Source organism: Dreissena polymorpha, chromosome 5, assembly GCF_020536995.1.
Source record: "Dreissena polymorpha isolate Duluth1 chromosome 5, UMN_Dpol_1.0, whole genome shotgun sequence".
Classification (NCBI taxonomy): Eukaryota; Metazoa; Mollusca; class Bivalvia; order Myida; family Dreissenidae; genus Dreissena; species Dreissena polymorpha.
Window position 1 is genome coordinate 98,855,602 of NC_068359.1, and position 144,179 is coordinate 98,999,780.

General features: G+C 35.8%; 1 protein-coding gene across 4 annotated transcripts; it reads right to left on the minus strand.

The window, feature by feature from the left end:
- Positions 1 to 1,552: 1,552 nt before the first annotated feature.
- Positions 1,553 to 102,565, minus strand: LOC127881057 (uncharacterized). Of its 4 annotated transcripts, XM_052428655.1 has the most exons (13): positions 99,249 to 99,297; positions 98,931 to 98,955; positions 92,674 to 92,743; positions 38,813 to 40,188; positions 37,412 to 37,563; positions 29,362 to 29,410; positions 22,812 to 22,964; positions 19,919 to 20,103; positions 16,061 to 16,109; positions 14,593 to 14,685; positions 13,586 to 13,696; positions 10,980 to 11,015; positions 1,553 to 5,058 (listed from the first exon to the last, which is right to left on the minus strand). In XM_052428655.1, exons 4-13 carry the CDS (start codon positions 40,134 to 40,136, stop codon positions 4,871 to 4,873), a joined length of 2,340 nt encoding a protein of 779 aa, XP_052284615.1. In that variant the 5' UTR covers positions 40,137 to 40,188; positions 92,674 to 92,743; positions 98,931 to 98,955; positions 99,249 to 99,297; the 3' UTR covers positions 1,553 to 4,870. The 4 variants fall into 4 exon arrangements, with proteins under 4 accessions (XP_052284615.1, XP_052284614.1, XP_052284616.1 ...); XM_052428654.1 differs by lacking the exons at positions 98,931 to 98,955; positions 99,249 to 99,297 and adding an exon at positions 102,536 to 102,565; XM_052428656.1 differs by lacking the exons at positions 92,674 to 92,743; positions 98,931 to 98,955; positions 99,249 to 99,297 and adding an exon at positions 56,458 to 56,538.
- Between the last annotated feature and the right edge of the window lie 41,614 nt (positions 102,566 to 144,179).

Consider the following 144,179-nt stretch of genomic DNA (forward strand, 5'->3'; position numbering starts at 1 on the left):
GCACAGGTGTCCTGCGGCAGTGCCTGAGCTATGTGGTTTAAATGTCCCCACGCATCGCATGACAATTTCTCATAGTCGTTTGGTCCAACTTAATCAGTGGGGATAATCACGTGACGATCAAGAATTTTCTTAATGGTAGCTGTAATTAGTGATCCCGCAGAGAAATTTCGTAGCGAATCAAGTCAAGCGCGAACAATAATACACAAGCAAATTCATTGAATTGATATCCCCCGCCAATATACTTATGGACACAAAAAAATTTCTGGACGGATGGAGAACGCCAACGTGCATCATCCTCTTATCCATATATATACTCATACCAAGTTTCAATGAAATCCGTCAAAGCACTTCCAAGATATGTCTTCGGACACACACAAAAAGCATTTTTTCAAGATACAAAGGGCCATAACTCCTTTATTATCCAAATGGTGTACAATGCCATTTGGCGTGCATCATCCTCTTATCCATATATATTATCCATATATATACTCATACCAAGTTTCAATGAAATCCGTTAAAGCACTTCCAAGATATGGCTCCGGACACAAAAAAGCATTTTTTTCAAGATACAAAGGGCCATAACTCTGTTATTAACAGATGGTGTACACTGCCATTTGGCATGCATCATCCTCTTATCCATATATATATACACGTGTACTCATACCAAGTTTCAATGAAATCTTCCAAAGCACTTCCAAGATATGGCTCCGGACACAAAAGTGCCGGACAGACAGAAGGACGGACGGACAACGCCAAAACAATATCCCTCCGCCTATGGCGGGGGATAATAAATTCTTATTACTTTCTTGCTTATATGGCAGGAAAGTGAGCGGCATTTTAAAAATTAATAAACGTTATAAGGGGTTTAAAACAGCGAAAAATCCTTGTCTCGGAATGGACGTCGCTTTCTTGTTCGTTATGTGATTATATTACCCTCTGTTAATGCATATTAGTAGGCAACGGTGTCTTTGATCTCAATTTCAAACTCATCGCCCTGGTTTCGAGTAAGGCTCCTATCAAATTTTAAAATAATATATATCGTTAACCTGTAGGAGTTAACCTTGTTTCTTTGTTTTATAGGAAAATAATTTAACGGGTAGCTACCGGTAACAAATGGAATCAGTTTGACACTCAAGACATTGAAATAATTAACTTGAGCGATATAATGCCATAATGGCTCTTTAATAAATGTCGAAAAACGGCCTGGGAATGTCACGACAAACATCTGCTTGGTGCTTGTTCACCAAACGATTCTTAGACTTAAGTATAAAAATATTATTAAAATCTGAATATATTTTATTTGCTTTAATTTTGAATCAAACTTGGCATTAACCACCACTATTTAGGTCATTTTTCGTGTAGAACATGTTGGTAATGACATAATCACCAGTGGTATCCTTGACATATTCAACACTAAACATATTTTTCTTGGTTTTAAGTGTATTCTGTATTCTTAAGGCTAAGAATGGGTTGGCAAATACCGGCCCTGCTAAGTTTTATACACGATATCCAAATATATTCACTACACCATACAAATACTAACGCAGAAAAGCTTATAACTTTTTTTTTATTTACAACAAATTCTACTAAGTATATTGAAGGTGTATATTTGCATCCATCTTAACAAACCACAATTAAACATAATATGACAGTGGACACCAGATACAAATTTATTGGATGTGGGCATGCTATCCACCACACTTAAGTTTATTATAATGCCATGTCATGGTGCAGGATCACGTGACTTTTTGGGGTTCCACCTTTTAACTTTAATGGATTTATACACGACGGTAAGTGGTGATTTATTTTAAATAACTTTTTTAAACAAGTTTTCTTAAGAATTTTAACTATTGCATAAACGATTTTTATGCTGCTTATGGCAATGTGAAATACATCAGAATTACTTTATTTATTTAATAATAATAATAAGGATGTGTTATAAAATTCCATTTTTACTGCATTCATTGTACACCCCGTTATGTTTCACGCAAGGTGAAATTTTGTCACCGATTTCAGATGTATTTTATGATTAATTTTCATACCTTAATATATCGGCACAAACTGCAAGAAAAACTTTCTTTTATGCACTATAGATTTTTTCAAGTGTAGTTCAATAACTTGAGATATTTGCAAAAATGAAGTTCTTAACGGGGTGATTACATTCTGCCCAGCCCGTGTGTAAACCCCTGAAACCCCCGTTGATTCTGCACCCTGCATGTGCACGATCTCATGACGCATAAACATGCGTGTAAATAATAGTGCGGTACAGAAGTGTAATAATTACATTCAAGATATAATGTACTTGAGATGGAAATATATCATTAAAATTCGTTTAAATACCAACTGTTTCATTAATGTAATTATATTCACATGCAACGTGAAGTCTGTCACAAAAATGAGACTAACCCTAAATGTTATAACTCTGACTTGAATTTATAAGTTCAGTTAAAAATACGTAATTAAAGTTGAGTTTGCAGAAATTTCCAAGCAAAGTCAAATCCCTTGCAACAAGTGGTAATTGATACATGTTATTATTATGCTGCATTGAGTCTGTTAGTCGGGTTATAATACCAAATTTTTATATGTGAGCTGAATATTTTGTTTTGATGCAGACGCGACCTGGAATCCATCGTAACAATCCCCTGCAAAAATGCGCTTATCCATCAATCTGACGTAACGACTCTGGCATGCATCTGTCCGTGTAGTTACAATACTCATACGTCAAAACAACAACAACAATAGCGACAAAATGTACTATCTCTTGCTTTTTAATCACATATAAAACAAGAGATGTTTGTCAGAAACACAATGCCCCCTATTGTGCCGCTTTGATTTATTAATTTTTTTTTTATTATATCCCTTTAAAAAATATTACTTTTCTAGTATAAATAATCTGTACCTACCAAATTATAAATATAAATTATCTCCCTTTAAAGCTTGTTACTTCCCTTGGATTATTTTTTTTACCTTTGACCTTGAAGAATGACCTTGACCTTTCGCCACTCAAAATGTGCAGCTCCATGAGATACACATGCATGCCAAATATCAAGTTGCTATCTTCAATATTGCAAAAGTTATTGCAAATGTTAAAGTTGGCGCAAACAAACACACAAACAAACCAATAGACAGGGCAAAAACAATATGTCCCCCACTATAGTGGTGGGGGACATGAAAAAACAACAACAACACAGCCATTAGACAATCCATTGCCAAACTATATTTGAAGGAATACAGTAAGCAAATTAAATGCAAAACTCTTTTAAGAGTCTTTCAAGTCATCTGATTAAACGACACAGTTAATCATGTGTCAACATTATATATGCTACCATATACCATATACCAACGACCATATTGCTCAATTTGCAATTCTATTTATACTTCAATAAGGAAAAACTAGTGTAACACTAGTAAAATTACAAACACAAACAAGCACATCTACAGCAGAATATGCACAATATGACAAACAGAAACAGTTATTTTAAACACAATAACTATAATACAAAAATACATTAAAAAAAACAACAGAACAAACACGACATAGTACACCCAGCAGTGAGTTAGCATGATGCAAGCTTCAAGTCAGTTCAAATGAATACAATATCAGCCAACAGAATAACAAAGGTGACTTTTTTATTATGTTGGCTGATATAAAAAATAGGATAAACATTAGGTAATATTAGAGCATGAATGATAAAATGTACATAATCTTGTAAGGAATTTGTTCTTTTTATATATTTTTTTTTTTTAATGTTTTTTTTTTTTACTTTTTTATTATCATACAATATAATGAATGTTTGTTTGTTTTTTATATTTTTTTTTTGTGTTTTGTACTTTTTTTTTAGCATATAAATCATACAATATTCTAAATTGTACAGTATTTTTGACACACTTATGTATTATGAAGCCAACTCACTGATGGGAGGAGCTGACTATTGCGCCGTCCAAACGCACATTAGAGCCAAAATTGTATTGTCATTACAGACATTTCAGAAAAATGTACTACGTGTGGACAGCGCAAATATTCAAAGTTTCAGTGCTCTTCATGTACACAACATTGCTGATTAAACACATATCAAGTAAATATACTTAGAAGAAAATTTTCATTGTACAATGCATATGCTAGAAAGAAATGAATGTTGTGACAACAAAAAGCAACAGAAACTGGCAGTACAACAGCGACCTGTCCCTATTTGATTGTTTAAGGTCTAAGGATTAAATATTCAATTGACAACCTCTTTTAATTTATCAAAACGAACATCTCAAGATATGAATAAGTTTATAAGCTTGGTTTACACAATTTTAACATGGTGTGCTTTTTTGGGGGGAGGGAGGGGGGCACTAAGAAAAGAATTGTATGAAATAGCAGCCTTTTCGAGTGTAACAATAAGTATCATTATTTCAATATTTAATCATTTGTGACCTTATCCAAAACGGGCTTCAGACCGTATCTTAGAAGCACACCAAAAAAAAAGCCTATTGAAATTGCAGCAGATTGGATGGTAGTGTTGGATGGTAAAAAAATGGCTATGAAAGACCTTCAACCATAAATACCTGAAAAATGTAAAACAAAAAGTGTTAAAATTAAGTGATAAACAAAAGATTATCTACTAACGATCACATACAACAGCCAGTGCAATACACAATTTTGATATATTTGCAAAACTTAAAACTTGAACCACTCTCTTAAAGGCAGGGAAGTTGTTGCTTTAGAATGAGACCTTTTTTCTTTAACATTCTTCATTGTCAGATTTTGTTTCCATAATCTTATCTTTACTTTTCTGTCATAGGCTTTCTTTGGTATGGTCATTAGATGCTAGGTTTGTCTAGTTGTAAGCTAGACTTATCACTGTTGTACTGAAGTCAGCCCAAACTATGACATGAATGTTTTAACTTTATCCTCCACCTTTCGACCACACACTGGACAGTGGGTGACATTCTGTGCACACTCCTCGCACAGGCGGTGATGGGTACAGGGGAGTAGCAGCATGTTGCAGTCGTTCTCTTGACATTTCAGACACTTCAGTATGTGTTTGAGGCGGCGGTTTTCAACTATAGGATCTGAAACAACAAGATCTGCCTTTGTGAAACACAATGCCCTTGCTGCGCTTTGAAGTCCCACAGCAGCTATTTTAGAGAAATCAAGGCCCATAACTTAGCCAAAAATCAATGTACCAAAACAAAACTCGCACCTCATCAGTCATGTAGATATACACAAATACCAAAAATCAACTCAATATCTGAAAGCTTTGCTTTAAAAAAAGGTTATATTACAGATAAGTTCTAAGTCCAAGGCCTACAACTTCGCCAAAAATCAATGCACCGCAATGTATTTCAAACTTCATCTGTAGGTAATGAAGGTAGACTCACATACCAAACATCAGCTCAATATCTGAGAGCGCTACGTAAAGAACATCCGGAAAACGATTCTATAGAGAATATTTGTATGTCCAAGCCCCATACATTTTCCAACAAGAGGGCCATGATGGCCCTGTATCGCTCCACTGTTTTTTTATGCAAAAAAAACGTGCAATGCGCATGGGTTAAAATGTACTCAAGCATGTGACTTTCTCTTCCTATCCCTCTTCCCACTGGGCGCTGAAAGTTGGAAGGGTGAGCATTTTTATATATGGAAAAAGTTACTACCGTGTTAACTAAACAGACTAAAAAGCCCGGGAATTGTTGCACAGGTCCTTTGCTTATAACGTAGGTACATTTATCTCTCCAAAAGATATTGTCGTTCTTTCTATTTCACATATTTTTAGATGCTGAAGATCAAAATTTATGCATTTGATTTGAAACAGATTCACAAGACCCATATGAATCAAAATACCTTAACCCTTGACCAAACGACACATTTTGGACTTTCCCAATTCGAAAGAGGTTGCAGACGACAATTAAATTGTAAGGGAATCTGAAAGAAATGAACAGGTAGGGTAGAAATAATTGTGACAATTGTGAATTTATCACAATTATTTATAAAGTCGTCAGCTACAAACCTGTAAAATCCTGTTAGTGTTTGGCAAAGGGTTAATAATCTCTGGTTCTCTTTAAGAGCCTTTCACACATTTATAACAAATACAAAAGTAGCATCTTTCTTTGTAAAGCATCATCTAAAAATATAACAAGGGCTGTTTGTAAAACATGCATGCCCCCCATATGGGCTGTCAGTTGTAGTGGCAGCCATTGTGTGAATATGTTATTTGGCACTGTGACCTTGACCTTTAACCAAGTGACCACAAAATCAATAGGGGTCAACTGCGAGTCATGATCAATGTACCTATGAAGTTTCATGATCCAAAGCATATAAGCTTTCTTGAGTTATCATCCTGAAACCATTTTATTGTGTAAAGTCACCGTGACCTTGACCTTTGACCTAGTGACCTGAACGTCAATAGGGGTCATCTGCGAGTCATGATCAATGTACCTATTAAGTTTCATGATCCTAGGCGTAAGCCTTCTTGAGTTATCATCTGGAAACCATTTTTCTAAATTGAGTCACCGTTACCTTGACCTTTGACCTAGTGACCTGAAAATCAATAGAGGTCATCTGCGAGTCATGATCAATGTACCTATGAAGTTTTATGATCCTAGGCATAAGCGTTGTTGAGTTATCATCCAGAAACCATTTTACTATTTCGGGTCACCGTGATCTTTGACCTAGTGACCTAAAAATTAATAGGGGTCATCTGCGAGTCATGATCAATGTACCTATGAAGTTTCATGATCCTAGGCATAAGCGTTCTTGAGTTATCATCCGGAAACCATTTTACTATTTCGGGTCACCGTGACCTTTACCTTTGACCTAGTGACCTGTAAGTCAATAGGGGTCATCTGCCAGTCATGATCAATGTACCTATGAAGTTTCATGACCCTAGGCATAAGCATTCTTGAGTTATCATCTGGAAACCATTTTACTATTTCGGGTCACCGTGACCTTGACCTTTGACCTGAAAATCAATAGGGGGTCATCTGCGAGTCATGAACAAATTTGGTAGAGGACTATTAGATATCAGTACATACCAAATTTAGTAGCCCTAGGCTCTATAATTATGAACAAGAAGATTTTTTAAGTTTGCACAAAATAGGCCTTATTTAAGCAAATGTTCATTTTTGTGACCCCTGGGGCAGGGTCAAATTTGTCCCGAGACATAATTTGAACAAACTAAGTAGAGACCTATTAGATGTCACTACATACCGAATTAGGTAGAAATAGGCCCAATAGTTATGGACAAGAAGATTTTTAAAGTTTGCACAAAATGGGCCCAATATAAGCATATGTTCAATTTTGTGACCCCTGGGGAACAGTCAAATTTGATCCCAGGGGCTTAATTTGAACAAACTTGGTAGAGGACTATTAGATGTCAATACATACCAAATTTGGTAGCCCTATGCCATACGGTTATGGACAAGAAGATTTTTAAAGTTTGCACAAAACAGGCCTTATATAAGCAAATTTTCAATTTTTTGACCCCCAGGGCAGGGTCAAATTTGACCCCAGGGGCATAATTTGAAGAAACTTGGTCGAGGACTATAAAATGTCACTACATACTAAATTTGGTAGCCTTAGTCCCAATGGTTATGGACGAGAAGATTTTTAAAGTTTTCACAAAATAGGCCTTATATAAGCAAATTTGCAATTTTTTGACCCCCAGGGCAGGGTCAAATTTGACCCCAGGGGCATAATTTAAAGAAACTTGGTAGAGAACTATAAGATGTCACTACATAGCAAATTTGGGAGCCCAAGGCCCTATGGTTATGGACAAGAAGATTTCTTAAGTTTTCACAAAATAGGCCTTATATAAACAAATTTTCAATTTTTTGACCCCCCGGGGCAGGGTCAAATTTGACCCCAAGGCATAATTTGAAGAAACTTGGTAGAGGACTATAAGATGTCACTACATAGCAAATTTGGTAGCCCTAGGCCCAATGGTTATGGACAAGAAGATTTTTAAAGTTTTCACAAAATAGGCCTTATATAAGCAAATTTTCAATTTTTTGACCCCCCGAGGCAGGGTCAAATTTGACCTCCGGGTCATAATTTGAAGAAACTTGGTAGAGAACTATAACATGTCACTACATACCAAATTTGGTAGCCCTAGGCCCAATGGTTATGGGCGAGAAGATTTTTAAAGTTTTCAATAGGCCTAATATAAGACAATTTTCAATTTTTGACCCCCCGGGGCAGGGTCAAATTTGACCCCAGGAGCATAATTTGAACAAATTTGGAAGAGGTTCACCCCAGGAACATTCCTGAGAAATTTCATCAGAATTGGACCAGTAGTTTAGGAGATGTTTTAAGAAAAAGTTAACGCACGGACGGACGGACGCACGCACGCACGACGGACACAGGACCATGCCATGAGCCCCGCTGGCCTCTGGCCAGTGGAGCTAAAAAACAATGAACCTAAACAAATTTCACACTTCATCTGTAGGTCATGTAGGTAGACTCATATATAAAAAATCAGCTCATTGTCTGAAAATGTTGGGTAAAAAAAACACTCTGGAAAACAGATATTTCAGAAACAATGTCTAAAACCAAGGCACATAACTTCTAAACAAGAAATGTGTCCACATGACACGGATGCGCCCAACTGTAACTTTGTCACTACATTGAAGCATAATTGTGTAAATGTTTTTGAGATATACATCGCCTTCATTTTATTAAACTATTAGTTTGCTGCATAACAAGTGTTTGCTATTTAAATAAGATAAACACTATTTGAATTACAGAGCGGACACCATGCTGAATGTTTAAAACGCACTTAGTGACCCCGTGACCTAGTTTTTGGCCCCGCATGGCCCATGTTCAAACTTGGCCTAGAGATCGTCTAGATAATACTTGTGGCCAAGTTTGGCAAGATCGGATGAAAATACTTGCATTAGAAAGTGGACACCATGCTGGATATTTATAAGTATAATTTTTATTTTTATTTTTTTAATTAAAACGCACTAAGTGACTTCGTGACCTAGCTTTTGGCCCCCCATGGCCCGTGTTCGAACTTGGCCTAGAGATCATCTAGATAAAACTTTTAAACGAGTTTGGTGAAGATCGGATGAAAACTACTTGAAATATAGAGCGGACACCATGCTGGACCTAGTTTTTGACCCCGTGACCTAGTTTTTGGACCGGCATGGCCCATGTTCGAACTTGGCCTAGACATTATCTAGATAAAACTTGTGGCCAAGTTTGGTGAAGATCGGAATAAAACTATTTGAATTAGAGAGCGGACACCACGCTGAATGTTTAAAACGCACAAAACGACCACATGACCTAGTTTTGGGCCCAGCATGGCCCATGTTTGAACTTGGCCTAGGGAGCATCTAGATACAACTTCTGACCAAGTTTGATGAAGATCGGATGAGAACTACTTGAATTAGAGAGCAGATACAACAAGCAATTTCGTTGAATTGATATCCTCCGCCAATATGCTTCTGGACACAAAAGTGTTCTATTTGACACTCACAAAAGCATTTTTTTAAGATACCAAGGGCCATAACTCTGTTATTAACAGATGGTGTACAATGCCATTTGGCGTGCATCATCCTCTTATCCATATATATATACTCATACCAAGTTTCAATGAAATCCGCCAAAGAACTTCCAAGTAATGGCTCCAGACACAAAAGTGCCGGACTGACAGAAAGACGGACAACGCCAAAACAATATCCCTCCGCCTATGGCGGTGTGATGGACGGACGGATGGACAGACAGACCAACTGTGGGAATACTATATGCCGCCCGTTGGGAGCATAAACAAGAGCACCGCATAAAGGGTGCCACGCTCGGCTACGGGTGCAGTTTTGAATAAATGAAAGCTTGTTACAATTTTTTTTCTCCAAGAGGTCACAGTGACCTTGCCCCTTGACCTAGTGACTCCAAAATGGGTGTGGCGTGTAGAACTCATCAAGGTGCATCTACATAAGATACATTTGATTCTAGAGCCAATGTTAAGGTTTTAGCACGACGCGGGCGGCGGACGACATGACGAGCTGGCTATGACAATACCTCGGGTTTTCTCTGAAAACGCCGAGCTAAAAATCAATGGACTGGAAGATGTTTCACACTTCATCTGTAGGATATGTAGGTAGACTCATATACCAAATATCAGCACAATATCTGAAAGCGTTTCTTAAAAATCCTCTGGAAAACAGTTATTATATTGACAATCATAATTGCAACTGCTATATGCCACCCTACAGGGGGGCATAATAAAATCTTTACAACTGAAGAAAGTTTCTGGGTTAGATTTGATTATTGATTGTAAAGTATTCAAGTAATGAGACTGCATGTAATTGTAACAGTTGCAATGTTACTTATCAGCAATATAAATAACCATAAGAGGCTCACAAAGTATGTGCCAGTACTGAGCACAATAACTGATTGATGTGGATTACAAAGGTCTCCCTGCACTGAGTGTCCATGGCACCACTTCCGAGTTCAACCACAAGTAGATAGGTGGGGTCGAATTTGAAATCTTAGTTGAAACAAGATGTGTTTATTAAACACTTTATCCCCCCCATATATTTGACCTTTGACCTTTCACCACTCAAAATGTGCAGCTCCATGAGATACACATGCATGCCAAATATAAAGTTGATATCTTCAATATTGCAAAAGTTATGGAAAATGTTCAAGTTTGATGCAAACAAACAAACAGGCAGGGCAAAAACAATATGATCCCAGTATAGACTGGGGGACATAAAAATAGCTGAATATATTTGTAACTGAAAATTATATTTGGTTTGGATTTTGGCCTTGTTCAACATCAGATAATCCAGAATGCAAAGAAGAAACCCTAGCAGTTCTGTATGGTGACCAGACCACCAACCAAACTGACATGCCTCAAGAGGGAAGCCAACACAGGTGACGAACATGAAAGGCACTAGATCACTAGAAGGACTTCATTGAAAATATATAGCCAATCTCCTAGCCTCCAAACCCATACAACCAAACCAAATCTAACAGATTTCATACAGACCTGCAGTTGCTGCCTGTTGTGAACTGCCTGAGGCACCTGGAAAATAGATATGGGCATAAAACACTTCATGTTATATAGTAGGCAAACAAAGATCTCCCAATTGCATTTAAGTACACACCGGGTATTCACATAACTTACATAAACAAGAGATGTGTTTGTCAGAAACGCAATGCCCCCAATTGTGCTGCTTTGAAGTCATAAATTTGATCGATGACCTTGAACGATGACCTTGACCTTTAGCCACTCAAAATGTGCAGATCCATGAGATACACATGCATGCCAAATATCAAGTTGCTATCTTCAATATTCAAAAAGTTATGACCAAACTTTAACAAAGGTTAAAGTTTTAGGAACGAAAAATACAGTGATATTTGACCTTTGATCTTGAAGGATGACCTTGACTTTTCGCCACTCAAAATGTGCAGCTCCATGAGATACACATGCATGCCAAATATGAAGTTGCTATCTTCAATATTGCAAAAGTTATAAAACTTAAACCGAGGTTAAAGTTTTGTGACACACACATACAATGACTGACTGACACAATGACAGACAGACAGGCCAAAAACAATCTACTCCTATCTTTCGATCCGGGGGCATAAAAACAAGATGTGTTTGAGAAACACTATGCCCCCCAGCATGCCAAATATGAAGTTGCTATGTAGTATATATTAAATAAACGATTTTGACCCATATACCGTAAAACGCTGTGTATCACGCGCATTTGTGTACAACACGCATCAACTTTTTGAAGCAAAAAAATGGGGAAAAAAAGTTTTTGATGCAAGAAACGTGGCAAAAATCCGTACCATAGGCTACCGGTAACTGAAAATCGTTTTATTTACATTGCCGATCTCGCGCGTTATTTCGAGCGTCTATGCAATATAGATGTTTTTTGTAATGATTAAAAATGACAAATGTACAGTATTTATTCATGTTGAAGTGTGTTGTTTATTGCTCATTGTGTTGCTCAGTTAAATTGACAGGTAACTTTAACGACTCAAACTTCTCAACACCCTTACTGACATTACACGCAATAAACAAACAATGGAGGTGTGATCCCGTTTGCCGGTTCGCATGTTTTGATAAAAGCCCAGCTACACAAAACTTGACAGATGACGCAAATTACTCGATAATCACATCTCCAACCTTGACAAGACGTATGTAAACGTGCAAACAAACACAACATCAATTTTATTAACACATTTGAAAAGCAATGAAAATAATCATAAATATCGAGAAAGACCTTGCCGACATACTGTTGTAAATCGACAAGTGCCCCCAAATGTATTGTGTAACCCTAGTACAGTAGGGTATAATATTGTGGGGAAAAAACAATAACATTTAAATAAAAATGGCTTCCTTGTTTTTCATTTTCTTCTTCAAGTTTATTTGATTTTGATGCTCTGTACGTACCTGAAAAAGAAAGAAAATACTAATGTTAACTTTATAACTTTTGTCCATCTATATTCAGATCGTAAATATGACACAATTATTAACATAGTTGAAGTTAAATCAACGGGGAGCAGAATGGTCCGAATTACCGTAACTGTGTAACTGACAGGGAAAAAATGTCTTGGCATGGCTGTAGTTGTGCATAACGCGCATCAAGTTTTTTAAATCAAATTTGGGGGTAAAAAACTGCGCCTTATACACAACGTTTTACGGTATTTGACCTTTGACCTTGAAGGATGACCTTGAAATATGAAGTTGCTATGATCAATACTGCAAAAGTTATGGCAAATTTTTGACATGCTATGTACAAAAGTTAAAAAGGTATAGGCATTTTTAAGTATATGACCTTGACACTTCACCGATTAATACGTTCAGCTGTATGAATAACACAAGTTGCTATCTTCAATGTTGCAAAAGTTATGGCAAATGTTAAAGTTTGCACAAACAAACCAACCAACCAATAGACAGGGCAAAAACAATATGTCCCCCACTATAGTGGTGGGGGACATAAAAACATGGACAAATGTATGTAGTAGTGTTCCTCGAAAAACTTTCAAAAACAGACCGATATTTATACATTTCACTTAGTTATTTAACATTTGCATTTGTAAATGTAATCAACTCAGACAGTGGAACACATTCACTTCCTACAATTATATTTGAAATCTGGAAGGTTAGTAAATTAGCTCAAACTAAATTATCCATGATACCATGCCAATGCATGTCATTAACCAATTACTTCAAACAACAATACCAAATTTGTGATTTTTTAAAATATATTTTAGTAATAACAAGGCTATTATTATCAAGCAATATGGTCCCCTACCGGCTCCACCATTGTCAGAAATTCCACCATTTTTAGATTTTTTTTGGTTGCCATAGCAACCACAATTTTTGACGTAGGAACAAAATGAAATGACGTGCATAATGTCTTTATTGCCATCTATCCATGTTGCAAGTTTCATGAAAAAATATTAAGAACTCTCAAAGTTATCGCAGGATCCAGAAAAGTGTGACGGACAGACAGAGAGACTGACACACAGAGCGCAAACCATAAGTCCCCTCCGGTAAAACCGATAGGGGACAACAATTCTGAGAGTGCAACAACACAAACAAGCCATGCTCTAAGGTTTTCCAGACTGCAGTTTTACCTAGCTCCTCAGATGGCAGGTCCTGTGGTATTTCCTCCCCGCGCTCCTGGCGGCCAACCAAGATCTGGACCAGATCAGCAGCACTGAAACTCAGCGCTCCTTTCGTAGGATCTAAAAAGACAGAGATGCAGAGTTGATTTTGATACAAATTACATGAATCTTCAAAAACATACCAGAAGACTTCTTTTGATTGTTATCTTTTTTATCAGGCCCTTTAACTTGTTATCTTTTTTATCAGGCCCTTTAACTTAAGTTTTCAATGCAGAGTCCTTTAATTAGCTAATAATCATCAAAAGAGGTTTGCAAACAGTAAAACATATATGACCATCCCTAACTTGCAGCCGAATGTTCATAGACAGTTGTTAAGAAATTTTTTAACATTATATGCCCTAGAAATTTTACCTTTAATCTCTTTAAAGCAAAATCAATAAGCTCTGTTTTTACCTCAAGACATACTAGCATACTTAATAAGAACCGAGGTGGAACACATTTTCTAGATTTGTGTAGAAATCTGCCATCTTTAGAACAACCAAAATACTGATTTGGATAACTATAAATCGAAGCATTTACTATGTATTTTTGAAAAACACACACACACACAAAATTTATATGGAGAAAAGTTTGCATATTTAAAAATCCTGAGACCTTGACCTTTAAACTTTTGATTTTAAAGTTGTACTCCTTTTCTTCCTAACAACTTGCATCTGTATTTGTTTTATGGATCAAAGTGTTCCCTAGGCATCATGCAGAGACCTAATTGACATGTCCCTGTAAACGTGGTCTTTGGCCTATTGACTTCAAAATCAACAGGTGTCTACCTTTTTTCCTTGCAAGTTACCAATACACCTATTTGAATGATTGTAAGTATAGTATTATAATGAAGTTTAGAAACAAAACTGTCTTCAAGTGACAAAAAGCTGCGAGGCAAAATACCCCTGCTTCTTCAGAAGGGGCATAATTATTTTGGGTTTGATTAATATATTTCAAAGTGTGATTGTATTACGCACTCTTTCCATTGTACTCATGAATGGCCAGCTGGACAGCTGTCTTGGAATACCCCATCTCTATCACTGACCGGGCCTCAGATGTGGACATCGGGTCTGAAATGGTCAGCTATCACACTGAGGATAAATACACAAAGCTACCCCGTACATCAACAAAACTCCTGCATGACGGTCAGTGTCAATTTAATATTGCTAGCAAAACAACTTAAGTTTTTATTTCGCTTAGAAACGTTGTGAATACAGGATCAGGTCTGACATTACTTTGTGGAGGAAAACAACCTTTGTGATTTACAATACCACTGTTCCAGGGTTCGCAAAAACCGTCGGTCCGCCGGTCCTGATGGGCAAATTTTTCTCAGGACCGACAAGTGATTTAAGATAATCGGTCCGACTGACCGACACAATCCGATGAAAAATGGTTTCAAAAAGATCACTCAAAGTATATAATGTGCTATTGGATTAATAAAAGGTGCTATTGGATTAATAGAAGGTAAATGCGTTTTGTTCAACTTCTGTCAAAATCCTTTTTTTGTTACCTTCATTTTGATGTTTTGATATTTAAAGTTGGATTAGAATTGACTATCACATGCGAGTTCAAAATCAATGGTCTTTGTTTAAAAAGCAACCGGGTGCGTCCGCCATTTTGTTTGTTCCATTTAATTTCTCCACAACAAAAAACGCATGAAAACTTGTTTCAACAGGCATTTGTTAGCATTTCTGTTTAATAGTTTCATTATTATATTGTTCTTGGAAGGATATATTTTAATTGACATACCAACAATTTCTGAAATCAAACGAAGTTTTTCCACCCAATGTACTATATTTCGGATAATTTAAAATTCCGAAATGTGTAAATTTGTTGTTGATAGATTGTAGCATTATGTTTTGTGTGATTTCAGACAACAAGAATGGATGGTGGTAATTATCATGGGCCTTTCTATCAAGTAATAGGTGTGAAAGACATTAATTTAATTGAACCTGGAAATCAATCACCTCAGCTAAGAGAAAATATTTTAACAATAGGTGCTGTTTTAGAACTTGGGAAATTGGCTAATAAACAGAAATTGAAGTCATCCAAAGTAGTGTTAATGGGTGTGTGCAATTAAGTCAAACTTGATTGGATGTAACCCTAACTTTTCAAGAACACGGATTTGTAGAGCTGTGGAGGCTAAAAACAGTTTGACATGCCTTTGGTTTATATGTGGTTTATTATTAATATAATAATTGTTTCATTATATCGACTTTGGACATGTTTTTATTGTATTTTAATTTGATCAAAACCAATTAACACCTAAAAGGTACTCTCTTTTGTTGTGTTTTGCTGTTATAGTTTAGTCGGACAGTGGGACTGACAGAAACTGATTCGGACTGACAAAAATTTCAAGTCTGTCAGTCCAAATGACTGACAGATTTTTCAAGTTTTGGCGAACCCTGCTGTTCCATGACATGGCTGTGTGTTAAATGAATATACCTGTTGTCTGTAAATCCGTGCTTTGGAGTCCTTGGATCACAACTGATTCCTGAATTATACACAAACAACTTGTACTGAAACACATGGTCTCAATATGGAAACCATTCTTTTCTTGCCAAAATAACTAATAAATAACAATAAGAGAAACTATTAAAAAGTCTTTGAAATGAGCTTTGATACAAATGTGATATTGATGCAATCTACTACATGTACTATGGGTAGTGATTATTCTAAAAAAACTTACCTTCCTTTCATGCTTTGTATATTGTTACTGATACAACTCACAAGAAGTTTAGCCCTTCCAGTAATTTATAACAGCACAATTTTCGTAAGATCCAGAACAAAGCTCCAGTTATATCCAAAATCAGGCCTTAGTCCTTAATCCATGTTTTTTTTCATACTTGAGTATAAATTCCGCTCCGTTTCATGTCCACGGTAACATTGTTTAGTAGAGAAATGTCTTACTTTTTAAATATCAGTTTAAAAGTCAAGTTACATGTATGTTAATTTCATGGTACTTACTTGATAGATCAGGTCCTAGGCAATAGATTCCATATTTGAGCTGTTAAAATCTGTCATAAATGGTTTTAAACAGCTCATTTTTATAATACTTAAATTTGTTGTTAAAATCAGAATTTTTTTCATTCATCATATTGCTTCCCGCGTTACCTAGGAACTGTAGAATACTTGTATCACATTTTATGTCATCCACCTATAATTTTGGTTGTGAGCGTCTGGTCGACCATCATTTGGGTCGACATTTACATACATCGGTAGGTCAGTAGCGTTTGGTCATCGATTGTGGTTGACTGACCATGTTTTGGGTCGACCTAGAGCTCTTAGTATATAAAGGACTGATTTTTCAATCAGTTTTAGTTTTTAATGCAACATCTTAAAGGAAACTCCTTCAATTTGTTGAAGTAAATAATAAATATAACGTAAATAATAAAATAACATTCATGATGAAATTATTTTGAATATTTTAAACTTCTTCTTGTAATGTAAAAGCTTATATTAAGAATAACACAATTATTATGCATTATAGTGTCACATTGAAGTCTATGTTAGGCTCGCAGTGTTTTAATTCTAAGTCGATCTACGCAATGTAAACAATGAAGATTTTTTTTTTTACTGAATTAAATGTATAGCAGTGGTAATTTTTCATGTGCGTTTTGCGTTATTTGCGCATTAAAATTACCAAAAGCGCATGTGACAAAAATTACTGCATCTAAAAAGCGCATTGATTCTCAAGACAAAATCAGAAAGATACTTGTCAATACTTAACACGGCCCGAATTTTTCCGCATTTTATCGAAACACAAAAGGGAATTTCTACTGTAACACCGGCTATATGTGTACTACGTCATTCGTATCTGCGTTTCATACTGGTTCTCTACTTTGTGCGTGAACTATAAGGTTGAATAACACAACGCAGAACCATCCAAATGTTCGCATCCGCTTTCTGAACTGTCAAAATGCCATCCCAAAAAATTAAAACCCTGTCAAGATCAATTAACTTTGAAGGCTGCATTTCGAATTGCCAAAGTAATAAACATGTAGCATCATCCGAGAGCGTCATTGAGGCATGTACATCTACTATTTCGAACAAGTTTTTGCCAAAATGGCAAACAAATTATAGTTGGTTAAAATACAAAGTAAAGGTGACTTTATGTACTGTGGGGTATGCACTGACGCTGGCATGAGAAACAGCATGCACCAACGCTGCCAAAATCAGAATTTTAAGAATACAACATTAAAACAGCATGCTACTTTATCATACCACTTTACTGCTCTATTCATAGAACTGAACTCGGAACTCAGTGTTAATGTTATGTGTTTTTAGTTATAACAGTTACTTTTAAAAATTAAATGTTTATGAATCATTAAAAATTCGTTGAAGTTTTTTTTAAATTTATAACTTGAAATCCAAAAAAGCTCATTGTTTTTGGAAAAAGCTCATTGTTTCAGCACATGTACACTTTAAAAACTCGGTTTAAAATGAACAAGGGACACAATTGTCACAAAACCAGGTTTTCATTGTGAAAAAAAAATCTGATAAAGGGAGAAAACTCAAACTGAACTTTTGAAATGAACAAACAAAATTAACCCCCTTTGTAAGTTTGTTTAAAAAAAAATAATCTATTATTAGTCGTGGCGACCTTGACATTGGAGATATTGACGTGATTCTTTCGTGCGACACACCGTACCATGATGGTGAACAAATGTGCCAAATGATTTTAAAATCTCACAATGAATGACATAGTTATGGCCAGGACAAGCTCATTTATGGCCATTTTTGACCTTTGAACTCAAAGTGTGACCTTGACCTTGGAGATATCGACGTAATTATTTCGCGCGACACACCGTCCAATGATGGTGAACAAATGTGCCAAATGATTTTAAAATCTGACAATGAACGACATAGTTATGGCCCGGACAAGCTTGTTCCGCCAGCCCGCCAGCCAGCCAGCCAGCCAGCCAGCCAGCCCGCCCGCATTCGCCAATCTAATAACCAGTTTTTTCCTTCGGAAAACCTGGTTAAAAATTATCACTGGTATAGCCTAGATACTGCACACCCATATTCTAATGCTTGTGAATGGAAGCTATTTTACATACTGTTGAATGACAATTTGACAAAACATATTGGTCCATTGTTATTTGTGTTCATATGTTACATGAATAAATTTTGTAAACACGTAAATGTCGCCTGTCGATCCATTGAAGGTTACACAACACCAAGTTATATTTACTATCGCTCGGAACGCAACAATATGGGAAACATTTCAGGGTAGGAAAATAACCTACACCCTTTGTTAGGTTAACAAAACTGTTTATCATTTACAAGAAGCATTACAGTTTTAAGAACAATAAGTGAAGCTTCATACTTAAAAGGAGAAAATCAGCTGAATAGAGATAAAATCCCTACATTGAATGACTAAAACCCTCACAACACTTCAATTTTACAAGGGGATAACTCATGAATGTGTGGATAACAAATGATGAAACAAGTTGCAGCCTTTAATAAACTCTGATTGCCACTGTGGAAGCCTAGTCAGTATTGACATAGTTGTTCACTTGAATAACTCTTAGTCCAACATAAGGTCGATATCTGTAAGAATGATGGAAGATGATGTGGTTGTTTAGAGAGTGTTCATACACGTAGATGAAATCCGTGCAAGTATGAAATCTTGATAGCAAGGTGCAAGACAAAGCTGTCAATTTGGGTTAACTAAGACTTTTGACCTTCTTTAAGTCTCAAGTCCAGAAAAAGTTCAATATCAAGGTCAACATGAGGTCAGAGAATGTTTGCGTATTGAGTGTTCATAGATAACATCCCTTCAAGTGTCAAGAGGTGTTTTGTTAAGCAAAATGCTTCATTTCTATATGAATGGGGAATAAAATGTGTCTATTGGGCCTCTTCTTTTTCCTTTGGGAGTCCTTATTTTTTTCAAGTGCTGAGTTTCAGAACTCATGTTTTAAAATCTTAGCAAGACCCCCCGAGTTAAACGCTAACAAACAATCCATGTGGTTTAATAGTTTAAATTGTATTATTGTACTCCATGCATCTAAACAAGATGTTCACTGATTTTTTTTTGATAAATCTTGATTAGGTAGTAATTATGCAATATGACACAATTTTGGTTATTTGCTCCTTCAATTATGGTCAAGCAAGATTTAGGCTAATAGATTTCAAGAGGAATTGGTCCGATAGTTTTGCTGTAAAATAAGTTAATGTGAAACCCTGCCAATATACCCACTCTCAAACGTGTTTACAGGGATATAAAAACAAGACACAACGTAACTATATTTATCGTAACTTTCAACACCAAACATTTCAAATCCCAAATCCCTGTCTTACCTCATCCTCTCTCATAGCCTGTTCTGCTGCCGCCAGCACCAGGTTAATGTAGTCCTGGCCCTTCACTTCACGTACGTACGTACAGTGAGGGAACCAGCGCGCATGCTCCAACCAGGGGTCGTCATCCTTGTCCCAGCGTTGTAGTCCACCATCACATGTGAAACAGCGACACAGGTCGTTTGTACCTATGACAGTGATAAAACTTTAAGAAGGAGGGAAGTGCTGTAGAGTTAGACTTTTACACCATCTGATATGAAATTTTTGGACATCGAAAGGCGCATTTTTATGACAGATCATCCACACTTCCATTGAAAACCATACATTTTAGTGAACAGTTGAGCTTAATTGGCATCCCTTCAAGCATATACATGTATTTACAACTTTCCAACAACTTGTACAATATTCTTGGTAAAAAACCCTGGTGTAACTCAGTTGAAGGAGTAGGAATTACAACAGTAAAATTAAACAAGAGGGCCATCTTGCCCTAGTTCGCTCACCTGAGAGAAGTCGGTTCATTTAATCTTTACCAAATGTCAAACTTGACCTAGATATTGTCCAGACAAACATCCTGGTAAAGTTTCATCATTATTTCATCTGCGAGTAATGATCAATGTACCTATGAAGTTTCATGATCCTAGGCGTAAGCATTCTTGAGTTATCATCCGGAAACCATTTGTCTAAGTTGAGTCACTGTGACCTTGACAGCCATTGTGTGAATACGTTTTTTGGCACTGTGACCTTGACCTTTGACCTAGTGACCTGATAATCAATAGGGGTCATCTGCGAGTCATGATCAATATACCTATGAAGTTTCATGAACCTAGGCATAAGCGTTCTTGAGTTATCATCCAGAAACCATTTTACTATTTCAGGTCACCGTGACCTTGACCTTTGACCTAGTGACCTGAAAATCAATAGGGGTCATCTGCGAGTCATGATCATTGTACCTTTGAAGTTTCATGATCCTAGGCATAAGCGTTCTTGAGTTATCATCCAGAAACCATTTTTCTATTTCAGGTCACCGTGACCTTTGACCTAGTGACCTGAAAATCAATAGGGGTCATTTTCGAGTCATGATCAATGTACCTATGAAGTTTCATGATCCTAGGCATAAACGTTCTTGAGTTATCATCTGGAAATCATTTTACTATTTCGGGTTACAGTGACCTTGACCTTTAACCTAGTGACCTGAAAGTCAATAGAGGTCATCTACGAGTCATGATCAATGTACCTATGAAGTTTCATGATCCTAGGCCTAAGCGTTCTTGAGTTATCATCCGGAAACCATTTTACTATTTCGGGTCATCGTGACCATGACCTTTGACCTAGTGACCTGAAAATCAATAGGGGTCATCTACGAGTTATGATCAATGTACCTATGAAGTTTCATGATCCTAGGCCTAAGCGTTCTTGAGTTATCATCCGGAAACCATTTTACTATTTCGGGTCATCGTGACCTTGACCTTTGACCTATTGACCTGAAAATCAATAGGGGTTATCTGCAAGACATGATCAGTGTATCTATGAAGTTTCATGATCCTAGGCATAAGCGTTCTTGAGTTATCATCCGGAAACCATTTTACTGCTTTGGGTCACCGTGACCTTGACCTTTGACCTAGTGACCTGAAAATCAATAGGGGTCATCTGCGAGTCATGATCAATGTATCTATGAAGTTTCATGATCCTAGATAAGTGTTCTTGAGCTATCATCGGGAAACCATTTAACTATTTCGGGTCATCGTGACCTTGACCTTTAACCTAGTGACCTGAAAATCAATAGGAGTCATCTGCGAGTCATGATGAATGTACCTATGAAGTTTCATGATCCTTGGCATAAGCGCTCTTAAGTTATCATCCGGAAACCATCTGGTGGACGGACGGACTGACATGAGCAAAACAATATACCCCCTCTTCTTCGAAAGGGGGGGGGGGCATAATGAGAAAACTGCCCCCCTCCCAGCAGCCATGTTATTCAACTGACTGGAACCATTTTTGAACTCAACTCTCATATCAAGGAAACAAATGTTCTGAGCAAGTTTCATGAAAATTGGGCCAAAAATGTGACTTCTACTGTGTTCACATGTTTTCACTATATACATATAGAGAAAAATGCCCCGCCCACTGGTGGCCATGTTTTTCACCGATCCCGACCATTTTCAAACTCGCTGAGATATCAATAAAACCAATGTTTTTAACAACTTTCATGATGATTGGGCAAAAATTGTGCCTTCTTGAGTGTTTACAAGGTTTCTCTAAAGCCAAATAGGGAAAACTGCCACTTTATACATATAGAGAAAATGCCCCGCCCACTGGCGGCCATGTTTTTTCACCGATCTCGACCATTTTCAAACTCGTCCGAGACATCAATTGAACCAATGTTTTGACCAACTTTCATGATGATTGGGCAAAAATTGTGACTTCTAGAGTGTTCACAAGGTTTCTCTATAGCCAAATAAGGAAAACTGCCCCGCCCACTGGCGGCCATGTTTTTTTAACGGATCGGAACCACTTTTGAACTCAACCAAGATATCATTAAGACAAACATTTTGACAAAGTTACATGAAGATTGGGCATGAAATGTGACTTCTAAAGTGTTTACAAGGTTTTTCTTTTTTTTGACCTAGTGACCTAGTTTTTGACCAGGCACAACCCAGTTTCGAACTCGGCCGAGATTTCATTGGGACAAAGCTTCTGACCAAGTTTCATGAATATGGGACAAGAAATGTGGCCCCTAGAGTATTTACTAGCAAATATTAACGGACGGACGGACATACGACGGACAAAGACCGGTCACAAAAGCTCACCTGAGCAATCAGGTGAGCTAAAAAGCATGACTTCTTGAGTGTTAAAATATTTTACCTGTTGTTCAAAGAGAACCTTTGCAAGTTCTTACCTGTGTAGAAGAGTCCAGCCTCTGCCAGTCTCTGTGGGGGCTGACCATTGGTGTGTGGCCACCCAGTAAACGTGTCCAATCTCTGTCTCATGGTAGCCCGGTCAGGGTGTCGCACAATCCTTGCTCGCGTCTGTGGAGCCTGGATGTTAAGACCTGGCAAAGGAATAAACCATGTTGGATAACTTAATTCATACAAAGCATCTTGGGTCTGTAGCCTGGATGTTAAAGGGATCTTTTCACGCTTTGGTAAATTGACAAAATTGAAAAAAGTTGTTTCAGATTCGCAAATTTTCGTTTTAGTTATGATATTTGTGAGGAAACAGTAATACTGGACATTTACCATGGTCTAATATAGCCATTATATGCATCTTTTGACGATTTTAAAACCTAAAAATTATAAAGCGTTGCAACGCGAAACGATTGAATAATTTGGAGAGTTCTGTTTTTGTCGTTAAATTTTGTGAAACTACGAAGATTGCTTATATAAGGTATAAAATACGTCAAGTATGTGTACTTGGCGGAATAGCTCAGTAGGCTAAAGCGTTTTTACTTCAGGACTCTGGCAGGACACCAGGGGTCACTGGTTCGAAACCTGGTCCGGGCAATGTTCTTTTCCTTTTTTTAATTTTATTCTTGATTTTTTACTGGAGCTTTTACGATCCAATGTTTACATTTATCGATATAAAGCATTTAATGAATAAGTTAAAAAATGCCAAAATCTGTGAAAAGGCCCCTTTAAGACCTGGCAAAGGAATATACCATGTTGGATAACTTAATTCATACAAAGCCTCTTGGGTCTGTAGTCTCAATGTTAAGACCTAGTCTAAGAGTGTTGAATACATAAAATTGGCTAAGTTCCAGGTCATGTAACTAAGGAACATGTGAATCACTGGAGTTGAAATAGGTGGCTTGTACATCTACACTTCAGTGAAGACATAGTTCAGGTTTCAGTTCAATCTCTTAACAAGAGCACCGCATAACGGTTGCCACGCTCGGCTGCGATAGCTTGTAAGATTATTTTTTTTAGGTCACAGTGACCTTGACCTTTGACCTAGTGACCCAAAAAGGGTGCCGCATGAAGAACTCATCAAGGTACATCTACATATGAAGTTTCAAAGTTGTAGGTGGAAGCACTTTGATTTTAGAGCCAATGTAAAGGTTTTAGCACGACGCCGGACGGCGAGCAGGCTATGACAATACCTCGGGTTTTCTCCGAAAACAGCCTCGCTAAAAATGTAACAAAAGTGTGGACAATAAACTTATAACATTTTATTGGGAACCAACCACACCACCAACCAATCATCCAACCCAACCAACCAACCAACAAACAAACTAACGAACGGACTACTTTTTCCTGGATTAAAATACAGCTATACTTTGGATGGCATCCCGCAAAACGGAATCAGGTCTAAATTTAAAAACAAAGAGAACAAGAGATGTGTTTGTCAGAAACACAATGCCCCCTACTGCGCCACTTTGAAATAAACTTTTTTTTTTATTATATCCCTTTAATAAATATTACTTCCCTTGTGAAAATGATCTGTACCTGCCAAATGATATAAAATAGAAATTATCTCCCTTTAAAGCTTGTTACTTCCTTTGGATTTTGTTTCTTGACCTTTGACCTTGAAGGATGACCTTGACTTTTCACCACTCAAAATGTGCAGCTCCAGGAGATACACATGTATGCCAAATATCAAGTTGCTATCTTCAGGCCAACATTTTTTAATAAATTGATTTACGGGATTTTTTTAAATAAAAATTGGGTCGGGGGGGGGGGGGGGGGGGGGTCGAAATAAAAAGAAAAGAAAAAAAATCACTGAGTCGACAAAAAAATAATAAAATACAAGTTTAAACTTGTCCTTTTTTTATTATTTTTATAAACCAACTTTTTACGTTACTTTTTTTACTATATATCTTATTTATGAAAACAGTAAGTCACTAAAAGCAATAGAAATAGTGTTATTAATGCATTTTTCAAGACATTTCTTTTTAATCTTAATTCTTGTGGAATGTCTTCATTGTCTGCTATTGAATAAAAAATTGTACATTAAAACATTATTAAAAGAAATCACTCAGTGTTTGTTTTTTATCTAATAAAGTGTAATCTGGCACTTTTTTGTTTTATTGTTTTATGTCCTGCTTAATAAACCTTTCTTGAGTAGAAATCAATGTTGAATACTAGTAGCATTCATGAAAAAAAAGAGTCCAACACAAGACAACTTTAAACTGTCAAATTGAAAAGAACCTAAAATGTCATTTACATAAACACAACAGTAGAACACTATAATTATGTATGTTTCTGACTAGACTGTTATAATCTGAGGAACGCTTAACAGTATAACACCATATTAGTGTTTTTCCCAGGAGGGCAAAGGGGCATGGTGTATTACTTTTCAAAAAGGCATTTTAACGCACAGTTTATGCAAACAAGAGGGCCTGAAAGGCCCAAAGTCGCTCACCTGAGATAGAAAGATAATATTGGGACAAATCTTCTGACCAAGTTTCATGAAGATTGGAAAATAAATGTGGCCTCTAGAGTGTTAACAAGGTTTTACTATAGCCATATAAGGAAAAATGCCCCGCCCCCTGGCGGCCATGTTTTTCAACCAACTGGCATCATTTTCAAACTCGTCCAAGATATTATTGGGATGAATCTTCTGACCAAGTTTCATGAAGATTGGACAATAAATGTGGCTTCTAGAGTTTTAACAAGATTTTACTATAGCCATATATAGCCATATAAGGAAAAATGCCGGGCCCCATGGCAGCCATGTTTTCTAGCAAAGGTTACCATTTTTTAAATCATTCAAGATATCATTGAGACAAATGTTCTGAGCAAATTTCATGAAGATTGGAAAATAAATGTGGCCTCTAGAGTGTTAACAAGGTTTTACAATAGCCATATAAGGAAAAATGCCCCACCCCCTGGCAGCCATGTTTTTCTACCAACCGGCATCATTTTCGAACTCGTCCAAGATATTATTGGGATGAATCTTCTGACCACGTTTCATGTAGATTGGACAATAAATGTGGCCTCTAGAGTGTTAACAAGATTTTACTATAGCCATATAAGAAAAAATGCCCCGCCCCTTGGCAGCCATGTTTTTCAAGCAAAGGTTACCATTTTTGAACTCATCCAAGATATCATTGGGACAAATCTTCTGCGCAAATTTCATGAAGATTGGAAAATAAATGTAGCCTCTAGAGTGTTAACAAGGTTTTACAATAGTCATATAAGGAAAAATGCCCCGCCCCCTGGCGGCAATGTTTTTCAACAAACCGGCATCATTTTCGACCTCGTCCAAGATAGTATTGGGATGAATCTTCTGACCAAGTTTCATGAAGATCGGACAATAAATGTGGCCTCTAGAGAGTTAACAACATTTTACTATAGCCATATAAGGAAAAATGCCCCGCCCCTTGGCAGCCATGTTTTTCAAGCAAACGTTTCCACTTTCGAACTCATCCAAGATATCATTGAGACCAATCTACTGACCAAATTTCATGAAGATTGGACAATAAATGTGGCCTCTAGAGTGTTAACAAGGTTTTACTACAGCCATATAAGAAAAAATGCCCCGCCCCCTGGCGGCCATGTTTTTCAACCAACTGGCATCATTTTCGAACTCGTTCAAGATATTATTGGGATGAATCTTCTGACCAAGTTTCATGAAGATCAGACAATAAATGTGGCCTCTAGAGAGTTAACAAGATTTTACTACAGCCATACATGTATATAGCCATATAAGGAAAAATGCCCCACCCCTTGGCAGCCATGTTTTTCAAGCAAACGTTTTCATTTTCGAACTCATCCAAGATATCATTGAGACCGATCTACTGACCAAATTTCATGAAGATTGGACAATAAATGTGGCCTCTAGAGTGTTAACAAGGTTTTACTACAGCCATATAAGGAAAAATGCCCCGCCCCCTGGCGGCCATGTTTTTCAACCAACTGGCATCATTTTCGAACTCGTTCAAGATATTATTGGGATGAATCTTCTGACCAAGTTTCATGAAGATCAGACAATAAATGTGGCCTCTAGAGAGTTAACAAGATTTTACTATAGCCATACATGTATATAGCCATATAAGGAACAAGGGACAAAATTGTCACAAAACCAGGTTTTCATTGTGAAAAAAAATCTGATAAAGGGAGAAAACTCAAACTGAACTTTTGAAATGAACAAACAAAATTAACCCCCTTTGTAAGTTTGTTTTTAAAAAAAATCTATTTTTAGTCGTGGCGACCTTGACATTGGAGTTATTGACGTGATTCTTTCGTGCGACACACCGTCCCATGATGGTGAACAAATGTGCCAAATGATTTTAAAATCTCACAATGAATGACATAGTTATGGCCAGGACAAGCTCATTTATGGCCATTTTTGACCTTTGAACTCAAAGTGTGACCTTGACCTTGGAGATATCGACGTAATTATTTCGCGCGACACACCGTCCAATGATGGTGAACAAATGTGCCAAATGATTTTAAAATCTGACAATGAACGACATAGTTATGGCCCGGACAAGCTTGTTCCGCCCGCCCGCCAGCCCGCCTGCATTCACCAATCTAATAACCAGTTTTTTCCTTCGGATACCTGGTTAAAAATGCCCCACCCCTTGGCAGCCATGTTTTTCAAGCAAACGTTACCATTTTCGAACTCATCGAAGATATCATTGAGACCAATCTTCTGACCAAATTCCATGAAGATTGGACAATAAATGTGGCCTCTTGAGTGTAAACAAGGTTTTACTATAGCCATATAAGGAAAAATGCCCCGCTCCCTGGGGGCCATGTTTTTCAACCAACCATCGTCATTTTCGAACTCGTCCAAGATATTATTGGGATGAATCTTCTGACCAAGTTTCATAAAGATCGGACAATAAATGTGGCCTCTAGAGATTTAACAAGATTTTACTATAGCCATATAAGGAAAAATGCCCCGCCCCTTGGCAGCCATGTTTTTCAAGCAAACGTTACCATTTTCGAACTCATCCAAGATATCATTGAGACCAATCTTCTGACCAAATTTCATGAAGATTGGAAATAAATGTGGCCTTTAGAGAGTTAACAAGGCAAATGTTGACGCCGCACAACGCACGACGCACGATTGACAAAAAGCGATCACAAAAGCTCACCATGAGCACATTGTGCTCAGGTGAGCTTAAAAGGGCAAAAAAAACGTTCTCTGGATACCTGGTTTTGAGAATAACATTTAATCACGTTAGAGGCAGTTAAGGGAAAAACATAAAAATATAGACAAGCACATTTAATGGTAATTGATGTATTTAACTAACTTTATTTAATATTAATATATTTATCTTGCTTTGTCTTCCATTAAAGTTCCATGCTGTTTCAGTAAACTGTAGAGCATGACAAACATAATAAAGCAATATATGCATATGAATCTGATTATAAACAGATCCACTAACATATAAATGAAACCATGTTTGCTTTATCCAATTTTTTAACGATAATCCTGCCAGATGTTTTAACTTTGCGAGTAAACTGAATGTAAACACTTGTTTCCGTTACATATATCCACTGAATAGATTACTAATGAATATGTTGTCGGCATCGAAAACGTTTTTAGCATCGTTCGTTATCACATGTTTAAATTTGCATTTCAGTAATCCCTTCTAAATGTATGATCTCCATCGTTTATTTGATCGTTATTTGCCATTTTTGCAGAGAGTCACAATTTATTTGTTCTGTATGGTCCGCCATCGTGTTAAAATGATGTAATCGACAGGTGCGCATCTTTACGTAAAACTGTATAATATGTCCATCTAATACGAGATACGCATTTAATTCAATATTCTTAATGTTTGACTTGACCATGTAATTTGCGACAATTTCTATTTTGAAATAATGCGGACGCTGTTCATTATTATTGTTGTCAACCCAAACTTTCGAGCACGCCATTTTTGCATGCCCAAACAAAGCTTTTACTTTAACATAAATACGATTGGTTTATTCTATTTTAAACAGACAATGAAATTTGTCGATAGTAAAAATACGGATCTGATAAAACGCTTGTGAATATATATTTTAATTTTTGTCGTCGACAGTTTTATTTTTTCACGCAGGACTTAAACACTGTCGGCGGAATTTATGAAAATAAAATTGCTGATAGATACTTTTATTTTTATTTCATTTTGACATAAAATACGGTCCGCGCTCCCGTAAATCAATTTATTAAAAAATGTTGGCCTCAATATTTCAAAAGTTATGGCCAATGTTAAAGTTTTCGGACGGATGCACTGACAGACGGACTGACAGTTCAACTGCTATATGCCACCCTACCGGGGGCATAAAAAGCTTTTACCATAAGTAAGAAAACCAAAATATCTCAAAATGCCACAACAGCAATAACATTTATGTAGAGTAAGCTTCTTTTTTATACAATTATATATATAAATACATGTAACTATTTAATGTTACTTCTTTCCACGTAAATAATATGCCAGTGGGGAATATCCTAACTCTGACAATACATCATTCAAATGATATAAATTTGTGAAAAGCCTAAGATAATCTTACCATGAGAGGTTGCAGTTTCATTTCTTTGTTGAGCCTCTGCCAAGTTATCCTGCAGAACAGAAAAGTACTCAGTATGTCTCATTAAACCAGGGCAATACAACAGCTTAAGAGGATACTTGGTTCATATTTACATTTTTGACACAATAATAGCAAGAGCTGTGTTTGTGAAACACAATGCCCCCTACTGCGCCGCTTTGAAGCCATATATTTGACCTTTGACCTTGAAGGATGACCTTGACCTTTCACCACTCAAAATGTGCAGCTCAATGAGATACACATGCATGCCAAATATCAAGTTGCTATCTTCAATATTGCAAAAGTTATGACCAAGGTTAAAGTTTTGGACAGACACACACATACAATGACAGACAGTGACAGACAGACAGGCCAAAAACAACATAAAAAGCTAAGTCTACTAGGAATTGTGCATTGCACATCCAACTGTTCTAATGTTTTATACTTCTCCCTGGTGTAAAACAGTGGCTCTTTTAAACAAGTATTTTTTATTTGTTTCATGTAAAATACACAATGTAACTCGCACTATATTTCCTCAAAACTTAGTAAATATAACTAATAATTATTTGCCTAAAAGCGTCTGCGATTGTGGAGTTGAATTCTGGGAATTCCACTTTCATGTTGATTAAAATATACATTCTGAAAACCAGATTAAACCAGTTAAAACAAGATAACAATGAAGAAAGCAAAGCAACAAAAAGTGTTTGAGAAGTGTTTAGAGCACTTCTTCATATGATCTAAAAGGTACTTATGTCTATTTTATGGATAGGACAATTTCCATTATTGTTTTATTTCAGATGACAAAGATAGGATCATAACATATTGTTTTTGTTTGTTTTCCTTATGCAATTATCTAAGTTTGAACTGTGTTACTGATGTAAGTGTGTGGTAAAACATTGAATTTTGCTACATGTTGTATGAAATGCAGTCATTCCCATAAGTGCCGGACCGTCGACCTGACCGACTTTTTTTAGGCAGGTCTGATTGAAAATGCTATGTTGTCAGTCCAAATGTCTGGTAAAAAAAAGCAGAAGTTTATTTATTTCATAGAATTAAAATCTGAAAATAAAAGAGCTCTTCAAAGAATATGAGCAGTAACAATTGCGTCGTATTGTTTGTTAACATTCATGAAATGTTCCTGCGCATGCCCACTGAAAACTTCAGAGTAAAAAGTGTAAATAGCTTTTAAGGTTAAACAAAAACACGTTCTGCAACTCAGATCATTGTTATTGGGACATTAACAGTTTGTTCCCAATCACGCTTAATAGTGCATTTTAATTGATTTATATATCTTTGTGGCCAGTTTATTGACATTTGTGAGTTGTCATATAATTTACCGACAGAGAAATAGTTTTCACTGAATTTTTCGTAATACCGATAATTGTTTTGTGCGTTTACATGTAATTAAAACTTGTGTTCTGTTGTTTTAGGTACTTTATTGATTCCTAACAAGTATAAATGTGATTTTTTGTGTAAAAATTTATTAACATTCTTTAGTCCATGTCACAGTCACTTAACTATAAGGAGTGCATTTTTTCTTAATGTGGGGAAAAGGCCTGGCCTTCAATTTTAGGAGTAAAATATACACAAAAACTGAAAATGGGGGAAAATATTTCTAAGGTAAAAACTTGACAGTTTGGAAATTTGCATGATTTTAAAGAAATTAAGTTGGGAGAAGGGGCCTCTTGGGGTAATGGGCCTATATAAGGCCCTGCTAAAGAAAGAAAAAGCCCTGATCAGTATCTGATAACTTTTGATTCAACAGCAATTTGCATACAAATATACAATAATTTTCAATTAAGAAATTGCTTTGTATTTAGCTAATGTTTGGTTTGAAAATTTTCTTTTAGAATACCATGAGTGTGTTGTGATTTGTTAGTGTTCAGTGTTGTGTTGCTTATTTTCCATTTCATTTTTCCAATTATCATTATGTCAACAAATTTGAGTCATTGACATGATGTTTTGGTCATATGAATCCCAGTCAGGTCCTGCAAGTTTTTATGTCCACAGGACCGAATGTCCTGTGGACTATAAATACTTTTGGGAATTTCGGGATATGAACTTTCAAGTGCGTGTCACATAACTGAATAATTATATAGTTAAGAAGGCATTTTCAGTTAAGGACAAGAGGGCCATAATCGCCCTGAATCGCTCACCTGACTAAACTTTCTACATCAACTTAAATTCTATCAGACCCATATACTACAATCCCAAGAAAGATTTCATTAATTAATACATTCTGACAAAATGTCATTAAGACGTGATGAAAGCTGTGACCTCTTTCATCAACACAAGGTTTAACTAGAATTGGCCCGGTGACCTAATTTTTAACCCCAGATGACCCATATACGATCCAAAATCAGATATAATCAAGATAAACATTCTGATCATACTTCATTAAGATCAGATGAAGACTATGACCTCTATTGTCTACACAAGGTTTTTCTATGATTTGACCTAGTGACCTAGTTTTTGACCACAGATGACCCAAATACAATCCCAACCCAGATTTCATCAAAATTAACCTTCTGGCCAAATTTAATTTAGTTTGGATGAAAACTGTGACCTCTTCTGTCTGCAAAAGTAGTTTTTTTAAATTTGACCTAGTGACCTAGTTTTTAACCCTATATGACCGAAATTCAAACCCAACACAGATTTTAACAAGACAAACATTCTGACAATATTTAATTAAGAGCTGATGAAAACTGTGACCTCTATTGTCTACACAAGGGTTTTCTATGATTTGACCTAGTGACCTAGTTTCTGACCCCAGATGACCCAAATACAATCCCAATCCAGATTTTATCAAGATAAACATTCTGATCAAATTTTATAAAGATTGGATGAAAACTGTGACCTCTATTGTCTACACAAGGTTTTTCTATTGTTTGACCAAGTGACCTAGTTTTTAACCCCAGATGACCCAAATACAATCCCAACCCAGATTTGATCAAGACAAACATTCTGACAAAATTTCATAAAGATTGGATGAAAACTGCGACCTCTATTGTCCACACAAGGTTTTTTCTATTATTTGACCTAGTTTTTTACCTGGTGACCTAGTTTTTGACCCCAGATGACCCAAATACAAACCAACCCAGATTTCATCAAGATAAACATTCTGACCAAATTTCATAAAAATTGGATGAAAACTGTGACCTCTACTGTCTACACAAACAAATTGTTGACGGTTTCTCTATTATTTGACCTAGTGACCTAGTTTTTGACCCCAGATGACCCAAATACAATCCCAACTGATTTCATCAAGATAAACATTCTGACCGAATTTCATAAAGATTGGATGAAAACTGCGACCTCTTTTGTCTACACAAGGTTTTTCTATTATTTGTCCTAGTTTTTGACCTAGTGACCTAGTTTTTGACCCCAGATGACCCAAATACAATGCCAACCCAGATTTCATCAAGATAAACATTCTGACCAAATTTCATAAAGATTGGATGAAAACTGTGACCTCTACTGTCTACACAAACAAATTGTTGACGGACGCACACACGCACAACCAGGGATCATATTTTTTTCGGTTTTGTCGGTCCTAGACCGATTGGGGTCATGAAAGACCGATTGAAAATCCCAAACAGTCGGTCCTATTCTGTTTGCTAAAATTTGCATGTCATGAAATCGATTACACAGTGAACATGCTAACACCCCCTATTTACATTCTTATCTCGATTAGGCGTGATATACCATTCGCTGCAGTCTCTAAACCGGTCAGGACCAGTTTATTGCATGTCAGCCGACTAGTATGACCCCCAAGCAGCGAAGATTCACGCGGTTGTGTATTAGTCATGCGTGAATAACCCGTGTCAATATCAATCGATAATTTCAATGGCTTATACCTAGCACACAAAGAAGAAAATCGGATATTCTGCAATAATTGTGGGCGGACCTTATACACTAAAAGCACGCGCTGTAACTAAACAAAACATGCCGATACATTTTCCACCAGGGTAATAATCCGGCAATAAATTAATGAAAGTCGCGGATCTGATCGACAGAACAGCCGAAAGTTATTTTACGGGCGGATCCGAACTTCACACAAGTACACAAGAAAAATAATATACATTGTATTAAGTTTTAGTAAAAATCGTGTTAGAATCGAAATAATTCGTGTACTTTATTGTTTGTTGTTGAATAACCACGACCGGAAGTTTAGATGCGTGGTATCAAATCACACAGATTAATAATATTGACAACGATGAAAAAAGTCAGATAAAACAGCACACGAAACACGGAGCGTATATTGACTCATCTTGAGTCCGTGCACGAAACAACAATGAAATAGCAAATGATAAAACCAATTGAGAAAACTCGTATTTACCGTTTAATGCCTAAGGGAATTTAACTTGTACTTTTATTATACCACCTTCATGAATGGCAAAATCAATTGTATATATTTTAACATAATTTGTCATGATTTCAGATATAAATTTTCGGACACATTTTCCCCAGTTAAATCCAGACCGATTGATGTTGACGGAAAATATGATCCCTGCGCACAACGGATGCCGGACATCACACGGTCACATAAGCTCACCATGTCACTTCGTGACAGGTGAGCTAACAATATATGGCCTGGACTTTAAATGGTGTTTAGTGTTTACATTTTTAAATGTATTTTCAACTTTATAACTGCTTGAAAGATAACATCTAGTTAAAACAACATAGCACTGTGTGGCAACAAATACACAATAATGTATATCAAGTTTCTATTGATAGTTGAAAGGAAATTATATTCTGATATGAAGCAACTTTCAATCAAAGCGCTGAAGGCACTGAAGGTGTTCGCTATTGCATAATCTTAGACACACTTCAGTTTTCAAAATTATGTTATAGCTTTTTATATCGCATGTTTGAAATGAACACAACCCATTTCAAATTTATAAAGAGTGTGTCTTAATGCAAATGTCGAGATGTGTGTGCACTGTTTATCCTCATATATATGTTATGTATAGAGACGAAATAACAACAATATGTCTCTTTTTTTCACAATTGGTTGATGCACTGGCAACCATCTTTAGAATTTTGTTTCCTTGCTAAAAAATAACAAGCCTATAATCATGTTCATGTTGTGTTATGTGTATCTAATACTGTATCTATTTTCTTTAAATTATTGAGCAACAATTTTGCCAACATGACAGACTTTTAATGCAGCATTACGCCCCGTTTTCACTGAAAGCAGCCAATATGTACAGATTTCAATGATAAACTGGCAAATGTCGTTGCACAAGCTGTTATAAACACTAGACTGGCCAATATCGTTGAACAAGCTCTTAAACTTTATGCATGCTGTCTGCTATAGTGTACCAGTGGTTAAGAATAAACAGGCAATGATTATCGTTACTAGCTGCAGTTGTCTACCCTAGCATAGTTAAAGCAGACTGATTTGCAAAACTGCCTCTCTACTTTAGCGTGAGCTAACGTTCACATTAAAAGCTAATTACTCAGTCTAGGGAAATAATACGTCTGAGTCCACAGTGCAACACATATTTAAAATGGGCACCATTATATGCATGTAGTACTGAACAGTCTACATAATCCACAATACCGAACTATTAATCCTGCATTGCGCTAGACTATGGAAATATCCATCATAGTTTCTTTCTTAAAGATAACCTTAGATTTTCCCTGCAGAGTAATGTTGTTTTTTTTATCAAAAGTGATTTCCTGTATGTCTTTAGTAATGCAACATTTTTTGCTTACCACATGGCTATGATTACAAAGGAAATTGGAAAGACCCTGCTATATGCTCACAAATGACTGAAAATTACTTGTCTATCAGACCAAGTGACCAAACTTGTGTAAATAAGGGCTTATTTAACCAATAAGGGTTTACGTAAAATTGTGAAGCCCAACTATATTAACAGAATAAGTAGATATAAGATGGGCCTAGATTGCTCACCTAAGTTATTTTGTTTTACAAGTATATATTAACCATTTGACCCTAAGGACCTGATTATTTTTGGCCCCTGTGGTATGGTATGAGGACCACTACCTAAAGTCACACACCAAATATTCAAGTCTTTGGCCTTGTGGTTTCAATTACGAATTTTTAACAGTTGTTTTGATATGCCCCAAATAATGGTTCCTGTGAAGTTTTGATAAAATCTACCGAATGGTTTAGGATAAATGTTTGATGACAAATAACAGCCGATCATATGAGCTCACCATGAGCATGTTGTGTTCAAATGAGGTGAAAGCAGCAGCACAGTAAGAGTTAAATGAGCTCAAAACAAGAGCTGTCTCCATAAGATGACATATGCCCCCGAAAAACGCTTTGATAAAAGTTATGAGCATTTTTTTGAAACCTAAACGCAGATTTCGAAACCTAAATGCAGACCCTAAGTTCAAGGTCAAGGGGGTCAAAATTTGTGTGGGTATGGAAAGGCCTTGTCCATATACACATGCATACCAAATATAAAGGTTACATCTGAAGCGACATAGAAGTTATGAGCATTTTTCGAACCTAAACTCAAAGTGTGACGGACAGACAGACAGACAGACAGACAGTGCGATCACTGCCCTCCTTCGGGGGCATAAATATCACGATGTTTAGCCACCAACTTTAGAGAGAACTAGAGCTTTTTCACAGACGTGACGTATACCCCCACATGCCGCACTGACACAGACTATTTTGCATACTGTCTTCACAAAACAAGAGAATCTAATTTATGGTGATTTTTATGAATTATTATGCCAATATCATTTATAACCATTTTGACCTTTGAACTCTTGCATTCTTTCACGACACACCGTCCAATGCCTGAGAACAAAATTAATGTACTGAGTCATTTTAAAATCCCACAATGAATGACATAGTTATGGCCCAGACAAAATCATTTATTTCCTTTTTTGACCTTTGAACTAAAAGTGTGACCTTGACCTTGGAGATATCATCATAATTCTTTCGGGCGACACACCGTCCAATGATTGTGAACAAATGTGCCAAATGATTTTAAAATCTCACAATGAACGACATAGTTATGGCCTGGACACGCTCATTTATGGCCATTTTTGATCTTTGAACTCAAAGTGTGACCTTGACCTTGGAGATATCGACGTAATTCTTTCGCGCGACACACCGTCCAATCATGGTAAACATATGTGCCAAATGATTTTAAAATCTCACAATGAACGACATAGTTATGGCCCGGACAAGCTTTTTATGGCCCTTTTTTTACCTTTGAACTCAAAGTGTGACCTTGACCTTGGAGATATCGACCTAATTCTTTCGCCCGACACACTGTCCAATGATGGTGAACAAATGTGCCAAATGATTTTAAATTCTCACAATGAACGATAAAGTTATGGCCCGGACAAGCTCATTAATGGCCATTTTTGACCTTGGAACTTAAAGAATGTCCTTGACCTTGGAGATATCGACATAATTCTTTCGCGCGACACACTGTCCAATGATGGTGAACAAATGTACCAAATGATTTTAAAATCTCACAATGAATGGCATAGTTATGGCCCAGACAAGCTCATTTATGGCCATTTTTGATCTTTGAACTCGAAGTGTGACCTTGACCTTGAAGATATAGACGTAATTCTTTCGCGCGACACACCGTCCAATGATGTTGAAAAAATTTGCCAAATTATTTTAAAATCTCACAGTAAATGACAAAGTTATGGCCGGGACAAGCATTTGACCTTTGAACTCCATAAGTGACCTTGACCTTTGAGATATCGACATACTTTTTTCACACGACACACCGTCCCATGATGGTGAACACCTGTACCAAGTCATTTTAAAATCTAATGATAAATGACATAGTTATGGTCCGGACAAACTTTCGGTTAAAAACGCAATAAGTGACCCCATGACCTAGTTTTTGACCCGGCATGACCCATATTCAAATGTGACCTAGACATTATCTAGATACAACTTCTGACCAAGTTTGGTGAAGATCGGATGAAATTTCGTGACAGACAGACCGACAAAGTGACTCCTATATAGCCCCCATTACCAATGGTAATGAGGGTATAATAAACAATCAGAGAATCCAGTTCCTACCCTGTAAGTTCCGAGGAGTTCATCACCAAGGAGTTGTTGCAGGAATGGACAATTAGGCGAGTGTCTCACATGCTCAAATAGAGGCTCATCCCCTGGACTCCAGTCCTTGAGGCCAATACCGCACTGGAAACAGCGAACCAGATCTGCTTGGCCTAGAACAACAAAATGGAAAATGGGGTTCAAAATCACATTGCACATGTCCAGTCATATATTCCCCAGAAAGTAAAACATTTGCATACAGTTGAGCCCCTCTAAACTGGCTGTTTGTTCGAGCATGTGAACATTCTAAAACCACACCATTTCAACATGTGTTTTTATTAATAAATAATCATCAACCATATGAATGGAAAGAAAACAACAACAAATTGTTATTTTATCTGTCATTATGAAACTGAAACAGCGCAACTCTTTCATCAGTTGGATTTTGTCTTGATGTATTAATTTACAAGTGGTTCAGACATTTTTATCCCATATTATATAATCAAGGATTTCAAATGAAGCAGAATCCTGCTTTTTGATGCAAGCATTTTGCAATTTTGTCACTTTTGACTCCCCCATATTATCTGCCTGGCATCATTTTGATGCAAATGTTACCATGAAACTAACATTGGTTGTATTTTATACTACAAAAAAGGTTTGATGGTGAAGCAATATATACTTAGTCTAACAAAGCAACATTTGAAGTGTAATCAACAAATATCTAGAAACAAAGTATCTAGACTTAAGTATTTTGACCAGACCCTTGACAATTTTATTTGACCCTTGAACATTTTAAGAACTGGGTCATGTGAAATCTGGTTTTCATGCTAATTGAAATCCTTGATAATTGATGAAATGAAAATAAAAGACTATGAAATCACTATTTATTCAAACATAACATAACATTTCAAATACCGGTAAACCAGTACTTAAACATAATTTAAACATTGTTTTCCTAGTTAAGATTAAACACTGTTCTCTACACCCATGAAATCACCACTTTGAAGTGTTCGTTATCAATAAATATGATCAGCATAAGCACTTCTATTGATGGGTTAACATCACAAATATTAATTGGCACTTCAAATTGATATGGGATTTAAAGTTTGTATAAACCTGTTGAACAATAGCAAATTGCACACATCTTCATCCCCAATTTGGACATTTATGACTAATCAGTATCTTGAATTGACGGTTAAAAAGCAAGACCGCTTCAACAGGATCTGGTTGAGTGTTGTCACTGTTGTTTATTTTTTCTATTGTTTTTTATCAGAATTGGTTAACAAAATCATTGTCACCTAGAGGAACGCAATTTCTTAAATAGTTTTATAAATCAAACAGAGGATCACGACACCAAGATCAATTTCTCTAAAAATGAAGCAGACAAAAAGAACAATAATAAACCTACTTTGACATACATACCAGTGTAGTAGAAGCCAAATATGATAAGCCTTGCTGCTTGTTGTTGCGTATATGACGGCCAATTTGCAAAGGACCGCTGCCGCACAGTCTGATCTGCATACTCGGGATAGCGAGGCGCCACCTGGACCGTGTTTCCCACACCTCGGAGTCGATCACGCAAGATCCTCTCGTTATCAAGGTCCATCAGATTGGTTGTTGGTATTGGGTTGGTAGGAGGTCCAGGTCCGCCTGTAGAGAACACAGGAGTTGTGGACGTCACCAGGGGGCGATTCCTGTCCCTCTCTGTTGAATCGCTAGCCTGTATGGGAACTCCATTTGTTGGACGTGATGAGGATGAATTTTGGTTTCTATTTCGTCCTGATTTGCCAGATCTTTTTGCAGGAAACACTTTAACAGTTACATTGTGTTGTATTGTCTCTGGAAGAGCTGTCAGTTTTCTTAAGACTTTTGTAATCTTCTTGGATTGGAGCTTTTTATCATATTTCTTCTTGACCTTATTGCATAATTTTCTTAAGTGATTAATGCATACTTTTCTCACTTGTTTAACAAAAGATGTTTTCTTCTTTTCAACTTCCATTTTTTGTTGATCTTGTTTTGCAGCACTTGTTGTTGGGTTTTGTGGGTCCTTATTGGTAACATTTCTAAAAGGAGCTTTATCATCTCTTGCATTGTTGTCAAGGGCGGGCCCAGTTACAGTTGCTTCACTTTTTCTAAGCTTTTTACCTTTAACAGAATATAGCTTTTTAATTTTTTTCACCGCAGAACCTTGCATTCTTCGGTACTCTGTCAGTGACAAGACATTCTCATCATTTTCAAGTTTCTGCTTCTTGGCTGGGTGATCAGGTTCTGCAGGCACTGGAATAGTATTTCCTGTTCTTTTCCGCTTCGGGATCACTGGAGCGTATGCTAAGTGTGTGTTACACGTATGCATATCTTTAAGACCTTTTATGTATCGTTTAGATAACCCTTTACTTAAATCTTTTAAAAGAAAATCCACTTTAGAATCTGAAGTTTCTGTAGTTTTAGACAAACTTGCGATACCATGATGAATCACCATCAAAATATGATGCTCACTATTATCATGATGAGAACTGTTACTATTTGTAAGCTGTGCCAATGATAATGATTTTATATCGATACCAGGATCAGGAAACAAAAGCAGTTCATGTGTATTCTTGTCATAATGTATCAGAACAGTTTCTTCAGATCGTCCAAAACGTATAAGGGCCTCGTCCAGAACTTGTGACACATTTTTTTCCGCGGGAAAACAAATGCTGAAGTAGATTCTGGAGTATTTTTCTGTGGTTTCTGTACTGGTTGTCATTTTCTAGCTATTTTTTGTTGACTGGGTACATTCACTGATTTGAAATGTGTATCTGTAAAGAAGAATTGATTTAAGGGATAGTAGCAGAGACTATTTGGAAGTAAACTATACGTTAAACCACTTTTCATAAAAACAAGAGATGTGTTTGTCAGAAACACAATGCCCCCTATTGCGCCACTTTGAAGCCATAAATTTGACCTTTGACCTTGACCTTTAGCCACTCAAAATGTGCAGCTCCATGAGATACACATGCATGCCAAATATAAAGTTGCTATCTTCAATATTCAAAAAGTTATGACCAAACTTTAACGAAGGTTAAAGTTTTAGGAACGAAAAATACAATGATATTTGACCTTGAAGGATGACCTTGACCTTGACTTTTAACCACTCAAAATGTGCAGCTTCATGAGATACACATGCATTCCAAATATGAAGTTGCTATCTTCAATATTGCAAAAGTTATAAAAGTTTAACCAAGGTTAAAGTTTTGTGACACACATACAATGACTGACTGACCAACTGACTGACACAATGACAGACAGACAGACAGGCCAAAAACAATATACCCAGATCTTTCGATCCGGGGGCATAAAAATTAAGAAGAGGCAAAAAATACATGTATGTTTAAGAACAGAAGTGAAGAAAATTTGGAATACAAAATGAATATCTAATAAATCAGTGGACAACTGGAATTAAATTCAGCTAGGTAAGCAAAAGAACAACTGTCGACTGACAGGAGAAAATCATTCTATGGTATTGATATTAGTTTTAGCCTTCTTTACATGTTTTATAATATGCTTGACATCGGAACATGAAACAAATGTCATATATTGACTTAGTTGCTGTGACGAACTATATGACAACATGTTTTTATATATATAACATTATTTCATAGTATATAACCTCTCTTGAACATGGTTTAGCTATTGTCGAGATATCCTTTAAAGCAAGTTTTATTAAGAGTAAAAAAAATGTGGTAAGTTGGTTTTTCTGATATGTGGCCAGGAGACCTAGTTTTCGGATGCATATGTGACCAAGATTGAAACTATGTTTTGTCAAGATACACATTCTTACCAAGTTTCATTAAGATGGAGTAATAAATGTGGCCTCTAGAGTGGTAATACAGATTTTCTTAAGTTTGCACACGTGACAAGACTTGGACGCATGCCCCAGATAGAAGTTGGCCTAGAAATTTTCTAGATAAACAAAGTTTCACAAAGATTAGATGAAAAATGTGACCTCTAGAGTGGAAACGAGCTAATAAATAATCACACATCGCTGGACACTGGACATGAAGTGATCACAACAGCTCACCTTGAGATCTTCAAGCTTACAATAAAAATTCTAGAGTGTTTAAAAGTAGGGATGATGACGAATATTAGCATGTTCTAAAACTGGCCGAATAATTGGTTAACTATAAAATTACATATAAAAATTTTGTGAAAATGACTGTTGGGTACAAATCGAAAATTTGATAACAGCTGTTATCAATACAGATGATTGCTTTGGTATAATTGGCATACAAGAGGGTACCAGTGTCTCTGGCAAGTTAATTGTATGATTGCTTCCCGCCTAGAAGCAGCGTGTCCAATTTAGTAAACAAGAGGGCCTGAAACGCCCAAAGTCGCTACCCTGTGATAAAAAGGCATGACCTTTTCCTTTCAGCCCAAGATATCAATGGAACAAAATGTTCTAACCAAGTTTCATGAAGAATGAACAACAAATGGCCCCCTGGCGGCCATGTTTTTCAACAGACCTAAATCATTTTTGAACTCATCCAAGATATCATTGGGACAAAGTTTCATGAAGATCCAACAATAAATGTGGCCTCTTCAGTGTTAACAAGGCAAATATTCATGATGCACAACGGAAGACAGACAATTGACAAAAGGTGATCACAAAAGTTCACCATGAGCAAAAAATATCATGCTCATAAAGATTGTCACCATGTTTGAAGATGATATTATTAAAACTAATTGAGTAACCTAAATCTAGATATGATAACAACTTAGCAAGTGTCATTCAGATTGAACTAAAAATGTGACTAAAATTATTCACAATGTTTCACTATAAACAACTGTAGACATACAAAACTACCACCCCCTCAGAGCCTTGTTTTTAAACAAACATGAACTATTTTCAGATTCACCTTGCAACTATATTTCTAATTAGCTTTGTGAGCTAAAAAGTATTCTATGTAAATATGTCTTGTGCAAGGAAAAATTTTCTGCTACTTATATCTTGAAAAATAAAGGTATTTCTAGCTCCACCCTCAAATCTGAATTCATTTGGTATGATACTTTTTCCTCTGTCATTCAAACAAAAATAACATTCAGGTATTTCATGAGTAAACACTCCAACTACTTGTAGAATCCCTGCTGCTGGATTAACACAGGCTAACATTGAGGAGCCAGATGTTCATCTTGCAGATAACTATGAATCAGCAGTTTATGTGGTTCATCATAACCTTGGTAACCCTTTTCCACAACTGCTTCTGGGTTTTGATTCTAGTTTCTCATTCTGGTTACATGACTGCAATCCAAGTTTTGGATTAAATCCTGATGACGTTGTTCTTTTAATGCTGCTGCTGAGCGCAAACACTCAAAATTTGGGTATATAATTTGGCACCTTGGCTCCCAATGCTTTCCTGGGTGGTTTGGATGACCATAACCTAAAAGTGACAGTTACTCGATGTCCGGAAAATTCTCAATTCAAAGAGGAAGCTTTTTAGGAAGGCTTTGATCAGGATTTGAAATTTCCAGGATTGCAATGTCAAGCTTCTAGTTGAAATAAACAACTTTTTTTTAACTTATATGTGATGATAGAGGGAACTGTTGGATGTTCGGCAAAGCTCATTTAAAGCTCCAGATTTATAGGGATCTGAAAGCAGAAAAAGAACATGTGATAATACCAGTACATCAAATATAAAATATACACTGTTAAAAATAATACAAGTACATCAAATATAAAATATACACTGTAACTCCAATATAACGCGGATGACGGGGTCCAAGCCATGCAACAGCGTTATAAACGGACAGCGTTATGAATTTTGAGCTCACATATTGCAGGGGGCTATAAAAACAGGTATTGTATAGCCTATAATATAGGTTCTGTTTATTGCCATGCTGTGTTGTCATCCGCAAATACACGCATATAAACCGAATTGTATCTAACAGTATACATACCGCTTTTCTAATGTGCACATTTATCCAATAATCCAATCAAGTTACAATATCACTTAAACAAGAGGGCCTGAAAGGCCCAAAGTCGCTCACCTGAGATTCAAAGAAACTGACCTGCTCTGTGCAGCCCAAGATGTCATTAGAACAAGCAAATTCGTTGAATTGATATCCCCAGCCAATATGCTTCTGGACACAAAAGAATTATATTTGACACTCAAAAAAGCATTTTTTCAAGATACAAAGGGCCATAACTCCGTTTTTAACAGATGGTGTACAATGCCATTTGGCGTGCATCATCCTCTAGTCCATGTTTATACTCATACCAAGTTTCAATGAAAACCGCCAAAGCACTTCCAAGAAATGACTCCGGACACACACAAAAATAATTTTTTCAAGATACAAAGGGACATAACTCCGTTATTTACAGATGGTATACAATGCCATTTAGCGTGCATCATCCTCTTATCCATATATATACTCATACCAAGTTTCATTGAAATCCGCCAAAGCACTTCCAAGATATGGCTCCGGACAGACGGAAAGACGGACGGACAGAAGGACGGACAACGCCAAAACAATATCCCTCCGCCTATGACAGGGGATAACAAATGTTCTAACCAACTTTCATGAATAGTGAACACCCTGGTGGCCACCTTTTTCAACAGACAAGGATCATTTTCGACAAATCCAAGGTAATATTCTGACCAAGTTTCAAGAAGATTGGACAATAAATGTGACTTTTAAGAGTGTTAACAAGTTTTTACAATAGCCAAATAAAGAAAAATGCACTGCCCCCCGGTGGCCATGTTTTTCAACCAACTGGAACAATTTTTGAATATGTCAAAGATATCATTGGGACGAATCTTCTGACCAAGTTTCATGAAGATCAGACAATAAATGTGGCCTCTACAGTGTTAACAAGGTTTTACAATAGCCATATAAGCCATATAAGGAAAAATGCCCCGCCACCTGGTGCCCATGTTTTTCAACCAACCAGAACTATTTTTCAACACATCTAAGATATCATTGTGACAAATCTTCTGACCAAGTTTTATGATGATAGGACAATAAATGTGGCCTCTATATATACTAGAATGTTAACAAGGTTTTACTATAGCTTTATAAGGAAAAATGCCCCGCCCCCTGGTGGCCATGTTCTTCAAGCAACCGGAACCATTTTTGAACTTGTCCAAGATATCATAAGGATAAATCTTCTGACCAAGTCTCATAATGATCGGACATTAAATGTGGCCCCTAGAGTGTTAACAAGGTTTTACTAAAGCCATATATAAGGAAAAATGCCCCGCCCCCTGGTGGCCATGTTTTTCAAGCAACCGGAACCATTTTCGAACTTGTCCAAGATATCATTGCGACAAATCTTCTGACCAAGTTTCATGAAGATCCGACAATAAATGTGGCCCTTAGAGGGTTAACAAGGTTTTACCAAAGCCATATATAGCCATATAAGGAGAAATGCCCTGCTCCCTTATGCCTATGTTTTTAAAGTAACCAGCATCATTTTTGAATTTGTCCAAGATATTATTGGGATAAATCTTCTGACCAAGTTTCATGAAGATCGGACAATAAATGTGGCCTCTAGAGTGTTAACAAGGTTTTACTATACCAATATAGCCATATAAGGAAAAATGCCCCGCCCCTTGGCAGCCATGTTTTTCAAGCAAGCGAGACCATTTTCGAACTCATCCAAGCTATCAATAAGACCAATCTTCTAACCAAATTTCATGAAGATTGGACAATTAATGTGGCCTCTAGTGTTAACAAGGAATATGTTGACGCCGCACGATGGACAAAAGGCGATCACAAAAGCTCACCATGAGTAGGGCTGTAACAATACATTCGAATATTCGAATTACTCGAATACGGCTGTGGACGAATCGTATTCGTTATTCGCCACCTCCCGAACCAAATATTTGGCGAATACAAAAAACGTGGTTTTAAGTTTGAAAGTTTAATCATCTTATCTTACCTTTCAAATGAAGGTTCATACAATAAACCCCTATATTTAAATGTTCTTCTCCTAATTCCAGCGTTTTTCATCATGTTTACCCCACCCACTATGTTACACAGTGAGATTTTCGACAATAATGGCGGGCACCGGTTGAATATTTACTACATTGAATTGAAAAATCTTTCGATGATTGTTTAATGTTTATTTAGGCAAATATGAGTGCTTTGATGCTCAAACACACAAACCAGATTGGCAGATGGAATTTATTTCTTGTTTATCTTTACGCCAATGATCGTGCAACTTGTCAACAAACATGGAGCCTAGTAGCAAAGGGAATGCTATTGATATCGTTGACCTGCCTGCCAAATACACGTTGTTTGTCTGGCGCTGTGTTCAAAGTTTAAGCAGTTATAGTCAGTGTTTTGTTATTTCAAAGTGTTATGTTTCATATTTTCAGTATGCAATCATACTCAATTAATCAAATTGCAGGGTTTTTGGAAAAGGGGAAGACGCTGGACGCTGGGTGAAAGGGGAAAATAGAGTGCAAAAGAGACATATTTGGGGAAAACATAAAAACTGTTTTAATCAATGTCTATAACTCATCTACTCTGATTTCAGGCAGGTTTTTTTTGGTTGTGGGGGATGGGGCCTTTAGTCCTTATGTGGGGGAAATTTTACACATGATTTTCTACTTTGGGGGAAAAATACTTACTCTCTCATTATAACATTTGTACATGTTTGCAATATATTCATTGCTTTTTTTTCATAATATAGTATGTTTGACAAGATTAAATTAAAATAGAATTGAGATATTATAATCATGAGACACATCTTTCTATTAAAAAAATAAATAAATATTTTTTTAGGGGGAATTTTTTGGACTGGAAAGGGGAAAAAAACAGCCTAGTTTGGTGGGCATCTGTTATATACATGTAAGGTAAAAAAACACTGATTTGACAAATACCCATAGTTTCATACTATATAATGTCATGTCAAGTTGTCAGTATTACTTTTGTTCATTGAAATTCATATGTCCATTGTGAGCACTAATCTATATTTGGGGAAATAACTTCGTATTACTGATCTTATCTGCTCCATTAATTATCAACACCTTCCAATAGTTTACAAGTATTATATGCAAACAACTGTGCATGTTTGGTAAAGATTGGATAAAACATGAAGATTCTACCATGCTCAAATAAGAACTTAAACCTATGTGGTCAATTTGATTAGGGCATTTCATAGTCATATGTCAAAACTGTCATCACAGTTTTTAGACAGGGGATATCAGTAAACAGTTCTCCAGCTAGGAGTTAAAGTGCAGGGGGGATATTTTGTCAAAAGGGCATTTTTAAGAACTTACTTTTTCTCAAAAGGGCACTTTTGAGCGAACAGTCGTTTCATCCAGGATGTGTCCTACTGCATATTATTATATAATATTTGTTATAACATATTATTTCCTTTATTATTACATTGTGAATAAAATGTCCGCAATAAGGAATAAATCAACAACAGTGTAAGAATATATTAATAAATTATAATACGACAATGTAATTGTGCCATGTATGGAATATTATAAAACAAGATCTGTCTCCATCGGAAGACATATACCCCCAAAACGCTTTTTCGAAAATTAAGGTCAAGGTCAAAGGGGTCGAAATTTGTAGGCGTATGAAAAGGCCTTGTCCATATACACATGCATACCAAATATGAAGGTTACATCTGAAGTGACATTGAAGTTATGAGCATTTTTCAAGTGGAAACGCAATTTTTTGATGATTCAAGGGCCGTAACCCAGATGTGCCTGGGTAAATTTGGCTGATTATTGAACTTAACCTAGATTTTACTGCCTTACACATTTGTATGAAGTCTGGTGAAGATCCGATGACAATTATTCAAGTAATTGAGCGGAAACAAGAAAAAACTCAATTTTTTGATGATTCAAGGGCCGTAACTCAGGAGTGTCTTCGTCAATTTGGCTGATTATCGAACTTGACCTAGATCAAATGACCTTTAACATTTTCATGAAGTGTGGCGAAGATCCTATGACATTTGCTTGAGTTATTGAGCGGAAACGAGAAAATATGCAATTTTTCGATGATTCAAGGGCTGTAACTCAGGAGTGTCTGGGTCACTTTGCCTAATTATCAAACTTGACCTAGATATTAATGCCTTACACATTTTCATGAAGTTTGGTGAAGATCTGATGACAATTGCTAGAGTTATTGAGCGGAAACGAGAAAAAACCCAATTTTACGACGATTCAAGGGCTGTACATGTAACTCAAGAGTGTCTGTGTCAATTTGGCCGATTATCGAACTTGACCTAGATGTTATTGCCTTACACATTTTCATGAAGTTTGGTGAAATTCTGATGACAATTGCTTGACTTATTGAGCGGAAACTAATCCGGACGGAAAGACTAACTGACTATATATATAACTATCTGACTAACGGACTGTGCGATTTTAATATGCCCCCAGAACCTATGTTCTGGGGGCATAAAAATTAAATATTAAAAGAACAGATTAAAATGGAAGGGCGGGCCTTGCAACGGCAGGGTGGCGCGCCGTTCCATTTAGGCCTAGCTGGTGCCCCAAGTCATGCTAACGCGAGCTGCCTGTAAATACTATTTGTCAGTGTACATGTATGAGTTCTTTAAAAGTATGGGATCAAGAAAATTAGATAATATTCTATATAAAAACAATCAACAGATCGAAATAATCTGACATTATGTGGATGACCCAGTGGCAATCAATCTGCTGCAGCTAAAATATTTCCATGGCTAATTTTTTGCATATTTAATTGGGTCATAGTGCCAAAGGCAAAAAGTTTTATTTGTTTCCAAACCCAGTCTAAAAGTTCACAATGGATTTTTTGAATTTTTAAGTTATAATATCCATTTTACTGATAAATATTTGTTTTTTAAATGTACTGGCTTTTGTAAATTATTTAACCAACATTTCAAAGTTAATACATAAAAAAAAAAAATCCCAATTAAGGGAAAATCCACGCAAAATAAATTCCTAATTTCACATCTATAGGTCATATAACAAAAATGAGAAAAAGCCGTGATGTCATAGAAATAAGTTCCACAGATCCAGCAAACAATGACAATGTCCTAATTTTAATGAATGATATAGAACTCCATACAATTTCCTTCACAAATGAAAAGTTTCAAAATAAATGTCAAATAATTTATACAAGAGGGCCATGATGGCCCTGAATCGCTCACCTGACTAACCTTGCCACATCAACTTAAATTCTATCAGCCCATATACAATCCCAAGCCAGATGTCATTAATTAATACATTCTTACAAAATTTCATTAAGACGTGATGAAAACTGTGACTTCTTTCATCTACACAAGGTTTTACTAGCATTGGCCCGGTGACCTAATTTTTGACCCCAGATGACCCATATACGATCAGGGCTCCCCCTGGCCCAAAAATTTCTATAGCCAACATTTCAGCCAAATGTAATTTTTTGTAGCCAAATTTGAGAAACTGTAGCCAAAGTTTTAGAAAAGCATTAGGAACCACCTGTTTTAAGTCTAGGCTAAGGGGTGTAAAAGAAGAAACTACAAAACAAAGCTTAAATATGTTTATTACTATAATCATCATGTGTGCATAACAAAAATAAACAGTTTACAACAAACCATTTATAGAAGTACATACATCATAACTCAAGCACATGTTCATAAAATAAGCATATGATAAATTTACATTACATGAGCACATGATATCCTGAACATACATTTTAGCAGAAGGCCATAATCCACATCATGTGTGCATAACAAAAAAAACAACAGTACAACAAAACATTTATAAATATACACACATCATAACTCAAGCACATGTTCATAAAATAAGCACATGATAAATTTACATTACATGAGCACATGATATCCTGAACATACATTTTAGCAGAAGGCCATAATCCGCCTCAACTTCAATCCAGCCCAAATCTTGAAAGCACGTTTGAAATCAAACTTTTCCATTGGTGGGCTGTCTATGGACAAAATCAACAAGTTCTCCAAGTTTTCAATTTTAATAGAATTTCTGAGAGATGTTGAATGTCAATTCCCTTTCTACCAAGCAAATTAACTACATTCTCATATATGCTCTCTGCATTTGCTCCTTGAAGTTCAGCCATTCCAAACTCATCAGTTTCAAAAAGTCTAACATAGGTCACTAAATTTTGCTTCACTGAAATGTCTGTACTCTCATCGATCATGATATTGTACTTGCATGATGTCTGTATCTTCTGGAGAAGATCACTCCTCAGAACGCCTGCCATACAGTTTTGAAATTCCGACACACTGGAGCTGTGTTCATATGACGTGTGGCTGTCAACTCGAAGGTCATTGAGCTGGGTTGCACCCTGAAAATATATTAATACAAATTTGCATCCTGAAAATATAATTTATGATTTCAAGAATATTTTGCTCAATATTTGTAGCCAACTTAAACAAAATCAAATTTTATCAATCAATTTAAAACAAATCAAACTTGTTTTAAAGATGTTTTATTTATTTTTTTACCTGCAAGACACACAATCTGTTCAGGTCTGGAACCAGCGATGATGCGAGAGTATGTTGTGCAGCAAAGTACACATTAGTCATAGCCGACACTACAGCTGCTTCACTTTTGGATATTGCTGCAGCCTGCGCATTTGTCATTAATGTTTTCAGACTTCAAGCTTGTAAGGCCTCTTTGTGATCTGAAATAAACTAAATTAAATATGCTAAATTTCAAAACAAAAAGCTCATTTTGAAAAGTGTCAATATATATTTATTATGAACATAACAAAATATTATTGTTATTTTTAATATATTATTAATAATATAAAAATTGTTCATGTATATTCATTTTAATATTGATTGTCAATCTTTTTTATTACCTTTTGATTTTTCGTGTTTTGAAATGTTGTCTTTTTTCAACATACTACACCCAAAGTGAATGAATTTGATTTTTGAAACTGTATGCATATTTTGCAACACATCGTTTTTGATTTTGCATTATAGTCTAACCACTTGAATTCCGAAAGCCAAACATCTTTGAATGATCTATTATCAGAGTTGATTTTTTTTTAGACCGTGTCATTAGATTCGTCAGAGTCCAAAGGACGCTTATTGCCTATGGTCGCCATAATGGCAGTCGCAATTTCCGACACTTTCGCTGAAAATGTCAAGGGTTTTATACCCGTTCATCTATCGTCATTCACAATTGCAACACATTTAGCCTTTAATCATCACAAACATTACTAGTTCTGGCTTCCAGAACTTTAAATGTCTCTTTTTATGATTTTTGACTGGCGCGACTTTATAGTTATGGACCAACCCCAATAGGAAAGTCAACCAGAAATTCCCGAAAAGTTTACAGATAACTAAGACCGGTCCAAAACAGCTTTTAAATGCAGTTATTGGCTCAAATCAACCACTTGATTGGAAAGATTGACATTTTTCACATTTAACTGATATATTCTTTCACAAAATACTATCTTAAACATTTAAAATTTATCTACACTGCAACTCCAATATATCACGGTCCGTTATATCGCGTTGTCCAATATATCGCGAATCGGCTATGGCTCCCAAAAATCTCTAAATAACATGCTTTAAAATCTGAAAATATGCTGAGATAAAATCCGTTTCAAAGTTGTATTTTACCCTTTTTTCACCCACCTTAATAGATTTCAGAAAACGAAAGTAATGTTTACAATTTCAGCAAAAAATGTCAAGGTCAATCTGAAAGTATCCAAATAAAAACTCATCACGTGACAAAGCGACAATGGCGTCAAAATTGTGAATTTCAGACTGATGATAGTTATTTTCATCTATTGTAAGATGAATTTGAAACATTTGAACCTTAAAATATTCCCAGATGCAGTAATTTATATTCATTCACCAATATATGTAGAAATGTATCCAAGAAAATGAACTTTCTTTGATTTATAGCGTGACATAAATATGTTACGACTCTGGTTGACTTTCGATACGGGGTTGGCTTCAGCGTACAGGTATAGTATATAAACTGTATGCTGAAGTTTCTTTGACTAAAACATTACGCACTTCTCGAAATTAAAATCAATTATCAACTTCTTTACTTACGTTCATTGTGTGACTAAGTTGATAATTCGCTAACGGCTTTTACTCAAATTGATTGAAATTGGCAGCAATCTTTAATCAGATGTAACTGTTTATTTAAGCCGATAAGATGTACGATTACACCATTGTTTTGTTTTCATACCAGTCATTTTCCTTTGTCTCGATGACCGGTTCTGACCGGTGTTAATGTAATGTAATGTATAAGGCGATGTATTGACGCACAGTCTACAGCTGAAAGAGTTTATTATCTGGGACGGCATTTGTCAGGAAAAAATCATTATTTTATCCGCTGAATTTGCTAAATTTTCGCCATTGGCAAATCTGGCGAACGGCAGCGGGAGCCCTGTAACGATTCAAAATCAGTTATTATCAGGATAAACATTCTGACCATATTTCATTAAGATCAGATGAAAACTATGACCTCTATTGTCTACACAAGGTTTTTCTATTATTTGACCTAATGACCTTGTTTTTGACCCCACATGACCCAAATACAATCCCAACCAAGATTTCATCAAGATAAACATTCTGACCAAATTTCATTAAGATTGGATGAAAACTGTGACCTCTATTGTCTACACAAATTTTTTCTATTATTTTACCTAGTGACCTAGTTTTTGACCCCAGATGACCCAAATACAATCCCAACCCAGATTTCATCAAGATAAACATTCTGACCAAATTTCATAAAGATTGGATGAAAACCGTGACCTCTATTGTCTACACAAGGTTTTTCTATTATTTGACCTAGTGACCTACATGTAGTTTTTGACCCCAGATGACCCAAATACAATCCCAACCCAGATTTCATCAAGATAACATTCTGACCAAATTTCATAAAGATTGGATGAAAACTGTGACCTCTATTGTCTATACAAGGTTTTTACAAGGTTTTTCTATTATTTGACCTAGTGTTTGACCCCAGATGACCCAAATACAATCCCAACCCAGATTTCATCAAGATAATCATTCTGACCAAATTTCATAAAGATTGGATGAAAACTGTGACCTCTATTGTCTACACAAGGTTTTTCTATTATTTGACCTAGTGACCTAGTTTTTGACCCCAGATGACCCAAATACAATCCCAACCCAGATTTCATCAAGATAAACATTCTGACCAAATATCATAAAGATTGGATGAAAACTGTGACCTCTACTGTCTACACAAACAAATTGTTGACGGACACACGCACGCACAACGGACGCCGGACATCACATGGTCACATTAGCTCACCATGTCACTTCGTGACAGGTGAGCTACAAAGGGCATTTAAGTCCTAGGAGGACCATTTCCTAGCAATATGCATATGTCCAAAGTATGAAGATATTGCTTGTATGGTGTGATCAAATTTGGATTAATATTTTCAGAGATCTCCAGCAGAAATGACACAAACAATTTAAAATCTCATATTATTAATAAATTGACAAAATCATTTGAGTTGCAGGATATGAAAATATGCGCATGTCCTCCATTTACATACCATTCATATCAAGTAGCTCATTTTTCTTTTTCACTTAGCGCAATCCTTTTTTCTATTTTTCATTACCTCATGCATGCCACATGTAATTTGTAAACCTAGCAAGGCCTATAAGGAATATATTAAACCTTTACCACGTACATGTAGATACATATTTTGACACATTTGCAGTCGCTCAGAAAGTTTAATGTAATTAAATACCTTTCTTACTAAATATTTTAGTTTTTAAGGCTTCATTTCCAACCCTTATATACTTATGAGCAGCAAACAGCATAAAACCTGAACAGATTGCGAGTTCTTGACTACTTGCAGGCTGTTCTGATTTTATGCTGTTTGCACATTTTCACTTTATTTCTGAGTGGGGAAGGGTTAAGTTACATTATGATTAATATTGCTTTAATAATTCATTCTTTAGTTATTAAACAAACAAAATGTTTCTATATTTGCTTGACCTTGAACCTACCCACCTAATACATGCCATCCAAAGCTAGATATGAGGAATTAATGTACGAAATGTCAAAAAATAACTCAATTTGTTATCTAGAAATTAAGTGGTATCAATGCTGCTGTTTTTATTAACAGTCACCTTGACCCCATGAATCTTATGAGCCATCCCAAGGAGGGGTGATCTTGGTACAATTTATCTGTAAATAAAGTTTGATGGAAATATCTATCTAACATTGATGAGCTATAAACCCTGACACATCATGTAAAAAGCTTCCATGTAAAATGTCAGAGGGAAAATGCCCTTATTAGTTAATAACTAGTATTGTAAAATATAATGTAATTGGTCATTTTAATATGGTAAATAAATATGAGAAGTTAGAATGTCTCATGTCATGTCTGAAAAACAGCTTACGTATAAGACAACATTTTTTTTCTGCCTACTTTGTATAAATTCAAAATTGAAAGTATAAAAAGGCCCTTAATTTTGAAGATTTCAAACTAGAGTTACCAAACTTGGTCTATGCAGTCATTATAATATTGGGCATTTATGTTTAAAGTTACAATGAAAACTCTCACGCCATTCCTGAGAGAATGGATTCGCGAAAAAAATGTAAGCTGTCTTCATGGTGTATATGGCGCATATCTAAATTTTAATGTGTAAAATGGCCCCTTATATTGACAAATTTCAAACAACAGTTACCAAACATTCAATGGGTCATTTTAATATTGGGAATTGTTTTCAGTTTAAATGAAATCCCTCAAGCCATTCCTGAAATACTAGCTAACTGTAAGACGTAAACATAGTTTGGACAATGTTGCGAGAAGAATAGCTTGCATTTTCTGTTTCTTGAAAAAGTTGACCTAAAAATCATTTGAAAAGTAAAATTAATAATCAACAGGCAATCACTTCTTGAAATTAATTGAGCGAACGATCTAATCAAATTGCATTTTCATTATATATATATGTATTTAGCATTCTTATTTGCATCTTTGAGATCTTTAGCAAAATGAAGTTGCGCATGCAGAATAACAGCGAGCAGGATGGAGAATACCAAGGGAATTTATTTTGCACCCAGGCAAACACAATCGAACAAAATCAGAATTATACCTAACAATCAACCACTAGTTCTGTCACCCGTCCATTTGCGGTGAATGAAATAACTATGCATGTTTTATAATTCAATTATTTTCTGTGTCTGATCCAAAACCAAGTGCTGCTAGAAAATTACTGCATATAAAGCAAACATTGAAGAGACTAAATTGTTAATGAAAGGAGTGTATTTTTCCTTTGACAGTTACGGAGCCTTTATAAGTAAATTTTTGAATACTCACAACCAATCTATAAGGACAATACTATATTAATATCTTAAACTTTATTGATGAAGCCATAATACATTACATAAATGAAATTGATTTTTCTTTATCTTTTGAAAAAAACATTTTACCAGATTGACAGAAACTTCATAGTGTCAGACCTAGGATATTACACGAGAAATGTTCAATTGATCGTCACAGAATGCATGATTGTCATAAATGTTTAACACGTTGGGCAACCTATCTACAAGGAGAAAACTAAATCAATATCTTAATCCTTGTTGGCAAAGCTATTAAAGCCATGAATTATTGCCATTGCTTTGTCCTTATATGAACAGAAAGTTGAGTTTGCTAGCATACCATAAGCACAATTTTGTCGCATAGATCAACCACAAATGCATTGTCATAAATATTAAACTTATTGTTGGACAAACTGTTTTGGACGTAGTGGTATTTTGTCATTTTCCTTGATCACAATTGCTATAAAATACAGGGTACTCACAGCCAGTCTATAAGGACTAAACTAGATGAATATCTTAAACTTTATTGATGGAGCCATAATACATTACATAAATGAAATTCATTGTTCTTTATCTTTTGAAAAAAACATTTTACCCGATGGACAGAAACATCATAGTGTCAGACCTAGGATATTACATGAGAAATGTTCAATTGATCTTCAAAGAATGCATGATTTTCATAAATGTTTAACACGTTGGGCAACCTATCTACAAGGAGGAAACTAAATCAATATCTTAAACCTTGTTGGCAAAGCTATTAAAGCCATGAATTTTTGCCATTGCTTTGTCCTTAAATGGAAAGAAACTTGATAGTTTGCTAGCATACCATAAGCAAAGTTTTGTCACATAGATCAACCACAAATGCATCATCATAAATATTTAACTTATTGTTGGACAAACTGTTTTGGACGTAGTGGTGTTTTGTCATTTTCCTTGATCACAATTGCTATAAAATACAGGGTACTCACAGCCAGTCTATAAGGACTAAACTAGATGAATATCTTAAACTTTATCGATGGAGCCATAATACATTACATAAATGAAATTCATTGTTCTTTATCTTTTGAAAAAAACATTTTACCCGATGGACAGAAACTTCATAGTGTCAGACCCAGGATATTACATGAGCAATGTTCAATTGATCTTCAAAGAATGCATGATTGTCATGAATGTTTAACACGTCTACAAGGAGAAAACTAAATCAATATCTAAAACCTTGTTGGCAAAGCTATTAAAGCCATGAATTATTGCCATTGCTTTGTCCTTAAATGGAAAGAAACTGGATACTTTGCTAGCATACCATAAGCAAAATTTTGTCGCAAAGATCAACCGCAAATGCATCGTCATAAATATTTAACTTATTGTGGGACAAACTGTTTTGGAAGTAGTGGTATTTTGTCATTTTCCTTTATCACAATTGCTATAAAATACAGGGTAGTGTTCCATCAAACATGAGCTATGGAAAAATGCTAGCAATGCTTACTTAAATTTTAATTTCTGAGTTTTTATTCACAATTTATACATTAAAAAGAATTCTCTGGATCTGGATGGTTGTTGAAGAAACAAATTCTGGCTTTTACTCGACGGTGTTTTACTTTTGAATATTATAGTAATATACAAGGTTATACAAATATTTATATTAACTCCAAATGAAATAATTACATTCAAACATGCGAGGCATTATTGTAGGCTACCATGTGAAGGAGGCACACGCTCAGTTTAGTCAGTATTCACACTGATCATCTGTTTTCTAGGCACTTAAACACTTCGCACACAATTTAGGAAAAGTCAACTAACCGATCAAGTTCTAACAGTAAAATGGAATTTACTGAACCCTTGAAAGAAAATAACAACTTATTTTAGCTTCAATGAACTATTTGTTATGCGTATTGCTTTTCTTTGCGGCCATCTTGAAAATGACGTCGTCCCTAATCTCGTGACAAAATGCGTTTTCCATTGATCAAGAGGCAACACACATTTATATACATTACCATTACCGGATCAGTAGCGTACTTTTTTTATTTTAACCTTAAAAAATATCACACAATGAAATGTTGAATTTTTTCCCGGAGGTTTAGCAGACAAAAATTTAAACACGCCCTGTTATGCCTATTAGTATTAATGGCTGTAGACTGACAAGATTTATTTCATCAACTCGAACATGTCTTTTTGGGATAGTTTTTTTTGCATGCGTTTCCAAATCGAATCATTTATAACTGATTTCTTACATAGAACTGAATCAATGTATGGTGTTAAATTCATTTCAAGATAAATCATTTCCACAGAAAGAGATATTACATTTACGGCCGGGAGGTACGGACTATACAATATGAAATATTGTTCGTCATTAATTCAAGGTGTTCAGGGCCTACGGAGGTCTCTGTTTGATGTCTGTTTTAGACTAAGATCTATCAATAACCCAGAGACGTAGAGAACACGTTATCTACGTCTCTGAATAACCATATTGATAGAATTTTGGTTTAAGATAACATGGGTAGTAGACCAATTGACGATTGACGTCACGCGCACCTTCAAAATGGGTCTCACTAAAACGCATGCGGAATCAAAGCGCTGAATGCACCGAATTTGTTCGCTATTGCATAATTTAAGACGCAACTCATTTTTCAAAATTAATCGCAAGTTTGAAATAAATATCAGCTATTCCAATTTATAAAGAGTGTGTCTTATTGCACGGGTCGAGATGTGTGTGCACTTTTTATCATCCTATTTATTTTATAGCTCTAGATAACTTAGACAAAATGACTACAACATGGCCCTTTCTTGACGTTCTGAAAGCATATAAGTATGATTATTTTCTCGAATGCGCATGCGTCGGGGACAGCTAGTCACGAAATTTCTCGTCAAAAACTCTTGTTTTAAATAACAACTGAATATATTTCTTATATCTAACATTGTGACAGGTAAACATGAGTGTCTGAAACACCTAGACATTGCCTAAGATGGTTTTATTACAAATTTCACTCGATTGGAGTGTTTGTTTCTGCCATCCGAATTCTTAAGCGTCCGAATTCTCATCAGCTCATGCAACATCCGGTTTAGTTGAGGACACTTCCTGTTTAGCTGTTGAGCATTTAAAAACGTAAAGTAAACATTCTATCCTTCTTTGCACACTTTCTATTTCATCTATTAACACTTCTCATTTGTTTGTGTAACATTTTGTGCCCGAGGGCTGCGGCACAGGTCAGAAGATAACGATCATCTGTGACTAACAAGCGTCTTTGTGTTTTGTCGTATCGTTGTTTTTCCTTCTATCAAAATGAATCTTCTTATGATACTCTAAATTGCTCAAATACTCTCAATTTACTTATCCAAATTAGTTAATGAACATCAAGAAACCAACAATTGGCACTCTGAGGTAGGCCTCCTAAAAACCAAATTTGTAAAAGTCCGGGCTATATCAGCAAGCCTTAGGTTGTTTATCCGCCTAAATAGGTTACTAGATAAACCAGTGAAATGCAAAACGACAATCACATACTTATTTATTCTCTTGATTAATCTGTCATCAGACGTGGAGACTAATCCTGGACCCCAAAGCGTCCCAGTACCTTTGTGGTTTCTGTAAACTTGAGGTCACCTGGTCTGATAAAGGTATACTATGTGAGAACTGCGACCAATGGTTTCATGCTGATTGTCAGGGCATCGGGGATGAGACATATAACCGCCTATCAGACTCTCAGCATATATGGGTCTGTACAAAATGTGGTCTGCCAAATTACTCATCTTCCTTGTCAGAATCCATTGACTCCCTGTCCGATACAAACAGCTTTATTGCTTTGGACTCAGATTATATTAATGAGTCCACTGGAATATCGCTGAGTGCCAGTGTCTCAAACTTAAATAAACAAACACCTAATTCGAAGAAACTAAAACCTCAAGCTACTTCAACACCAAAACAAAAATCTGATAACACTAGTAATATTAAATTAAACAAAAACAAGAAAACTGAAAGAATAACCATACTCAATACAAGAATATCAGTGAAACTGATGGATGCTCCCCGGTGATGCGCTTTGTCAATTTATGTGTTAATAACCACCTAAAAATCTATTATTAGCCTCGTTGACCTTCACCTTGACCCCAGTGACCTCAAACCTCATCAAAAGGTAGAGGTCTATGCAAGGTACCTACATGCCAAATATGATAGAGATTGGTAAAGTATTAAAGGCGCTATGAGAAACTGTAAAAAAATGTGACGGAAATCTATTATTAGCCTCGGTGACCTTGACCTTGAACCCAGTGACCTCAAACCTCATCAAAAGGTAGAGGTCCAGGCAAGGTATATACATGCCAAATATGAAAGAGATCGGTAAAGTATTGAAAGCGCTATGAGAAACTGTAACAAAAGTGTGACAGAAAATCTATTATTAGACTCGGTTACCTTGACCTTGAACCCAGTGACCTCAAACCTCATCAAAAGGTAGAGGTCCATGCAAGGTACCTACATGCCAAATATGAAAGAGATCGGTAAAGTATTGAAGGCGCTATGAGAAACTGTAAAAAAAGTGTGACAGAAAATCTATTATTAGCCTCGGTGACCTTGACCCCAGTGACCACACACGTCATCAAAAGGTAGAGGTCCATGCAAGGTACCTACATGCCAAATATGAAAGAGATCGGTAAAGTATTGAAGGCGCTATGAGAAACTGTAACAAAAGTGTGACGGAAAATCTATTATTATTAGCCTTGGTGACCTTGATCTTGAACCCAGTGACCTCAAACCTCATCAAAAGGTTGAGGTCCATGCAAGGTACCTACATGCCAAATATGTAAGAGATCGGTAAATTAGTGATAGCGCTATGAGAAACTGTAACAAAAGTGTGATGGAAAATCTATAATTAGCCTCGGTGACCTTGACCTTGACCCCAGTGACCTCAAATCTCATCAAAAGGTAGAGGTCCATGCAAGGTACCTTCATGCCAAATATGTAAGAGATCGGTAAAATAGTGAAGGCGCTATGAGAAACTGTAACAAAAGTGTGACGTACGGAAGGAAAAACTGGCAACTATATATGCTCCGTCGAAATTTTATTTCGGGGAGCATAATAAATTGTAGATCATTAAACAATAAAATCGCGGAATTTCACCAAGAAATTCATCAAACTAAGCCTGACATTATTGCTTGTACTGAAACCTGGCTAAAACCTGGAACTCTGACGTCGGAAATATTTCCAAAAGACTCTGACCATATGGTGGTTCGTGATGACCGTACGTCAGGCAAAGGCGGCGGGGTACTTCTAGCCATTTCACAAAGATTAATCTGTGAGGAACAGCCCGACCTCAAAACCGACTGTAATATCACATGGGCAAAAATCAGCATAAAAGGTCTGAAATCTATCTATGTATCATTCTTTTATAAACCACATAAAAATGATGAAATTAGTCTGCATAATCTCTGGTCCTCAAAATGATCCCACAAAATAGTATATTCTGGGTCCCGGGCGATTTTAATATGCCAGATTTTGATTGGTCCAATGAGTCTATTAAGGACTCGTGCAAATTCAAAAATACTTATGAAGATTTCCAAGAAAACATGACACTTTTTAATCTGGAACAAATGGTGAAAATGCCAACAAGAGGCAATAATGTTCTTGATTTACTTTTAACAAACCAACCAAGCAAGATTCATTCTACCAGACACTGCCTGGCCTCGGCTCGTCCGACCATGATATCGTATTCCGTGAGATAAATATGCCAATAGGACATCCTTACCAACCAATACGAAATGTAAAAGTCTGACTTAAATAGAAATTTTGAAGACAAATTCAAAACCCAGCCTGATTTAGATCCTAATGAACTCTGGCTCCAGTTTAAAGACATCATAGAAACTCTATCTAATAAATATATCCCAACAAAACAAAATACACCAAAAAGTGATCTCCCTTGGATCTCCAAAAATACCATTAGACTCGTTCATTAACGTGACAAATTGTACAAAAAAGTAAAAAATACTATCCGTACCAATAAAAGTTATGCAAAATTAAAAACTAAACTGACCGTAATTATAAAAGCATCAATACAAAAAAATACGTGAAAACTACTGGGAATATTTAGAATCTGTATTTTTACTGGTGATGCTGAAAACAACAAAATACAAAAAATTACTCATACATAAAACATTAACAAAATGAAAACTGTGGCATAGCCCCGTTAAAAAGTGATGAAATAACGTATACTGACGCCACACAAAAAGCTAACATTCTCAATAAACAATTCGAATCCGTGTTCTCCAAGCCTAAACCAATGAATCTTAGACACCAAACTGAAATACATCTAATACAATCTGGAATTCATCCAACTACTTCAAGTAAAATGGAAAACATAAACATTACGCTATCTGGTGTAGAAAAAATACTAATAAACTTAAATCCAAATAAGGCCTCTGGTCGAGACGAAATATCACCTCTCTTGAAAGAACTCCATCATGAAATAGCACCATATTTGACAAAAATCTTTTGTGCATCACTCGACACTGGCTCCGTCCCACTAGATTTGAGGCCTGCACAGGTTGCCCCAATATTTAAAAATGGTGCTAAGTGTAAAGCATGTAATTATCGGCCGATTTCGATCACTTGTATATCCTCAAAATTAATGGAACATATCATTGTATCAAACCTCATGAATTATTTTGACACTAACGATCTTCGTAGTCCATTCCAACACGGATTCCGTTCTAAACATAGCTGTGAAACACAATTAATCTCCTTCTCTCAAGAAATCTATGATAACCTAGAAGCTGGTAAACAAACTGATCTAATTGTAATGGACTTTAGTAAAGCTTTCGATAAAGTAGACCATAATCTCCTAGTATACAAACTTCTCAAACTTGGTGTTAATAGCAATACTACATCCTGGATTTCTTCTTTCTTAAAACATAAAACACAAACTGTAGTTGTTGAAGGTCATAAATCAAACTCAGCTCCAGTCATGTCAGGTGTACCCCAAGGGTCTGTGATGGGGCCCTGTTTATTTGTTATCTATATTAACGACCTTCCAGATTCCTTAAAAAGTAGGGCAAGAATCTTTGCAGATGATACAGTGGTCTACCTCACCATAAATAAAGAAATGACTGTAACATTGTTCAAAATGACTTACACAAATTAGAAAAATGGGAAGAAAACTGGTCTATGGAATTTAATCTTGATAAGTGTGAAGTGATAAGAACAACGAAAAAGACAATTAATTTCCCTTATAAACTTCATTATATAGAACTATAACAACAGATAAAGCAAAATACCTTGGCCTAACTATAAGCAATTATTTCAACTGGAAAACGCATATAAATAACATGACCACTGAAGCTACTAATTCACTAAAATTTATCAAAAAAAGTCAAAACAAATAATAAACAAATACAAGAAACAACGTACAAAACATATGTTAGACCGCAACTAGAATATTGTTCTTCAATTTGGCATCCATGGCAGAAAAAAAACTTAACTTATCAAGTAGAGAGAGTGCAAAGGTCAGCAGCCTGTTATGTGTTTAATGACTACCATTACACCAGTAGCGTTTCTCAGATGATAAAGACACTACATTGGCAAACTTCAGAACAGAGAAGAATAAACACATCCTTGATACTTCTCTACAAAATTGAAAATCATCTTATCTATGTAGACCACCAACATCTTACAATAACAAGAAATCTTAATTTCCTGGTACCCTTCTCTAGAACTACATACCATCAAAATTATTTTTTTCCCAAGGACAACCAGGGATTGAAATGGCCTTCCATACAACGTTAAGAGCAGCACCAGCCTCAGTCCGTTTACTGCAGGTGTGGCAACTGTCTCGAAATAATATTAGTATCTTGTTTTAGTTGTTCGTTAAGCGAACACTTATGTTGTTACTCAAAATTTCCAGTCGGTTCGGCTTATCTACGGAGAGCCTATTGCCTGCCACACATGCCGTATCCGCGCGAGAACGAGTTGTATAATTTATGCAAAAGGTTTGGGTTCTCCAATCATATTCATTCACAACTTGAAACATTATATGAATATCGTATTAAATGTAATAGTTTCGAACGGAGCTTATATAGAAAAAAATCAATAAACAATGATTGTATTATACCTGTCGCGAAAGAGATTGTTTATGAATGATTAAAATAGTCCACTTTCTGCTGCGTCTTCATGACGTAGTATTTTAGGTCAGCTCATTCATAATCTGAGGCTATTAATAGATGCGGCTGTCGATAAACAAGGGAAAGTCCAATTGCACGGCAATCTCCACGCAGAGTTGTCGTTCCTTGCTCTCACATACATCTCTGCGAAAGGCTCAGAATAGTCCACTTTCTGCTGCGTCTTAATGACGTAGTACAGGTCATTCATAATCTGAGGCTATTTATAGAATCGAGAAAACAACGCAACAGTATAAGGTTACGCTTGTTTATATTCTCAATTTATAAAACGTTAAACATGAGTTCAAGAATAACTTCAGGGAATACGATAGACAACAACAAAAATGCTTCATAATCGCAAAAACCGAATATAACAAACAATTAAATACAACACGAATGATCTGTTTCGTAACATCGTTCATGCTTCTACATTTATGGGAAACGTTCTTTTGTTCTCAACAGATAGCGGCGATCTTTTGTATTTACGGGTCCTAACAACGCATTAGTAGAAGGTTAAGCTTGTTTATATTCGCAGTTCTCAATTTATAAAACGTTGGCTATGAGTTCAACAATTACTACAGGGATACTATAGACAACCTCAAAAATGCTGTATAATCGATTAAACCGAAAATATAAGAAGAAATATCTTTTAAAAATGTAGTCGGCGTATACGCTGACTTTGAAATAAAGTTTGCAACTTACTTTTCTAAATAAATAAATAAAATGAAAACAAAAGTTTAACTATTGTGTTGTTTTGTCACTTGTAAGTTGCATATTCACCGCACGAAATGTGTGTTAGCATTGTCAAACCACACATTAGTGTAAGTAGATAAAAATAAACTACGGAGTGCACATCATATGTGTCCTCACATGCCTTATTATGAGTATATTTCTTCACTATCGAAATATATCTATGTTAATATTTGATTTTAACGCAGTTTTCGTTCGACACATTTAAATCACACGTATATAGGCGCGTCATGCGAAAATGGGTCTTATGCGTTTCGGCCAGTGTTTGTTATACCCAACATGTGCATTTGCACAGTAAGGTCAGAGGCGATGCTGTTCGCTATAAAATCATTCAATATGTTATGGTCTCATTATGTATCACCTGACCAGACTGAGAGATGCGCAGGCTGTGTTGGCAATATATATATATGATGGGCGCATATGGAATAAGACCCATTTTCGCATGACGAGGGTCATTTAAAATCTCATTGCGAATTGTAAATGGCACATTTTAGCACAATGCTTTTCGATACAAAATTGAATTCAAAATAGCAAACTTGTTAATAAGGGCAGCCTATCCAGGCGTTCAGGAACGATTTCCAGACGTGCCGACCAAGCTCGGCAAACATTGTGGTTGGATAATTAAACGATTTCCTCTTATCATGACAGTATACTGTTTTGGTAATGATTGTTTTCTCATCTTGAAAGCAAAACTGAAATTCTGCGAGATGGATTTTAACGCGTAATTGTAACTGGACCACAATCTGTGTCGTTTGAACATACAGAGAGTAGTCCTGAATTCTTTACACTGAACAGTGCTAGCCAAAGTTCAGAGGTTGTATCTCGAATCAGCCTATGACATATTCGAAAATATTCATGCGTGTTTGCTGGCGTTATGTAAAAGAAATTAAGATGAAAAGCTGAGTAAACGGCTACGCCGAAAGAGCGCATTAGTGCTCTATACCTATGTTTAGGTCAGAGTTGTTGACACCGTGTGAACTGCTCGGGTAACAAGTAATGCATAAACATACGGGTTTATATTCTGGTAATGAGAACTGAATATAAAGACAATTTGAAAGCACCATCATATTAAATGAAAATTGTTGGAATATTGAATACCTATCTCACTAAGAATAAAATTTCATGATGGAAATTCCCTGTATAAAACTTTTGATTTTTGACACCATATACAAATTAAAAATATACAATAAGATAATTGATGAGAATAAATGAATAAAATAAATCTGCGAGCAATACTTTTCACTCACCAATTAGGTAGTCATAAAGACAGCCCTGTTGACCCTAACTTTGTTGTTTATGCATTACTTGTGACCCTAGTAGTTCACATGGTGTCAAAAACTCTGACCTAAACATGGATATAGAGCACTAATGCGCTTTTTCGGCATAGCTGTTTTACCCACCTTTTCACCTTAAATGATTTTACATAACGCCAGCAGACACGCACGAATATATTCGAATATATCATAAGCTGATTCGAGATAAAACCTCTGAACTTTGGCTACATCACTGTGTCTGTGTTCAGCGCATTGTAAAGAATTCTGGACTACTCTCTGTATGTTTAAACGACACAAATTGTGGCCCAGTTACAATTACGCGTTAAAATCCATCTCGCAGAGTTTCAGGGTCATCGCAGAGTTTAAGGGTCAGTACTCGTTCACTAAATCGTTCGGGGAAAATATAATTGACTATCGATAAAAACAGTTTTGCTTTCAAGATGAGAAAACAAACATTACCGAAATAGTATAGTGTCACGATAAGAGGAACATCCAACCACAAATGTTTGCCGTACTCGGTCAGCACGTCTGGAAATCGTTCCTGAACGCCTGGATAGGCTGCCCTTATTTACAAGTTTGCTATTTTGAATTCAATTTTGTATCGAAAATCATTGTGCTAAAATGTGCCATTTACAATTCGCAATGAGATTTTTAATGACCCTCGTCATGCGAAAATGGGTTTTGTTCCATATGCACCCATCATATATATAGCCCACTCAGCCTGCGCATCTCTAAGTCAGGTCAGGAGATTTATAATGAGACCATAACATATTGAGTGATTTTATAGCGAACAGCATCGCCTCTGACCAGACTGCGCAAATACACAGGTTGGGCTTAAGATACGCTGGCCGAAACGCATAGGACCCATTTACGCATGACGCGGCTATAAAATTGTGATTCAAATGTGACGAAAGAAAACTGCGTGTAAATCTAATATTAACATACAATATATCGACGTACACTCATAATACACTCATAATAAGTCATGTGAGGACACATATGATGTGCACTCCCGTAGTATAATTTGTATCTACTTACACTTATGTGTGGCCTGCCAATGAAAACTCACATTTCAAGCGGTGAATATGCGACTAACAAGTGAAAAAAACACAATAGTTAAACTTTTGTTTTCCATTCAATTATTTAGAAACGTAAATTGCGAACTTTATTTCAAAGTCACCATTTACGCCGACTACCTTTTAAAAGATATTTGTTGTTATATTTAATTGTTTTTTATATTCGGTTTTAGCGATTACAAAGCATTTTTGTCATTGTCTATAGTATACCTGTAGTAATTGGTGAACTCACGTTCAACGTTTTATAACTTGAGAACTGTGAATATAAACAAACTTAACCTTCTACTATTGCGTTGTTAGCACCCGTGAATACAAAAGAACGCCGCTATCTGTTGAGAACAAAAGAACGTTTCCACGACATATCAACTTTAACCCCGTTGTTGAAGCATGCGCTATGAACGAGGTTACGCAAAATCCCACTATACTTGTTTATCAGCAGAAGTTTTATTTTCCCGTCTATAAATAGCCTCAGATAATTAATGACCTGTGCTGAGCAAAAATACTACGTCGATAAGACGCAGCAGATAGTGGACTATTTTAATAATTCATAAATAACTCATAAACATTCTCTTCCGCGACACATATAATACAAACATTTTTTATTGATTTGTTTCTATATTGGCCGTCAACTGACTTAAGGTGAAAATATAGGAAAAAATATAGGAATTTTTGCATCAAAATATAGGAGGTTTGGGCTTGTTTAGGGTTAAAATGTAGGAATTTTATGGTAAAAAGTAATGTTCTAGAGATATGTAGAGAACTTCTAACTTACTTGTTTTCCGTCAATAATCATTAAATTCATGTTTTACTTAAAAAAACAGTCCCTCATCTTCACCACCAAGGCAGATATGCTGATGCAGCAACACACTGTTGTCATCAATGTGGACACCTGAATTTTTATTTTTATTAAAATAGTTAACAATCAACAAAACACAAAACATTATTAAACATAGTTTTACAACCTTACATAAGAATGCAACATTACATTGATAATGAAATTATTGAATCCGAAAACACGAATCACATACATGTAGTATCATATCATGGTATAGAATATACATTCTGTATTTTATGCACATTAAAATTTCTATACACTCTTCAATCAAACATTTCAGAAAATGAAAAAACACCAAAACATCCTATATGATAAAATGTACATACAGAATATAAGATTTTTCTGGCAGCTTCTGCATATAAATATATTTGAAATTGAACAACAAAATAAATAATTGAACAAAATTGCACTGTGTTATTAATACCAATTGTAAAACAATCTAATCTCATGGGTATCAGACACACAATGGTAGATGCATACCTTAAAAACAAGAATAAAATGCTATGGTATACATGGCAAAATGACAATAAAACATCTCAATAATCAGCAGATATACCTTGAGTATACGGTACAAGAACATTCTCTCATTAGATCATCAATGCCCTAAAGTATTTAAATAATTTCCAAAATTCAAAAGAAATGGAAGTCTGTAGATCAATTCCATCTAAGATCAGGAAGAGCATTAAATATCCCCTCAGAAGAGCAGCCCTGGGGAAAGACCTGTTACAACAATCTGCTAGGATTTGTTCTCACCTTTGAAATGGTTGTGTTTTTCTTCTTCGAAGGTGTCCATATAGATATCACAATGGTGTACAACAGCACTCCTGCAAGCTGGTGATGCTTTGGAAGAGGAGGGACAGCTTTTTACACTGTAAATTAAAAATATCTAAAGGCAGTATTACTTCTTATAAGTATTAAAAAAAAGAAATTTTAAGAACAAAATAGAGGAAACAATGTCAAAAATATAGGAAAATATAGAAAATATAGGAGGTTTTGAAAAATATGGGAAAATTCTCCAAAATATAGGAATATAGGAATCAGTTTACGGCCTGAAATATACGCTCCGTTCAAAGAGCCTGAAAATATCGCCGTTTACTTTTTATTTGAAGAGTAGAGATGACACCAAAGTCGAAGAAGTGACATTCTGGAAGAATAAACAAACACCTCGAGTTAACTGAGGACGAAGAATGCAATTTAATAAATAATAAATTAAGTAGTTCGCATCACATGGAGGCAATTAATGTGTTACTTAAAAGTCAACAGATAAGTTCAGGCTAAAAATCGTATTTTATAAAGGAATATAATATAATTGCGCCTCTGTCCCATTAAATGTGTCGCTAGCGAATTTTTAGTTAACATGTAGTATGTGCTATCATAGAAACCAAATTTGCGCATAAATTATTAAGTTATTTTACAACGTGCCTTGAAATATTGTCTCGTCGTTGAGAGTTAAAACTTGTATTATACTGTGAAAGCAATCATGGTAATTCACCGATGATATTACCCTGAAGACTTTTACATAAGAACAAGTTTTAAATGTACACAAATGCACAAAAACATACATTTTGGCAAAAAATTGTATCAATTAAATAGTTATTAAGCATCTTAATCATGGACCAATGTTTGTATAGGTCCCAGTCTTAATGAATGATTAGGATGGTTTAAGCGCTTTTCTATTAAATATATATTTTTAGTTATTTACAGTATTTCAATTTAGCACGTTTTTAATAATTATATTTTATTTTTTTGTTGTTTTTACACACATATAGTTAAAAAGAAAAAAGAAGAAAAGAAAAAAATACATGTAATTAATTAAAAAAGGTTAAAAGTTCAACACAAAATAAAATAAAGTAAAAGAGAGAGAGAGAGAGAGAGAGAGAGAGAGAGAGAGGAGAGAGAGGAGAGAGAGAGGAGAGAGAGAGAGAGAGAGAGAGAGAGAGACGAGGGAGAGAGAGAGGAGGAGAACCCGAAAGAGGAGGAGAGATGGGGAGAGAGAGAGAGAGAGAGAGAGAGAGAGAGAGAGAGAGAGAGAGAGTTGACATAATCATAGTGTATACTAACAATAAATCAAAACATTTAATAGTATTTAACACATTGTCTGTATAAAACATAAGTAAACATGAAAATGCTTATTTTTAACGATTACAATGTTGTAATTAATTGTTTTTATTTTGAAAGAAACACGTACTGAACACGCTGTTCGTTCTCGGTATTATGTAACATGCTACCAAAAAGTCAGTAAATATCCACACATCTTCGCGACCACACATCCACACATCTTAGCGACCGTTTTTCTATATGAAACCTCAAACACGGAACAACGTTCATAATGAATTCATATACTAAAACAAATAATGGTGTAAAAAATTTATTCCATGAACAAAACATCTAATAACTGACTGTTATGGTATTTGTCTGCGAACACTTAGACGGAAACACTTTAAATACATTTTCGTGAGTAATTTATTTTTTGCTCATTGGTTGCAACCATCTTAAACTCGAGAGTATAAGTACTAGTATTCTGGTTTTTAATTGCCCTTTGTTCAGCAGCCCCTTTGTTCAGCACAAAGCGATTATCATCTTTAGATCAACCACACATACTGACATGATACTGTAACTAAACACAATTTTTGATACCAACATGTTTTCTTTTGGTAACAGTAGTAAGCGGTCATTTGGTTTAGAAATTTAACGCCAAAATACTAAACGGTTGCTCGATGTAACATATCGTACACTATGACAGTTATTGATTCAAGGTAGATTACCAGAAAATATACACTGAAAAAATACTAGCCCGTTAAATTCATTAAAAAAATGTATTTTATAATTATAAAATGTACTTCTAAACAATTAACGTATTTAGCAGTTACTGGTTAATTAAAACTCCGTCATTGCGTTTGAAGAGTCTATGTCACGGCAATGGACGAACTTCATACAAACAAGCACTTACGTTTGAACTACGTTTTTACGAAAAATAAAAACAACAACGTCGATTTCTGATATAAAAGGCCATTTATGTATTACTCATATTAGCGCTCGATTGGTCATTGTCGGCTCGGGTACTACTTACACGTACTTCGGGTACTCTTAAGTATACCTTCATGTACCCCGAGTACGTACCCGGGAATTTTAACGCTAAATCGGTCGTTGTCGGCTATTTGTTGACATTAATTATGTTCACATCGACAATTAAAAAACATGTTGATGCAGTTTTTTTTAAAGAGAAGTTTGTTTAAGATAAACACAATCGTTTTACTGTAATCGGTAGCGCGTTTAACGACATCGGATTTTGGGCGGGAATACAACTCGGGTACAGTATAAGATCGACCGGGTATGTTTAAGTATATTTGCTGTACCCGGGTTGCATGTAAGTATATTTAAGAGAACCCGGGGTACATGTAAGTAGTACCCGAGCCGACAATGACCAATCGAGCCATATGAACTAGTAATAAGACTCCAATTATATACATGTGTACACTTTTTAATAGCATCTTCATACAATTTATAAATATAATAATATAATTTATATTTGTAATTTAATGTATGAAAGTCCTGCTGCAAAAAAAAACACGGCAAGTTCATAGCTTTGTTTTGTGACATTGTCGGTGTTTAGTCTTAAGACCACCTTTACTCTGATGCTAATTACCAAATAGTATACCTTTACTCTGATGCTAATTACCAACTAGTATTTTTATAAAGATGAAATTAAATGTATCAATGTACAATATTGGTACTAAATATGATATCCTATAAATAAGTTATATAATGTATATTTCGATTTTTATCGATTTCTTGACTCAGCACATGCTTCAATATGTTTCACGTTACTGTAACTAGTCAGTGCGCATGTGCAGACAATCCCGAATGTTAACAATAACAATCAACCGGTCCATACATGTCCATACATGTCTGCATATAATCGCTGAACATACACTTTAAAGGCTTTACATAACAATATGAAGTTGAGCAAAACAAAAAAGGTTAGTTTTTTAGATGAATTAAAGGGGCCGTCCAACAGATTTTGACATGTATCGAAGCTTATCATTAAATGCTTTATATTGATAAATTTAAACATTTGAACTAAAAATCTCCAGTAAAAAAAAGAATACAAATTTAAAAAAAGGAAAAAAGTGACCCTCAACAGGGCTCGAACCACTGACCCCTGGAGTCCTGGAGTAAAAAGTCTCCCGCCTAGACCACTCGACCATCCATGCTCATGCTAAATGCGGAGGTAGTTTTTACCTATATAAGCAATCCTCGTAGTATCCCAAAATAAAACAACAACATAACTTTCCAAATTATTCAATCGTTTCGCGTCGCACGACGCTTTGTAATTTTCAGGTTTTCAAATCATCAAAAGATGCATATAACAGATATTTAAGAGCATGGTAAATGGTCAGTATTACTATTTCCTCAAAAATATCATAACTAAAACGAAAATTTGCGAATCTGAAACAACTTTTTTTTTTTAATTTTTGTCAATTTACCAAAACGTTGGACGGCCCCTTTAAACAAACCCAAAATTTCTGAGGTTAGGCTTTACATATATAGCGACCCTAGTAGAGTTTTCCAACACTGTAATATCAAATTTATTTTTAAACCTTACCGTGTAAGAATTTTTATATTAAAATATCTTTTGAAAGGGAAAAATGACCTCATTTGAAGGAAAAAATTGAGACAATCCTTGGACATTTTATTTTAAATTATTAAGAATAAAGAAATCGCTGCCTCAACAACATACTTTCTATTTTACGTTTAAGAGAGGTGTGACATCAAGGCTTTTCTCGGTTAACTGCAGGACATTTTTTGACAAAAGATGCATATGCTAAGTTATGGTTAACAGAAATCGAAAATAATTTCCAAATCGTCAAAATATTTGTATTCAATTATTATAACTCTGTTTTATTGATATTTTACATATGGGAAATTAAGTGTTTTATTTTACTTAAGCTTAAAAAAAGAAATTCATTATCCTGGCAAAGGACTAGATTAATCCCCCCTCAAAATGTAAATCGAAAACTTATTGTATTAAATAAATGCTAATAAACTTTACGGATCAATGCTTCTGGGAGGGTGTGCATCTATCTTGAAAGCTGTGCATGCTCATAATGCACTGTACTTCATCACACAGACCAGAAATTTTACCTTTAGATACATTGTTTTCGCATATCTTCAAAACTATTTGAGCTTATGTCACGACTTTTTTTTGTATTTTTATCAAGCCCCAGGAATTTAAAGCTGGCTGAAATATCGCTAATGCCATAAACATATTAAACATAATCAAATCGCCGAAGGCATTTAAAGGCTGTTTTCAAGATTCGGGGAATCGACATCTCGCCTGGACGATGATCGCTTCGCCCCTTAGTCACGTGGCTTAGCGATTAGAAAACCTAGACAAGCTTACACTAAAGTGGCTTCTTTGGCTATAGATTGCCTATAGATTACGCGATATTCCGGATGATTTTTATGGACTCTTCACCCCCTATAACACTGGTAAAAGGGGTTTGTGTCATATTTATTATGCACATGCACAAAATATTACCGGTAGTTTAGAAAGAACATTAGCTATGTTCTATAATAACAGTATATTTGTGAAATAGAACAATTTGTTAAGGCATGAACTTGATTGGATAAAGATCTATCAATAACCAAAGATATATCACTAAACATTGGTATTGATTGATCTTGCTCTTTAGTGTTTTTTTCTTTATTCTTAAGTCCAAGTACTATTTGATGAATACTGGACAGGGTCAAGCGTCATTGTGTGCACAGTTGTGGCTTCGTAACAAACGTGTGTGCGTTTGCGTGTTTTATGATTGGTAGGAATTGCTTTAATGGTGGAGGCTACCGAGCAGACAATCGTTGAGACGTATTTTTTAATTATTACCGGTAGTACTTTCTCTAATTAACTGTGCTTTTTATGATTTGGGAAAAGGGCCAGGCATTCCGTTTTGGGGGAATTAATATCGACGAAACTGTTAAAGGGATAGTTTTATTTTTCCGAGGATTATATCTTAGTGTATGCACATTCGAGAAGTTTAATTATAACAACAACAACAAATGACGAAAAATACCCCCAGGGTCTCCCGAGAGGGGGGGGGGGGAGAGGCCCAAACGGACGGAAACAATGGAACCGACCGGGAATGAACAACGGACAATGACCGATACAGTGGCATTTACATGCGGTAAAGTCTGAAAGAACTTTCGAGGGATAAAGATTGATCAAGCGAGGAGCAACTGTCAGCAAACTGATAGATTGAGGCAACGCTAAGGATTACCTGATGAGACGAGGGAGAAGACTGGTTCGGTGGCCAACCAAAGTACCAGAAGTCTCTCAGCACCAATTTTGTCACTAACTGGGAGTGGTTGCTCGCCTGAAGAAGTACAGTCCTTGGAATCCTTAGCAGAGACAGAAAGAGCAGTTGGTGACAGTTCAGAGGATGAACTGTTGACGACTCAAACAGACAATCTCCAATCTTCAGCCAATACAGAGGAGAAGTATCCCCAACATTTCCTCCAAAGGCCAGAGAAAGCCCAGCTGTTACTTCCAACAAACAGAGCACAGACCAATGGTCAACAAAAGACAGTAGGAAAGTCCCCAACATCAGCAAACGCCAGAAGATACCATGGCCAAGAACCTATGACAAGAAGTGGGATGTGTTCGACAACGATATTGATATTATCCTACAGTCCACTCTCCAGGGAAGGATAGAAAGGAATATCAAATCTTGACCACACTAGTCTACTCACTGGGTCTCGAACGATTCGGCATTGAGGAAAAGGAAAGACATCATAAACCAGCTCCTAAGCCAAACAGGAGGGAACACGAAAAGAAGGTCAACGAAGAGCTTTATTCCCTGAGAAAACGATACAATAAGGCCAGTGAAGAAGAAAGGAAGGAATTTGCAAAGCTTAGAGAACAGCTAAGATCTAGATTGAAACCGGACCCAGAAAGTGCCCAGCCTTTAGGTGACTGTGACAAGATAACGCCTGCTGATTATCCACAGTTCCCATTAAACATGAAAGAGCCAACACTCCAAGAAGTCAGTGATGTTGTTATGAGAGCAAGAGCCTACTCTGCTCCTGGTCCAAGTGGTATTACATACACAGTCTACAAGAAACGCCAAAAGCTGCTTAAAAGACTGGCTCTTCCTTAGAGCTGCATGAAAGAAAGGCTCGGTTCCAGAATGCTGACAGGCAGCAGAGGGCGTTTTTGCCCCTAAAGAGAAAGATCTCAAGAATGTCAAGCAATTTCGAACCATCTCGCTTTTCAATGTTGAAGAGAAGCATTCTTCTCTGTCTTGGCAAAACGGCTTACCATATACATGACCACCAACGCCTACATTGACACATCAGTACAGAAGTGTGGCATCCCTGGATTATCAGGGTGTGTTTTACACACAATTGCCGTCACCCAACTGCTTCACGGGGCTAGAACAAACAACAATAATTTGACTATAGTGTGGATAGATCTCGCCAACGCCTATGGCTCCACCCCCACTAGCCAATACAAGAAGCAATTCAGCATTACCGTATACCAAAGCATGCTAGAAGCCTAATACGAAGCTACTACAGCAATATCTACCTTAGGTTCTCATGCCAGAGCTTCACAACATCGTGGATATCTCTAGAAAAGGGTTTAGTCACAGGCTGTTCTATGTCCGTGATTCTCTTTGTAATGGAAATGAATATAATCCTCAGAGCCGCTGAAAGAGAAACACGAGGGTCACTTACCAACGCAGGCATCCGTCTACCAGCCAACAGAGGAATCATGGATGATCTGACAATCACCACAGAAACCCACATAGATAGATCCTGAAAGCCCTAGATGAGTCTGTGACATGGTCAAAATGGTTTTTAAACCAAAGAAGTCCAGATGTCTGGTAGTAAAGAAGGGAAAGCTTACAACACAGTTCAAGACATTCATCTTAGGGGAGGAAATCCCATAATTGGTAGATAACCCAATCAAGTGCCTAGGTAAATGGTTTGATTCCACACTCTCAGACAAGAGCAGCAAAGGAAGAGTCCGGCAAAAGCTCGAAGAGGGTCTCCGGAGAATCTATAGAGCAGAACTCCCAGGGAAATTCAAGTCATGGATCTATCAGAACGGTCTACTACCAAGGCTTGTTTGGCCACTGATGGTCAACGAGTTACCTGTTAGTCTGTTTGAGTAACTCAAACAGGCAGTAAGCAAGCACATCAGAAGATGGCTAGGGCTGCCACCATCGTTCAGGTCCATAGGACTATATGGAAGGTCTACTAAGCTGCAAGTGCAACTAACATCCCTAGTAGAGGTAAACAAGGTAGCTACAGCAAGGTTGTTCCTAACACTACGGGACTTCGCAGATAACAAGATCAGTAAGGCTGGTAAAGAAATCCGAACAAGGAGGAAGTTCTCGGTAACCAAGAGAGTTGAACAAGCCGAGAGTAGTCTACACCACTAGGTCATTGTTGGAGCTACCAACAAAGGACGTGAAGGTCTATATCATGGGCAACAGCCCCGGTAGGAAAAGGCAGACAGCTTGGAGAGACGCCTAATGGTACAACAAGAGACAAGAAGTTCAGAAGATTCCCATCGGTCTGCAAGATCAGTGCAGATGAGCCAGCAAGGTAGTTGGAGTCGATGTAATCTGCCAGAGAGAAAGCTGACATGGAATGAGCTTTGGCAGTATGAAACCCTCTAGCTTTCCTTTTTACTGAGATCAGTATACGATTTTTTGCAAACACCTGCTAACTTTGAAAGATGGAAGCTAAGCGACTACCTAAGTTGTGTTTGCGGACATCCTGGAGCAAGAAAGAAGGAAGGAGCGACAAATCAACACCAGAGGTCCAAGTTATATCAACTTTGTGAGAGAATGTCTAAAGGCAAAGGGTAGCCAGAACACAAGCCTGCTACAAAAGGCAATACACTGGGAGATGAAGGTTAACCTCCAACAGAAACTCGTATTCCCATATGTCGTTCAAACAAACCTACGCCCTGACATAGTCATCTGGTCAACAGCTCCAAAGAAGATGATACTTCTGGAACTGACTGTTCCTTGGGAAGAAAGAACTGATGAGGCAAATAAAAGGAAGCGGTCAAAGTACCAAGAACTGGAAAATATGTGAAGGGTGTGAGGGTACACCACCTGGATTTTCCCTGTAGAAGTAGGATGTAGGGGCTTCCCTTCACAATCCGCGTGGAAAGCGCAAGGAGCTTTGGGCATCAAAGGCAGGGCTAGGAAAAGCTCTGTACGGGACCTTGGTAAGGCGGCAGAGAGGGCGTCGAGTTGGCTCTGGCTAAGACGCAATGAAACAACATGAAAGCCATCACAGACGAGCAGTGTCTGATCAACACTACTGCCCCGCCATCAAGAGGGAGTTCCGAGATAAGGGGTGAAACACCTGATGACTGATGGGAAATCGGCTGAAGACGTCTGTGTTACGCAGTAACACTGTATCACTCAACAGAGATCCTTTTACAGATGGCATAAACATAGTGACCTCGCGGTTAGTACACAATGGGTCGTGGATAACATACACAATTAAATTTACACATAATACTTTATTAAAATGTAGTTTTGTCATGAGAAATTTATTATATACTTTATAAGAACTTGTCCATGCTCGGGATTTCCTTTTGTCAAATTTTATTTAGGATGTCGATATTATATCCATAGGTTACTAATTTGACTAACAGCTGACATGTGGGCATGCGTAAACGGAAGCTTACCGGGTTTAAAGGGACCTTTTCACGTTTTGGTAAATTGACAAAAATGTTTCAGATTCGCAAATTTTCGTTTTAGTTATTAAATTTGTGAGAAAACAGTAAAACTGAACATTTACCGTTCTCTAAAATATCCATTATATGCATCTTTTGACGATTTAAAAACCTGAATATTATAGAGTTTCAACGCGAAACGATTGAATAATTTGATGAGTTCTGTTGTTGTCGTCATATTTTGTAACACTACGAGGATTGTTATGGCAAGCGGTTCGACGCATAATCCCAAGAAACAAGGTTTCTCATGAGAACCTAAGTTCTCAGAATGAGAACCTATGTTCTCATGAGAACCTAGGTTTTCAAATGAGAACCTAGGTTCTCATGAAAACCTAGGTTCTCATTTGAAAACTTGGGTTCTTGAAGCCATGTGCAATCTTCAAGCGAGAACCTAGGTTCTCATTCTGAGAACCTAGGTTCTCATGAGAAACCTAGTTTCTTGGGATTATGCGTCGAACCGATAGAAACTAGGTTTCTCATGAAAACCTAGGCTCTCATTCTGAGAACCTAGGTTCTCATGAGAACCTAGGTTTTCAAATGAGAACCTAGGTTCTCATGAAAACCTAGGTTCTCATTTGAAAACTTGGGTCCTTGAAGCCATGTGCAATCTTCAAGCGAGAACCTAGGTTCTCATGAGAACCTAGGTTTTCAAATGAGAACCTAGGTTCTCATGAAAACCTAGGTTCTCATTTGAAAACTTAGGTTCTTGAAGCCATGTGCAATCTTCAAGCGAGCACCTAGGTTCTCATGAGAACCTAGGTTTTCAAATGAGAACCTAGGTTCTCATGAAAACCTAGGTTCTCATTTGAAAAGTTGGGTTCTTGAAGCCATGTGCAATCTTCAAGCGAGAACTTAGGTTCTCATTCTGAGAACCTAGGTTCTCTTGAGAGACCTAGTTTCTTGGGATTATGCGTCGAACCGCAAGAAACTAGGTTTCTCATGAGAACCTAGGTTCTCAGAATGATTACCTAGGTTCTCATGAGAACCTAGGTTTTCAAATGAAAATGCAATGTTTGCCATAGGGTTGCTTATATAAAGTATAAAATACATCACTCACTATATGAGCATGGATAGCCTAGTGGTCTAAGCGTTAGACGTTTACTTCAGGGGTGAGTGGTTCGAGCCCAGTTGAGGGTTACTGTTTTTTCTTATTTATTTTTTTCTTATTTTTTATCGGAGCTTTTTTAGATCCAATTTTAGATCCAATGTTTACATTTATAAATATTATGCATCTAATGACACACAATACATGTCAAAATCTATGAAAGGGTCCATTTAAGTGAGGTAAGTTTGAACTTACTTCCAAGATGCTGTCGGTTTGGTGTTTATTCGTGAAGGACTATCGGATATTTTCATTCGGTAAGCTACTTTATATTTATTTTGAACGCATGTGCCGTTTCGGCTCTACAGTATATGTGCGTCCCTCGTTTTGTTGTTGTTTTAAGATCGTAGACTTCGGGATAAACAAGTTATTGAAGGAAAACCGTCCGCAAATCTGTTGTCTTCTTACGACACGTTCGAGAAATTTGATGTACAAATATCATTTTTGCTTTTAAAAGACAGTATTGACGCTCGTGTACAGTGAAATATAAATAAAATCACGATTATTTCATTTTCCCGACGCCATTTCATCTCTGATAACTAATTTATTGCCAAAAAATTGGTTAAACCCCCTTTTGGAACTGAATTTCTTTTAAGCACATTTGGGACCTGACTTTAAGTGACAAACAGCTCTTTCTTATGTTAAAGAGCTTGACACCAAATACCTACTCATGTTTAATACAGTTTATATATGTTCCTTAGTTTTATAGCATGTTATGTGTTGCAATACAAGTGTTTTCTTAATCAAGTTACTTTTAATTACTATATACTTATTATAATTCTGTATCAAAAACCTGCCGACCAGCTCAAACAATTTACCTATTTTCAAGGGGATGGGTTATGGGGTGACTGATGTACAAAATATTATACTGTTTATCAGCCCTTGTCAGTAATATTTTTCGACCTTATTCTGAAATGAACTTTTGTTTAACCATTCTTTTACTGTTTTTTTCAGATGATGCAGGTAAGAGGGCGATAGTAAGTGCATCTTTCGTTGAAGTATGTTAAATAAGGAATTAAATATCAGCGGAGGATTTAGATATCATGTCCCATTCATTGACCACATGCGTTTATATGTATAATATGCCAGAAAGAATCATTCAACAGCGCCAGACAAAAACAGCAAATACAAACACAAGAACCAAACAAAAACATGTACAGCTGATGTTTGTAGTTTTTTATTTTTATTTTATAAAGTCTACAAAGACGAGTCTGACATATAATTGCTACTTGATTACACGTTTCGTTCCGTATAAGACATGATGCTAGTTTCTCACGTTTAAAAATCATTAACCGTGTTACGTCAGTCTTCAACGATGTCTCTGCATACATGTTCAAGCTTATTTAGCACTTACATAGATGCTAACAATTCGTTGTCCATTTGACATAATAACACTACATAAGACTACATGTTTCGTTCGATACATGCCATTATGCTAATGTCTCACTTTTTTAATTTAAATAAACCATTATGTGTGCTACGTCATTTCTTCCCATTTATGTCTCTGCATACATTTTCAAGTGTATTCAACACTTACATACATGATAAAAAAATCATTTGCGTCGGAATGAATTCGTTATGCCGTTGACATACTAACATAACTGAAAATGAGAAGGCCATGTTAGAAACAAACGAAATAACCTTTAGTAAACCAATACTTTATTTCGCAATACAACAGTCTTCAATAATATGTATTTACATAAGTATAAAATAAATAAATAATGTATATATTGATCACTTCTACTGAAATCAAATCGTGTATTGCATTTGCACAAATCTGTTTATCCACTACAAGTTCACTTTTTGCGAGTTGAATAATATTCAACAACCCAAAACTTGTATAAAAGAAGATCGTCAAAAATGTGTCACATTAAATTTACATACATCTATCAGTATCGTTATTGTATAACGCGTCAAATATCATTGTATTAAATAAACAGTTAATATTTAAGGTTGCAATAAAAAAAATCCACTGATATGCATCTTCAAAGCAAGCGTCAGCTATTCCAAATTGCTTCAAGCATTCCGAATCGCAATAATGGAAGATTGTTTGTTTACCTAGTGTGGTACTTCGACGTCTTTTTATTGCTGGGTTTTCATTTTACCTTTCTAGAGCGGTACGCACTTCGTAATGCCTTATTTTTTAATCTTGGCATCCTCAGCGTCTATATGTGTCGTCTGGACATAGAAAACATATTATTCCGTTTAGTAAGCATTGTATTCCGTTTAGTAAGCATTGTATTCCGTTTAGTAAGCATTGTATTCCGTTTAGTAAGCATTGTATTCCGTTTAGTAAGCATTGTATTCCGTTTAGTAAGCATTGTATTCCGTTTAGTAAGCATTGTATTCCGTTTAGTAAGCATTGTATTCCGTTTAGTAAGCATTGTATTCCGTTGAGGCATATTCAAACATAAGATTGTTTATATGTCTAAAATGAACGGGTAAGAAATCCACTTTGTAAATTATACTGTACGAATGCCTTACATTACGCACAACAAATGTTAGCGTTAAGTATTGAGACAACATATACAAGTAAAAATAATAATACAACAATTAATATAAAAAAATAACTAAAAAGAGAAAATGTTGTCCAAAATATTCGCATCAATGCGGATTTTTTTTCACGACATTTTTTTCGGGTAAAACCTTCTAACATACATTTGGAAGTCAGATCCCTAAAATGCGCTAAAAAGAAGTCAGTTCCAAAAAGAGGGGTTAAACAAATTTTGTTGGCAATAAATTTGTAATCAAAGAGGAAACGGCGTCGAGAAAAGGAAAAAAATCGTAATTTTAGTTACATTTTACTGTACACGTGCGTAAATACTGTGTATTATGAGAGAAAATTGTATTTGTTCATCCAATTTCTCGAAAGCCACGTAAGTAGACAACAGATTTGGGGACTTTTTGCCTTCATTTTTTTTATCCTGACGTATACGATTTCGAAACAATAAACCGAGGGAAGCGCCAACACTGTAGAGCCGAAAGGGCGTATTCAGTTAAAGGAAATATAAATATAAAGCGGCTTACCGGGTGAAAATATCCACTACTCCTTCACGAAAAACACGAAAACGACGCCATCTATGAAGTAAGTTCCAACTAACCTCACTTAAACCCGGTAAGCTCCTGTATACGCGTGACTCCACCCCCCCTCCCCCCTCTGGCTGAGTAAGCCCTGCCTAGTGAGTACATGTTTTGCATATGATACACTCTTACTTCGTCATTACCTTGTTGCATTTCAAGCACATGCCCTTAGAAACGAACATAACACCGCAAAGCTTGTCAAAATATCAAGGCCGAATGCAACAGAAACTCACATGGAAAAAAATCCATAGTGCTACAAAGGTGTTCGTATGTGATTAACCAAAATGGAAATCAAGAAAAAAAAATGTCTCTCAGAAAAAATGGTTGGCAAGTAATGTCTGTTGAATATCTGCCACCTACGATCCTGCATTGTTTTAAGTATGAGCACACAGTTTTTCCATTATTATTGCTTTCAATACCATTGTAGTGCATATTAAAATAATTACTTGACTACATATGAGCGAGAAAACATGTGGTATACATATCACTTTTATTTATACCTGTTATCATTTTCTTTTTTTTTCGATTGGAATAGTTGATGGATAATCTATGTTCCTTCACGTATTTGCTGCTCTGACAACTAATTGCGTTCGCACATTTCACATAAACACTCAGTTGACGATGGCTTTTATTCATGTCGCAACTGATGTCAGAAATACAGGTTTAGTCTTGAACAACTCACATATGATCCTTAAGGCCTATATATTTTAGTTTAAGTTTCTGCGATTTTTACAGGCCTTTACTCCTTTTTTAATGGGCCTATTTGCGTTGAAACCATTTCTGAACAAAAACACTATTTGATTTTCCACTCAATACTTGGATTGTATCGTCAAATTTATATTTTAGTTGTTTCAACACTTGACGTTTTCATGCAATAACACTTACCAGGAGTTTTCTTAATTTTATTTTATGCTTTGCAGTAGTTCATATGGAACTATCTGTGACTTAAAATTGATATTTCACTTTTTTCAACAGTGAAAAATTAAAATTATTTTTTTTAAACATTTTTCACTGTTTCAGTTAGATAATGGAACTACTTCCCTCATAACCCCATGGTGAGCCTCAATTTTCATTAAAAGGAGACTACTCTACTTGAACCTGAAACACATATTTACCTCCCTTATAAATAAATGAAAGGACAAAAAGTCAGTTTAAAAAATCAAGCCTGTAAGCTTAAATTGATATAGCATGTATTAATGCCATTAAATATCACTAACAGCATTTAATGCACAGCAAGTTAACATACATAATATTGACGAGATAGTAACACAACAGCAACTTTGAAACAACAATTGTTTAGCTCGACGAGATACCACTTTAAATAGAGAACTAAGCTTTAATATATACAGTACTAGGAACCACATGCAGAAATAGATATTGTCACAAATATGACTAATACTCCCCACAGCGTTTTGTTGAGTTATGTTTAAGGGCAAATCACTACTGATCACGGTGATGACAAAAGGGTGTAGCACATTTTATGGTGATGACACATGTGATGTTTTAATTTAATCGCTTAAAATGTGCAAGTAGTTTGCTTCACAAACTTTAAACATTAAAATGTGTTTGCTGACAAATGATCCGACCAACAGAGTAACTCCAATATACACCCTATGAAACTTTGTTTGCAAGGGTATAACTTAATATATTTACAGTATCATATTACTATATATCAGATTTATATTAACACAATGTGTAAGTAAACATGAACAGGAAATTATTTCAAGAAGATTAAACTCAGCATAGAAGATTAAACACTTATCTTCTCTGTATATCAATTATCAAGTTAATATGTATCTGGGAGACAAAACATGATGTTTTGACAAATTATGGCAATCAACATAATAGACAAACTACACCTAACTATTCGGGAGGCGGAAAACTACAACGGGCGAGGCATGGTCAGGGGTGATAACCCCAAAAAAGGGTTATGGTAAGGGTTAGGGGTCGGGTTAGGGTTGGGTTTAGGCTAATCCAAACCCTAACCCGAACCCTAACACTAACCCTAACCCTCTAACCCCCCTTGCGCAATACCATACCATGCCTCGCCCGTTGTCGTTTTCCGACTCCCTAACTATTCATATCAACTTTGGAGTCAAATATATTTGACCATATATCACTATGTTGAAAAATTATCAATGTGTTAACTGAAACACACATCACATGACAAGACTATTTTTTTCTTGAAAGATTTTATAACATGTCTTGTCTTTACTGGTTTGGTCAGTTTACACACACTGCATATCGGGCGAACTGCCCTAAACTGTTCTCTCAGTCTTACTATGTCATCATTGTGCAGCATGAACACAGTAGAAGCATATGTCGTCAAACAGCATCGTTTTACCTTGGTAAAAGTTACACACATTTATTTATAATAGTACTGAATGTTGTCAAGTTTAAAGTTATTTTCATCAAACGTAGAACAATAGCTCACTGGGATCAGATTAAAAAAAGTGTAAAATATTATCCTTGGTCTAGTAACTAAATTAAACTTGAAATGTGTCACAGACACTGATGCCCCCACAACACATGTTTTGACACAAACACATCTACAGAAGACAAAAAAACCAAAGGGCCATAATTAAGGAAAAACTGACCGATACTATACGCCTATTTTTGTGACTTTGACGGACATAGTAAAATCTGTTTCCTACTGTCATTTTCTTCAGAAGCTGTGTTGCATATACTTTTCTTTAAAAATAGTATATATATGAATGGTTGGGAAATGGGATTATAGATGCAAGTACCTTTGGTTCAGTCGTCATGTTCATCATAAGTTAACGTAAAGTTGTAATTCTTGGACATTTTCGGGATATGGATTTTTATCAATAACAATATAAAGGATCTACATTTTAATAAATAACAATAAATACGCATAAACCTACCCAAAACTTCTAAAAACATAAACAGCGATTGCTATGTTTGGTGCAACCTCTGCATCGTCTGCAAACACGCTAATTATCTTTATATTAGTCTCACATAATAGAGAGCTCGAAGAGCAAGCCGCAGGCTTGCTCGAGTCGAGCTATACGGTTTCACGAGTATTTGACGTACAGTTCGTTGCTTTGAAAAGTTTGGTATCTGCGCGCGCAATATCCGAACCGGAAACCGGAACTGGAAATTTATGAAGTAAATATCCGGCGTCTCCTGATTGATCATAATGATAAAATTGATAAAAAATGATCAAATTTACGGCTTTCAAATATTCTAAAATTCACTCTGTTTTTATTGTGACTATATTTCGAATAACGCATCTGGTTATTTCCCTTTTATTTGAATCAATAAGCAAAATATTTGTTTATGTTTTGAAATAAGTATGAAGTCAATTTGATTGTCCGCGCACTGTAAGCGTTGGTTATTGCGGTAACTTACACACTTATCTCTTGCACATCATCAGCGCCGCCTTTTACATAACCTTCGCTAATAACCAACGGTTCGTCGTTCCGATGCTTGTTACCACACCACTACTTGGTGTCTTTGGGCCAGATTTGTACACAATAAGATGATTTTATCTTAACGACACAGTCGGCAAATTAGCACCATTTTACAAACGGAAGCTTTTGTAGGCTTTTCAAACATTACATCATGTGTGCTTTTGAACTGACAATATACTGTTCTAAATGATAAAAAAAATTCTTTGTTAAATTTTCCTAAGCAAGGTAATCATGCTATTTTACAGAATTGCAGTTTACCTATATATTTTTCAATAGGTCAGATAGCTTAATTGGTAGAGCAACCCAGGCCGGTATCATTTGATGGCTCATGGGTGGTTTCGGGTTCGAATCCCGATCTGACCTTCGTAGGCAAACTTGTGGTTGCAAGGCTGGCAACTGATAGTGTAACAATCTGTTTGGTCGGGGTTTTGGGCTAACAGTTCAGTTCATAAGGTCATATGAAACCCTTTCATATGGCCCGTTTGGTGTTTAATTGCTGATTAAAACATTAATCGAGCTTGCTTTGAGGATTTGCCTTATTTCATATTATGTTAACGATGTCAGCAGCTGTGTTATGAAGATTTAGGTTTCAAATTGAATTGACTTCTTCTCCATCTTTAATTAATTTAATCTTAAAATATTCGCCAGGTTCCACATTATTGTTCACGTCCGCCATTTGCAAAAATACAATATGAAAATCATATGTAAAATACTCAGCGATTGGCTACTAGCGTGTGGAATTGGCTGCAATAGCCAATTAAAATCGCTGACGCTTTACAAGTCGCTTGGGCACATCGAAACAACCCGTATTATGAACAAATTTTTAACAACACTTTCGGCAATCTGCGTTTTGTTTTTCAAGCTTTGAATGACATACCAGGTCGGCGGTTGAAATGTAAATAAAAAACCCGAAATTGACTTCTATTTTTATTTGTTTTTCTCGAAATATAGGGTCGGCGCTCCCGTAAAAAAAGATAAAAAATGTTGGCTCAATGGATGAATTGGAAAACAATGAAATAAATCTTCTTTTCTCAAAGTCATGCGTTCTTGGTTCAATCCAGTTACGTGTTATTAAAGCCACACACCTTGAAATGAAATACATGACATAGTCAATTTAAGTTTAAATAAAAAACATATTTTATATATGCCAATTATTATATAAGTGGTAGTTACAAGGTAGAAATCCTTCTTTTTTGCGCTTTAAAACTTAAAAATTATCGCGTTTGTCGAAATGGACGTATACGTCTAGAAATCCTACTTTCGGTTTTAAAAGCGGTACCGTTTGAAAAATAATAAATTACTTGCTAACTAGGCTATAGATTTAATTTTATCTATGCCAATTAGAACATATTTGGTAGTTACAAGGTAGAAATCCGTCTTTTTTTAGCTTTAAAACTTAAAATAATCGCGTTTGTCGAAATGAATGTACGTATACTTGTACGTAGGAATCCTACTTTCGGTTTTAAAATTAAAAAAATAAAATAAAATACTTGCTAACAAGGCTAAAGATTTAATGCCAATTATGCACACTTTCAAATTGCATCTATATGTAACGATTTACATGTATTTCATTTCAAGGTGTGTGGATTTAATCCGACAAGTCGTAGAAGTGTTGTTCAACATGGCGAGCACTTTCGTAACTTTGAGTTTAGTTGAATACATAAATACACTACGCCAGTATATGCAACACTATTAATTTCATAATAATTTTTATTTAACTATTGTTTGTTTTAATATTGAATGTATAAAGTATTTTATCTGTAATAGATATATGTTGAATAAAACATTGATGTTAATACACATTTACATTTCTTTCAGATGTGAATTATTTTCTTGTGTAGTAATTTTTTTGTGCGTTCTAAAAATTGGGGTACACCACGGGAAACTTTATGAGGCAAATTGGGAAAATTAACAAAACTACAAAAATAAGCATAAAATAAAAAGAAATGTGTTGGTTTGGGTAGCATCTCGATTTTGATTCACTCGTGTGCAAAAAGAAAAGTATTTTCACTCGTGGCTTCTCCACTCGTGAGAATATAAATTTCTATGATAACTCGTGAATTAAATTCGATATGCTACCGAAAACAACAAATATCCTCTATGTCTTCGATTTGTCAGAAGTTTTGATACTGAAGGTTCTTTTTAAATCAATTATGGTGTTTTAACTCACAGTGTGTTCATAATGGATTATTTGCGCACACGTTAATATACAATAGCTAAATAATCAAAGAATATAAATTTCACTAAAAAACCTTTTTAAAAAACAGTTAAATAGAAAAATATATGTAAAAAATCACATTCAATGTTGTGTCAGGGTACAACCATGCATATAACGCATCGTGTTTGATCAATACTTAACAAATCAATTTAACGATATACCGTTAACTTCGATAAGCATTTTATTGAATTAAAATGTCAAGTTTTACATTGTCAAATTATTTTGAAAACAAACAAACAATTTGTTTTATATCAAACCAGTACGGTTTTAAACTAGTAGCCCCTTTAATGCTAATGCTATTAATGATAATTAAACATTCACGTCACCCATTATTCGTATGATGCTTATAATCAAATATGTCCACTTATATTGCCATATCAGATAGTTTGAGTGCAGAGAAGCATAAACAGTGATACGCTGTGGCGTTTCGAATGAATAAATGAGATGGAATTCAGCTATCCAGTTCTATATTTTCTCGCATATGGTGACGTTAACGTAGAAAGTATTAACAATGATATCTATAGAAATTTTAAGCTCTATTCATAAAATTATTTCAACAATGGTATTATACAAAGATAATGAATAATAATATTTATAACGTCATTTTTCGGCGTAAGCTGTATTAAGCCAGCTTTTCACCGTGACTTGACCTTTGTAAGTGTCCAATAATATTCAAATAAAATTTCCCGCGGCTAGGTACGAATGAATACACTTCATTTATTCCATTGGCTGATTTGAGTATAACACCAGAATATTGGAAACATATCCGCGTCTTTGTAACACTGTTTTACTGCATGAAACAATTTTATCTCTAATGAAAAGGCTCAATAGATAGAACAGTTTTACAATCAATTTTCGACATAAATACAGTTTGTGCGTTCACCTTTTATTTTCAGAGAATTACCAGCGCAAAAGCGTTTATACTAAAGGCTATATTCTCATATTTATTAGTACTTACTTGCATTGCATTTCAACCCGCGAGGTTTCGGGTCAATTCGCGGCCAGTGTGTGAAAGTCAGAGTTTATATACAGTTCATCACCGGAGTTCGCAGAAGGGGTTGCGATCTTTTCATTGAAGGTAAAAATTGGAATCTATGCTATTTTTGTCTGATGGAATAAATAGTTCGTTTAGTCGATATATCAATATTTTAGGCACAGCTGTTGCCTTGGTCGTGTACAGTTGGCGTAAACAAGCCGTCGTTTCAGCAGCAGAATTGTTACCTAACTTTAATGCATTGCATTCCAATCCGCAAGGTATCAAGGTCAGTTTGCGGTCAGTTGCAGAAATCTTTATATAAACGCCGTCTCGTAAACTTTGTGCACTTGAAGTCTGTTTTGATCAGAAAGATACTAAATAAAGATATTCGGCGATATTATTGTGGTATGTCAATCATCAATTTTTAATATGTTTTCAACATTTGCATAATAAGGACCCATTTTGATAAAATTAATTAGAAATATTTATCCATTTAGACCAGTTTATTAAGCATGAGCACAATAATTCACTATACTATAATTATGCAATTAAATAAGATTTGAGTATTGCCGGCTGACCTATATGCACTCGTTTATTTTCATGTTTCTTGTGTTTTTCTATTCTGTAAATATAGATATCTGAGTAATAATATCACATAAAGCAAAATAAGCCACGAAATCTGGCGCAACACCCCGTAATTGATTTGCTTGTGATGTAGCTGCGCAGAAAAAAGGCATCCGCTACTTTTTATCTCATAGAGATAACTTTTGATCGTTCATAAACATCGACCACAATCAACGCCGTATATCTTTTTTAAAGATATTTCTTGTTAAAATATCAAGCAACTTTTTAAAGCATACAATACTAAATATAATACCAATAACTGCGCAAGTGACACACAAATAGGTTTAATGGTTATGCATATACGTCAACGTTTCGCTTGGGTAAGCATTCGGATAATACCGGTGACCTTCATGAAGTACCGAATTTATTATGCTTACGGTGCATTGGCATTGATTGCCATGAGCCGCCGGGAGCGACAAAACCGTGTAGGCGATTAACGTCACGATTTAACCTGGGTAATTTTACTGTTGCCATTTTTTTACCGAGGCAATGGGGGTTCAAACGGGTTGTAAAGGACCTAAACCTCCTGCTAGACTCAGTTTTAGCTTGGCTGTTGTCGGAGAAAACCCGCGGTATTGTCATTGCCAGCTCGTCGTCCGCCGGCTTCGTGCTAAAACCTTGACATTTTGCTCTAAAATCAAAGTGCTTCCACATACAGCTTTGAAACGTCATATGTAGATGCACCTTGATGAGTTCTACACGCCACACCCATTTTTGGGGTCACTAGGTCAAGGTCACTGTGACCTCTAAAAAATAATTCTGACAAGCTTTCATTTATTAAAAAATGCACCCGCAGCCGAGCGTTGGCACCCGTTATGCAGGGCTCTTGTTTAAACAATCCATTTAATTGACAAAACAAATCATAGAAGCATGTTTCAAATTCAACTGCAATAAAAGCAAAGCCTTTCAATTGAACTAAGTTAATTTACATAGATAAACAGTTGTTTATCAACGTTGTAAATCGAGTACATTCAACCAAATGAAATCTTGTATATGGCGAACCAAAACATGCCTACAAAAATCGTTGTTTTTTTTTGTACGGAGATAACCCTGTGGTGTTAAATCGTTGTTTGGTGCGCGCGCTTCACGATACTGCGAAGAATGAGCGAATGGTCTATATTTAGGATGAGCGAATGGTCTATATTAAGGCATTCATATATGTAGCAAAACAAGATCGTTTAGCGGCTTGACAACATTGAAAGTTATACATGCAAATATTGTTTGTTTTATGGGAACAACCATGTGATAAACCAGCAAAGTCCTGCGCTTGTGCGATTAAGTAGCCAACACTATGCATAACGCATAGTTTAAATAGCCCGAAAGCTTATTATAACTCCTTACTATAATATGATATGAGCCTTTCTCTGTGAAAACGGGGTTTAATACACGAGTACGCACAGGCTAATCGGAGATGGCACTTTTCGCTATAACTGGATAATCGCTAAGAAGATATTTCCTACGTACGAAAAATACCATAAACGCGGAAAGTATCGTCCCTGATAAGCCTTGCGATCTGCACAAGCTCACCTGGGACGACACTTCACGCTCATGCGTTAAGCCCCATTTTCCCAGACCAAAGCTCATAATTATAAAATTATAAAACAACAACAGCACTAACTGTAATACTACAAATACATCCACTCCTAAAAACAATTATACAAATAATAATAATAATAATAATAATAATAATAACAATAATAATTACAATAATAATAACAATGGCAAAAAGAAGAAGAAGAAACAGTTAAAACAAGTATAAAGATTTATTGGATTAAACTTTAAAGCACGCATCTGTTAAACAAGTGCCCTACTTTAATTTAGAAAGCGGGATAGTCCCGCATCACAGCGTCTCGCAATTCTTCTAAGAAAACTATTTTTAGAGCTATGAATAAATCGCCAACCGCTAAGCATGGTTTTTATTTTATCATGCATAGTATATAAATTCTGCAATTATCCATTTTCTCTTGATTATAACTTATGAATATATGTAACACGGGTTTAAGAACAAATAAAAGTCCTTGATTTAAATGAGTTTGTTGTCGTCGCCGTGACCTTCGGATTGTAAATACGCGATAAAGCGATTAAGTAAATGTAAAGTAACACTTGATTCTGATTCGCCCTTGCGAGCTGACGTCACATTTTTCCCAGTAGGCCTATTCATGTATGATAAACATTTACTACAAGTAACGTTGAAATGTAAACGCAGATCACTTTGGTTGTAAAGTTTTAGTGGTGAACATTGTGTTCTTTTAACGATAGTTATTTACACACAATAGTTTCTTCAACTGGTGAGAAACGATTATAATAACGCATCTCTCGCAATGGGTAATCTTCGCTTCCTTGCATTCTGCATGTTATGTTTGTATCTGTTTTTCTGTCTGTGTTTATTTCGGAAAGTATATGCATGTTCTCCGCTTATAATTACAATGTATATGTAAACACTAAACTTTGTTTCACTTCTTTACTATCATGCTTGGATTTACATGTTTGTATTAAGAAGTATTTTTTAAAAGAAACCTAAATATTTAGCGACTGTATCAAATTATTATTTTGGAATAACTTTGGAAAAAATGTTTAATTTTAATATTTGCAGAAAACTGGGAATCGATTGAACGCTACTTGTTGTCGAAGGAGTACGAAGCTCTTACGTTTGACCAACAGGTATGGACACTTTTATTTTTAGTTTTTGGGGGAGCAAGGGCGCGGAGGGGGGGGGGGGGGGGGGATGAGTGTATGCCTTCAATGCGTGAATATAATAATTCGGACAGCGTTGGTCAAATAATTGCGTTATTTGTTGATATGTATTTTTCGGCGTAAGCTGTATTAAGCCAGCTTTTCACCTTAGCCTGACCTTTGTTAGCGTCCAATAGAATTCAAATAAAACTTCCCGCGGCCAAGTACAGATGAATACACTTCATTGACTGCATTGGCTGATTTGAGAATACGACCAGAACATTGGAAACATGTCCGCGTCTTTGTAACATTGTTTTACTGCGTGTTCAGCATGAAACAATTTTATATCTAATGAAAAGGCTTAATAGATAGAACAGTTTTACACTCAATCTCGACATCAATACAGTTTGTGCGTCCACCTTTTATTTGCAGAAGATTTTCAGCGCGAGAACGTTTGCACTTAAAGGCTATTTTCTCATATTTATTACTAACTTCCATATTCCCGTCAACATGTTAACATGTTAAAGTATAGAGAGCAGTGGAAGCGAAGACTCACTTTAATGCATTGCATTTCAACTCGCGAGGTATATCGGGTCAATTTGCGGCCACTGTGTGTGAATGTCAGAGTTTACATACAGGTTGATCGCTGCGTCTCAACCCTATGTGCTGATCGGAGTTCGCGGCCAGGAAAATAATCGTTACATAATAAAGACGCTATAGCGTGAACTAGGTGAACTGGAATTTTCTTTAGACCAGACAGATGTTAAATGAAGATATCCAGCGATATCATATGGTATGTCAATAATAGATTCTTAATGTGTTTTACAACAATACCATGATAAATATTATTTTTAATAAATTTAACAAGAATTATGCAATCATATTGACTAATGAATTAAGCATGAGCGCAATGATTCTCGATACTGTTAAAAATCGAATCAAATAGCAACGCCAGACAAACCACTAAAACAGGTTTGTTCGAAGAACGCGCGTATAAATATTTAAAATATATACGGATACTTCGCGTGTGGCCGGTTGACTCATATGTTTTAATTTCACTTCCATTCTTCTTTTGGTTTTCTGTTTTGTATCTATACGTTTATGACCAGCAATATGTAATGATGTAAAATAAGCCGCGAAAACTCCGCGTATCATCCCGTACTGCGTTTGCTGCAGCTAAGAACTGCACAGAAAAAGACATTCGCTATCTTTGATCTCATTCATTGAAGTCTTTACCTTTCATTAACTGCAACCACAATCAACGCCGTATATCTTTTTTAAAGATATTTCTTGTTAGTTTTATCTACGCAAGTAATTCATATAACAATGTTAGACCATGCTGACTGAAAGTGGAAATGGTAATTGGCTCGTTAAGAACTAACTTTCAGAAGCCACGTTCACTCAAATACGCTGTGCTTCTTATATAATGTAATGGTAAAGGTATATAAACCTTGGGTTCCGAAGATGAGTTACACTCGTAAACAAATAATCAGTATTCACTCGTACAACTTTCCAAATGGGTCCTTTTAAGTTTGCTATTTTCTCATAACTGAATCAACGAAATGACACTGTTCATTTTCCATACATAAATTTGTCGTATCTTACTATTGACTCGTGTAAATATGTTTTAATACATTTCCAAAATCACTGATCCATAACAAGTACGTAATTTATGCTTTCTGTTTCATTCAATTTGTTTTTGTGTGCACACATTTGAAACAACTTGAATAGTGTAATTTAATCATGGCTAAACGTACGGAAGATTAACAAGAGCACCGCATAGCGGGTGCCACGTTCGGCTGCGAAAGCTTGTTAGAATTTTTTAATTTTTTTAGAGGTCACAGTGACCTTGACCTTTGACCTAGTGACCCAAAATGGGTGTGGCGTGTAGAACTCATCAAGGTGCATCTACATATGAAGTTTCAAAGTTGTAGGTGGAAGCACTTTGATTTTAGAGCCAATGTAAAGGTTTTAATCCGACGCCGGCGGACGGCGGACGTCGGACGACGAGCAGGCTATGAAAATACCTCGGGTTTTCTTCGAAAACAGCCTCGCTAAAAATGATGAAAATATCTACCTGGGGGCCAGGAAGCTGGAAGGTCTCGGATCGGGTCGTCGAAAATAGCAATGCACTACACGGGCTTCAACTAAAACAAAATTCAGAGATGAATATTAGAATAAGTGAGAAAAAACGAAACAAAGAAACACGCACACACGAATCAATGACAGCATTACTCTTTATGTCTTATACACCAGATGGCATTTCTTATTTATACAGCTCCAGACATTTTCTAGTTTAGCCTCAATGTCTGTTTAAGCTAAACCTTTACCAAACAGCAAATATTGAAAGGTCCAAAGTTAAAGAATTTGCATATGACAGTTTAGTTTGCGATACAAGTCAAAGTTATGAAGAAGATAGTGAAGAAATCATGTTGATACAACTCAAATTGAGCATATAGTCGTCTACAGTTCAATCGTAAAATCTGGTAATTGTTTGGTTTGGAACACTTGACAAAACATTTTTATAATGTTTATATAATGGATAAGGAGTGCAATATTTTACATTCCAAACTCTTACCCACCCCCCCCCCCCCCCAAAAAAAAAATTTTAATAAATAGATAGATAAATAAAATAATTTCTCATCAATTCTGGACGCATTGGGAAATTGACCTCCGGGACTTTAAAAAATCTGGAACTAACTGAAAAATCATGAACTCTGTTAGCCATTTATTTTGCATTTGAAATATCAACTTTCAATAAAATAATTCAAAAATGAATTAGACCCTCAAATAGAGTTAATGATGTTGATCTAAATTCCACAAGTTTTTGTCTTCAAAGATTTAACCTAATGAATTAGTTTTTACTTAACTTGACCTTGATTCGAACTTGACCAAAATCATGTTAAGATAAAATGTCTGATCAAGTTTCAGCAAAAATGAGTCATCAATGTGGCTTATAAAGTGGCAACGCATTTTTTTAATAATATTAGATTTAGTAACCTACGTTGACTTCAGTGATCCAGTTTCGAACTTGACCTAGATATTGTCAAAATAAACATAAGCAAGCTTAATCAATATTTTACCTTACATGTTTTCACAACAGTCATAACGAGGTAAAACAAATGACGAGAACGAGAACAATGTGTTTGTTAGCTTTGGTGACTTGGTGACCTAGATTTTTTATTCCATTTGACACAAAGTCGACGTTGTGGTTGAAACCAGTCAAATGTCTGCGCGGAGTGTGGTTGAATATAATTTCCAAGTTATTGGCTTCGCTCTGGAGAGCGGCGACTAGTATGTAATGCATTTTTTTTCGCTTATGGGAGGAGCAGTTATTGTACGGATCAATGTATATATTTTTGTTTTAAGAACATCTTGCATAGTGGTGATTTTTATGCTCCCCGAAAATATTTTCGGTGGAGCATATAGTTGCCAGTTTGTAGTTCCGTGTTCCTTCCTTCCGTTACACTTTTGCTACCGTTTCTCATAGCGCCTTCAATACTTTACCAATCGCTTTCATATTTGGCATGCAGGTACCTTGCATGGACCTCTACCTTTTGATGAGGTTTGAGGTCACTGGGGTCAAGGTCACCGAGGCTAATAATAGACTTCCTTCTGTCACACTTTTGCTACCGTTTCTCATAGGGCCTTCAATACTTAACCAATTGCTTTCATATTTGGCGTGTAGGTACCTTGCATGGACCTCTACCTTTTGATGAGGTTTGAGGTCTCTGGGGTCAAGTCAAGGTTACCGAGGCTAATAATAGACTTCCTTCTGTCACACTTTTGCTATCGTTTCTCATAGCGCCTTTAATACTTAACCAATCGCTTTCATATTTGGCATGTAGGTACCTTGCATGGACCTCTACCTTTTGATGAGGTTTGAGGTCACTGGGTCAAGGTCACCGAGGCTAATAGATATTTTAGGTGTTTATTAACACATACATTGACAAAGCGCATCATCGGGGCACAGGTGGGTAGCGTGTGGCTATGATATTAAAGGGATCTTTTCACGCTTTGGTAAATTGACAAAATTGAAAAAAGTTGTTTCAGATTCGTAAGTTTTCGTTTTAGTTATGATATTTGTGAGGAAACAGTAATACTGAACATTAACCATGCTCTAATATAGCCATTATATGCATCTTTTGATGATTTTAAAACCTAAAAATTATAAAGCGTTGCAACGCGAAACGATTGAATAATTTGGAGAGTTCTGTTTTTGTCGTTAAATTTTGTGAAACTACAAAGATTGCTTATATAAGGTATAAAAAACGTAACGAATGTGTACTCGGCGGAATAGCTCAGTAGGCTAGAGCGTTTTTACTTCAGGACTCTGGCAGGACTCCAGGGGTCACTGGTTCGAAACCTGCTCCGGGCAATGTTCTTTTCCTTTTTTAAATATTTTTCTTGATTTTTTACTGGAGCTTTTACGATCCAATGTTTACATTTATCAATATAAAGCATTTAATGAATAAGTTAAAAAAATGCCAAAATCTGTGAAAAGGCCCCTTTAATTAGTGAAAACATCATTTTGAATGATAAATAATCATATTATAACGAAAAATTAACTTTTCTGAAAAAAAATATTTCACTATCAAATATATATATTAAAACAAAAATAAGGACGTCCCAAAAATAAAATGGTGACTACTTAATATGGTAACTGGAAGTATTATCCAGGTCTATTTATAGATCTGGGGATTCCAAAATGGAAGAAATGAATAACTTCCAATTACATTTACCACCGTTTTGAAAGAAAAACCAACAACAGTCTTTGTGATTATATCTGAACTTACCCGTCAACGTATTAATACAATCCCATTTTATTAAGTTGGTATATGAACAAAAATATATGTAAAATAGACATTAAGACTAGTAATTGTTTAACTATTCATCTAGTAAATTGAAAAGCAGAAAGTCCGAGACCGAGATAGGCCGAGTAGTTCCGATGGTTTGTAAACAAAAACCCCCAATCAAATCCAACCGTGATTCATCGATTGTCTCTCCGGAATACACCGTAAGAGATAAGAACGAACCCTGAAGTTAGACGTAGAATGGTAGCAGGCTCTTTCGGCCCAAGGCTTTGTCGGCCCAGTGTTTGTTTTAAAAATAACGCATGCTTATAGCGTTTGGTTAATCAACTACGGCAAGTACTTCTCTAGCTTTTGCTTGTTATTTTGTCTTTTCAGATTTGATTTTGAATTATCGGTCATGAAAATCACAGGTGGTTAGCGTGTGGCTATGATATTAATTAGTGAAAACATCATTTTGAATGATAAATAATCATATTATAACGAAAAATTAACTTTTCTGAAAAAAAATATTTCACTATCAAATATATATATATAACATATATATATATATATATATATATATATATATATATATATTTGTTTTTGTTTTTTTATTTTTTTAAATAGAATTAAAAAATACTGCGTTTTAATACGACCGAAATACAACGTTGCACGTTTTTATTAAAATTAATGGATGCCGCGTGGTGACAACGTTAATTAGAATTTCTTACATCTCTTAAATATCTTATAAAAAAATACACGTGTTTTTATATTAACAAATAAATGCAAACAATACATCTATTTTGCATGTATTTTTGTTGTTGTTTATTGTTGTCTATCATAGGCCCTAAGTACTATCCCTACCACATATAGAGCGCGAAGCGCGACACGTATTATTGATTGTAACAATGAGTTGTGATAAAGGAAGCAGCCGCTTATCAAGGAGGAGCTGTGTCCCAGCAACCCGTTTCCCTAGAGTCAAGCACTCCTCGGAGTTGTTTTTTTAAGAACCACATAAAGAGCGCAAAGCGCGACACGTATTACTATCCAGGTGGTATGGACCCTTTGGTATGGACTTTTTTAGGTGACACTATCAATGCGCATTTTGTGAGATGAAGCAGATTTTTTAAAACCTACACAGTTCTGTTCCATTAATGAAAATTGCACACGGATGCCAGTAAAAAAAGGAAACCAATGTTAATAAAATGAACTATGGAATATTTGGGGGTTACAACACAAAATCATAGATAATGGTTATTTGTGGGTTATAACACAACATAATAGATAATGATTATTTGGGGGTTATAACACAAAATCATAGATAATGGTTATACCAGTATCTTTTTCTATTTTGATTAAAATAATCGGCCAATTTATTAATATCAACAGTAGAAAAAAAATCGTTCTATGTAACTTCATTGAGTGCCTTTTACAGTGAAATTCCCGACGCCCTTTGATGCTTTGCATCAATACTTATCTTGTTTTGTATTTGAGATCGATGCCAGACGGCAATTGCAGCTCAGGCATAACTCATTCAGATATCCGAGTCATTCAGATATCCGAGATCTGATTATCTGCATATTTTCACTTGAATTAAAAGGTTTGTCTTAACGTAGAGATATAACAAGCGTTATGTATGATTTTTTTCTTTAAGTTACCACAAATAATTGGTCATAAATTGTGTTGTTATAAACACATATTGTTAGCTGCTTTTGTTTTGCTTTTATTACTTTTATTTGTCACTGCATCTAGTGACTAATTAGAAAAGTTGTTTATGTTTATTTCACTTCAAATCTATAAGTATGGGACAGGATAATACAATCGTAATTGTTGAAATTGTATTGCTGAATATTCAAATTGTCAATTTGATACAAAACACAGATATTTCACAAAATGGTTTCTGCATTGTTCCTGGAATTTCATCAAGCATTCTTGAAAATACCTCTTATTTTCCACGTTTCCTCGAATATGTTTTCTTTGCAATAACTTTCCTGTCGTATTAATAATATATTCGAAGATTAACTAAATTGATTAAGTTGTCATTTTTGCTTGGAAAATGCTTGCTCCGGAGCCTTGTTGAAAATTCGTTCTAGCGCGTCCACACACCGGGGAGCAGGATCACGTGACTTTGTGGGACGCCCAATTAAACATTTATGGATCAAAACACCCTGGTTAGTGGTGCTTTTTTCAAAGAATTTTTTAAAACATGTTTTCTTAAGAATTTTTACTGGTGCATAAAAGAAAGAATATCATGCTGCTTTTGGCAATGTGAAATACATCAGAATTAATTTATTAAATAAGTCTGTGTTCTTGTTAAAAAAGTCATTGTGTACTGCACGATTATGCTTCACGCAACGTGAAATTTTGTCACCGATTTCATACATATTCATGGCTTTATTCTTATACCTTAATGTATCGGCACAAACTGCAAGAAAACCTGTCTTTTATGCACTTAAGATTTTTGCAAATGTATCTCAATAACTTGAGAAGTTTGAAGGAAAAAGTTCAAAACGGCGTCTTTACATTCTGTCTAGCCCCTGTGTAAGCCCTGTTTATTATGCACCCTGCGTACGCGATTTAATAAATGTAGTCACTGACACTAATTAGCGACGTGCAGGTTTTATCTAATGAAAGCCTTTCTGTTTGAAAAAAATCAATATCTGGGCTTCCTGATAGAGATAATACAGGTACCAGTAGTTAGTGAATTTCAACTATTAAGCGTAATAGATATCGGCATAATCTAGGTCAAGTTTATTTTAAAGCAGTTTAACAGTATCAAATTTTGTTAAATTTTCTTTGGTCTTTACAGTCTTTAAACTGCATGCAGATTCAGTTCAAACGGTTCAATTAGACAAACATGTATGGCATTTAAGACATTTAATATCTCATTAACTCGGCATTTTTTAACATAAGCTTGCTTCAACATTAATTATTTTACAAAAACAAATACTGCTGTCATTAAGTGTTGTTTTATTATTATAATTATTGTACAAAATCGTACAGAACGTTTAAAACAACAAACTATTATTGACACAACATATTCATTAATTGTAACGTGTTTGTTGAAATTGTTAAATGAAATTTTACAATTTACGCCTCAAAACATATTCACACGGGCTTAACGGACATGTTGCAACACATACAGAAACACTGTCGTTGAAGACCCTGGGACTGGGTGTCTTATTTTTGAAAAATCACAATATATTCAAATGGCAACTGCATGCTAAAATGACGCACCACTGATGGCCAATGGCTTCTTATTCGTACAAAAATGCAGAAACACACACAAAGCGAAATTACACTGAATGAACACGGGGACGAAAGTACCTTTTCAATGACTGCACTTCTATCTTGTTTCAATCAATTAATGTGTCATATTCATTAGATATTATGATACGATGCCTGACTAACTATTTATGTGAACATGATATGTTGTCACTTTTCTTTTATTTATAAATCAATATGTTAAAACGTGTCTTTTTATGTTGCAAATTTTGGCCAACGTACAAGTTTGTTAGAATTAGGTCACTATAAAACTAACCTTGATATGCACTGATGCCACTGACCTGAAAAAATTGTTAATAGTAAAATTATATGCAGATAAATATAAATTTGTTGTGCAAACTGCAATTTTAATTATTTATAAATATGCTGATGTATTTTTTGGTACACCTATAACAGTGTGAAACTTCATAACTGTACGAAAAATAAAATTGTACTTTCGATTTCGATTTCCATATATTTGAAATGAAATAAAACCCCTGAAGTATTTATTTTCTTAAAATAACAAAGAGTAGCACACGTCGTTAACAGTTACAAACATAATAAACTGATTTGATTTCTGAACAAAATTACTCACAGGAGCATGGCTAAAAATAGTATCTAGTGAGTGTCCAGTTTTATCACGATGACATATATATATTGGCAAGTACGTACATTTTAAGGGAAGTAAACTAAACCGTTGATCGTAGAATTGATAGTATGCCTATTGGTCATACTTGATTAAGGTTTAAACGCGTATAGATCTAAGTGGTGCAACTACATTAGGCGTTTAACACGAACACAAAAACGTTAAAGGGATTTATATTTATTTTATTTAATTCGTTGTTGAGCAGCGATAAACGAATGGTGTCAGACTAGGGCCTTCTACTCGGTATGTTTGGCATCTCTTGCCATTAATCTCTTTTCATGAAATATTAGTATTAATATGTAAATAAATGTATGTACTAGTATAATTTGCTAGAGCTGGCAGACAGATAGACTCTCATTTTTCTGTCGGTCTTGTTTTCATGAGATTTATATCAATGCCGAAGAACATTACACGGCAATTTGACACTGTTCGATCGATCACAATTTTAGGAGGTAAGTGCCTTTATACAAGTAAACATTGTTCCTGAAATAAATTGAAAATACAAATAAATTCGACGCGTTTTTTTTTCGAAGTATAGTGTTATAGACGTATTTAATTGTTGTAAATATATTTAGTTCATAAATATATTTATTCTGAATGATATTGAAGTAAATTATTTTTTAAAGGAAACATTGCTCTGATTGTTCAATGGTTGGACAGAGTAGATTTTAACTGTAAATAGGATTAGTAGCGTTCTTTTGTAGTAGTTGATTAGTTTTCAGTATGTAGAGACTGGGTACAAAGTTGAACTGTTTTTACTAACATTTTAATACGTTAATTGGCTTGTCAATCATGAGTTTATTCCTCAACCACATCCTTGTGCATGAATGACTATTTCGAATGTCATTCTTTGCATATCATTCATGCTGTCAACCTGTATGTTTATGATATTAAATCATAAATATAATATATTTAGGTAAATATGCATTTTATACATCTTTTATATTTATGTCTGTCGGTTGTATTATTGTAATTATTTTGTTTTAATAGTTGTATTTGTGTATTAATTCTTTTGGTATCTTACCGTCGGAACACATCATTTTATATATAATTGAAATGTATACTTATTATAAGAATGTCATTCTTTGCATATCATTCATGCTGTCAACCTGTATGTTTATGATATTAAATCATAAATATAATATATTTAGAAACCCAAACGTGTTGTTCGAAGAAAGAACCCTAAACGCCCATACGGCAACAATAGACAACACGTTGCATTATTTATATTTTTCACAAGAGTCACAAAACACATTTATTCGTCGGAAAATCACGCATTACTGTATCCTTCTACCATATAATTCCATATTGTTTTGTCAGTTATTTTGTGTTTAGTACATCACCGTTTATTTGTTTAAACGGAAAGGTTTTATTGAAAATAGTTCCATTATTTAGTATTATTGGAATTGAAATATGCATTATAGATTACACGTCTGTAATGCTCTGTAATGTATATATACCTCCGGTTACGCTTAAGGCATGGATTACAATGTAGATTGGTTTTTACGGGGAAAGCTTTTTTTAAATTGAAAATGAGATGAAGACAGTAGCGTGCGGGGTAGGATGAAGTGCGACGGTACTTTTTAGCTCGACTGTTTTTGAAGAAAACCCGAGGTATATTGTCATATTACGAGCCAGCTCGTCGTGTCGTCCGCCGTCCGCGTCGTGCTAAAACCTTGACATTTTGCTATAAAATCAAAGTGCTTCCACCTACAACTTTGAAACTTCATATGTAGATGTACCTTGATGAGTTCTACACGCCACACCCATTTTTGGGTCACTAGGTCAAAGATCAAGGTCACTGTGACCTCTAAAAAAATTCTTACAAGCTTTCATTTATTTAAAACTGCACCCGCAGAGCGTTGGAACCCGTTATGCGGTGCTCTTGTTACAACTTTGTGATAAATGTAAATCAGGAAAGATTTTATATTGCCTGAAGTTTTGGTTAAAGCAATAAAAATTTAGTCTGTTTAAATGGTTTACAATTAAATGATTATTATGAATAATTTAGTGAGAACCGGGTGTGGGGTTGGGTATTCCGCCGGACTGTGTTCGACGGTAGATAACAATCCAATTATTGAGTTTGACTAATATTATGTATTTGTTTTATAAGTATAGTAGTGCAAATGAAATAAGAGTAACATTTTTTTTACCAAGTTTGTGCTTCATTGAAGTACTTGTTTAACTTTTTGTTATCATTATTAAAAATTGTTGTAATATAAACTACTTAAATCACACACCTAATATATAGTCTGTTGAATAATTCTGTGTTCGTGAAGTACAGTATGAGGAAATCGATAAATATTTTATGTAAGAACTGATCGAAGCCAAAATTTCTTCCTTACATCTTTACACGAAGGTCATTCAGTTGTTAACGATACATTATCCTAAGAAATGTTTCAAATTTTTTATACGCTCTTACGCTTCTCTTAATTGTTCAATTATAATATATTCATGTATTGCTTGTTAATTGTTATTTTCGTTTTTGTTTATGTGTTTTAAATATTATAAAATTGATTAATTTATAAGGGCTTCTTAATTTGAGGTTAGCATGCATTGTGTAAATGCCAGTGAACAAAAAGTACAAGAACTCTTTATTAAGGGCATGAAAAGGACTGGCAACATCTACATTGAAAACTCTTTCGCAATTGAAGATGAGAGGTACGATGAAGCCATATGACAATACCTGACAATAAATAAAGTTTTCGTCATTGGTAAAGGAGTGGACGAGAACGACAGGACTGTCGGATTTTCTTGAATCGAAGTTGAGTGCATAGGATTTTGTATAATACTAAATAAATCAATACATATTAAAACAGAAATATGAATATTTTTTTATGTTCGAACCATACAATTCGTGTTACATGTGTTTCCCATGTAAACCAATCTGTATCTGGAGAATCATGTTTAAACCACTCGGTATTGGATGAATCAAGTTGGTGATTTATAATGTCATGAAATGCTTATCAGTCACTGTGACCACAGTTTAAAATAAAAACTCATTTAAGCACAGTCAAATTATGCATAATTCAACATTTTGGTGAACGATAACGACATTTACCGTAATAACTATAAGTTTTCGGATACTATAATTCCGGACAACCTCTTTTTGAGCCCAAAACACTAATTTAAAGACATATTTTGAGTCTTTTTTTGCGAAAACACAGATTTCCCCTTTTTTTTTATATCCCTCTCTTATTTTTCCAAAAGTTAAATCTTAGTTGAAATAACCTTACCATTTTTGCATTAATCCCATGATTAACACGTGTGTGTTTTTACAACCGGATGACGGTTATCTAACCTGCAATACGGGTAAAAGAAGTCAGTGAAGTGTAATGTTTGCTTGTTTAGGGTAGGCTTGGATACTCGATACAGGTAATGTTTTTACCTGATAGCTTTAAGTTATATGCTGGGGCGTAGAGGCGCGTCTTCTGGGTTGCGGATAGCGGGATTGCACTGCCGAACAAAGAAATTTAAGAAAAAGGCACCCTGACAGAAATCTTCTGTTGAAGGTTGGGTAGAAGGCTAGCAACATCCTCCCGAAAACTACGGACAACATTTTGCATGTAAAAACAGGGAGGAGGGAGGAGCGCCATTACCGGCACTACTACGGAAATGGGTCAACGTATTAGGGAAGCCCAACGCCCGACCAGATCTCTGTTATACCCAAATATATTTTACCATCGGACACTGGAATATAAGATTAGCAACACAAAATGAATTGGAGACCGACTTTGGGTGTTTTGCCAGATGCACGGACTTGTAATCACATGAACATTATTTCCCCATAAAGAAATACATAAGGCAACATGGGTTACCGCAGACGTAAAGAACAAGAATCAGAGAGAAAAACTGATCAGCGGTCAGTGAAGATCATCAGTACTGGACTGGGGAAGCACAGAGCAGAGCCGATATCACTACATAAGACCCATCAATTTGCGCGAAGGCACACATAAGAACCACATGAAAGTCAGACCAGTGTCAGGCAGTAAGGGCAAAGCTAGCAGAGACCAGAAATGACTGCAAAGACATATAAAGGGTTTGGGAATATAAGAAGAACGTTTATATGAAACAGCAGAAAAACTAATTGGTTTTTAGGAAAGGAAATCACGCTGTGGATCAAACACAAAACGTGGAATCTGATAGACGAAAGAAAAAACATTAGGACCAGAATTGACACCAGCCATTCAAAGAGAATCAACAGCGGAATAAGGAGGATTACAAGGAGAAGGAGAATGCGAGAGAAGAGGTAGGTGGTCGAGAAAGCAGAAAGAACACTTAGAGCACCAAGAAAATGAAGACAGAAATAGTTATAGTACAACAACTTACAGGACAGACCACAAGACCATCAGCAGCATTGAATAATAAGAATGTGTAACCAGGGCCGTACCCAGGATTTTTTTACTGGGGGGGCCCAACCGTGGAGGGTTTGGGAGGGGTCTCCCCTCCCTATATATATACTTTTTTTAATTTGGCACTTTGCAAGGTGAATTTTAATGCTTATAAAAAAACGTATTTTGTGATATGAATCAATGGAATATAACAAGTTAATCAGCACATTTCGGAAGTCTTAAACTTTAAACATTGGTGTGAATTCACAACAATATTAAAAGCTTTAGATTTCCGAAACTTACAGGTTTAAACTGACGATTATCCACATCAACTCTCGTCTTGCTTCCACCATTTTTTTCACAAATCAATAACGTCACAGGTTTTTTTAAATCTGATTTTTTGGGAAAGACCTTGTCATTTTTTAGGAAAAAAAATGCGCGAAACGCCTAATTTTTGGGGGAAATAATGAAAGTCTTCAATAATCAATTTAACATATTTTACTGTTTTCAAACAAATTCAAGGAAATAGATAATTTAATTATACAATATTTTTCTACACTGGATGACGTTAAATTATATAATGAGATCGATTTGTTGATTCAATTTTCATTTTTTTACCAATGAGCCATAAATAGGTTGATATTACTCAATTCTCGGTACTCAATTATTTTAAATACTGAATTCTGCCAAATTCTTATCTGTTGCTCGGCAAATTTATGAATCTGTTTTTCTTTTAAACAAACGTGTTAACTATCTCATCGTAGTCTTTTTCAGTGATTTCCTTTCAAAATTCAAAAATTATAAATACTCAGTTTAAGAACCTTTGTCAGTGTTTTTGTTCCGGTTCAAATTCAGGGCCCTATTCTCAATGCAAAAAGTATATATTGTGACCTAAAAATTCCCAATAAAAGGTTTAAAAAAACTTTTGGAAGGGAAAAATACATCTAGGGCCTTCTCAAAGAAGAAAAAATGCGACGGCAATTATCAGACCATAGTCTACGAACTCCTGTAGCAGTTGCTTCCATTCGCTGCACGTATCAAAATACATGTTACATCAACCATCGATAGATGAAGCATTCATGATCACAATGGGGGACTGATCGGGGATGTGTGTACAAGGTGAAAATAAAACATTGCATAGAGGCTTATCTCGATTGGCGAGCTTAAATCCCCTTGTTTATCATGACAATAAAACATAGCTGCTCTTTTGTTTTGAGGGAAAGTATACTGTGGGCCCTTGCACGAGAGAAAAAATTGCAGTGGGCCGATTATTAAAAAAAAATCATAGTTCGACAGCCAGCTGGGGGGGCCCGGGCCCCTGGGCCCATGGCCTGGGTACGGGCCTGGTAACTTTGACTACTTCAAACATTTAATGTCTGTTCAAACTGTGATCACACCATTTCAACTATTGTTCGCTAGTCATTTTAAGGCCCTAATTGGCAGCAAATTTACAACCCCACGTTGAGGCCCTTTCTTTGGGTGTGTATATTGCGACTGCACAATCGACGCTGATAAGAGCACGTTATCAGTTTGACACGACGAGCGTCTTATCAAACATGTTAATCCCTTTTGATTTCGGTTGGCCATTAGTTGTTATTATTGTTGTAATTAGTAAGCAATTTGCGGGTAATTAATTAAAAAGCACAAAACCGATTGAAATATTTAACTTTCGAATACTCGAATGCCAACTCTGCCATTCGAATGCTGACGATTCAATCGAATATTCGAAAATTCAAATAGTTTTGCCATCCCTAGTAACTACTGAAAAACAAACAGGAAAAACTCATGAGATCAAAAGATCATTCACAATAAGTTATTATCAGGAAAGCACCAGAAGAACCAATACAAAAAGAAGAGAGAGAAATTGCAGACACACAACCCCTTAGTAGAAACACCAATCTCCAATTAATTAAAATAGCACTGAAGACCCTCATACACCTACCTAGGCGTGAGTCACCAGCAGAAGACATCCCTGGAAAGTTCAACTACCTTTTGATTTGCCTTTTATAACCATAGAAATATGATACGGGAACTTCTGTGGGTGGCATTGCTTATCCATTGAGAACCGCAATCCCTCGAGACGGACGTTCCCTCTCGCTGTCTCTTAGAGGTTGAAAAACCCACCGCAAGACGTTGCAATTCATTCTCTTCAGAGGACTATAGTCGAAGGGCTGATTGGAATAGAGACGGGAGCAGCAGAGATGGACGGGATGGACCTTTAGTTTTATGTAAAGTTTTATTTTTATATTTAATATAAGTTCGCGATCCAATGAAACTGTTGTCTGTTGAATTGTCAATTTTGGATCAATATTACAATTATCCTTGATAGGTCACATGAGCAGCAGAACGCATACACATAGTAGTGATGACGCAGAAGTAAATAAACTATGAAATACAGACACTTCTCCGACAATTCTGGCTCTCCAGTAAGCGCACGGGTTGATGCACGCGCTTCTCAGAAAATATGGCGAGATTTAGCAAGTATTCAATTTATTCTGCTTCATGTTAACTTATTCCGTTGACACATTTTATCAAAGAGAAATAATAAATTGAAAAAAATATAGCTGACATTTGCAACTATAACTAAACATAAATCACAACTTTCTTGTGAGTTAAGTAAGTTTACTAGGTAGGAGTGCTGAGGTACGCTCCTTGTCCTCATATAATGCAGCCTCTGGGGCCAAAATACCTCAAATTTCGAAATACACATACACACATTAGGCACCTCTTCTGTTAAAGCGATTAGATCGACCTCTCCAGCAAATCATTGACTTGGAAGTATGTTATGTTGACAGTGTGATGATAAAAGAGGCTGCTATGAGTAATTACGGTGTTGCCCGTTTGGCAGATATTCTTTTGAAGCTAAGGGAAACTTCGAAGACAATGGAAATGGGGCAAGAAATATGTTTTGTATTCAAGTTTCGGTGCCTTGGACTTAAAACCACAAGGGGCGTAATTGAAGTTGTTATCGTAATTGAGCCGCGGGTGAGCTTCAATGGCCACTGGGAAGAAAAAGGTACGCGTCTTTGAGGCCGGAAGTTCAATGGAGCAATCGGTCGACCTTCAACTAAAATACCCCATGGCAATGTAAATATTCAAGCGGATTGATTTGTTTTCTTTATATAAATCAATAGCAAGATAGACTGAGGAAAGTCATTCCCTGTACATGTACGTTTGTAATTCGCCTTCCGAGGGGTTCGGAAGGCACATCAGAATTGTGAGACCGCGCAGCCTCGGAAAGTTGACATCGCGCTACACCTAGTTACTATAAATTTGGATTAATACCTCTTGAGATTTTTTTCTGTGAAAAACACGTGTTCTGTTCATCTGTATCTTCGATGTAGATAACCACTAACCACACCTTCATGGCAAAGGCAACTTACAACAGATTTTCAAAATTGATGATTTATTGGACACTTATCTTAGACACTTGCTGTAAAATCTTTAACATTTGATAATATGTGCGCGATATGCGGCCATATAAGTCAGTCAGTTTGCAATCTTTATCTCAGCAACACAGAAATCGTCGATTTCATTAAGACAACTGGATTCACTCAATCATCGAGGATTAATTTGATTTGTACACATGTTTTCTCTGGGTTTTTTTCCCGGAAACAATCAAGATTAAGGAATAAATAGTACACATAATGCAGTACACAAATTTTTTATACATAGGTCCAAAAATGCAACGAAAACGAGATAGTACACATAATGATGATGTTCAGTACCCAGGTGAACATTTGTGCATGACTCGTGTTATGTTGATATATGTAACAAATTTGGTCTTTAATTAATAAAGATATGTTGTCCAAAAATTGTATGCAGATGTAGAGAAGATCATTATTACATGGGTATATAAAATGTGCAGCTAATAGTGGCAGTTGTGTCGTTGTGACGTCTTTAAGTTCGTTTTTTAGGATCATTTCCCTGTTGTTTGCAAGTTGACATCAAATTCGGCGGCGACCATAGACGAAGAGCAACCGCTAAGAAATGAATAACAAATAACTTCGTTTGACATTAAATCGGTAATCTTCAAAGTGAAAATTTCTAAATCGTCTGAATAATTCTACAGCTCTATTGATAACGATAACTGTCACAGTTATTATGAGCTCGTGTCGTTGTTTCAGAAAGCAGGAAGTTTGTGAAACGAACACTCCCACCTATTAAAATATCAAAGCCAAAAAGTCAGACAGAGCAGCAAGAATGGTAAGATGATAACATAAACTAAACAAATAAAGGATCGCTTATTTAAACGTTATCGCCTTATCAATAAAAATGATTTGAGATTATTTATGGAGAGCAAAATCATTTTCAAAATATATAACGTGCATACTATTTATATCATCTAAAGTAAGGACTTAAAGCTATCGAAAACCAGAGAAAAAAACAACAAAAATATTCTGCAACAGCGTTAAAGCCACATAAAGACTTAAAATCAACGAATATTTCGTAAAATATTCGAAAAATAAAGTTGACATATACAAAATCAGTGTTGCTTGTAGCAATATACAAATTTAAACGCTATATATGGTCTGGTAACATGGATTTAACTAGATACAAAATGCTCATCTTTATTTATTTTTATGTGTCACTACATTCCGTGTGATTTTCCCGAAACGATATCCGAACATTTACGAGCGAACGCGAGATTGGCTTCGGGCAGCTCATGAAGAATACGTCGTGCTTTCGACGTTGCATGCGAATGTTGAATATATAATATAGAATATTGAATAAATATGTTGAAATGCACAACCTATTGGGCCTATTTAGACCATTAAGCAGACTGTTAAGCATTTTTAGCATGTCTAGCATGTCTAGCAAGCATATAAGATAGGTTGAAACACATATCCTATTTAGTCTGTTTAGCCCATTGAGCTGCCTTTAATCAGCCTATTTTGGCATATTTAGCAAGTTCATTAAAGTTTGGATTAAGTATACAGCCTATTTAGCACATTTAAATTATTATGCGTCGTATTTAAGATATCTAGCATATTAAAAATATTGAAGAATATTAAATAAATATTTTCAAACATACATCCTATTGAGCTTATCAAGTAAGTTTATTAAATCTGATAAAGTATACAAACTTGTTAGAACATTTAGCCTATTTAAGAAATGTATAATTTTTACATTAATATGTGGAAATAAATACTAAGCTTATTTGGCAGGCAATTTAGCAGATTAAGCCTATTCAGCTAGTATATTAATATGGAAAAATGTACATCCTATTTAGCAGCATATGTTAAATATTTAGCATCTCTTTAGCATGTTAAATAACTAGGATGAAACATACCGCCCGATACGACTCAAGAGGTCTTAGATTTATTTATTTATTTATTTATTCATTCATTTATTTATTTTATATACATGTATTATTTATTTATTTATGTACCAAGGAACTTCATTAATGATCTTTCCCTAAAGACTTTTACATAAAATAAGTTTTGAATGTTCACACATGCACATAGACATGACAAATAATTTTATCAATTTAATATTTATTAAGCATGTTAATGAATGACATGGATGTACGTGCGTGTACAATTCTTTAAAAACGTATATCTAAAAAAATACATTTAATTAATAAAAGATTAAATATTTATAAATAAATATTTCTTTTGTGCACCAACACGTAGAATATCGAATGACTAAGAGTCCGATAACCATGTCATAAACATGAACTCCGAAATACGGAATACCGTTAGTGCCACCATCGTGGTTACACATTAAAATCCAGAGGGCGAGAATGCGAGAACGTGAGAGTACGATGACGAGAATGCGACAATACGATGACAACAGTGCGACAATACGATGGCGAGAATGTGAGAACGCGATGGCGAGAATGCGAGAACGCGATAGTGCGATGACGACAATGCGACAGTGCGATGACGACAGTGCGACAATACGATGGCGACACTGCGATAGTACTATGGCGACAATGGGAGAATGCGAGAGTACGATGACGAGAATGCGAAAATACGATGACGACAGTGCGACAATACGATGGCGAGAATGCGAGAAATCGATGGCGAGAATGCGAGAACGCGAGAGTACGATGACGAGAATGCGACAATACGATGACGACAGTGTGACAATACGATGGCGAGAATGCGAGAACGCGATGGCGAGAATGCGATGATACGATGGCGACAATACAATATATGACTATCGCATTGTCGCCATCGTACTATCGCATTGTCGCCATCGTATTGTCGCATTGTCGTCATCGCACAAGTTATCGTTTATATTTTAGATGAGCATTACTGAAATTAAACAGATGAGTGTAAACATTACCGTCACCTGTGATTGTAGCGAACGGTCAACCTTAGACCCCTTCATTTATAGTTATCTGATCTATGTGTAACAGGAAATTCGTCTTATCAATTATTTTATAATGTTGTACTTGTAGTTGTGAATGTAATGTAACCGTCGTGCAAGAAATTGGAAGAGTATAAACCGAGTCGTATCGGGTGAACATACATCATTTCTATAACTAGTTTTACCGGATATGCTTATTAAGCTCTTTTAGCAAGGTTATATAGTACAGGTTAGAAATTAAAATATAGCGCCGATTTATAATGATTAGCCCACTAGCAGTGTAATTAAGTTGTAAAGCATATTTAGCATTATCAATAAATAGGACAGTTCAGAAAAACTAAAAGCATATAAGGCAAGTTTGGCATATTTAACCAGTTCATAAAACTGAAAAAAAACGCTTTAGCTTATTAAGCACGGTTAGTCTATTTAGCAAAATATTTACATGCCGTGTGCGTTTTTTCCAAGTGAATGGGCAACCTAGCACACAGAGATCCCGTAGGCTTCCTGTCGGCTCGACATAGTTTCGGGCCGGGTTTTAGTGGCATGGGCGGCAGGGGGACGTATATACATGCCGTGTGCGTTATTTCCTGTTAATAGGTTAATAGGTATGCTCGTTTTATGGTCCCTTCCCTTGGTCCTAACTCACAGTAAACGAAATCAGTTTGGGTGGCCCTTTTAACACCTAAGATATTTTTTTACAAAATTGAGTATGAAGACGTTCAATATTTTGTGCATTATGAAATCCCCACACTTCGCAACCGTAGTTTAAAATTGGCTGAATGCGTTTATCAAACAAATGTGATTGACGACTTACTATAATATTTGTAAAGGTATAAGTATTTTTTTCATTTTACAAATAGTCTTTCGTGCTTTCCCTGCTAATGTTATTTGCGTCTGGTTGAAAGATCCACCACTTGTAAAAACTACTCCAAGATAAGACATATTGCTAACTTTACATTAACTTTTAATTGCAATTTTTGAAAGAAGTTACTAACAATTTCAAATCCACATTGTAAGCTTAGAGATGTGGTGGCCCTTTTTACACCTAAGATATTTTTTTTTTAATTAAGTATGAAGACGTTCAATATTTTGTGCATTATGAAATCCCCACACTTCGCAACTGTAGTTTAAAATTGGCTGAATGCGTTTATCAAACACATGTGATTGATGACTTACTATAATATTTGTAAAGGTATAAGTATTTTTTTTCATTTTAAAAATAGTCTTTCGTGCTTTCCCTGCTAATGTTATTTGCGTCTGGTTGAAAGATCCACCACTTGTAAAAACTACTCCAAGATAAGACATATTGCGAACTTTACATTAACTTTTAATTGCAATTTTTGAAAGAAGTTACTAACAATTTCAAATCCACAATGTAAGCTTAGAGATGTAGCCGCAAGTAATACAATATCATAAGCGTATAATAGAATGAATATTTGAAACATCAGAAGATCGACCTCTTTAATGGAGATAAACACTCACCATGTATTACACCCAACAGGCAGTTAAAGCCTTTTCCATCTGTGTTTTGAATTTTAATTTTGGAGTTTATCGAGTCATACATAATTTTGATAACATTTAGCAATTTACTAATAAAATGCTGTGCTAAAATTGACAAAACCGCAATATACTTGTGTGTTATTATTGATCATATGTGTTATAAGGCCATGCAAAACAAAGATATTATCCGCAGTACTCATACCCTACCTGAAATCAGCTTGCGCGTCAACATAGATGCAATACTTTTCGGTCCATTCGATTCTAGAAATTCTATTAAACCGTTTACCCATTTAGATAAATAGAGTAAAATGCCCCGACAATTATTGCAATTATTAATACTCCCTATTTATTTAGCGGAACTATAAAATCCTCTGATCATATTTCCGGGAAAACCCTAATGATAGTACTTAATTAAATATAGAAATTGGCCATGCGAAAAAGCTGTATGTCCGTACCTTTCACCTTTTTATTGCTTCATTAATTTCTTCCTGATTTTTTCCTCATCAAACATTATTTGAAATTCTTGTTCAACAAACCACACATTAAAATAGTACACATCTTCGTTTGGATTAAACAATTGATTATTTAGATAATTTATTATCTAAAAAATATTGTACTACAAGAAAAAGGTATATTTGGTGTGTGTAGGCCAGCACTTTGTTTCAGCATTTGCAAATATTCTTTCGCATTTTTTGCACGTTTAGTATCTAGCAGTTTTGATTGTTTATTATCATATTCAAATTTACAATTACGTAAGGTTTTCTTGTAGTCATTTCTAACCTTTACCAACTCAATTCTATTCTGATTCGATTTAAATTGTCGAAATATGTTTAATGTATAATTGAAAAGCATCTTCAATTATCATCGTACCATTTATTGTTGTTGTTTTTGTTGCTATATATTGTTAATATTGTTATTATTATTTCTTGTGTATTTCCTAAAATACGGGACAGCTACCCTCTAAACAAATTCAACAAAATCGATAACGCATGTGATTCAGGCATGTGTATCTTCATGCTCATTGTCAAGTGCATTCAATATTGCTAAAAATTGTTTTGGGTAGCCTCACTTCTAAGTGTATCGATGAAATCATTTTCACAGTCTTTATTCCAAACAAACTGGTATAAAACGTTTTACAACATTCATTGCATGTTGTGCTTTAAATATGATTTGTATTAAAGAGTATTCATATTCAAAATCTATAACACAGTAATCCGATAGAGCATTTGTATCTTCTACTTTGAAAGTGTTAAACATATGCATACAATCCGGCATTACTAAAACACAATCGATGAGACTAGAGCCTCTGCTTCCAATATAAGCGCAATTTCCAATACCGTTATCGTTACCTACCCTGTCCTACGATTCGTAAGCCACACTGTATCCACATATCAATTAACAAGTTGCTATTGTTATTAACACACTTGTCTTTTGAAAATCTATGTTAAGATATATCAATTTCGTAATTTTGACAATTGTCAATATTAAAAACAAGACAACCGTGAAAATGTCAAGAGATATGTTTTATTTACGACTTATTTCCAATTAAAGTTTTTGAGGAATTTTCTTTAATTAGTTAATATTATATTATAAATTATTCAATCTGTGTGCTGGCGGGAAATTTCTTCAACATTGAATTGGCTTTTGAGATAGCCAGAAAGGTCAACACTTGGGTTGAAAAACTACGTCGAAAAAGAAACCTGAAAAAAATACCCAGGTGCAAGTGTCCCAAGGCTGTTAAATATGTTTGGAGAGTTGCATTACTATACCAGCACTACTTTTCAAGTTACGCATGACTGGCGGACAAGGGAAAATCTTAAATAAAAGGAATAGTGTTATTAACTTTAGTGTAACCACTCTTAATTAAAGGGCAGCAAGAGACTTATGAGACACATTTAATGATAACATCTTAACTCCCTTTTGATATTCTGTATGCCCGGGATTTCAATATCTCTCGATTTAACAATCGGCCAAATAAGAACGTGCCTCATGTGGGGCTCGAACCTTCTACCTACCGCTCAGAAAGCGATCGCCCTAATCACTAGACCATATAATTATTAGATGCTATGTGCGTACTACTTTTGATTTTTGGTATAACTAGCCTTCGTGTTCGTTTACCACAGAAGTCTCCAATCTTAATTAGTGACAGTGATTTGTTGGAACGTTGGAAGAAACGTTAACTCTGCCAATATTTCGAAACAATATCACCACGACCCGGTTTTTAAAACTTAATACAGGTCTCTTAGAGGATCGCTTTTAATGTTTTAGAGGTTAGATACTTAGCATTGCATGTCTGATAACTTATTGAATTATTGTAATATTATATACAGCCCTGAGAGCTCTCGGTCGTATCAAGTAACATCAAGGGGATGAACGTACACATAACTCAGTAATTTTTCTACTAAATTTGGCTTTTTAAAATTATATTTTTGAACGCTTTCTTGAATCTTTAAGGAGAAAGTGCTTTATACAATTAGTTTCAAAAATGTTAAGATGCTAATTTTGTGGTCATGTTATTTCATTACATTTTGGCTTATTTTCGCTTCTCGAATAAAATGCCAGAAACGTCATTTAATACTTATATTAACAAAATTGACTCGAATGCATGTGATTATCGGTCAAAGCAAGGTGATTATCACGTTTGGCCCTGCAGGGCAAAATGTTGCTATCGATAATCGGCACCGGAGCTAACACGTGACCTTACGGCCAACGCGTTACGTAATAACAAAATGGCGTTCACATTCAGTCTCAGCCAACGGTGATCAATACAATTAAGGGGTGTTGCGGCAGTTTATTTAACCGAGGATATTTTTATAGCAACATCGATGATGCTATTATCAAAACTCAATATTTTTGTTATAAGAATCATCAGAAATGACCGAGTTGGTTCATAATACAATTGGCAGTGGTTCGATCCCAGGCGGGGTTATTTTTTTTTAAACTTTTTTTTCTTTCTTTAATTTCATACTTGTTTTGTACTGGAGCTCTTTAGTCCTGGTGTTTACATTTATCAATTTAAAGCATTTAAACACAAACTTCAAAACATGCCGAAATCTGTGAACATGTAAGTTATTAATGATTAAGGTCGAGTTTGATACTGTATGGTATTGTGTTTGTGATAAAATATTGTTTTTTATTTATGTGTTTTGGTAAGCTGTTGTGATCCCAGTTAAGTAAACAATTTCTAATGTTTATGCATATTTCTGACAATCTATGTACCGGAACTTGGGTTTTGTCTTATTGCTGTTTTTTTTAAATGAAATTAGACGTCTAGACGGTAGGGATAATTAAAACAAAAAATCTCTGTTAAAAGTGCGGTGACCCCCTTTTTTATTTGTGTTTTATGATGAAAATACGTAGATGAACATATTTGAGCAGTTTCGCAGAATTCCATTTTGCAGATTTTTTTTAATTCCATTTATGTGGTTAAAATAGTAAAAAATGATGTTTTTTGGGTGACATAAAACTTAAAAAAAAATAAATTTCTTAAAATTTAACTTGTGTTCTCCATTTTATTGGTAGTGTGTGATTTAATTAAATGGTATATGATGTATCTTAGCTTAAATAATATCTACATGTTGCCAATTTCATAGGTTATTAATTATTTTTACGCAATTAGAGATTTTTCAGTTTTATTGAAAAAGTACATGTTATATAATGGTGAATAAAATCAAAACAAGGCCGGTGACCCTATGTTTTTATTTCATTTTTCATATAGTATTTGTATGTATATCTTAAATATAAATTTTTGAGAAAATCTTTTTGATGGAAAAAATCCAGCACAACTGCAGCAACACCCCTTAACCACTACTCAACGAAAGAATCAAACATAATGTTAACGACACGTAGTGCACAGTTTGGATAATACAAATATCGATTGAAACTGAAACTCTTCTGTTCATTAGATATATATGCCTCTATTTGAGTTAAAGAAACACTTACCTCGACAACTTAAATTCGATGTTTATAATAATAAAATATCAACGATGTTCTATTCCGTCCTTTTGTGTTATTCCATCCGTTATTTTATATTGATTTTAAATCACACTTTTTTAAACGATTGTATGGAATGCTAACCACTTTCACCAAAAACACGATTTACGAAATCGAATGACTTGTCGGAGCGATTACACAAAATTGATTCCTAATAATGCATGTCAAACACACAATCCGAAAAAAGTTTTGGATTCGTTCGATGCTGTAAAATATTTAACTGTTAAATATAAATCCTCCACGACGGAATTGTTGTCCCTAAAATCCAGAGAGTCTAGCTAAAACTGTGTTTTGTCACCGAAATTACGTCACATGAGATACGTCATAAATTGCGTGATTAATTGAATGAAAATTAAAGTACGGAAAGCTGATTCTGTAATAAATAGTACAGTTAACGGGGATTAAGTATTAAAGACGTTAATACCATCGTTGCTTGAGGGCCATTAGTGATAATAGGACCTGGAGTGAATAATCGCTCTCAGGCGTACGGCCTTCGGGGCGATTATTCACTATGCGGGCCGAGTATCACTTCTAGCCCTCAAGCAACGAGATATTAACCTCTAATTAATGCGTTTTAAGAGTTCTACAAGATAAGTATTGATGCAAAGCATCAAAGGGCGTCGGGAATTTCAGTGTAAAAGGCACATGAAGTTACATGGAACGATTTTTTTTCTACTGTAAATATTAATATATTGGCCGATTATTTTAAACAAAATAGAAAAAGATACTGGAATAACCATTATCTTTGATTTTGTGTTATAACTCCCAAATAACCATTATCTATGATGTTGTGTTATAACCCCCAAATAACCATTATCTACGATTTTGTGTTGTAACCCCCAAATATTTCATAGTTCATTTTATTTACACTGGTTTCCTTTTTTTACTGGCATCCGTGTGCAGTTTTCATTAATGGAACAGAACTGTGTAGATTTTAAAAAATCTGCTTCATCTTGTAAGCGTAATTTCATATTTTTCTCAACTTTAAGGGGAGATGACTCTGAACTTATTCTTACGTTGCTCATTTACGATAGGGGTTGAGTACTCATTGATATGAAAACACTGTAAAAGTTTTAATGTGTTTACGAACCCCCCCCCACCCTCTCACACATATATTTCATGGGCATAATAAAAACAAAAAATGGTTATAATAAAACAGCATATTTATTTAAACTAAAATGTCTACATCAAAACAAAAAGTTAACATAGAACACAAATAAAATAATTTGATTCTACTGGGGCTCGAACCTTGGGCCTCTCACATGTGAAGCGAGCGTGTAACCACTACACTACGGAACCGCTTGAAAAATCACCTTCTAACTAAGATATTAATAAGTGACTGTAGTGTAACGGTTATCAATAAAGCAATAAACCGTGTAATCGCTGTCATCTTGTAAAATTGAAGAAAATACGCGTTAACCAAAACTCGAACAGCAAAAGTCTGCGCTTTTGTTAGAAAAAAACACAAAATAAATATATTTTGATTATGTTTTGTTTTTATACAAAACCAGAAAGTTTCACCGGTTCGCGTATTTGCCCAGTCCCTGTGATCTTTTATTATTGCCCAGTCCCTGTGATCAGTTATTAATTAAAAGAATTAGCTTTGCATTATTGGCAATAAATGTTGTAGTAAATGTAATAGGCACAAATGCAGTACTTATTTACACAAATTTACAAAAAAAAATCACCACTATGCAAGATATGCTGACAACAAAAATATATACATTGATCCGTAAAATAACTTCTCCTCCCATAAGCGAAAAAACGTATTACATACGAGTCGCCGCACTTCAGTGCGACGCCAATAAATTCAGCGGAAATGATCTATTTCCAAGATGTTTTTATGCGGAAAAAGGAATAAAAGAGATGTATGATTTGTTTTGCGTTTACACCACAACTGTGATCTAATCGATCTAAAACGCAGAAGAAATATCGTTTTGCAATGTTAATGCACAGTTGTTTTGTCTTGCTTTTATACTAAGATCTAAAATAAATTTACCGACAAATGTTCTGTAACATTAACATGATATTTTAATATATGAATATTTTAATTTTTATATTTTACCTACTTTTAACTGAAACCAATGGCAATACTTTTAAAACAAATTCATGTTTGCTATTTTTTCCTAGATAAATATTTTGTAAGAAAACATATCCTGTGCGTGTTATTTACTGGAAAAAAAGTATTTTGATAATTGTTTTTTATTCATCCCTTTTTATAGACAACACTGAAAGTCACGAACACGAGACGTCGCACAATATATTTCAATCAGAACTACTGAATTTCCACTACGGTCCAATACGGTTCAACGACATTCTCATACAGCATATCCAAAGCGGCCCAATCCTCCGAGAGATTTTCCCTGATTTTCAATAGAAATAATAAGGTATGCTGCAATATTTTGTAAACTTCACCTCTTTATAAAGGCGATAGTTTAGTTACATTTATTCTGAACACTTGAAGTTTTTCTACTACTTTCCACCAAAATGTGGAAAGACAAGTGTTTAGTATCATCAACACAAAATGTATAAAAGTAAATATATTTTAATAGAGACACGTTACACAATACAACATTTAAGTTGTGTACAACAATCTCATACATTTTCTCTTTATGATGCATATCAACGGTGTTTCCCTCATATAAAGAACCGTATTAAAATATGCATATTCACTCTTCTCTGGCAGATAAATATCTTGCAAAAATAATAATTTGATATACTAGTTTAAAAATAAACAAATGTGTATTCTGCTACTTACTTTTTGACTGTTTATTTTCTTGCGCATGCGGAACGTTTCCGCGGATTTTTTTTGTCTTAATTATGAAAATGAATAGTTTACTGAAGCTAATAAAACGAGGAGTGTATGTAAAGAAACCATTTAACAAATTCTTTCAAAAGATAATCTTTTTTTGTGAAAAATACCGTTAAAAACGTCAATATGCTTATTTAAACAACCCACAAGCTGTTTTTTATAAATTTAAAATAAATCATGGTTACTCCTGAAACTTTAATACGTTTATTTTGGCAAACAGCTAAAGTAAACTTACTGCCACTCATCGAAACACCTGTGGTTATCAGATCACTGTGACCAAAATTCCGCCACGCGAAAATATATATGTTTCGTTTTATACTAGCATATGCGAAAATTGTCAAAGTATACATATATTTAAGTGAAAACTAAATGTTAAAAACCTTAAAGGGACCATTTCATATATTTTAGCATGTATTTAAGTTTGTCATTAGATACTTGAAATTGATAAATGTAAAAATTGGAACAGCTCAAGTATATAACAGGAATAAAATTAATAAACGAAAAAAAGTAATCTTCAACTGGGCTCAAACCACTGACCCTTAGAGTAAAAGTCTAACACTTACACCACTCAGTCAACCGTGCTGACATCGTGAGTCGTGTATTTTATAATTTGTGTAAGTAATCCCCGTAATGTCACAAAATATAACGATACAAACAAACCTCTCCAAGTCATTCAATCGTTTCTCGTTTGTAACACTTTGCAATTTACAGGTTTTAAAATTGTAAAAAGATACATGTTATGGATATTTTAGAGCATGTACATGTTCAGCATAACTGTTTCCTCGCAAATATCATGCATAAAACGAAAATTTTCTTAAACCTTTTTCATTTTTGTAAATTTACCAAAACGTGTAAAGGTCCCTTTAATATGGCCCAACAGAGTATATTTGTACGACACTTAAACCAATGTCAACTAGATTCTAACATAATATTACAACATGTATATGCAAATGAATCGCAGAAGAACTATATTACACGTATAATTGCATTTATGTTATAATGATTACAATATACTCGTCTAGTTTGTTTTTTATCGTATAGACTTGCGCTGCAACAACATAATTTTGACCATAGAATTGTACCCAATGTGATAATAGCGAAACTTATTAGTGCGTTGATGTATTAAAGATTCTAACACGGCGCGTGACTTGTTTTCCACATACAAAGACGGAAAACTACCGTTGGTTATTCTGAAACAAACCACGGGCAAAGACAAATGTTTTGGAAATAGTTCTGGAAATTCCAAAAACTAGTTCAGTTAAATGCACGTGCGCTAACGCGCGATTCGGGAAAGAAATACATTTTCGCCTACTGTAGTTCACTTCAACCAAAATAGTACTAAAATGTCATGCTTCGTTCATTTAATACACTAGTGTTATGGTTATTTCCATTTTATTTGAATCAATAGGCAAAATATTTTTTTATGTTTAAAGATAAGTATGACGTCACTTTGATTGTCCGCGCACTGTTTATGAATGAAGACGACGTCATTTAATTTTCATTGAACATTGTGGTGACGCCAAGTTTACTCGGAAAAGTGGAGGACGTTCGGTTAATATAAGTCTCATTTATAACCTTTAAATCGCGGATAACTTATTAATGAAATCGTGTTAGAATCGAAATAATCGACGTGTAAGCGTTGGTTATTATGGTAATACCCAACGGTTAGTCGTGCCGATGCTTGTTACCAAACCGCTCGGGCTACGCCCTCGTGATTTAATTACTACGCATCGGAACTCCAAACCGTTGGTTATTACCACAATAACCAACGCTTACTCATCGATTATTTCTTAAATGCACCAAGCTGGTCGTTTAAAAAGAAAGTTTTGTATAAAAAGATCAACTCAAAATGAACGTAAATTCATATTAAAAACTTCCAACTCTATTTACGAGTCCAAACACGTCCAACACATTAGTATAACATGTTTCGATGTCAACATAATGTGTTCCCTTAAAAGTAACGCCATGCGATGTACGTACGCCCCCCTGCTATACTGAATGATTCCGTAGCTGCGCTGGAGGAGACATTTTCCGACTTTTATATTATAAGTAACGGGTAAACCGTTTAATAATATTTTCTGTTAATTATCTATTACATTAGTGATGTACATATATCAGGCTCGTATAACGATCGCACTGACTATAATACATTATGTTTATTGGCGGTTAATTAAACATTAGCTGAAATCGAAAGTGTCTGCATTTTACCAAAGACCTAGAATATTCTAGGCCTTTGATTTTACAAGGTAATTACGTCACACATGCTGCTGAAAAACAATATTGTTTTGAGACTTGCCGTACACCAGTTCAATAAAATAATACCATTGTCTACTGATAGAGCAAATAATTTTTGCATCAAATGCAGATAATATTTATTTGGGTCGTTTATTTCGGGCCGCCGATTATTTCCCATCGAAATGCATGCATAATGTGTCCAAATCGCTGAAATACAATCAATATGTCATAAAAAAAACATGTTTCATCATTTTGAATAAAAAATCTTTAATAATATATATGTAGATCAAACTATATCAGATGGTTTTTGGTCAAAGTGGTGAAAATTTTTGTTCTATGACAATAGTGATAGTTATTCAGTGAATTGGCCACACGTCTAATAGCACCTGTCTAACGGATCTCGTGATTACCCTGACAGAAAGCATCACAAAGGTAGTTTTAACTGTCGAAACATAATTGATGTCTTTTTTCAATGAACAAGTTTCATGACCAGTAATATGGAGTGTCAAACTGTGCAAAATGCAATTGTTGCATATATATATATATATGGTTTATATTGCCATGCTATAGTAGTATACTGCTGTAGTTGTATATATGTTGTATAAAATCATACATATGTGGTAAAATCCAATATATGTATGGCAAAAAATATGTGTTTCATAATGTAATATTTATGTTTGATTTTTTCATATATATTTTCGAAAAGTTTATATATGTATGCAATATTTTCATTTTCCTGTGGTGAAATTCTGATATTTGTGTTGTATATCCCAGTGGGCATCAAACGTTTTACGAACGTTGCTGCAACGTAATATTTAGGTCGCAACGTTGGCAACCATTACCAAACGTTACCACAACGTTGCATACAAACATTACCCGGACGTTTCATCATAACGTTGAAAGGACTTTTCAGAAACGTTGCATTCTGATCTCTACATTAGTAACCACTTCCGAACGTTTCTGCAATGTTGCATGCGAAACGTCGGTCGAACGTTTGAGAAGTATGTTGCAACAACGTTGCTTCTAGGTAATTGTGCGCTCTTCCCAGTGGGCACCCAAACGTTGTTGCAAAGTTGTATTTAGGTTGCATTCAAAAGTTGCAGTTTGGTTGTCACAATGGTTTATATGAAAGTTTTCCCGACATTTTTTCCAAACGTTGCTGCATCGTTGTATTTAGGTTGCATTCAAACGTTGCAGTTTGGTTGTCACAATGGTGTATATGAAAGTTTTCCCGACGTTTTTTCCAAACGTTGCTGCAATGTTGTATTTAGGTTGCATTCAAACGTTGCAGTTTGGTAGTCACAATGGTGTATATGAAAGTTTCCCCTACGTTTTTTTCCAAACGTTGCTGGCACGTTGTATTTAGGTTGCATTCAAACGTTGCAGTTTGGTTGTCGCAATGGTGTATATGAAAGTTTTCCCGACGTTTTTTCCAAACGCTGCTGCAAAGTTGTATTTAGGTTGCATTCAAACGTAGTATTTTTAAATTCTTTTTTGTTAATAATATAAAAATAAAAACCATTTACTGCCAACCGCCCTTTCGAGTATTATCGGCAGATATGCACACTGTCGAGTCGGTTTCCTAGAAAGAACACGTACTTGGTGTCTATAGAGGGGATAATGAAACGCTCCCCGAGTAGGAATCGTACTTAATAATAATACAGTTCATGCATAGCATCAATGAAAATATCATTTTTTGTAAATTTTAGAAATTCAATTTTTTAGCTCGACTATTACATATGAAATATATATAGTGGAGCTATCCTACTCACTCCGTTGTAGGCGTTTACGTTTCAGTGAGCGTCAGCGTGCAAATGTTAAAGTTTTCCTACTACCCCAATTATTTTCATTGTCCCTTGACATATTGCTTTCATATTTTGCATACTTGTTTACCAACATGACCCCAACCTATAAACAAGAGCAGACAACTCTATCAATTATTTTTGTATAATTATGGCCCCTTTTCCACTTAGAATATGCAGCAAATGTTAAAGTTTGCGTACTACCCCAAATATTTTCAATGTCCTTTGATATTATAACGAAAGGATTCGTAGTCGAAATATATGCTTTGCGTTTCTTCACAGCTTCAGTATAATTACCTCCCTTAGTTTTAAATTTGCCACGTAAACAATATGAAATTGTAGCTTGTAATTCATAAAGTAAGTTAATTGTATGGCTAAAAATAATGTATTAAGCATTTAAAGAGTATTTGATATTTAAGGAATGTTTTTAGTAAAATCCTGCGTATATATTCGGCTTAGTTCTGTGTTAGTGAAGGAGAAATGCTGATCGGTGATCTCCGTAGAGTGCAGATGGAATTCGGAAACGTCGGTAGTTTCCGGATCGTGTCTTTCCGTTAGCTAGGTGGCGCTCTGTTTGCCAGTATATAAAACGCTTGCAAAAAGGCAAGTTGGGGAGTCCTCCGGTGTATGCGAGCGGATCAACATCTGAAGAAAAGGGACGTTACTCTAAAAGAACAGTATTCTGGAGCAGTTGGGTATTTACGTTGGCTTCAAGCTTTAAACGGTGCTGCCCGGGCTGCAGAGTTCCTGTTTCTTGGAGAGGGTCTTCAGAGGGTTGGAATCTACGGACGTCGTACAAGGCAGTGACGGAAGCTTCACCTAAGGCCTTGGGGTGACGTGAGCCAGTGTCTTCGCGGAAGCCAGTAGCCTCACGGAGGCGGTGACATGTAGCTTCACGGAAGCCGGAGGATTCGTGGAAGGAACATCGGCATTGTGAGGCCGCGCACATAGCGCTCGGTGGCGGCCTCAGGAAATCGGTCGAAGGCATCGATTCCCCTCTTTTGGTCGCATTGTATATGTTTAAGGCGACTCAATTACTCTTCATTTTCCAATCATAAGGCAGGTAGCCTGAGAAAAATTAGTTTTAATTCATTGTAATTTGTAATCGGCCTTCCGAGGGTTTCGGAAGGCACATCGTCATTGTGAGGCCGCGCACATAGCGCTCGGTGGCGGCCTCAGGAAGTCGGCGGCTCGCGCTACATATTTGGTGGCAGCGGTGGGATAGGGTACAGAAACCTATCGACAGTTCTAACCTGTCAAGCCCAGGCCTCAAAATGGCTCAACGTGGTGACGCAAGTCTTCTTGAAGCAATGGAGCGGTTGAAGCGGGAAAATGAAGCCCTCGTTAAAAAGTGTGAAACGTTGACTTTGGAGAAGGAACTTGATAGATTAGAGCGTGACAAAATCCAGACTCGCTTCTCTACTCCTGGTCTAGAAACAGAGACACCTAAGCCTCAATCAAAGTTATTTATTCCCGGAGAAAATGTAACAACAAGAAAGAAGACTTCATTGAAGCCTTCAGCTTCAGTGAAGGCAGCTACATATGATGGTCAATCATCGTGGCGAGATTATAGAGCGCACTTTGAGACGTGCGCTGAGATTAATCAATGGGACTACAACGACAAGGGATTGTATTTGGCAGTGTCGTTGCGTGGCCAAGCGCAAGGGGTATTGGGAAACCTTGCACACAATTCCAGAGATTTTGATTCACTGTTGCAAGCCCTAGAAGAACGTTTTGCGCCTCCTAACCAGACGGAACTGTACAGAGTGCAGTTACGCGATCGCAGGCAAAAAGCATCGGAAACGTTGGGATAGCTTGGGCAAGACATTCGAAGATTAAACAACCTGGCATACCCCTCTGCACCGGCAGACCTGAAAGAAACATTGGCCAAAGATCAGTTTCTTGATGCTCTTCAAAGTGCGGACATGAGACTTCGCATCAAACAGGTCCGACCAGTAAGCCTCAATGATGCCATCAGGCACGCTGTGGAGTTCGAAGCTTTTTATCGTGCAGAAAGAACTAAGCCTGACAGACATGTGTCTGCGGTAGGTACCGATGACGATAATTAAGCCAATGAAGCAAATGAATGAGCTTTAAAAGATGGTTGACATGCTCAACAAACGGCTTAGTCAGCTCATGGGCACCGCGGAAACCTCACAACCCAGATATGGTTAAAGGCCAAGCATCATGGAGCGACGGTGTTACACCTGCGGCTCAAAGTTTCACTTGAAGAGGAAGTGTCCTGATAATGGGGACTTTGTGTGTTTTTGGTTCAGTACGAACCATGTTAAGTAGTGAGTAGATTTTTTTTTAGGCACTGATGTTGATACATTTATTATCTCAAGAAGAGATTCGCTATTGCAATATGTATGTTAGCCCTTGTTGAAGTTTGCTTGTGTACAGTTTTTGGATTAGTTGTAGTGTTTGATTGTATTAGTTTTGTATATTGGAATCATGAGGGGACTCATGTCAAATCGGAGGCGTGGGTAATATAACGAAAGGATTCGTAGTCGAAATATATGCTTTGCGTTTCTTCACAGCTTCAGTATAATTACCTCCCTTAGTTTTAAATTTGCCACGTAAACAATATGAAATTGTAGCTTGTAATTCATAAAGTAAGTTAATTGTATGGCTAAAAATAATGTATTAAGCATTTAAAGAGTATTTGATATTTAAGGAATGTTTTTAGTAAAATCCTGCGTATATATTCGGCTTAGTTCTGTGTTAGTGAAGGAGAAATGCTGATCGGTGATCTCCGTAGAGTGCAGATGGAATTCGGAAACGTCGGTAGTTTCCGGATCGTGTCTTTCCGTTAGCTAGGTGGCGCTCTGTTTGCCAGTATATAAAACGCTTGCAAAAAGGCAAGTTGGGGAGTCCTCCGGTGTATGCGAGCGGATCAACATCTGAAGAAAAGGGACGTTACTCTAAAAGAACAGTATTCTGGAGCAGTTGGGTATTTACGTTGGCTTCAAGCTTTAAACGGTGCTGCCCGGGCTGCAGAGTTCCTGTTTCTTGGAGAGGGTCTTCAGAGGGTTGGAATCTACGGACGTCGTAGAAGGCAGTGACGGAAGCTTCACCTAAGGCCTTGGGGTGACGTGAGCCAGTGTCTTCGCGGAAGCCAGTAGCCTCACGGAGGCGGTGACATGTAGCTTCACGGAAGCCGGAGGATTCGTGGAAGGAACATCGGCATTGTGAGGCCGCGCACATAGCGCTCGGTGGCGGCCTCAGGAAATCGGTCGAAGGCATCGATTCCCCTCTTTTGGTCGCATTGTATATGTTTAAGGCGACTCAATTACTCTTCATTTTCCAATCATAAGGCAGGTAGCCTGAGAAAAATTAGTTTTAATTCATTGTAATTTGTAATCGGCCTTCCGAGGGTTTCGGAAGGCACATCGTCATTGTGAGGCCGCGCACATAGCGCTCGGTGGCGGCCTCAGGAAGTCGGCGGCTCGCGCTACAATATATTGCTGTCATATTTTGCATACTTGTTTACCATCATGACCCCAACCTATAAACAAGAGCAGACAACTGTATTAAGCATTTTGACAGAATTATGGTCCCTTTTATACTTAGAATATGCATATTATTGATAAATTTATGTTAAAGTCTGTACTACCCCAAATATTTCCTGTACATGACCCCAACCTATAAACAAGAGCAGACAACTGTATCAAGCATTTTGACAGAACTATGGCCCCTTTTATACTTAGAATATGCATATTATTGATCTATGTTAAAGATTGACAAAACAACACTAACCTTACTTACCACAATGCACTCAACCCAAACCATCCCCCACGCCCCCCCCCCCGAACCCCCCCCCCAATCCCCCCCCCAAAAAAAAATGTTTGTTTTCTTATTTTTTAAAGATCATTTATTAAATGATCACACACCCACATTTTACCCCCCCCCCCCTCTCCATGATGGTTTACGTTAAACTGTCTAGCACTCGAAGAGTCGAGCGCGCTGTCCTCTGACAGCTCTTGTTAAATTTTACAAATCACTTGCTTAAACTTAAAGATGCTAAAGATGAACTTTAACTCAAAATTGCCGTATAAAATATATTGTTTAAGTTGTGTTATGCATTAAAATGGTAGAATCTAGTTTCAAAGTTTCAACCAAAAATAAATAGTCAACATTTTTGTCTAAAACTCTCAACAATTGCTTGGTGTAGTGGATGAGGTGTCCGCCTAGCAATCGGGAGTTTGTGGGTTCGATTCGCATGCGGGGCGCATTTTTTACTGCGTTTTAATGCGACCTAAATACAACGTTGCAGCAGCGTTTGAAAAAAACGTTGCAGCAACGTTTGTAAAAAATGTTGCAGCAACGTTTGGAAAAAATGTTGCAGCAACGTTTGGAAAAAATGTTGCAGCAACGTTTGGAAAAAACGTCGGGAAAACTTTCATGTACACCATTGGTACAACCAAACTGCAACGATTGACTGCAACCGAAATACAACGTTGCAGCAACATTTTGGTGCCTACTGGGATACAACAATATAGAACATAATTATATATACATGTACAAATATACCATATAAATATGGAAACATTATTTTTGCAACGTTCGATATGCTATACAGTTACATGGCCCGTTTTTATGAACGTATAAAAAAATATTGTATTTATTTATAGATGTAATAGCGTATGTACTATTTACAAATTATATACTTGTATATAGTTGCATAATAATCCATCTCCCAGCTATTGACCCTCCAGGTCGCTGAGCTGTACCTATGTTCTTGTAAAAGCTCAGGGCATTCAAAAAGAACTAACTCGTATATTGTTATATAAACAGTGAGTGTTTTTACAAATGTACTAGGTAAAACATGTTAATAGGTTAATACCCAGTTTTGCTGTTGTGTTTTTGTGATTTTTTAGTATTTTACAAATTGCAAGATATGGAAATAGATTTGTCCCACTTTTGGTTAGACTTTGGAAAAAAAAACACTTATCTCTTAGTACAAACAACACTGACTCGTTTAATCCACCAATTTGGCAATGGTACCATAGTTTCAATCAAATAAAAATGGTTTATATGGATTGGATTTTATTAATTTGCAACAACAGGTTAGTGGACAATCTTTATAGATTCAACAGACATTTAAAAAAAGATCCTGACCTTTGTGAGTAATAATATGCTCATTTAAGGGAATTTAACTCAAACACTGACTAAAGTTGTGTTAAAATGATTTACTGGTAATAACAAAAAGAACTCATAAGTTAAAGGGGCCTTTTCACAGATTTTGGCATTTTTTTAACTTATTCATTAAATGCTTTATATTGATAAATGTAAACATTGGATCATAAAAGCTCCAGTAAAAAATCAAGAAAAAAATTAAAAAAAGGAAAAGAACATTGCCCGGAGCAGGTTTCGAACCAGTGACCCCTGGAGTCCTGCCAGAGTCCTGAAGTAAAAACGCTCTAGCCTACTGAGCTATTCCGCCGAGTACACATTCTTGACGTATTTTATACCTTATATAAGCAATCTTCGTAGTTTCACAAAATTTAACGACAAAAACAGAACTCTCCAAATTATTCAATCGTTTCGCGTTGCAACGCTTTATAATTTTTAGGTTTTAAAATCGTCAAAAGATGCATATAATGGCTATATAAGAGCATGGTTAATGTTCAGTATTACTGTTTCCTCACAAATATCATAACTAAAACGAAAACTTACGAATCTGAAACAACTTTTTTCAATTTTGTCAATATACCAAAGCGTGAAAAGATCCCTTTAAAAAGTTCATAGTTTTGCAAAAATCATCTCATGTGCCCAGTGGATTTCAGCAAGTTTTCATCTTACTAATTTTATTAATTTTGATTACTGCAGTATTATATACAAATACATATTATATACAAATTTTAATCTTAAGATGTAATTACTGTTTTTTTAATCTGTGAAATACAATTTCTATAACGTAAGAGAGGCGTAAAATGTTCTGTCCTGTATCAAAGCATGGATTATATCAAAAGGATGATCTATTAATACAATTGATTGTGTCAAACCTACAAACTGTGAACAACAGTAATATGCATTATGATCTGTCATAATGTTTGCAAGTCATGTTTCTGAAATTAAATTCTGCTAATCAAACAAAAACATATCACAACTGTGACTAAAATCCAAACTAAAAAGGTCCAATTTTGTCCATGTAAAAATATTGAATTGTTATAATTTTATTAATTTTGATTACTGCAGTATTATATACAAATACATATTATATACAAATTTTAATCTTAAGATGTAATTACTGTTTTTTTAATCTGTGAAATACAATTTCTATAACGTAAGAGAGGCGTAAAATGTTCTGTCCTGTATCAAAGCATGGATTATATCAAAAGGATGATCTATTAATACAATTGATTGTGTCAAACCTACAAACTGTGAACAACAGTAATATGCATTATGATCTGTCATAATGTTTGCAAGTCATGTTTCTGAGATTAAATTCTGCTAATCAAACAAAAACATATCACAACTGTGACTAAAATCCAAACTAAAAAGGTCCAATTTTGTCCATGTAAAAATATTGAATTGTTATAATAAAAAGAGAATATTGCTGAAAACATAAAAATCACACAGGGCTTTTTTTCCTTATCAATAAATGGTTGTTTTCACACATTTGAGAAGTTCACAACTCAAATTGTCATATTTTAAAAAGTTCATGATGCCAATTTTCACAATTTTAATAAGTTTGTGACTCATTTTTGCTCACAATTTTGAACAGTTCACAACTCCTTTTTTTTACAATTTTGCAAAGTTTGCTACACATTTTTTTTCCACAAAAATAGGGGGCCTTGGAAAAAAGACCAGTGACATGACTTAAATATGCAACACAATTTAATCAAAGATATTTATTTCAACGAATCCACAAGATTTGCATGCATTTTAATGTATTCATAATCATTATAATTTAATATAAAGCATAATGTAAAACAGCAAACTATTGGCAACCAGAACAAAACTAAAACTAGTGAATATCATATTGGAAAATGACATCAAATAATAAATATCATGTAAAATATTATCACTGTAACTTGTAAGGCTCTTTAAAAGACAGGATATTGGTTCATAAATAATTACAAGTTTTTTATCCCCACTCTTTTCAGAGAAAAAGTGGGTATAATGTTGTTGCCTCCGCCGTCCGTCTGTCCATCCTGGCTGTCCTGGCCACTATCTCCTCTAGAACTAGAACCTTAAAACTTACACAAATGGTAGCTATGAGCATATGTGCGGCGGTGACAGTGACGGAATTTTGATCTGACCCCTGGGTCAAAAGTTATGGTGGTCGGGGTGGGGCCACGTCAGAGATTTTCCTGCGACCGCGATTGGAAAAATGCTCATAACTACTGTGTCCCTTCAGATATTGCTTTCATATTTGGTATGCATTTGTATCTAGAAAAGACCTTTCTATGCGCATACAATTTTTTACCCCTGTGACCTTGAACTTGAGGTCAACTTTCAGGTTTCGAAATCTGCGACTGGGATTCGAAAAAGGCTCATAACTACTGTGTCCCTTCAGATATTGCTTTCATATTTGGTATGCATGTGTATCTAGACAAGACCTTTCCATGTGCATACAATTTTTAACCCCTGTGACCTTGACCTTGAACTTTAGGTCAGCTGTCAGGTTTCGAAATCTGCGACCGCGATTCAAAAAAGGCTCATAACTTCTGTGTCCCTACAGATATAGCTTTCATATTTGGTATGCATGTGTATCTGGTCAACACCTTTCCATGCGTATAAAAATTTTTACTCCTGTGACCTTGACCTTGAGGTGGGCTTTCAGGTTTCTTAATCTGCGACCGCGATTCGAAAAAGGCTCATAACTACTGTGTCCCTTCAGATATTGCTTTCATATTTGGTATGCATTTGTATCTGGACAACAAACACCTTTCCATGCACATAAATATTTGTACCCCTATGACTTTGACCTTGAACTTGAGGTCAGCTTTCAGGTTTCAAAATCTGCGACCGCGATTCTAAAAAGGCTCATAACTACTGTGTCCCTTCAGATATTGCTTTCATATTTGGTACACATGTGTATCTGGACAACACCTTTCCATGATCTGACCCCTGGGTCAAAAGTTATGGGGATTGGGGTGGGGCCGGGTCAGAGATTTTCACTCATTTTGTTAGGTTATTTTCCATTAACTTCTTCATTTCTACACTGATTTACTTCAAATTTATACTGAACATCTCTTATGACAATACATTCAATCTCAACTATGCATGGCACAATTTCCAATCCTGGGGCGCCCCTGGGTCAAACATGCGGCGTGGGGATACGCGTCGGCCTCTGCTGCGCCATTTCTAGTTTAATAATGACTCAGTCTGAGTATTTTTTAATTTCTATAAAAAATTGTGCATTAAAAATCAACTTAATGTTTAATTATAGCACACAATGTGAAATTATCTTTGAATTCGAAATACTGCATGGTAAGTGGTAATTAAAGACAATTAATTTATTAATATTTTCTGGCTTTTTTAATGCAATTTTCAAACATGAGACTTATTTGCACAATATTCAACCATGAAAAAATACTTAATATAGCATCATATACAGTATCAAGTAAAAACATCAAAAATCTTTATTGACAATTGTAAGGCAGAGAGCGGTTTGGTATTTTGCATGTAACGGCATAATTATGTTGGTCCTTTACCTAGTTTGTTCAAATGATACTCAGATGTGGTTAAAATTGGCAACGTCCCTGGGGGTTTAATAAGCCCCTGTGGTCTAGATTGGCCCTGGCTAGGTGTGTGGATTGAAATGTTGTATTATGCTTCCCCAAACAGTTTTTTGGGGGAGCATATAGTTGCCGCTTCGTCTGTCCGTGCGTGTGTCGGTCCGTCCGTGCACAATTTTTGTCCGGGCTATTTCTCAGCAACTAATGACTGGAATTAAATGAAACTTTATGGGAAGCTTCACTACCAAGAGGAGATGTGCATATTATCAGCCGGTTCTGGTCAGATGATTTTTCACAGAGTTATGGCCCTTTGAAAATTTCCATTAACTGTACATATAGTGCAATTCTTGTCCGGGCTATTTCTCAGCAACTAATGACCGGAATTCAATGAAACTTTATGGGAACCTTAACTACCTTGAGGAGATGGGCATGTTATTTTGGGGTTCTGGTTAGATGATTTATTTAGAGAGTTATGGCCCTTTGAAATTTTTAAGTTGCTAAACCATCCATCGTATTATTTTGTCCAAAGTTATGCCCCTCAAGACGTTTCCTTTTATCTGAATGTATAGTGCAATATTGTGACAAAAAAAAACTTTGGGGAATATCACCCGTCTCCGACGGTTTCTTGTATAGAATTGGATGTTACTTAAAAAATTTATGAAACTGCAAGGCCCATGGCTTTGATATTTGGTATGCGACGTTGGATGAGAAACGCTATAAACCCTTTTTAATCATGCTCTTTGGGTTAAAGCTGTCTTCGCCCTAGTGGTCACACGATTTATATTGAGGTATATTGTAAACAAAATATAAAATTCTCTGAAACTCCCACACGTTCAGGGGTTTGTAAAGATGAATATTTTGTATGTAACATTGTTAAGCGGACTAAGTTTGTTAAAATCATGTTATATATGAACAAAACACATACATGTTACCTGTTTTTTATGTCTGCACAAGTAATACATTAAAAGCCTAAATACTAGCAATGGTAAATTATGTGAGAATTTTGAAGATACAAGACTTGTTTATTCAAATTTTAGTGATTAAAATTTTTCAACCTTATGGTTGGAATAAATTTAAATCGTTGCATTCTTAATCCAAACGTTTATTTTAATGAATCTCCAAACTTGCTAAAATCGAAAGTGCTGCATTGGAAAAAATTGCTGCCAGGAAGTAGGTTAGTTTACCTTACATGGCTATTGAGAATACTTGTTAACATTTTAAAGGTCTTAGCATGACATTCTGTATGAAACTAGTTTAAATGAATTTGATCTAATATATCTTCCAAAATGGGCTTATGTACATATACAGAAATAATAATATTTATGGTACATAAACACTTACATCAGGTATTCTATAAATTAATGTTTTCTGACAATGGGGATCTTATGTAATATCTGTTTGATTAACCCTTTCCTACTCAGAAGAGAAGTGAAAAAGGCAATATGCCTAAAGCATAAAATCAGAACCGCCTGCTAGTAACTTGCAGTCTGTTCAGGTTTCATGCTGTTTGCTGCTCATCAGTACCTTAGGTTTGGAAATGAAGCCTTTTAAACTTGAATCTTGTCAGAAACATCTACAATTTAATTTGATTTTGTAAGTGACTACAGACATGTCAAAGTGCATTTCTGAGTAGTAAAGAGTTAACTATCTTCTGTTGATTAGATCTTTTTTGATCTCAATTTATTTTACAAATCGAAGCTTATAATTACAATGAAAAAATTTGCTTAATAATGTCATGCATATTGTTTATTGCAGAGCTTTCAGGTCCCTATCACTGACTAATCACCACACTACAGCCATAGTTGCTGGGAAGCAGTTTTGAAAAGGGATAGTTAGCTATTTAAAAAAGCTATTGTTAAACAGTAATGCTATAAGTATATAGTGCTGTAACAGACACTGTAAGCACTGCAAAATCAACACACCTGCTCTAGCAATCTGACGCTAAATAAACAATTGTGACATTATCAAGGGACGCCAACTCAGCACAATAAATAGACGTGAACCCGACCTCTTTGCCGTTGTTGCATTCTTGAAGTGTCCAATGATTCAATATCCGAAAAGTATCCAAACAGTCAGACATGTCAACTCCAACGCAAGCTACGGATGCAACGGAAAACGACAGAAATCACCCCATGGTCACATCCAGTGTTTTGGTATTCTCAGGTGGTGGGAAAAAGTCATCGTTCTTTATCATTCCGACAACCAATCAGATGACATGGGATGACGAGTTGAGATTGCGAGAACTACTGAGGAAACCTTCCTCTGAGGTGAACAGCTTAACAAAAGTGAATATTTTTCTTTACAGCAGTATAAATACATACACTTAAAAGACTACTGGCATTAATTGCTTAAAAATAGCAGATTTTAGTGTTTGGTATTTATATTGCAACATCTGTTCCAAAGTTACTTTTGCATTTTTCAATCATAAAGATAAAGATGTTCTTAGTGTATTTGTGTTTTGATAATAGTTCAACAATATTTTGTGATATTACTTATAACACATGCATGTCTATCGAAAGTGTATTGTGCTTCCTGGTAAGTGTTTTTTGCTTTTTTTTTTACTTCTGATCACTCAAAATTATTTGTATAAATGTATTAATATTTACACTTACTTTTTCTGTAGGGCAAACCTTATGATGAAAACAACAGAAATGAAACAGCAGAGATATTTGTTTACCCATATTGACAATACCACTTCCTGCAAAGCTTTGATACTTGCATGGATATTATATATAAACACTTTCACATACCCACATAACCTTACCTGATTTTGACATAGACATGACTATATTATTATGAAGACATGTTAAAATGGGCTTGTTAATCCATACTTTCTCTGCTTCCATCAAGGTTTATTATATGCAGCATCTTTCATCACTAGTGACCCACTCATTCCTGAGTTATTCAACTTTAAACTCGGCTGACAAAGTTGCGTTGTGGTCCAAGTCATTCAAGATTGGAATTTGTCCTCAATTCAGTTCATTTACTTCTTTTGAGTAAAGATGAGCTTCATAAATTGTCCTTTACTACAATGGTTTGGGTAAATTTATGAAACAGTTCTTTTAATCCAGTAAGGGGAATTGTATTTACCTTCCCTGAAGTGATTTCAAAATCACACCATTGGTCATGTTTGTATCAAAGGTCTGGTTGGATGACTAATATATAATTATATAGGAAAAAGTTATTTTTGAACAAGAACAAAAAAGATTCCCATAATGTGACCATGAGTTTCAGTACAAGGTGTTTGTGTATAATTCAGGAATCAGTTGTGATCCAAGGACTCCAAAGCACAGACTTGCAGACAACAGGTATAGTCAATTCAATCATTGCTTTTTAATGGTGTAAATCATAAAGTTTTTTTTCTCCACAATGTAATGTAGGACCTGATCCCATATTCACAAAGTTTTTAAAAGAATAAAAAGTTAAGTTGTATTGCTTGCAAAATAAAAATGACACTGACCATCATGCACCAGTTTTTTTATGTACTGGGAAGCTTCTTGTATCTATCCTTAGTGTGATAGCTGACCATTTCAGACACGATGTCCACATCTGAGGCCCGGTCAGTGATAGAGATGGGGTATTCCAAGACAGCTGTCCAGTTGGCCATTCATGAGTACAATGGAAAGAGTGAGTAATACAAGCACACTCAGATCTTTAACAAACAAACCCAGTATAATTATGCCTTTCTTCTGCCGAAACAGGGGTATTTTGCCTTGCCCCTGTTTTTTGCTTGTTTCCCAACTATACCGTGTAATGCTTTACATACAATATCATTCAAATAGATAAAATGGTCACTTGCAATGAAAGGCAGACACCTAGTGATTTTTAGGTCAACAGTTCAAAGACCAAAGTTTCAGGGGCTTATTATATCAATCATATCTCTGCAGGATGCCCAGAGAACACGTTGACCCATATTCAGAATATTTATTCAAGTTGATAAGATGGAGGAGGACTATCAACGTTGAAATCAACAAATTTGAGGTCCTAGGAGCTTTAAATTGGGAAACTTTTCTCCATTTATTTTTTTGTTTGTTTTAAGATATCTAGATAAAGGTTCTTACTGTTTGCTGTTTACAGATGGAAAAACACAATATCAATTTTGAGGTTCATAAGTCAGATGTCAAGGTCACAGGGGCTTTTACCATTAAAACTATTTCTACATAATGTCCAGAAACCAACCATGTTTAACCAAGAATCGTGTAAATAAGTATGCTTGTATGTCCTGAGAGAATGACAAATCTTATTTATTCTTCTTTAAAGAGATCAATGGTAATTTTTTAAGGGGCATACAATATTTAACAAATCTCTCAGCTTATTAAAGAAACATACACTTGCTTATAAATATTTGGCTGTTAGTCATGAAGGGGGCATTCATGTCTTAAAGACCCTCTTGTCAACCAGTATTTAAAGATAGGATACACTAGGTTGGATATAAAGAACTTTAGTTTAAAAGCCTGATATTTAAAATAACTGATGGAAAGAAGTCTATCATAGTCAAGTATGGTTATAAAGGTTCATGTAATTTGATTCAAATTCAATATCAACTCTGCATCTCTGTCTCTTTCAGATCCGACGAAAGGAGCCCTGAGTTTCAGTGCCGCTGATTTGGTCCAGATCTTGGTTGGCTGCCAGGAGCGAGGGGAGGAATTACCACAGGATCTGCCATCTGAGGAACTAGGTAAGGGAGATTGTGTAAACCTGCCATCTGTTGAGCTAGGTGAGTGACATTTTGTAAGCCTTCCATCTGAGGAGCTAGGTGAATGACATTGTGTAAACCTGCCACCTGTTGAGCTAGGTGAAAGAGATTGTGTAAACCTGCCATCTGGCGAGCTAGATGAGGGACATTGTGTTTACCTGACATCTGAGGAGCTAGATGAGGGACATTGTGTAAACCTGCCAGGTTAGGAGCTAGGTTAGTGACATTGTGTAAACCTGCAATCTGAGGAGCTAGGTGAATGACATTGTGTAAACCTGCCACCTGTTGAGCTAGGTGAAAGAGATTGTGTAAACCTGCCATCTGGCGAGCTAGATGAGGGACATTGTGTTTACCTGCCATCTGAGGAGCTAGGTAAGTGAGATTTTGTAAACCTGCCAGGTTAGGAGCTAGGTTAGTGACATTGTGTAAACCTGCAATCTGAGGAGCTAGGTGAGTGAAATTGTGTAAACCTGCCATCTGAGGAGCTACGTGAGTGAGATTGTGTAAACCTGCCATCTGAGGAGCTAGGTGAGTGAGATTGTGTAAACATACCATCTGAGGAGCTAGGTGAGTGAGATTGTGTAAACATACCATCCGAGGAGCTAGGTAAGTGAGATTGTGTAAACCTGCCAGTTTAGGAGCTAGGTAAGTGACATTGTGTAAACCTGCCATCTGAGGAGCTAGGTGAGTGAGATTGTGTAAACCTGCCATCTGAGGAGCTAGATGAGTGACATTGTGTAAAACTGCCATCTAAGGAGCTAGATGAGTGACATTGTGTAAACCTGCCATCTGAGGAGCTAGATGAGTGGCATTGTGTAAACCTACCATCTGAGGAACTAGGTTAGTGACATTGTGTAAACCTCCCATCTGAGGAGCTATGTGAGTGACATTGTGTCAACCAGACATCTGAGTAATTGTGTTAACCTCCCATCTGAGGAGCTAGGTAAGTGAGATTGTGTTTACCTACCATCTGAGGAGTTAGGTGAGTGATATTGTGTTAACCTGCCATCTTAGGAGCTAGTAAGTGAGATCGTGTTTACCTACCATCTGAGGAGTTAGGTGAGTGATATTGTGTTTACCTGCCATCTGAGGAGCTAGGTAAGTGAGATTGTGTTTACCTGCCATCTGAGGAGTTAGGGGAGAGATATTGTGTTTACCTGCCATCTGAGGAGTTAGGTGAGTGATATTGTGTTTACCTGCCATCTGAGGAGCTAGGTAAGTGAGATTGTGTTACCTACCATCTGAGGAGTTAGGTGAGTGATATTGTGTTTACCTGCCATCTGAGGAGCTAGGTAAGTGAGATTGTGTTTACCTACCATCTGAGGAGTTAGGTGAGTGATATTGTGTTAACCTGCCATCTGAGGAGCTAGGTAAGTGATATTGTGTTTACCTGCCATCTGAGGAGCTAGGTAAGTGAGATTGTGTTTACCTACCATCTGAGGAGTTAGGTGAGTGAAATTGTGTTTACCTGCCATCTTAGGAGCTAGGTAAGTGAGATTGTGTTTACCTACCATCTTAGGAGTTAGGTGAGTGATATTGTGTTTACCTGCCATATGAGGAGCTAGGTGAGTGAGATTGTGTTAACCTGCCATCTGAGGAGCTAGATAGGTGTCATTGTGTAAACCTGCCATCTGAGGAGCTAGGTGAGTGACATTGTGTAAACATGCCATCTGAGGAGCTAAGTAGGTGACATTGTGTAAACCTGGCATCTGAGGAGTTAGGTGAGTGAGATTATGTAAACCTGCCATCTGAGGAGAAAGGTGAGAGACATTGTGTAAACATGCCACCTGAGGAGCTTGGTGAGTGAAATTGTGTAAACCTGCCGTCTGAGAAGTTAGGTGAGTGACATTTTGTTACCTGCCATCTGAGGAGTTAGGTTAATGCGATTGTGTAAACATGGCACCTGAGGAGCTTGGTGAGTGAGGTTGTGTAAACCTGCCATCTGAGGAGCTAGGTGAGTGGCATTGTGTAAACCTGCCATCTGAGGAGCTAGGTGAGTGAAATTGTGTAAACCTGCTATCTGAGGAGCTAGGTGAGTGAAATTGTGTAAACCTGCCATCTGAGGAGCTAGGTGAGTGAGGTTTTGTAAACATGCCATCTGAGGAGCTAGTTGAGTGAGATTATGTAAATCTTCCATCAGAGGAGCTAGGTTAGTGAGATTGTGTAAACCTGCCATCTGAGAAGCTAGGTGAGTGACATTGTGTAAACATACCATCTGAGGAGCTATGTGAGTGAGGTTGTGTAAACCTGCCATCTGAGGAGCTAGATGAGTGAGATTGTGTAAACCTGCCATCTGAGGAGCTAGATGAGTGACATTGTGTAAACATACCATCTGAGGAGCTAGGTTAGTGAGATTGTGTAAACCTGCCATCTGAGGAGTTAGGTGAGTGATATTGTGTAAACCTGCCATCATAGGAGCTAGGCATGTGAGATTGTGTAAATCTGCCATCAATGGAGCTAGGTGTATGAGATTGTGTAAATCTGCCATCATAGGAGGTGTGTGAGATTGTGTAAACCGGCTATCATAGGAGCTAGGTGTGTAAGATTGTGTAAATGTGCCATCATCGAAGTAAGGTGTGTGAGATTGTGTAAACCTGCCATCTGTGGTGATAGTTGAGTGACATTGTGTAAACCTGCCATCTGAGGAACTAGGTGAGTGAGATTATGTAAACATGCTTAGGAGCTAGGTGAGTGTATTTTATCCTGCCATCTGAGAAGCTAGGATAGTGAGATTGTGTAAACCTGCAGTGGGGCAAACTTAAGCACATGGCTTTTTGTGTTGTTGACCATTAAATTTACTAAAATTTAATACAAAAGTGTAATGAACATTCTTAAAACTGTCCTGATAGAAGAATACTTTTTATTTGAATTTAACTTTTTTATTCACAAAACTTAATTAGGTGTTCTTTTAGAATTATTTGTAATGACATGTATGGGCATGTTATCTGCAAAACACACTAGAAGTTTTATTATGTATTCTGAAATTTGATGCATATTTGAGTTTGAGAATGTTCATAAAGATAGACTGATTGACTATACATTCAAATGTCAAAGATGATTTTAAGTAATGAAGGTGCTCTACTGTTGTAAGGTAACTAAGCAAAATGTATTAATATAATTATGTTTTGAACGTATTTGGTAGAAAATTACTAAATAAATTTTCCTTATGGGTTTACATATTTATTTTCAATGTAAGTAATACAAATGTGAACACTTAAGCAATTTGGAAGATCTTTGTCTGTTTGCCCACTGTATAACATAAAGTTATTAATGTCAATATGTTGTTCCCAGGTGCCAGAGGCAGTTCACAGCTGGATGCAGTCTCAGGTAAGTATAAGCTTGGTCATGTTTGGTTGTATGGGCTTGGATGTTAGGTGATTGGGTAGGTTTACAATGAAGCCTAGATTGTAGTATTGGTCCTTTTCATGGATAGCATCTCTGTTTTCTCCAAACTTTGGGGCTTTTTGGTCTGGTTATCACACTGAACGGTGAGGAATTACATGAGAATGTGCCAGCTGATGAGCTAGGTTAGTGCTATTGTGTTAACCAGCATATGAGGAGCTAGGTGAGTTATATTGTGTAAACCTGCGATCTGAGGAGCTAGATGAGTGAGGTTGTGTAAACCTGCCATCTGAGGAGCTAGATGAGTGGCATTGTGTAAACCTGCCATCTGAGGAGCTACGTGAGTGGCATTGTGTAAACCTGCCATCTGAGGAGCTAGGTGAGTGAGGTTGTGTAAACCTGTCATCTGAGGAGCTAGATGAGTGAGGTTGTGTAAACCTGCCATCTGAGGAGCTACGTGAGTGGCATTGTGTAAACCTGCCATCTGAGGAGCTAGATGAGTGAGGTTGTGTAAACCTGCCATCTGAGGAGCTAGGTGAGTGGCATTGTGTAAACCTGCCATCTGAGGAGCTAGATGAGTGAAATTGTGTAAACCTGCCATCTGAGGAGCTAAGTGAGTGAGATTGTGTAAACATGCCATCTGAGGAGCTAGTTGAGTGAGATTGTGTAAATCTTCCATCGGAGGAGCTAGGTTAGTGACATTGTGTAAACCTGCCATCTGAGGAGCTAGGTGAGTGACATTGTGTAAACATACCATCTGAGGAGCTAGGTGAGTGAGATTGTGTAAACCTGCCATCTGAGTAGCTAGATGAGTGAGATTGTGTAAACCTGCCATCTGAGGAGCTAGATGAGTGACATTGTGTAAACATACCATCTTAGGAGCTAGGTTAGTGAGATTGTGTAAACCTGCCATCTGAGGAGTTAGGTGAGTGAGGTTGTGTAAATCTGCCATCTGAGGAGCTGGGTAAGTGAGATTGTGTAAACCTGCCATCTGAGGAGCTAGGTGAGTGAGATTGTGTAAACCTGCCATCTGAGGAGCTAAGTTAGTGAGATTGTGTAAACCTGCCATCTGAGGAGTTAGGTAAGTGAGATTGTGTAAACCTGCCATCTGAGGAGCTAGGTTAGTGAGATTGTGTAAACCTGCCATCTGAGGAGCTAGGTTAGTGAGATTGTGTAAACCTGCCATCTGAGGAGCTAGGTGAGTGAGGTTGTGTAAACCTGCCATCTTAGGAGCTAGGTGAGTTAAATTGTGTAAACCTTTCATCTGTGGCGATAGTTGATTGACATCCTGTAAACCTGCCAACTGTGGTGATAGGTGAGTGACATTGTGTAAAACTGCCATCTGAGGAGCTAGGTGAGTTAAATTGTGTAAACCTGCCATCTGTTGAAATAGGTGATTGAGATTGTGTAAACCAGCCATCTCAGGAACTAGCTGAGTGAGGATGTGATAGCCTCCTGCCAGAGGGCCTAAGAGATACAGAATATGTATATCTCCAATCTTTTGATGTAGAATTGTATAGAGCTGTGGCAGCGATAAATAGGAAACGTGTGGTTTGCTGGTGAAATGAGAGTGTATAATATATGTACATCAAACATACAAAAACAGTAAATTTATCTTTAAATGAAAGTGAATCCCCATACTTAGCTTTGAATAGTTTGCAGGTAAAACACTATGACATTGAACAACATATAAAACAACAGAAGGAAATGTTTAAATGATGACTGTGTTTAATATTTTAAGTTAAAGAGTGCACATGAAAGAAAACTAGTCACATATTGTTGATATTAGAATCCAGGCATTGACCCTTGAATTTAAAGTAATGTAAATGTTATTGACATTGTTACTTAGCCATGTAGAATAACCTTTGAAGTCAATTAAAGGTCATTAAACGAATCTTAATGTTATCAAGAGGCCCAAATACATATTATTCAACCTTCATCTTAAAAAACATAACCATCATTTTGCGCGGACAAACATAGGTCATATTCACAAAACATCTTCTTGGAATGGTGTTTGTGTGGGTGGGGAGTGTATGGTCTTAAGAAAATTAACATCCTATTATGTCACTAAACAACAAAAGATTGGAAATTATCATCACTAAGGTAGTCTATATATCCTGCAAATATTTTGGACTCGACATCAGTTCACATTATTCTTTGATGCTAGTTCCAATCATGCCCATTGTGTTAAAAACGACCAGGCCCCAGAGATAACATTCTTAAAATAAACAAAATAACTTTTTTTGAAACTTTAATGTCTAAATGTGTAATATTTAGTATGTAATATTGTATAGCGATTTTCTGCTAAGTTTGTTTAAAAAAAAACTCCTGTGATAAAAATGGGTAATGAACAGGCATGACATGGTTAAGATAGACTTTAAAAAAAAATTAATTGGTTAACCTCCTCCTTTGAAACAATAAACTATGAGCTTTGATAGTTGGTAAGTGACTTCAGACAGTTGTCCTGTACAAAGTTTTTTAAAAACTGGCCATGCTTTAGGGCTTGCATGTATCTAATGCCCATGTTAACAAATAAATTTGTTTTGAATAAATATAACAATTAACCAAAAACTTAAAATTTGGTATGTTACTTTTGATAAAATTCCTGTTAAAAAATCTTGAAATCACGCCCCTATGGCCAAACTGGTCACACCCAAGAGACTGGAAATCAAGTGGTTCACATATTATTATGTGACAAAAAATTCTCTTTAGAAGCCTTGAGGTCCGGATGAGTAAGATATTAGAATGCACCATTGAATGGGGGTCCTCTACATAGTTAATTTAAATCATGCCACTTAGTCAAAACTAGCAAACTGTCATATTGTTTGTTAAAAAATAAGCCTTTTAATAGAAAATACATCAACAGGGTCAACATGATTCATAATAATATAATGTTGTGATATATAACACAGTACAATGATCCTCAATAAAGTTGATTGAAATAAGTCAATATTGGGCCATCCGCAGAGGCTATTTATAAATTGAGATATAAAAAGCGATGTAAAAATATTATTTATCTGAATATTACACAGTTGAGGGAATTCAAAAAATTATAGACTATTTTATGTAAAACATATTTATTTCCTCACGTACGAACACACTTAGGTTAACATAGTTTAAATAGTATGGAAAACACAATTGGATGAACTGATGTAAATGTTTTTCAGGTGCTCGGCTCATGAACACACGGAAGTGTAAAAAATGCCATATAAATGATAGTTGTATGCAGGTTCTGCCTTGTAACCACTGTTGTCTATGTGTAAAGTGTGCACGCAAGGCAAGTCACTGCCCCATGTGTCATCGTAGAGTGGAATTTAGATTCAGATCATACAACACGTCAACTTGATCTATTGAAAAGGACAATCAAGCCAACTAGAAAATCATTTACACTGGCCAGCATTAAATTAAGACATAACAGTAGTAAATACCAGACTTACGGCACAATATGTTTTGTTTTATTTCTTTTGCTGTCACATTTTTTCATTGAAAAACTATAACTTCAACAAAATCACAATCACTGTTTAGTAAATCTGTTGTACTTATTTATGAATGTGTGATATATGTAACATGTTCTCGAGGCTTAGGCAACTTTTGATTTAAGTTGATAGTTAGAACTAATGAAATTTTCTTTGTAAATTAAATACCGGTATTCACAATTACTATTTTGATTTTTTAATTAAATGAATATGGATCAATCATATATTTTAAGCTCACCTGAGCACCCCTTTTGTCCGGTGTGCGGCGTCAACATTTGCCTTGTTAACACTCTAGAGGCCACATTCATTGTCCGATCTTCATGAAATTTGGTCAGAAGATTTTTCCTGATGATATCTTGGACGAGTTTGAAAATTGTTCCATTTAGTTTAAAAACATGGCCGCAAGGTGGCGGTGCCTTTTTCCTTATATGGCTATATATAACTGTAGTAAAACACTATATATTATTGTCCGATCTTCATGAAACTTGGTCAAAAAATTCGTCCCAATGATTACAAGATAAAAAATGGTTTCAGTTGGTTGAAAAACATGGCTGTCAGGGGGCGGGGCATTTTTCTTAAATGACTATAGTAAAACCTTGTTAACACTCTAGAGGCCACATTTATAGTCCTATCTTAATGAAACTTGGTCAAAACAGTTGTTCTTATGATATCTTGGATGAGTGCAAAAATGGTTCTGGTCTGTTGAAAAACATGGCTGCTTGGCGGCAGGGCATTTTTCATATATGGCTATAGTAAATTCTATTGAACACTCTGGAGGCCACACTTATTGTCTGATCTAAGTGAAACTTGGTGAGAAGATTTATTCCAATGATTTGTTGGACGAGTTTGAAAGTGGTTCCGTTCGGTTTAAAAAATAGCCGCCAGGGGGTGGGGCATTTTTCCTTATATGGCTTTAGTAAAAACTTGTTAACACTCCAAAAGTCACATTTACTGTCCAATCTTCATCAGACTTGGTAAGAAGATTTGTCCCAATGATATCTATAAAAAATATTTAGTAAAATTTCAAAACAAAAAAAATCATTGTTGCTGTTTTTTCTCTTTCTAAAGAAGATTATGATGATGATACTTGGTTGGTGATTAACCTAAAAAAAACATGTTTTACGATATCTGAATATTCTTTTTTTAATATTCTCGAAGTTTAATGTAGTAATATTAATTGGGCAGAAAATTACTTAGGGGAGAAAATTCTGTTCATAGTTTGAATTGTTTGAACTCCAATCATGAATGCACACTTCATTCCTCCAATTGATCCATATCAGCCACCTGCAGAGAAGCACGATTCAATACACATCTCTGAGTGAACCTTGTTTTTCAAATTTTAGATCAGCAACGTGATTCCTTGATGTTCTATTTTTATATCAGCAAAAAATGACAGTGTTTGTTTTGTTCTTGGACAGTAGAATTGATTGATGCCTTTTGACATGGCCATGTGATGAGTGTGTAACATGCACCAGCTGGAAATGGCATCAAAGACCTTTGATGTCTGGCACCATAGATAAGAGAAGATATTATTTTTGAGGCAAACATTTTATTTATGAGGTCTGAATGTTTTTGTGTGATTATCAAAGATTTGTGTTTTAAACGGGATTTATGAATTTTTTATTTGGAAATATAATTGCAAGGAGAGTCTGAAAAAAATGAATGTAATTGTTTAAAAACAAAGC

Coding starts and splice junctions, on each gene's coding strand:
- LOC127881057 (XM_052428654.1), bottom strand. CDS start 40,136: ATGACAACCAGTACAGAAACCACAGAAAAATACTCCAGAATCTACTTC. Junction 37,564..38,812: donor ATTTGGCTTCTACTACACTG/GTATGTATGTCA, acceptor TTGTTGTTCTAG/GCCAAGCAGATCTGGTTCGC. Junction 16,110..19,918: donor AGGCTATGAGAGAGGATGAG/GTAAGACAGGGA, acceptor TGTATAATTCAG/GAATCAGTTGTGATCCAAGG.